Source organism: Callospermophilus lateralis, chromosome 13 (assembly GCF_048772815.1).
Source record: "Callospermophilus lateralis isolate mCalLat2 chromosome 13, mCalLat2.hap1, whole genome shotgun sequence".
Lineage (NCBI taxonomy): Eukaryota > Metazoa > Chordata > Mammalia > Rodentia > Sciuridae > Callospermophilus > Callospermophilus lateralis.
The window spans coordinates 91937312-92081490 of NC_135317.1; the positions used below are offsets into that span (position 1 = coordinate 91937312).

General features: G+C 36.9%; 1 protein-coding gene across 1 annotated transcript; it reads right to left on the reverse strand.

The window, feature by feature from the left end:
• Positions 1-5732: 5732 nt before the first annotated feature.
• On the reverse strand, positions 5733-7064 carry LOC143412131 (sperm motility kinase Z-like). Its single transcript, XM_076872936.1, has one exon. It carries the CDS (start codon positions 7062-7064, stop codon positions 5733-5735), a length of 1332 nt encoding a protein of 443 aa, XP_076729051.1.
• Positions 7065-144179: the final 137115 nt, after the last annotated feature.

The following is a 144179-nucleotide window of genomic DNA, read 5'->3' on the forward strand; positions in this document are numbered from 1 at the left end:
ATAAATTCCATGGCAAATCTAGTTCCAGAGAAGTTTACCTCTGGAAATAAAGTTTTGTGTCTGTGGTATACATTGGAGGGGGACAGAAAAATTCTGGACTTTGCCACAAAAACTCAGACTCTGGCTTTGCCATTTCCTAATCCTGTGAATCTGGATGACACAATTTCTCTGAGGCTATTGTTGCTATTTTGTGAATCGGGAATGTTATACCTTCCTGTGAAGTTTTTTTGAAGATTAAATCAGAATGTACATACAAAGAACTTAATGAATATAAATTCTGTTACCTCCTTGCCTTTGCCTTGACTCTTCCTTTCATTCATTTCTTCCTTTTTTTTCTTCTTCTTCTTAACTGTTTTAATTCTGAGAGCTAAGGTAGATGTCCATTTTTAGGGAATTTACAACTTCTAATCTGCATGATTTTATTCTTTGAATTTTATCTGACCTTTGGGGGTCTAACTTTTAGAAGTAGAAAAATTTCTAAATAAGTAAAATAAAAATGTGTGTGTACCCAAATGAATTGCTTTTAACTTTCAGAAATAGGTAATATTGTATTTAATATTCTTTCTATTCATAGACTAGAATTTAACAAATTAAGAGCACCTTTATTGATGATTCATTATTAAACTCCTCTTAGAAAAACTGGAGTCATGTTTTCTAGATTAGAATCGTGGTTTTTTAGCAGTTAATAGAAATGTACCTTTGGGTAAATTACTTAATTCCTCTGTGCCTAATTTTCCTCATCTTTAAAATAGAGAAAATAATAACAGCCACCTATTTAGGTTATGTTACTATTAAATAAAGTTAATTTTTGAAAGTGTTTCAAATTGTGCACGGTGCAGACTTACCTTACATAAGCGTTATGTAAGTGTTGGCAAAATAAAACACAAATGCACTACTTCAGTTTTAGCCCATTGAAATGATGTGCTGTAATATTCTCTAACCATTTAAATATCAAAACTGTGTTATACCAACACAATACAGAATTTAAGGGATAGTCCCATCCTATAATGAGATAAATTACCTGTGCTTTACTGACACATGGCAGAATGGCCAGAGTGACCAGTTTCATTAGAAAGTTATTACAGAGCTTTTGAGATTCAGAAAGGACAGGGAAGTTCTCAGAACCACACTGTTCATGTAGATTGTCACAGACTAAAACCTGAACCTCAATTTTGGAGTCAATTCAGTCAAACCTATAAGAATAGATCAAGAAAGTATAATAATCTAAATTTGCTGTGTGGCCAGCGGGCATCTATTTTGATGGATTCTGCTCATCTTTTCAATTGGTTGTCTTGGCAGTTTTCAGTGGCTTTAGTATAAACACTTAAGAAGTGAATATAATACTTACTAACTCACCGTTCAGACCGATGATTACAGTTGGACCATCTAAGATGAAATATCTATTCTGAGTGCAATAGTTATTACTATGGGATGTGAGTGTTTTCAGAGAGGAAAACAAAGTACAATTTTAGGACCATAATCTAGTTTCAATCGCTACTATCCTCATGTAAGCATTTATGTTTCAAAAGTATCTTGATCACAAAGTATAATTTTTTTAAGAAAAATATTGAGCCCATTTGTGTTTCCTACACTTGGACTACTTCTGAAGATTCAGGTGCAGTGTTTATCACAATTGCTTCTCTCATAGAGGCGAGGATGACATTTCTAGACTACTAGCTACATATTTAGGAACGGTCTGTCAGGTAGTCAAGCCCATAAATAAGAACTGGAAGCAACTGGAACAGAATTGAATTTCTCTGGATAATTGGCACATGTGTCACCCATGGAGAGGCAAGCACTCTGTCTAAAATAATGTTGACTGGTGAGACGGGGCATGTCTTCCCACACATCCGACACCTTTTTACAGAAAAAGAGTCCAGTGTCCAGAGACATTTTAAATTTCATGACTCTGTATTTGAAAATCAAATAGGCCAATTTCTTGTAACCTCTGTACAAGGAGTCAAGATGTCAAACTTTTTGTCATCCTTCCAAACTCCTGTTTTATAAACCTATGTTCTAGTACTTACAACAGAATATAAAATAAATGATTCAAGTAGAAATGTCTCAATTAAAGGTATTTAAGAAGTGTCTACCTCTGAGCAAATGGCATAGTACTGTTCAGGTTTGGTAGTGAGAAGGCATCACATGAGTTTTTATACAATGTCTCCCTTGACAAAAGGGAAAATAACGAGTATATTGAGAATGTGCTTTGAATGTGGCAAAGAGTGTGTCCGTTATTCAGGATTATCTAGAAAGTGGTCTTCTTTTATATCTATATTTACTAAATCAAACATCAAGATAGGTAGTATAATCAAATCAATTTTTGATGCTGGAATATTGAAAAGACTCAAGTACTCTAAGGCATCGGGTAGTGCCTTTCAGAACTTCATCCAGTCGAATTAAGAACTGTTTGTCCTGTGTCTGGTGTATTTCTTTCTCTCTCTCTTTTTTTCTAATTGATTCGCAAATATTTTAATTTTGGAGGTTATTGTGTATGGAATAGATTTCCTGATTTTATTGATGTTACCAGACACAGGGATGCTTAGCTAAAAAGTACCCATGCTAATTTTCCATGCATCTGGTTACACCCATGGAACTAACTTTGGCTTAGTAGAAGCTGAGCGTGGCAGAGTTTGTTACAAAAGCTATCAATGAAGAAACAGCTCTACGTGCTGTTTCTTCTTATCACTGGTTGCACTGTGGATACGATGAAAGTGCACCAGCCCTGACCATGGGTAGAAAGATCACGCTTAAAATTATGATGGAATCATGTTTCCTGGACAACTCATGGAGGAGAGCTCCTATATCCCCTGGACTGCCTACCAGCTGTGACTTTTAAGTAAATCAGAATAAATTTTCAATCTGTTTCAGCCACTGTTCAATGTTTTTTGACAAAGACTTACAAATTTCAGGGCCATAACCTGCAAAAATACATAGGAATAAATTAATATGATGCATATAACCCTGGGGTTATGTATATATGTATGTCATCTGTGATGATGGTTTTAACAGCAAAATAATTGCAATATAAGGAAAACCCATCCATGAAAAACTTCATAGGAAGTTCATAGGAAGTTCTTTGAAAACAAAGAACATTTACAACTTGCCTCTAATTTTTTCTAAATTTTTCACACTAGACATCAAGCTCCAAGATGCTATGAAATACTGATCACTTCATTTAATACATGGCAAACAAAGAACTGGCGCCTTCAGCCCCTCTAAAGCATCAGAATTTACTTAGCTTCTGCTGGAGACTGGGTCTTATTTGAAGTAGCCAAGTCCTGTCTCGCTCTAATCTGTTCTATCTGGACATCCTTCATTCATGCTTTAGATTTTGGAGAGTGCGGGACTTGATAGGTAAGTGCTTATACTCAGTCTCTAAACGTTAAATTGCAATGACACTATTTAAACAATTGATATTTTTTCTTTTCCTTCTTATTTTGTGAACTCCCCATCATTAATTGTGTCCTTTTAATATTTGAAATCATTAGAGGGTCTCCATTATATATTTTAATCTTCAAGAACAAGCAGCATAATCAAATCCCATGCTTTATCATAGATATTATATAAGCCTACATATATTGCTGTTTTTGTGATAAATTACTATATAATTTCAGACTTTCTATTTGGCAACTATCATTTCAGATCTCTACAGATACTCAAAATGTACAGGTTGATTTTTGTGCAAAGTCTTACTCTCTGCTCTCCTTCCTCTGTCTCTTCACTCTTAAGTTCCCATACTTCTTTCTGTGTGCTTAAAACACAACATTGATTACCTGGTTTAATTACTTTCTGTTTTCAATCTTTATTTCATTCTTGAATATGAGATTATAATATTAACAGATCAATTTCCTGGAATTGAACTAAAGGAGATAATATTCACACTGAATCTAACCCAGAGTAAGACAATAATACATTATAATTATAATCATTACTTAATTTAAAAGTATTGTATATGGAATGTCTGCAGTTTAAATTGAGCACTGAAATGTCCATCAGAATCTATAATTTGGTAAAAAAAAAAAAAATGCTTTCCCCATAAGTTTTCTTAACTGCCATTTTGAGCAGTTAATGGCTACTCCACAAGGTTTGGGGGATGGTTAAATTAGATAACCAGGAAGTTTACTATTTTTTTTAAAAGAGAGAGAGAGAGAGAATTTTTTAATATGTTTTAGTTTTTGGTGGACAAAACATCTTTATTTGTATGTGGTGCTGAGGATCGAACCCAGAGCCGCGTGCATGCCAGGTGAGTGCACTACCGCTTGAACCTCATTCCCAGGCCAGGAAATTTACTATTATGGTTTGGATATAGGGTGTCCCCCAGAAGCTTCTTTGTTAAGGTAGAAATATTCAGAGGTAAAATGATTGAATTATAAGAACCCTAACCAAACCAGTTCATCCTAGTTTGAATGAACTAACTGGAGGGTAACTGTAGGCAGGTGGGGTAAGATTGGAGAAGACAGATCACAGGAGGCGTACCCTGCAAGGACTTGTAGCCCCTTCCCCTCTCTCTCTCTCTGCTTCCTGGCCACCATGAGATGAACAGCACTCCTCTGCCCTACCCATCTGCCATGACGTTCTGCCTCACCTGGGGCCCAGAGCAAGGGACTCGGCCCATCATGGACTAAACTTCTGAAACTGTGATCCCAAATCAACTTTTCTTCCCCTAATCTATTCTTGTTAGCTTAGCTAACAAATTTACTAAAAAAAATGCTAGTACCCTTTATTTCCTTAGGTTTAGTTTTCCTTACCAACTAAGAACATTTTTTAAACTTATTTTTCTGAAATTCTATGTAAGTTAAAGTGTCAGCTTTTCATCACTGTAATCAAAATACCCTATAATGACAACAGAGGAAGAAAAGTTTATTCTGAGCTCACAGTTTCAGAGGCCTAAGTCCATGGCTGATTGACTCCATTACTCTGGGCCCCAGGTAAGGCAGAACATCATAGTGGGGGGTGTGGCAGGAAAGCTTCTCAGCTTATGACAGATGAAGCACAGGGAGGGAGGGAGGGGGAGAGAGAGGGGGGCAGAGTAACAGAAAGAGAGCACCAGGGCCACAATATGTAATCCCCAAGGCGAGATACCAGTGAACCACTTCCTCCAGGCATACTCCACCTGCCTACAGATACCACCCAATGATGCATTCCAATTATTAATGCATCACCTGGATTATTCCTCTGATGAGGTTACAGCTCTTCCAGTCTAATCATGTCACCTACCGCATTACTATGGGAGCTTTGGGCAGGATTTTCATATCCAAACCATAACAGCCAATAAACTGAGTTGATGAAGAAAAGTAGCCATTAGTAACTTTCATGTTATAGCCATGCTATAACATGAACATAAAATTCATGTTAATGACAGATAAAAAAAAATTTTGTTTGTTTGAAACAAATTTATTAAGAAACATCTCAGAAGAAGGGAGAAAGGACAGAGGAGCAGGGCAGGGGGTGTCCCAGGGAGAACATTCTCTGATGTCTTGGGCAGGTGGGGGCAGAGGAGACTCCTGATGCCAGTGGGTGCAGAAGTGCTCTTGGCTGGAGCCCTGCAGAGACACCTGAGGTACTGGCACATCTGGCTCCTGAAGCTGCAGAGTCAACATGACGGATGTCACACCCAGGTATCAGAACCCTCAGGGCACAGAGTGCTCTGGCTGTCTACCAGTCTTGGCTCTTTCACCTCTTCCCTTCCTTGGAGCCACACTGTTTAGGAATCTGGCCATTTCTGCCTCTTACACTGGCGCCACCTTCTTACTGACCCGTGGCAGGCAACAGCACAGGTGCCGGACGCAGGCCGCAATCCTCCTAGTTACCCTCTTCCAACGATTTCTGATGTTATGGGGTGGCCCAGTGTCAGGCTGGGAGGCTATATCAGGTGTGGGGGTGCTTGCAGGCAGGAAGGGGAGATGAATGGCCTGCAGGCTGGCCCTTCTGAGGCCCTTCTGCCCTGTCTGGAAGGTGTGAAGGGCAGGCTCACTGTGACTCCTCTTTGGGAGGACAGGGTGTGGGCGAGGCTTAACCCTTGGAGGCCCAGGCTTCCTCTGGAACATGCAGCCTGCCCCCTGACTTTTCTGGTGCTTCAGTATTAAGTAGGTAGCCATGGCTGTATCGAAATTTCTCTTGGCCAGAGACACCCAGACCTTGTAAGGATCATAACCCATATCAGTCAAGATGGTCATTATTTCAGGGTCGGGGTGTTTGGGGAGTGCCTCACTATGAGGGGGTAAATACAGCTCACCCTGTGCCAGCCATGGGTGCTGAAGGATTTGCTGGACTGTAGGCTGCTTCCTGGGATCCAGGGTCAGTATTTGGTTGATGAGCCTCCGGGCTTCGACAGACACATGGCGGGTGCCGAAGTAGGTTTCCAGCACAATCTGCCTCCGCATCGCCGGAGTGGTGGGCCCCACAAATGGACACCTCCCTGTCAACATGAAGTACAGAATGACGCCCAATCTCCAGATGTCCACTGGGGGGCCCTCAAATGCTTTCCTCAGGACACATCTGGTAGCAAGATGAGAGAGACTGCCCCAGAAATCCTTCCAATTCTGCCCAGAGGTGACCCTGGTGCTGAGGCCGAAGTCAATAAGCTTAATGTTGCCTCCGGCATCCAACAGGATGTTGTCTGGCTTCAGGTCTCGGTGCACGATGCCCTGGGCATGGCAGTAGCCCACTGCACACACCATCTGCCGGAAAAGCCGCCGGGCCTCTTCCTCCTGCAGGCCATCCTCTGGGACGTGGCCAACTAGCTGTCCCCCACCTGCGGGCTCCATCACCATGTAGATATTGCTGGTGGTCTCAATAACCTGGAACAACTGGATCACGTTGGGATGCTCCAGGGTTCTCATCATATCCGGCTCACAGAGGACCTGGAGGTTCTGCTCTATCTTCTCCACGACTTTCACTGCCACCTCTGCCCCAGTGAGGCGATGGCGGGCTAGTTTTACCTGGCCATACCCGCCATACCCAAGGTCCCTCAGGACCTCATACTGGTCCTGGAAGACTGCTTCTTTGCAGGAGCTGGGCCCCTGCAGCCCTACACTCATCTCTCTACTCTGGCTGACCATCCTAAGCAGGAACACCAACGAAGGAGGCTAGCTAAAAAAATAAATAAATAACAGACCAAAACAACAAATGCAAATCAAAAACAAAAACAAGACAAAACAACAAACCCAAATCAAAGAACCAATATCCAAAGACCACCGCCAACACCAACCACCAACCACCAAACGCGCTAACTATCTGGGAGTCCGACAGGTCACCACCAAGAGCTTCCTGTACTTATGGACAAAAGTCCAGCTGCAGCCACTTTCTTATATACCCTCTGTTTGAGACTTACTCACAATGGCTCCTGTGACATCAGAGCCAGTCATCGCCTAGTCATGCCTGGCCATAACCCCCAGTGGTCATCTGTTTTGGGGGCCTCCAGAGCTTTTTCCATTTTCAGAATGGGAATAAGGAAGGACTCCAGACATCTTTTGCTTTAGTGGGTTATGGAGACTGATATTTACTTGTTTAGAAATTAAAATTTGAATGGAATTTCAACATACTTTTCATTTTCAGTCTAAAAATCTGTAGTAACTTTGTGCTTTGCAAGAACACACCATATCTCCACTCAAGATATTCAATTCCTTTTTCTTCCAACTTCAAATAACTGGCGTCAAAAGGACAGTACGACCTCACTCACCTGGTGATGCCATCACAAAATGCTCTGTTCCCCGAGTCACCATAGAGCATGTTATTAACACCTGTCGGGGTGAGAGGGGGAAAGGTTCATCACCATTTCCCCACATGGTCCTACACACAACATAGACATGCTACATTGTGGCACCGTTGACTGAGGGGGACGGAGGTAGAGATGTACAAGGAGGACAGTTTCTGTTAGGGAGGCTGTGCTTCTGTAGGTTCACACCAGAGTCTTTCTCCATCTCATGTTAAAGGGAATGCCCAGGGGAACTGCACTGAAATACCTGTAGGACATACCTAAAATGAAGGGGATGGAAATTCAAATATTTTATGTAAAAAAATCAAATAAATAAGATAATCATAAATGAACACAAGGCACAGTGAATCAGGGGCTTGCCCTGCTCTCCTTATAAGGACACAAGCCTGCGTGAATGAGAAGCCCACCCTGCTCTCCTTATAAGGACATAAGTGCCTCTGAACCCTGACCTCCTTATAAGGACGCTGGTCCCACTGAAACATAATCTTGCCCTCCTCCCTTGTGACCTCGTCTTAGGTAAATCATCATAGTATTACCATTTCTGAAAACAAGCCCTTATTCCTAGGAGTGGGATTAGTACCTATACAAATTCTATTAGAGACACAATTTAACCCCTACACTGCTCTATTTCTATTTTTCTAAGAGTTTTTATCCATAGATGTCAAAGTTTGTCACGTGGCATTTCTATATCCATCTGTACACTCACAGGTTCCTGGGCTTATCAATGAAGTGCATGTCCTCAGTCAGTGTGGCCTTGCAAACTCCTGATGCCCTATGGCCAATAACCTTTCACTTGGTCCACCTCTTAAAGATTCCACTGGCCAACATCACCTCACTGAGCAACAAGCTGGGATTCAGGAACCCTTTGGGGTGGAGACACATTGTACCCAAACCACAGTGACACTATTTCCTTATCACACTGTTGATATCCTCAGGGTCTGTTATAATTTAATACTTGATATTGAAAATTTGTCTATTCTTTCCCACATCCATGTTATTACAGATTTATAAATTTTATTAATCATTTCAAACAACCAGCTCTTTGTCCTACTGATTTCTTCCATTGTTTCTTTTTTTAAATTTTTTTATTCATTCTTTTTAGTTATATATTACAGTAAGATCTATTTTGAAATCTCATACACACATGGAGTTATATGAACATAGGAAAGTTATGTCTGATCCATTCTACTTTTTCCTATTTCCCTCCCCTCCTCCCTTCCCTTCATTCCCTTTTGTCTAATCCAGTGAACTTCTGTTACTCTCCCTTATTGTGTGTTAGCATCCACATATCAGAGAGAATATTTGGCCTTTGGTTTTTTGGGATTGGTTTATTTCACTTAGCATGATAGTCTCCAGTTACATCCATTTGCTGGCAAATGCTATAATTTTATTCTTCTTTATGGCTAAGTAATATTCCATTGTGTATATATACAATTTCTTTATCCATTCGTCTGTTGAAGGGCACCTAGTTTGGTTCCATAGCTTAGCTATTGTGAATTGAGCTGCTCTAAACATTGATGTGGCCACATAACTATAGTATGCTAAATTTAAGTCCTTTGGGTATATGCTGAAGAGTGGGATAACTGGATGAAATGGTGGTTTCATTCCAAGTTTTCTGAGGAATCTCCATACTACTTTATAGAGCGATTGCACCAATTCGTAGTCCCACCAGCAATGTATCAGTGTACCTTTTCCCCCACATCCTTGCCAACATTTATTGTTAGTTGTGTTCTTGATAATTGCCATTCTGATGGAGTAAAATGGAATCTCAGTGTAGTTTTAATTTACATTTCTCTAATTGCTAGAGATGTTGAACATTTTTTCATCATTTGTTGACCCTTCATATTTTTCCTTCCGTGAAGTGCTTATTCAATTCCTTTGCCCATTTATTGATTGGATGTTTTTTTCTTGGGGAGGAGGGGTCAGTTGGCAGGAGTATATATTTTTTGAGTTCTTTCTATATCCTGGAGATTAATGCCATATCTGAAGTGTAGGTGGAAAAGATTTTTCTCCCATCATGTAGGCTCTCTGTTAATGTTCTTGGTTGTTTGGGACAAGAATCTATAGAAATGCACCTTGCTGTGAAGAAACTCTGTCATTTGATACCATCCCCTTTATTGATTCTTGATTTTATTTCTCACACTTTAAAAGTCTTGTTCAGGAATCTCGTTCCTCAGCCAACATGGTGGAGATTTCAGCTGACATTTGATTCTAGTAGGCACAGGGTCTCTGGTCTACTGCCTAGATCCTTGACCTACTTAGAGTTTTGTGTGGGGTGAGAGATAGGGGTTAACTTTCATTCTATTACATATAGATTTCCAGTTTTTCCAGCACCATTTGTTGAGAGTCTATCTTTTCTTCAATGTGTGTTTATGGCACCTTTGTCTAGTACAAGTATTTATGTGGTTTTGTCTCTGTGTCTTCTGTTCTGACCATTGGTCTTCTTGTCTCTTTAGGTGCCAATACCATGCCATTTTTGTTAGTTCTGTAGTATAATTTAAGGTTTAATGTTGTGATGCCTCCTACTTCACTTTTCTTGCTGAGGATTGCTTTGGCTATTCTGGACCTCTTATTTCTCCAGATGAATTTCATGATTCATTTTTCTATTTCTATGAAGAACATAATTGCAATTTTAATAGACTTGTATTAAATTTGTATAGTGCTTACAGTAGTATGGCCATTTTGACAATATTAATTCTGCCCATCCAAGAACGTGGGAGGTGTTTCCTTCTTCAATTTCTTTCTTTAGTGTTCTCTAGTTTTCATCATATAGGTTTTTTTTTTTTAACCTCTTTTGTTAGATTAATTCTTCCAATTTTTTGAGTCTGTTGTGAACAGGATAGTGTTCCTAATTTCCCTTTTAGTTGATTCATCACTGATGTATAGGAGCACAATTGATTTATGGGTATTAATTTTATCCTCCTATTTTGCTGAATTCATTTATGAGTTCTAGAAGTTTTTTGATGCAGTTTTTTGGGTCCTCCAAATATAAAAATCATGTCATCAGCAAATAGGAACAGTTTGAGTTCTTCTTTTTTCTATTCATATCCCTTTCTATCTTCTAATTGTTCTGGCTAGAGTTTCTAGAGCTATGTTGAATAAGTGGTGAAAGAGGGCATTTCTGTCTTGTTCCAGTTTTTAGAAGGAATGCTTTCATTTTTTCTCCATTTAGAATGATGTTGGCCTTAGGTTTAGCATGAATAGCTTTTACAATTTTGAGGTATGTGCCTACTATTCCTAGTTTTTCTAGGGTTTTAAACATGAATGATTGTTGAGTATTATCAAATGCTATTTCTACATCTATTGAGATAATCATGTGATTCTAGTCTTTAAGTGCACTAATGTGATGGATTATATTTATTGATGTCCTCATGTTGAACCAACCTTGCATTCATGCGATGAACCCTACCTGATCATGTAGCACTATCTTTGTAGGATGTTTTTATGTGCAATTTGTGTCTCACATATTTTCCTTAGCAAAACATTCTCCATGTTCATCCATGTCATTACAAACAGGATTTCCTTCTTTTTTATGGCTAAATTATATTTCATAAGGTGAATATACCACATTTTGTTCTTTGTCCACTGATATATATATAATATAATCTTCTGGTTAGCATTTGAGTTTTTTTCATATCTTGTCTTTTATGAATAATTTTGCAGGAAATGTGAGTGCACAGATTTTTTTGAGCTCCTAACATAAAATTTTTTGGATATCTACCCAGAAGTGGGCTAGCTGAATCACATAGCAGTTCTATTTTCAATTCGTTTGACAAATATTCACACTATTTTCCATAGCTGTTACATTATTTATTTTGTGTTCCCACCAACAATATAAATTTTTCCCACATCCCTGCCAATATTTGGATAACAGCCATCTTACTAGTGCAAAGTGATTCTGACTGACATTTCTCTGATGACTAGTGGGCTGACCGTTTTTTATATACCTGTTGGGCATTTCTGTGTATTCTCTGTGAAAATGTCCACTCAAATAATTTGCCCATTTTTAAAATCAGGATATTTATTTTTGGCTATCCAATTGTACAAGTTTCTTAAATATTTTGGATATTATCCTCTTACCATGTAGATGTTTGCAAATATTTCCTCCTATTCCGTAGGTGGTCTTTCATTGTGTTGAATGTTTCCATCGCTGAGCAGAAGCTTTTAGTTTTGAAGTAGTTCTACTTGTCAATTTCTGCTTCTATTATTTATGCTTCTGAGTCACATCAGGAAATAACTGCCAAGGCATATATGAAGAAGCTTCTTTTCCTGATGCTTTACTCTAAAAGTTTGACATTTTAGGGTCCATGCTTATATCTTTATTCACAGAGAATATATTGGTGGTTTCCAGGGACTGTGAGCAGAAGGAAATGGGAAGAGGTTATTCAGTGGGCATAGTTTCCATTATGTCATTAAACTTGAAACCCGCATTTGAGTTAACTACTGTAGTATTTATCCTATGACATTGTACACTTTAACGTTTGTTGAAAAAGTAGATTCATGTTAAGTGGTCTCATTTAAAAAAAAACACACAGAGAAAGTTTTAGAGATGATGGATATTTCTTTAATTACGATGATGGTTTCACAGATGTGTATGTAGGTATCCAGTCTCCTACAATTGTACATGTTAAATATCTGCAGCTTTGGTATAATAAATATAATTCAATAAAGGTATTTTAAATTAAAACTGGTTGTACAGAAAAAGACAAATATTACATCAAGAAGTACAATCAACTCCAAGGAACTTTGCCAGATTAAGAAAATCTATTGCTATATTTAAGTCATTCTTTTTTATTTTCCCTTAGAGTTACAGTAACTAAAGCAAAATTAAATATTAATTTGTTAGTATGAATGGATTGATTTGAAAGTCACAATGATAATAGGTTTTAAAAGGAGAAGAAAAATAACTGGAGCTACAATATGATAATAAGAAAAGAATACTGAGAAAAAAATAGGAACATAAGTCTCAAATGAGCATTTATGACCAGGAAAACCTTAGCAAATGTTTTACCACTTCTGAAGACATAGGCTACTGATCACAACATCAAATATGAATCACTTTCCCTCACTTATTCAAAAAATGATTACAGAGCACCTAAACTATTCTTTGTAATTAATGCATATCTGGAGGCAGCAATAAGTGTATACATAATGAAATAGAACATTAGTGTTCATCCAGAACTATAATAGTCCATGTGTATTAGGTGCACACATTTAACGTTTCTGCCAAGTAAGGATTGGGGATCCACATTGCTTTTGAGGAAACCAAAAGTCAGCAAGGATCCTTAACTTGCTCAGCTCCTGAAAATTCAAACCAAGATCAGTGTTATTGCTAAGCTTCTTCAGGTACAATGGTGGCCACATGGGTATAAATCAAAGGAACTATTTTGTCTAAATTAAGTTTTAAAAACATGTTTTTAGAAATGAGAAGTAAGAAAAAATATTCTTGTAGTTATCTATCACTCTCTTCTGCTTCCCCCATCATTTATAAACACAACTTTTCAGGATAGATCTTTGGCCAAGACTTAACATTAGCAATTAGTCCCATGGATTATTTTTTTAAAATTGGCCACAAAACTAAGCCAACCTATATTAGAATTCTCATGAGTTTAGATAACTAGCCATGAATTTATGTTGCATTTTTAGGAAGTGTATTGTCCCTCAAAAATAGTATGGTTCTTACAACTTGAATATTAAAAAGTAATTTATTAGCTGTGGTTTATATGTTGTATCCAGGCTTGTCAATAAAGATTTTAGCTTATGAAAGTTAGAATTATAACCTGAGGGATGGCTGCCATTCAGGGCACCTAAAACTCCTAGTTCATTTGTGTGCTACTATAATAGTATGCCACAGACGGGGTAAATTATAATGCACAAACCGTTTCAACTCCCACTTCTAGGAGCCAGGAAGACTAAAAGCAAGGGGCCATCAGCTGTCAAGGGCAGTCTTGTTGTGTCACACCATGGTGGAAAGACAAGAGGAGAAAGAGAGAGAGAACACAAGAAGGGTGAGCCCACCCCAGGATGTTGGCTGCTGTAGAGCCCTTAGGACTTAAACACCTCTTAAAGTTAAAACATCGCTTGACAATTACATTTAAATATTCTTGAAAATGACAAACACCCAAATCTTATCCAAGATGGCAAATCCTATTTCTCTGGCCTTAACCTGTGGATAGAATGTATGATAATCACAGTCATTTAAAAGTCTGAGGGAAACCCCAGAAAAGAGAAGGCAAGAAGGGGAGCTGCAGGTCGTGTTTATTAAATTTTTCAAAATCCTGGATAGACCATGGAACTTGCATGTATTGTCTAAATTCAGATTAATCCAGTTAGACAAAAGACCCAAACTTTGATTTTTAAACTACCTCTTGAGAGACAGATTTTGCAGTTTAAATATAACCATACTCATTGATCACTAAAACAAAACAAAACAAAAAAAATCAAGATTCTTCAGAGGAATCTAACAAAATTCCAGGCCTCCACCTCATAGTAACTGCATTCTAGATATAACCCAGGAATGTATTACACATTTTCAAGAGAAGACACAATGAATGTAGACCAACACCGAGAGGAGCCAGATGTTGCAATTAGCAAATAAGAACTGCAAGCAAGGTTTTTATCATTAAACCCAATGCGACAAAGAAAATTATAGTCCTGGTGATAAAAATATGGGAAATCTGAGCAGATAAATAAAAAATATAAAGAAGGAGCCAGATGGAAATACTGGAACTGAAAACTGCAATCTCTGAAATAAGAATTTTACTGATTGCGTTTAACAGCAAAGTGGAGCAAAAAAGGAAAAGAATCAGTGAGTTTCAGAACAGAGCAATAGATACAATCTAGCATAGAAACTATTGTAGTCAATACTTGCAATACTACAAATTTACTAGTCTTAGATCATTTTTTGATAAAATGATATTATATTGAACAGTCTCTCCAATAGTGTGGTTTCCAGTACTGTGTTAGGAAAACCATGCTTTTCTTCAAATTCCTCAAAGACTTATTTATAAAGCAAAAATGATAGCCTTAAAATTCATAAAACTGATAATGCTACACTTAGAGGAATCAAACGTTCTCCCATGCTGTTTTCCTATTAAGAAAATAAATGAAAATCAGAAATGTTATGCACATCAGGATCAAGATAAAAGTATTGTGTAAGACTTTCATGAAGCAAGAGCAGCCTAATATGGGGTCCTTTCTTCAAAAGGATATGATAAAATTGTATTTTGAGATAACATTGTCACTTACCGGCTTTTGCCTCTTTACAAAGACAATCTATCCATTTATTCTAATATTTACATTGGGCTGTTGATCCAAAAGTTAATCAGAAGCCTTCCAACTTTCTTTGTACTTTGAGGGAACTTGAATATGCAAATTCAAAAGAATAACAAGTTGAATTCAAAGGACTGGGCTCAACACTTTCGAATCAGCTCATGCTCTCCCACACAGGGCATGGAAATCCCAAGTGATAAATTCCTAACTCCTCATCTTCTCAATCTAGTAATGGTCAGCAGTATCTGGTTTCCAAGTTGCACCTGACTTCTAACAATTTCCTTTTTTCAGTAATTGCTCAGTACAAAAGGCCCGAGTTAACGTAGCAGGGCAGCCCCTGTAGCATTTGTGTTTCCTGAATTCCACCTCCTCTCCACATCTCTTTAGGATAATGCAAGATCCCATTATCCTTCTGAAGTTCAATCCAATGTTCACCTTAAAGACCAAGGTGCTTTCAGTGACTATTCTTCAAGTCTACAGAATTAAAAATATTTTTACATCTTTAAGGGAACGTTTTCTTGTAATATAACCAAAAAAAAAAAAAAAAAAAGCAAAACCTAAAAGCACTTTTAATCTTGTTTAATTTTTGTAGAGCTTTATTCCACACAACAGACTAATTATCTGCTTCCCTATATTTTCGACCAAATGAAAACAAAGAATAGAGATCACCCATTTGAGGAATGGCAATTTTACATCACATTTTATCTCACAGAAACCCTAATGAATTCTTGTTATTGAATTGATAGATGATCAATTTTGGGAGTCAGAGAAGCAGTTCAAAAATAGTTCCTTTACTTACAATTGCTTCCCTAAATCTCCATTATGATCATTTAGGCTTTCTTTTTTGCCCATCTCTTAGGAAGAAATGAGTCCTTTTGCGCAAATAGCATGCTTTATCCTAATAAAAGACATTTGCATTTTGGAGGCATGGGTATGATAATGACAGGACTAAATTAAATATGCACTACCCATGTAAATAGCCAGCATCTCTCTATATTCTCCTAATGCCATAAATTGAGCATTCACAAAGACTAGATTTCTCATAGGTCTGACAAAGTGAGCCGAAGCAGTAGGAAACTGGAAAAACTCTAACAGCAGTGGTGCTTTATACACCGTGAGTACTTTAAGATTAAAAATGTAGTTTTATCTCAGTATGAGGCCAATGTTAATAACTAGTCCTATTCAAGGGAAGCTTCACGAATTCTATAATTGAAAGTTGCCCAATTGTGCATGGACTAACCTAACTTTCGAGTAGCACAATTCATCTTAGTCAGTGTTGCACTTAAATAACAAAGTTTCGGTAAAGCAGCAAGGGCCTTTACTTCTGTGTATTATCAACTTTGATGCCCTGAATGTGTTTCTGCTTTTGCAAATGATGGTACATGTAAATAGCATTCTGGCAGATTCTGATTACAAAGTCAGGCAGGCAGAAAAATTCATTTATGTTTAAAGAATAGCAAATGTTACAATTCTCGATCTTCAGCAAAACAATAATCATTTTACCTACAGCTAAGTTATCCATTGTCATGACATACATTTTCTGCAAGTTAATTTTTTATGATTCTTTTGATTGATTTTTTTTAACCAAAGCAATGTTTTTTCAGCTCTCTTCATTTATGTTCTGTTTTCTGATTATTGAGATCATGTCTATTAAACTAATTATACTGGAACAGCAAGTTCACTTAAAAAAATGAGAAATGCAACTTTCATAATTGCATATTCTATATGAATGATATGCAAACCCCCAGCTATGATCCATGCTTGTGTGTATTATAAAGATTTCTTTTGACTTTTGATAGATAAGCCAGAAGGAAAAAAATAATAAAATAGGATCTTCTCCATTGTTTCTCACAGTGGGATTCAGCCTTTTGTCTGCTTCTCTTTGATCTACTTGACAAAACATAAATCTAGACCCCAGAATCATTTAGCTATGACTTGAAAATCTACATCAAATAGAAGTTGATAAATGTCTGCATTCATGGCATCATTTAATATCTCTCTTTCCATTATTTAATATTATCCTAGAGCAGTTATTTGTTGAACAAACTTGATTTACATGTTTTCATATCCATATTTTGATATTTTTATATCCATATTTTGCAAATTTAGTATCTTTTTAACAACTAGACTAGGTTACTCCACCATATAGGCTACGATCCAATATTGTCACATGAGCAAAAAAAAGAACTAAAATAAAATTCTTATTAGCTATACAAATGTAATGTGCAGACTGGAGTCTTGGCATGATTGTTCTCATGCCCATCTGTCTCGATTATTTTGCCCATCTGCATTGTGATATGCCAAGATGAACTAGAGACAAAAGCCAGCAGAGGTCTGAATGAAGGGTCTAGCCTTCAGGACATACAACGAAACTTTCTTTTTCCTTGTAAAATGATTTGTACAGAGAACAAATCAGTGAGAATTCTTAGGTTTTGTAAAAGATTGTCCTGACATTTGTCTTTCAAGAGCAAAATTTGCAGGGACTAAAATTTTACTGGATATTTTCTTTGGTGAGGCTTATATCACATAGCCAGATTGACAACTTTTGTTTTTAATTTCTACATTGTAGTATACAAGAATTTTCATAACTTTTTATTCATTAGAAATTGAGACCAGGAATAGGGTCTCAATTTAGGGTAGGACTTACATAGATAGTCTTAGGGATATCCAGTTTAATAACAGGAGTAGTGGAGTCAAAAAAGCTGTTTTCACTGGCTGGGAGTTCTTATAAAGATGATAAAAGATCCACGCTCAGGTGAGAAGATGGTGGAGAGAGTCAAAACATTGAACTCCGGGGATAGAATCAAATTAGGGACCAAAGGGAAAAGGAATATGTCATATTTCAGAAAAGGGGGATGACAAGCTTGGAGTAACCCAGACAAATTTTTCCAAAATGTGTTTATTTAAATATTGATGCTGTAACCTGACATGAGCATTCCCATCGTGATAATTTGTCCTCAATTGAATCAGTTTAAGCCTTATAAAATTCTAAAACAGTGCTGTTTTAGGCATTAATGGTTAAACTGACTTAGTAACTTCATAATAGAGACAAAAATTTCCTGGATACAATCTGCATAATAAACCATTGCTGAATACATGTAGAGCAGGAAGAGGAAACATCTATTACTTTCTCCCAGTCTTAGATTCTTGTGGCATTGGACTATGAATCAAAGTTATCAAGAGGCAAATACAAACTTAATACATTCAGGAAGTGACACATTTTGTCTTCAAGAGTTCAAACAAAAGATCATTTCACAAGGTAAAAGTATGTTCCCATTGATATTCCCCACCATTTCCCATTCCTAAGTACTTGCAGAAACACTCAAATCTCCCTGTGAACTTAACACAAAACTAATATCAAGATTGGTTATTCTGAGCTTGGAAATAAACCTAGAGGCTTAAATAAAGGCTTTTTCTCTATTGATCTCTTCCCCTTAAATTTAATGGCAATATCTAAATTCCTTCTGTGTATTATGCTATAGCAGGTGATTTCAAGGGGCGCTCCCAAAAGCTCTGTGGATAGAACTGACTCTGAATCATTTCCCTTGTAGTCTTCTTCATTTTATCCAATACATAAAAACATTACTCTGAGAATCCATAGCCTTCATGGGATTGTAAAGTGGCCTGAGACACATAAAAGTTTAAGACAGTTCTAGAAGCTAAAGAGAAGACAGACTCTATCAGTGAATGCCAAAAGGAAAAAAAAGGGGGGGTATTTAAGAGATCTCCTTGGTGGTAAAACAATAAGGCATACCAAGTGAAACAATCTGAAATAACAATTGATTATATTTTTCCGTCTGTTGTGTTGGCATCAACAGATACAGATCGTTAATAACTAAAATAGACTGTTTCCTTGTTAAATTTGGGACCCAGACTGAATTCAGTTTAAATATGCTGAAAACAAAACAAACAAGCAAATAAAGGTGCCATCTGGTCTCAAGAGCCACAATAGGACCATGTCACAAATAATATCACTGAGTATCAGAGCGGTCTGCTGAAAAGACCATAAATTAAACTGATAACTTTCGGATACTTGTAACAGCAAAACATGCTAAGTAGGGAAAATTAAGGAATTCATGTTGTACAGACAAATGGTGAGAAAGTTTCCTTGCCTAAGTTATGTGAAAGGGGGAGGGGGCAGTGTCACAATCCTGTGCCCTCTGCTTCGTAGTTTATAGATCTTTCATCTTTTATTTTATTGCTACTCAAAATTCCATTCTAAGAAATATTAGGCCACTATTTTAAGGAAGATGGAATCTGTTTATGGTTCAGTTTCTCCCAGACTGTAATACACGCTTTCACACCTTTAAAAATACATCATTCTACCTCACTTTCTGAAGAGGTTGAATTTATGTTTATCTTCCATTACAGGCAATGACTTTGATTTATAAGAAGTCAAATAGAGATTATTTTTCATTTTTTAGAACAAAAAAGATTCTGTTTTATTGCATACATTTTGAATTCCCTCGAGGGCTTCACCAAGGTCAGCAATCTTACATAGAAATGATGTGAATAGTCTATCAAGAGTTAAAAGAAATCTAAATAAGCTTTCCTACAATCATCAGGCTGGAATATTTTCATTATAAAAAGCTCTATAGTATATTGGTCGATCAGTTATGTTTCTGATTGCTGTACCTCTTCGGTGTGCCATGTGTCATGACATTTATCCAATATAATACTTTGTACAGAGATAATAATGAGAGGGAAATAAAACTACACATCTAAATTCTTGTTAGAGATAATTACAACGTCAAACTTATAGGTAATGAGAAATTTTTCTAAGCTCTGAATACATACTAACATAGATTGTAGAGTGAATTTGTTTGTTCATTGGTTTTCTGTGTCTTTTGGGCTGTCTTAACAAACTTTTTTTTAAGTATAGCTTCATAAAATCAATAAATCACAAAGACAATTCTGATGATATGTTTGGAGACATAAATTTTTTAAAAAGCAACGTAAAATGATTGACTGCTGAACTTAGAAAAATAAACTATTCTGCTAGCTAGGCTTACAGAAACTGTATGTCTCATTTTGCAGGCACAATATGGATTGAAGTGAATAGTCCACAAAGTTGCCTGTTATGTGAAGTCAAAAACTGATGAAAAGGGGCCAGGGTTGTGGCTCAATGGTAGAATGCTTGTCTAGCATGTGTGAGGCACTGGATTAGATCCCTGGCACCATACAAAAATGGAAAAAAAAAAAAAAGAAATAAAGGTATTATGTCCATTTACAAATTAAAAAATTTTTTTTTCAAACTTATGAAAGTTTTTTTTTCTAGAAACCAAACTTGAAACAGCTATTTCTCTACGTTCTTGGAGACTATATTGGTGTGAACCCTATTGGGAAATAAAGAAAAATGATGTTGCTCCCACAAATAATGAATCCAATTATGAAAAAATCACTATCTTGGAGCTCAATTGCATTCAGAGTTTATATCATCAGTACACTGTCCACTTTTTACTCCTTAACTAATACATACAATGAGAGAATTCTTCTTTTGTGTATTCTTTATCCCACAAATATTCTCACGGGCAGTGACCCATCATTCCAGTTTAGCCAGGACAGAAAACATTCTGAAGATGTGGGACCTTTGGTTCTAAAACCAAGAGCATCTGCAAAAGAACAGGTTGGTCATCATAGCTGCTATGTAGTGGACACTACTGTAAGTGCTAGGAACTTTTCCAAAAAATATGTATTACATAACCTCTTCCATACATACCTGAGAAATCTCTTTCTTTTCTTAAATTTATGAATAGGAAATTAATTTTGAGTTCAGTGAGTATTCACATACAATATCTACTCTTAGTAAATATTCTAGAGCCAGTGATTTGATGCCAGATGAAATAATTTAGAGATTAATTGGGTATATAGCCTGCTGAAAGATATGGCAAATTTAATTTAAAACTAAGCCTGTATTTACTGAGCATATATTATTTTTCTAACATGATTCGGGGTGTTAGAAACACATACATATTTTAAAACACACACACACACACACACACACATATATATATATATATATATATATATATATATATATATATATATACAGAGAGAGAGAGAGAGAGAGAGAGAGGAGAGAGACTCCACCAGAGAGAAAGGGGCCCAAAGCTGGTGCCCCAGGGAGTGGGGGTGTCTTGCCCCTCTCTAGATTTTAGGTTTCCTTCCTTCTCGTGCCCCCTCCTCCTCCTATCTTGCCTATGTGACCAAGGGGGCTGTCCAGAGGATGTCTTTCCCTATTTTTCACATCTGCCCAGAAAGGCAGGAAGGGAGCCACCCAGGGGGTACTCCTTAACAACTACTTGTTGGGAGGAACAATTCCCTGGAGGAAGGTGACCTTGGCCACGGGTGAGGAGGAGGGAGAAGTGGTCTGGAGGTATTAGCATTCCATTTCCTTTTGAACTAGTCCCCCATCTTCTGGACCCAATGGATCATTCATTATCTAGACTGACTGCCCCCCCCCCCTTTTGCTCTAGTCTCAAGCCCCTCTCTGATAAGGGAACCTTGATTCTTAAAGATTTACATTCCTAAATAGAGGCCATGTCCTCACCAGCCTTGTCATGGGAACAACATCTTAGCTCTTGCACCTTCTGTTGAGAAGTTATTGGTTTCTATTATCACCATGATATTTATTGATGAGTTCCAGATGCTGTGCATTTATTTTGTATTTATCGCATGCCAGTACTCATGTCTTTTTGTTTCTCTCATAGAAGCACCCACATCTCAGATAACTTTCCCCACCAGACTTTTACCACAGATGTCTTGAATGACCCACATTCTTATAAGGGAAACCCAAATTGCTAGCCCCACATCAATGTTTTTTTCTTAGCATATCAAAAAAATCTCATTTCTCTAACTTTAGATGCAATGGCAGACCTCTAATTGGCTGCAATCATTTGTTTTAGAAAGAAAGAACAATTTTTTTACATATTTTATGGGTGCATTATAACTATACATAATAATGGGATTTGTTGTTACATATTTGTACATTTGCACAATGTAACAGTATAATCTGGCCAATATCATTCTCCAGCATTTCCTTATTCCTTCCCCTCCTTCCTTTCCCTGGTCCCTTTCCTCTACTCTAATGCTCTCCATTTGATTTTCATGAGATCCACTCCTATCTTTCCTTTCAAGAGAAAAAGTTTTATTATAAGCACTAAAGAGTTTTTTTAAAACAAATAAATAACCACAGCCCAGCACTATGGAAATCAACTCACATACCACAGGCCCAGCCAAGCCACAGAAACTCTGGGTCTTTGCCTGTATGTGGGTTGCTTTAGTTTCTGCTGCAGATGATTTAAGAAGCACAAGTAGTACCATGGGCTCTGAGTGACCTTGGATGAAAATCATCTTTCTTTAGCCGCATCAGTTTCCCAATGTCTTTTGGTGAAGCAGGAGATTCAAGGTCTAAACAAAAAAGAAAGCTGATCACGTCTTTCTTTATCCCAGCATTTAAAGACCTGAAAATATCTTCCTTGGCAACAAACCTATAATAGCAGGTTTCCAGTGGGAATGACAGCTCGTCTTCAGATCTAGAGAGAAAGATGCTTACACGGACTTCTGTTAGAAATTCTTCATCCCACACATCATTAAAGACAACTGGTACAAACAGCCTTCAAAACTAATACACTAGTAGCTATACCACAATTATTACCTTAACTTTTCTTTCAGTTGCATCTTCAAGGCTGTGTTCTGGATTGCAATAATTGCTGTCCATCAAGTTTCCTTAGAGAATATCTAAGTCAGCAAATGTAGGATCCGGTCATAACTGTAATGATAGTATGTACCCAGCTAACTTTGAGTTTCCAATTGAAAATGGGTCAGATACATAGCAAGATTGAAAGCATTTGGGGGGAAAGATGAAGGAATATAAATAACATTTATACTCAGTTGAGCTCTTCCCACTCTAAAGAAAAACTGTCCAGAGCAGAACTTTTAGTATCACTCCACGAGTCAGAGTATTAAATTGGAATTTTTATTCTTGATATCTCAAAGTTCATCAAGATGATATATGGAAAACAGAACTCATTATTCCCTTAAGAATCTGTCCCTACTACTATATTTCCATTTTTTTTCCTAATTAATGGAACTACAAGTCATTTATATCAGGAACGTGGGAGTTATTACCAATTCTTCCACCTTCTTCAACTTTTGTGTAATTATTTACCAGTGAACGCAGCCAGTAAGTCCACAAAAACTGGGAAGACTGTCCATTAAGACCAAGTTGAATCCACTTTATTGTCATCTATTAACAAGCAATAAAAAGTGCAAATGTTATACACAAGTTTAAGGACTCAGATAAGTAGATTCAACTGCATGACAGCTTCCTTAATTACTCCCAGACTTGTCCCAGAAGAGTCATGGTGAATGCAGGCAACATGGAAAAAAACTCTAACAGTTGGCGAAGCCCAGATTTGAGGGTCACCTGTATTTCATTGTATTTAGCTAGTGAAGGATAACAACAGTGCTAGAGGTTTTACCATATTCCCAACTGTGTGCTGAATCCCAATTACACACTTCTGTACATACTGTCTTACTGCATCGTCGGGTTTATCAGGTTTCAACTGCACAGATGTGCCCATCGTTCACTCAGCTCATTCTGTTAATTCTGCTTTTGAAGAGCTGTGACATTATCACCTCTTATCTATTTCTTCTGCCACTGCTTTTGGATAGCCCCTAAGCATCTCTTATCCTTCAGCCCCATCCCACTTGAACCTGGCATCTGCAGTGTATCCAGTTATCTTTCTAAAAGGTCAACATATTCATGTCACATGCCAGTTTAAAACACTTTTTGACTCTTTGCTGAAAGAAAAAAAAAAACAGAAAAAAAAATGTTGACTTCCTAACTATGTCTCCAAAGGCCTTTCGGGTCCTGGCCTCGATTTTTATCCTCGTCTGACATAATTTTTCTTTGTTGCTCTACTCATAATTTTCTTCCCAGCAAATGCCCACCACTGCAGTTCTGTGGCTGGGCTGGGCTGTTTTACTCCATCTTTCCTTCATAAATGTTATCCTCCTTATCTGCCTCAGTTACTCAGCAATTATGTATTTAAAGCTAACTTTATGTTCAGTAGGGGGCTAGGTGCTGAGGATCAAAGTCAAGTCAGACATGATCTTTTCTGGAAAGAATTCAAAACTTAGGAGAAATTCAAATACACAAATAAATAGTTATTTTCAAATATGATGGATTTTTAATAAGGGCATATACAAATTTCCATGGGACAGCATAGATCACATCAACTAAGGGAGATGGTGATGGACACCAAAGATTTCCTAATATCTACATGTTTTAAAGAATAACTAGCATTTATTTATGAAATGGGGCTCTATTTTTTACGCTCTCAGCTGAGAAGAAATCTTGAATTAATATAGATGACATGTTCCTTTACTTTTATCTGTCACCTACACTTCTAGATTGATTTTCTAGTTTAGTGAGGTTGGTGAGTTGTCTATACCCCTTAAAATAGGAAGTTTCACTTGGACTTTGGCAAAACCTAGAATAACATGTGGTGGGGGGAAGTAACTTCTGAATAATGACCAATGGATATCACAGGAAGATATTTTGTCACAGCAAAATAAATCATTAAAGTTTCTCTGCTCTATAAATGACAATCAGCAAGTACCGGTTTGGCTCCCATATGGAGGAAAGTGGTATGAGTTGAGATGCAAGCTGGCCGTCTCTTTGTACTACATGCACACCTCCTCACCTGGTGCCTTCAGATATTAGCCTATCATCTTGGACATGTTCCAAACTTTTTCAGCCAATGTACCTTTAGTAGCCAATGTACCTTTTCCTCTGAGCAACAACAGATAGGTATGAATCTACCTGGGTGTGGTAGTTTTTCTTCCAAATTAGGCACACAATAATAAATGAGTGGATGGATAAATGAATGAATGGCCATATGGAGAGATGGACAGATGATTGGATGGATGGAGGCGTGCTTGCCGAATCTACCATTTATGCAATATTCTGTTGCATTTTCACCTGCTACAATAGTCCAAATTCTCCTTGGGATTATAGATTGACTCAGTGCAATAAGGAAGTCATCTAGGATAATTTATATAATATATATATATATATATATATATATATATATATATATATATATATATATTATTTCACTAAAACTTCATGCTTTGTGTCCCTTTTTGCCTATAACAATTATTCCTTCAAGACGCAGTTTAATAATCACTCCTGTGTAAAATCTTCTGTACCCTCAACTAACTTGATCATTCTCTTCACTCTGTTAAAACCATATTTGTACTCACTTACAGTTGCTATTATCACACTATTATTTATCACATGTTCACCCTCAATGACTATGGCTTATACAGCTCTAGACCTCTCCAAGTTTTAATCATTCAGACCATTCAGTACCCTGACATTACTAGGAGAGATTTTGTTCCAGAAGAAAACATATTACTGATACTTGAAATAATTAGAAGTACCTTTTATTTGTAAATTATTATCATCCAATCTTTTTAATCAGAGCATATGGAACTATATTTTACTGCCTTCTTGACTTGTTCATTATTTCAAACTTTTGTCCCAGAAATTTATCTGCAGTCTATTAAAGGGTGGGATCATGCTTTCTAGAATTTTTTTATTTTTATTTTTTATTACTATTTGTCTTGAGTTATAATTTCCCTTCTTGTAGTCAGTGTGCCTGTTTTTAGGACATCTCCCACCCCAAGAAATCTTTGAAGGTGCTGCTTCTATTCTACTTCAGCTTCAAAATCTAGAAGGTTATTAGAAGTACACCTAAACACGGAGACTTTAGAATGAGAGCAAAGGGGACTTTGAGAAGTATATTATATAACATTTGACTTGCAATTTTTGCTGTTCTAAGAATTGACAAATTTAAAAATTTTTTTAAAATGTCCTTCAACCTCAGTTCTCCAAGTCTGTTTTGAAAGAGAATGGCTCTTCAGATGAATGAAGTCTACATGTGGATGTTGTGGATGTTAACATAGTATAAATATGTAAATAAATATCAACAATATTAATCTAATACTATTTAGAAAAAAATGTGAATTCTTGGTACTTGAGACAGCAAATATAACTCTTTTAAACCTTGTATTCTCTATCCCAAACTTAATTTTGAATAATCATAATAGTCATGGAGAGTGACTCTGTGTGTGTGTGTGTGTGTGTATGTGTGTGTAGCTGCTTCTATGTGACAAATCTGTGTGTTCCAAATCCAGCAAACTGTCTGCTGCTTTCCTGAGCTCAGAGTCATTGAAAGGAAAACAGATGTAGGAAGTGCTCAGAGCTAGCAAGAAGCATGGGAGTCTAGGAATGCAGCGGCATCCTTGCAGGAGAAAACAGCATCATTTTTTTTTTCAATTCATTAAACATTATTAGAAATTATCTTTTTACATCACAGGAGACATTTGCTTCATGATCTGTTGAACAATTTCTAAGAGACATTTAAGCTTATTAAGTTTTCTTAATTCCTTTGAAATTAATTCAAATTTTAAGCAGCAACACACTCAGATACTTTTGATGTAGTTGTTTTTCAATACAAAGCGCAATGCCACTTTATTGTCTAGCAAACATATGCTAATTTTTACCACTGTATATTGCAAATAAAAATCATGACACAGCATGGGGAAAAAGTGCTGCTTACAAAGTACTTTAAAATGATTAAACAATAATTTTTTGTGTCTGATTTTGGATATATTTATTTTTCTTAATAGGAACGAATCTATGATGAGATTTTTCTCTAGAAATAAAAACTTAATCGTTTTTGTAAACTCCAGATGTTGCAATTTCTCATTACTACAACTAAAAATAAACCTACATGTGGCAATTTAACTGTAAATGATTCATAAGAAAAAAAATATAGATTCTTCAGGACTTGATATTTCATCGCTATAATTTTTAATTGTCACTTGTAATAAAGTAGAATTTTCATGACAGTTCAATGTACATATTATCAACAATTATATAAAGCAAACAAGAAAGTTGCCTAAATTTTACTGCAACACCTGAAGAAATTAAAAAGCAATCATCAGACATTTCAACCATCACCAATGAATAAAGTTATCTTGTCACTAAGAGGGAGAAATGTTCCTTATGTTGTGATTATATAATGTCAGTAAAAACTATTGAAATCTTTACAATGTTGTTTACTCGCCATTATGACTCCCGTTTCAACTGTTTTATTCCCCCAATTCTGACAGCATGTTATAGAAATTGTAATCCATTTGCTTTGTTTCTATAATCCATAGGCTTTTTAAATTTTGTAATCTAGAGCCTTCTTCTTCAAAGTATGAGCCATAAACTGGAAAGATAAGCATAATCTCGAAGTTGCCTAGTGACGCAGGCTCCCAGGCCCACTGGATCAGAACCTACACTTTAGCAAGATTCCTGAGTAACTTGTGTGCACATTGGACAAGTGCTATCCCAGCACACAACTCTCCTTAGCTCTAGCACATCACTACATTTGCAGGTGATTGGATTTTGGAATGTGAATGTTGGATATTCAGTCTTCATTTCTGCAACTGAATTTTTAAGTTGAAAGGAAAACATAATATCAAAGTTATTGTGTTCACATAAACACATGGTGGTATTGGTATTGCCAAACTTACATTCCTTAAATTTCTTTTTATAAGAAATAATACATAAGTGAACAAAACAATTTTAAGGATAATAAGGCATCATCTTGTTCCAAGTGACTTTTATAGTATTTGGGAGTATGTGCATTTAAAAGAAAGTGCCAAGCACTTTGTCTTTGTCTAGTAAAACATATATGTCCAAAATATAGCCACAGCTTCGGGTAGGATGATATTCTGGTGGAGGACAATAGCAAGTATTTAAAATAAAATGTGCAATCACTATCAGTTAAAGTGTGCATAGTGACAAAATTATTATGAAACAGTAGTCATTTCTCCAACATTTCTGTTTATAGTGTGCTAGGAGGAGGGATTTGGATTGTTACATCAAGATTACAAAGAGAGAGAAACAAAGAGTACCTGTTGATATTGTAATTGTTGCTTGTTGCTTTATCTTCTGTATAGACTGCAGGGGGAAAAAATCAAAGATGGTGAATGGAACAAATTAGATTTTCCCACTATAATAGACAGAAAAAATGAATAGATGGATGGAGTGCCTTCCACTGTGTGTCAACCTCTAGATGAGAAAGAGTGAGGAGACAGGAGTGGTTTGCAATTCCAGGAACACAGAGATAAGAGATTCCTATGGAGGGGTACACTAATTAAAGGAGGGCAGTCAGTATGAGAATCGCAGCATGACATTCATATTCTGCACCTAGAAGTGGGGTGGAAACTAGAAGAGGTCTGCAAAACAGAGAAGGAGCTGATTTTCTATTAGTTGTTGGGAGAGGCCCCTCTGTCTACATTTATGAAGTGACCCTTAGCTTGGCCCATACTTTGAAGAAGAAGGCTCTAGGTTATAAAATTTAATATCTAGATTATAAAATTGATATCTTCCTTTCTAAAGACCCATATACTCATAATATCACAAAGCAAGCAATGATCAATAAACAGACACAAAGAGGTGGACCATGGAAGAGGCCAGGAAAAGCCTCAAACCTGCTTCTTACATGTGATTGAACAATGTATGTACCGACCATGCACCAGGCAACGTACCCAGTAATTGCATTTGGTACTTATTCTTAATTTTAGCTTCATTTAGAAATGAAGAAACTGATGTTCAGAGAAATGAAGTCACTTGCTCATGAGTACACAGAATTCAATACCATAAGTGGCAAGTCCAAAGGTCTGTCTGATTCCATAACTGTGATTTTAACCTCTCTGGGAAATCATAAGACAAAGGTACACATTATTATTAGGAAGCTATTATGCAGAGGATTTATGTAATTCCTTCTTAAGAAAAGAGAAAGAGTGGGCTAGAAGAGGTGAAATCTGTGTAGTAGATCAGGAGACAGCCTGCTGAGGCTAGGAAAAGACTGAGCATTGAAACATAAACCTCCAAGATCAGAAGGAACCTGAGCCTGGAGCAGGGGAGGGAGGGGCTGAGTGCTCAAGGGTGCTAGAGCTGACAGCAGCAGTTGGGTGGATCGGGATGAGGATAGACACGGGTTAGGGTCCACCATAGAGCAAGTTAACTCATGTGAACTCGCAGCATTTCTGAACAGAATTGAACTGAACTTCTTTGATTCTATCTTTTGTATAGCGATATATTCTTTTTTCATACATGGAACATGTTTAAAATTCATTACAGGTTTTCAAATGCCCATCTCCCTCCTGCATTGTTTCTGTGAATTTCATAGCTTCATTATTTTTTTCTGTTAGTTTTTTTTTTTTTTTCTCTCTGTCACATTAAGGTTTTCTTCAAGTGCTTAGAGACAATGAAAGAAGCATTAAGAGCAATGTGACAGCTCTGTGTTAAAGGACAACGTTTGTTGACTGAAGGACCTCACTGCAGGGCTGCTGAGTGCTTTTAAAAAAATTACCAGCTTCTTGGTGCTACTCCCAGATATGTTGACTCAATTGATTTGAGTTGAGATACAAGCTTCAGGCTACTTAAAATTTCCTCTGAGAGACTCAAATGCAGACAAGTTTGAAAATAATTGCTCTCTAAGGTAATCTTAGAGGGACCCATGGTATTATCTTGGGCTAGTTATTTTATTCAATGGTGGAATCTTTAAAATCTTCTTGGGTAGGGAGTGAGGTGAGGCAGACCACAAGGATGCCAATAACATAAGCTCTGTGCACCCAAGGAGGGGGAAAGGGAAGGGACAGGTTGGGGCAGGATGGGTCTTCTTTATGTGAGTTCATATTAAATCCCCCACTTTTAATAGCAACTCCTGACCACCACCCTCCAATACATCTAGTCAACCTGCCAATTTTACCTGTCCAGAAAGTAAAACTCAAGTCAAGTCATCTGCCAGTGGGGAGTTAGAGAGACGACTTGGAAAGTTTAAAAACATACTGAGTCCTGGTTTCAGCTCCAACCCTTGTTTGTTCAAATGACCAGTCACCCAATTTTAGTCCTCAAGTAATTTTATACTTCCACAGAGGATATGTTTTGCTAGGCTCCCCCTACCCCCCGGAGCATAAGTTAGTTAGATTCTCATGTCGGATGAATTAGTCAACATGCATGGTCTGCCTTTGAGTTTCTAGAAAATTGACTTCTTTTGTTAGCTAAATCTCTCTGTCATTCTTCTGTTTCAACTGCATGTGTGCCTTTTTATTATTTTGAATATTTATAAGAGGAAATCTAGAAAAAATGCCTAATCATAAATCTTACTCTCATTGATTCTAAATTCAACCAAAGGTCATTGATTGAAAAACAAAAGGTGGGAAACTAGAAGCCCCAAATAATGTTATCATATGGAAGAAGATAGTACCCTGGATATATTCTTGAGTTTGGTTTTAGTCAGCTTTTTTGCAGCTGTGACCAAAAGATTTGACAAGAACAATTAGAGGAAACCAAGTTTATTTGGGGGCTCACAGTTTCAGGGGTCTCAGTGCATAAACAGCCAGCTTCACTTCTTGGGGCTTGAGGTAAGACAGAACATCATGGTGGAAGGGAGTCAGAGGAAAGCAGCTGGGGACATGGCCACCAAGAAGCATAGAGAGCTCTGCTCAGCAAGGACAAAATATAGACCTCAAAGGCACATTCCCCAGGTACCCACCTGTTCCAGCACACACTGATTAGGTTAACACTCTCATGACCCAATCATTTCATCTCTAGACTTTCCTGCATTGTTGCACACGAGAGCTTTTGGGGGACACCACATATCAAAACCATAATAGGTTGTTGAGAGCTCAGCCTCATTTCAGTCACAGAAAAACAATTTAAGGTACTTATGTCCGATATTATTAGCAAATGAACTCACTCTACTGTACTTTGGGATACTCATTCTTCCAGTTTTCCAATTAGCACACTACTTTATGAATCCTTCATCAAAGATAGCCTTTAACATATTTGCCCCAAACTCTTACCAGACTATAGATTCTTCAGTTTTGTTTAGAGTACCCAATATAATATGATACCTGGAAGTTGGCCAATTAATTTTTGATAGGTAAAGAGATTGAGGTTAAAAAAGGCAGTTGCTATTCTTAGAAAACTATCTGAGATGATCTAGGAACATCTGAGCGTTGAGACTACAGGATTGACTTATCCCACAGTTATTAGGGCTCCATGTGTATCAGTCACATGCCACACCCTTGCCGTATGTTCTCCTTGAATTGCTTACCAATCCTCTTAGGTAAGGACTCATTGTCCTCAAATTCACGTTGAGAAAGCCAAAGTTCTAAGAGAACAAATAAGCTGCCCAAGATCATAAAATTAAACTGAATTTAGAATATATGGGGGTTTTATTTACAATCCTATGTGTGGCACAATGCAGCTCATCACACACTCAGGAACAAACCTTCAATTCAACAGAGTTGTCCTTCTCCCACACACAAGGTCATCCAGCACATAAGGAATGTTCCCATGGCATGGGAATCAGCTTGTGGAAACTAGGATGAGCATTATTTGCAGGTCTGTTTGTTCATCAATTCATTTTTAACGACCCTGGCATACTGATTAGATTTATTTAAATATAATAGCCATATTGAAACAAACTGTTTAACCTAGATTCCTTCAACAACAGTGTTAACCCGTTTCTTCATTGCATCCTCAGGAGAGAAGGGAAATATCTGATAATCTTCTTTCTTTTAATAAGACTGTCATACTTTTGAAAAATTATAATTTGATAGTGTCTCTTACACAGCAGCAAAAAAAATAATAATACAATTGTCTCACTATACTGAGCATTGACCATCCTATTATTATTTATGTATTCATTCTTTATTGGATTATTACAGTATCTTTTCCCTGAAGAGCTCAAGGTTCTATTTGAGAACTTTTAAGCTGCAAACATTATTTCAACATAATGAGCCTGACTCTGTCTCCTACAGAAAGAGTGCAGAATATCATACATTTAGCCAGAAGAGGATCACTAATCCTAAACAAGCCAAGGCCAGTCTAAGAATGCAAAGTGCCCAAAGAGAGGCATCCCTGTTGGGAATAGAAATAGGAGAAGGAGCAGAAATGAGAAAAGCATCACCATTTATCGCTCATGAAGCTTATCTGTTACAATGTGGGGGAGAGTGTGTGAATGGGGAGTGGGAAAGAAAGGGGAGTGCATGGGAAACGGAGATGGCAGAAGCAGTGATATTGAAAGAGGATAAATAGACAAGAGAGAAGTGAAAGGTGAATAAAGGTGGCAACCTTTGGGGATAAACTAGGAAGCAGGGACTATGATCAGCCCTGGCTTTGGCATGCATCCTCCATTTTTCATGATTAAATATAGTCATCCATGGCCAATGGGAGAAATGACCTTCGAGAGTCCTCTAGAACACATTTCTTCACACAAGCCTATGCCAAACATACTGAGATTATGAAGAAATTAACTAGATCCTGCAGTGAGCAAGAATATCATTATTAACACAAGTATCTTCTAAATAGGAACTTGGACAACCTAAACACGAAAGCATGGATTTTTCTCCATATTTTTTCGCAAACCTCCTGAACGGTAGAGTCTATTTCATGAGATTCTTCTGCCCTGAGTAAGTAGCAGCCACATCAGATTCAAGATGTGAAATCCTTTCTTCCTGACACTGCAGTTCAACAGTGGTTCCTGAAGCAGCTGGATTAAGATAGAGAATACTCTTGTCAAATGACCAATATCAACTGAGGCTATTAAAAAACAAAAATATCAAGATGATACCATTCTTTATCAAGAGCATCTTGTTTAATATTCTCAGAGAGAGTACTAGCAGAGTTGGAAGAAATACTTTGGAGTGACTTGAAGTGAGGTCCCGGGGGAGAACACCAAAGAAACACGCGAGTGATAGAAGCTCGTCATGAAAGACCCTCTGGGACTCGTCCTGGGATGACAAAGCATTTGTTTCTACAGAGTATTATTTCTCAGAATCGCTGAAGAAGCTCAGGATTTCTTCTCCTACTCTTACCCTAGTTGTGCTTAACCTGTCTCCCAAATAAATGTCAAGATGATATTTTTAGAATATCAATTTGACAGAATACCAAATAATTAATCAATCTTAGAACACCAGAATATCTGTATAATTGGAACGATTAAATTTTTCTATCTGGCCTCGTTCCTGAATACATCTGTACAATATACTAAGGAACAAGGCCAGACTGAGAGTGTGTGTGTGTATGTAGACACACTGTTCTAATTGAGAATCCATGTTTGTTTGTGTGTGTGTGTGTGTGTGTGTGTGTGTACTATTCTAATTGACTACATCAGGGTTAAGAAATTAAGCTATGAGTCATGATGACCTGATTTTGCTTCAGGCCTTGCTACTTAGCCATTGAATGATGTCAGAAAGACACTCAAATTCTACAAACCTCAGTCCTAGTGTTAGAAAAATGGGACTAGTGATCACAAGTGCTTTGTAAATTTTTGTGATAGCTAAATGAGATAACATATATATAGTGGTTGGCATAGTATATGGTTACTGAGTAAGTACCCAATCAAAATGAGTTTTTATCAGTGTCATTATTATTACATTATTATCAATTCTGACATTTATTACTCAGCCAAAGAACATATATAACCAACCCTCATTTCTTAGGCATCATCGCATACCCTGTGCCCAAACTTTGTTCTGTTTTTGAAGCACTTTATTTTTCTTCTTGGCAGTTCTAATATTTTATTTTCCATAATAATTTCAGTTTATTTCCATTGGTCTATTCTATAATGCCCTTACAAAGCTACAAGCACCGAGTGGACAGGTCTGTATGCTTCAGCCCCAAATGCCAGCACCAGTCACCAACACCATGGATATCAAACAGTGTGGCATGAAAGAATGAGGTAGATTTGGCACGTACTGCCCACCACATAAATCTGTAAATTGATATAAAAAGATTAATTTTTTAAAACGTGGGTCCAAAGAGTAGTTGGGAAAAAGCTCAGTTTGTGTGTGTGTTAGCGGCTGTGCCGGGCGAACCATTTCCTATACAGCAGGGAGCACAGTGAGTGGCAGCTGCTTTATTACTGATTGAGAACTGGTTAATGAATTATGACTGCTTAGCATAACAGAGAGGTGAGTAAATTTGAAGAGGGCCAGGTTGATCAGCAGAGTGATTTAAATGTTAGAAAATAGGATTTAGGATGAGAGGCTAAGGGAATTGGGGTTATTTAGCCTGGAGAAGAGTATGGGAAGAAGTCATACAGCAAGCGAAGGCCAGCTGTTCTCCATTTTTAAAGACTAATCCATGTAATGAAATGCAAGAGGTGATGTGTTAAAATAAATTCACCAAGGGACTAAGGATTTTTTAAACATACATTTGTATTATGACTTTGGGGAACCTTCAAATTTAAATTATACTAGAGAATTAGGCTTGAAAAAACACAATGGAAATAGCCATAATTAGATATCTGGAAACACATATGAGTTTAAATTAAATACAATATTAGTAAAAATACAAAATATACAAAGAAACCTGCAAACCTTAATTGTACAGATAGCCCTTGCTTAACAAGTTTGTTGTGCATTTATTCTTTCCAAGGTAATTGTTTAAATTTAGTAAGATTTGATTCGGATAGGATTCATTACAATATTTACCCAGGAGATAGACCAATCTAGAACTTTATGGGCAAAAGAAATGGGCAAAGTAATTAATATCACAGAGTTTGACATAATCTGGATTTGGTAATGAAACTACTAGGACTTGATGATTTGGAAAAATAGTTTAAATTCCATCTCACTTTATGTAATTTACTTTACAAAACATATCAGTTGCATCACATTATAAATGCATTAAAACAAATTGCAACTTCAGAACAGATCATTTTATGAGTCTCTTAGCAAAGAATTATTTTATAACTTAAAAATCATCTTTGTATGGATAATTCTGAGGCTATATACTTAATGGATATTAGAGAGCTGAACATATCTATGCAGAACTATACTTTCTAATTTTACCCTGAGGAGGAATGTTTGCCTTGGTGATTTTCTATATAAGACTTTCTTTGCTTACTGATAATTTAGAGAATTAAGGCACCTTTTGTTAGATCTGGTCTGAACATAATTAATTCCATATGCTTAATGAATACTGTACAGAAACACTATATGTACACTATTTCTATGCCTCACACCAGTCCTTAAAGTTAGCACTGCTGCTTATTTTATAAGCACTATCTTCTAGATGAAACAATTTACCCAAGATGCCACTACTAGAGGGAAGCTTGGTTAGCACTCTATTCAACGACACAGGGCTCTAGGGCTTGTGTCTACCATTTTCAAATGTGTTTATGAGAAGTAATTGACTCCATACAAGAGTAACAGTAATAGAGAATGTTTAAAATTATGCGGTCTAGCCAGGCACCGTAGCACATGCCTGTAATCCCAGTGGATCAGGAGGCTGAGACAGGAGGATCATGGGTTTAAAGTCAGCCTCAGCAACAGTGAGGCGATAAGCAACTCAGTGAGACCCTGTCTCTCAATAAAACACAAAAGAGGGTTGGAGATTTGGCTCAGTGGTTGAGTGCCTTGAGTTCAATCCCTAGCACCCCTCGACACACACACACACACACACACACACACACACACACACACAAAGAAATTATGTAATATATACACCTGGGATTCAAATTTTTAAAAGAAAGTATTTGCAGAGCTGATAGAGCACAGTGGCCAAGCTTGTGAAGTCTGGAATTAGATTGTTTGAACTCAAATATTGGCTGTTAAAATGTAGCCAATCACTGAAGTAGCTTCACTTTCCCTCTCTTTATGATGGATTTCATAAGTGTAGTATGTGCCTCCTAATACTGTGATATGAAGTAAAATCCTGAATGTAAAATACTTATCACAATATAGGCATACAGTCGATGCTCAATACTTACAAATGAAGATGCTAAATTATGCATTTGACGCACATATAGACAGTCCAGTCTTCCTCTTCTCATAGCAAAACGATGAAATTCTAAGTTCGGAGTGAGCATGTAAAACAGCCTTTGATGTATTATTTTGCAGTTTCCTCTTTGGCCAACCTCATACTTTCACTTCAGTTTTGTTGTTGGAATGGAAGATAATGAAATGGTTGCAAAAATCCTGCCTTTCTTTTACAAGTGTTTTAATTTGTATGTTAACTCTCTTCTCAGAGGCTGCTGTTTAATAATACATATTTCCAGGAAAATGTATCTTTTAAATTAAGTTGTTTGCATTTCAAATGCAATATGGTAACAATGAGAGTGTGTGCCCATTATTCTCCAGCCTTAGATTTCACATCTCCTCATTCATTGAAAGGATGTTGCTCCTTCTTCGTAGCTGCCTACATAGTCTTAACAGATACATGAGCACCATCTTTTGGCAAACACGAATCGTGAATTTAATTTTTTTTCATGATGCTTATCTTTCACCTCTTACTTTGTAATAGTTATTCTAAAATTGACTCAAATGCAGATAACACTGAATTAGTTACATTGCCAATTTTAAATTCGCCCTTAAAAAATGTGGAAAAAAAATTTATTGTTTTCACAAGAGCTCTAAAACAGCAGAGATATGGTTTAATAATATGTTTTAGGGATCCATAGCCATCTTACCTCTGCTTATCATATACATCTGTTAAACTCCAGACTCAGGAGGAGCACAAACTCCCTGAGAGTCATTTGTGTTCAGTCCTTATGACAAATGGACTCAGGATCCCTCCAGAGTTGCCAGATGATTACCCATGCTTTGGTCCAGAATCACTCAGTTCTGAGGTTGGATTCAAGCCTCTGTCTTTCTCCCTGGTACAGGCCCCTGTCAAGCTTTATGTCAGGCCCTTCTTCTATGTGACTGATACTATGGAGGCCAATGATGCTACCGTATTCCTGACTGTTTTATATTTTAAAACTCAATATACATCCAGGCGTGGTGACCCACACCTATAATAATGCTAGCTACTCCAAAGCCTGAGGCAGGAGGATCACAAGTTCAAGGCCAGCCCCTGCAAATAAGCGAGGCCCTGTCTCAAAATAAAAATTAAAAAGGGCTGAGGATGCAGCTCAGTGGTTGGGTGCCTTGGGTTCAATGATTTGATTCCCAGTACTGGGGGGCAGGGGGAAGTCACTATACAAAAAAAAAATCCTGAATCTATACTTATTCAACTTAATAGAAAACTGAGTTGCACAAATTTAGTAAAGTTACTGTATAGAGGAGAATTTCCCTTTGTTTATATATTACTCTTGATTTCAACCTTCTCTACTAATTTGATATATATAGTCCATTCTTTAAGTTCAAATATTTAATGCAGAAACTTTTATATTTACAGTGAAGTCTAAGAAAGAATATTAGATGCATAGACTCTTAGCTTACAGTGACTTGCTGATTATTGTGTCTTGAATACAACAATCAAGATATATTTTTAATGAAAGAATACATTTCATTAAATTCTAATGAAAGAACAAATTCTTATGGCACTATGCCCTCCTTTAGCATCATTGTTCCCACTATATGTACCAAGGCACTCCAGGCCTATGCTGCAAACAAACTGGCAAATTATGGAATATTTTTAAATTTCTAGGAAAACATGGCTGTGTCAGATAACATGCAAACTGCAAGCTCAAGGTAGTTCACAGTTTTAATATTAGATCAGAGTATATTCCTTTTGATGATGATCTTTGTAGGCAGGATTTTCTGTCATTTCTAAATTTAAAAAAAATAAAAAGTAAAAAAAAATTGCCATGAAAAAAATCAATGTGGAATAAAAATAAAGATGGCAAAGTCTAATCCAATGCTGAAGTTTGAGGAATTGTATCATGTCCAACAGATGCACACAGCCCATTAATAATTAACTGTAGCTATTTAAGAAAGAAAAATAAAATATCATTTTCTCTCAATGTAAGTACCTTACTTTTTAAAGAAGCTACTGGGTTGTAGTGCATAAATATTTAATAACCCCTTATGAGCAATGTGAATAATTATGAGTCACTGAAGGTGCTGTGAACTAAGAAATTTGGAAACCTCTTCTTCAGCATTTGATCACACTGTGACGAGAAGGATGTTCCCAGGAAAAGAAACTTCTCATGCAACATCCCTTCAGGGAAGGAGTGTCTGGCATGTTCAGAAGCCAGTGTGTGTGTCTAATACAAGACAAGGGTACTAGGCCACCAGCACTACTCAAAGACTAGCACTGACCGGTACCAGTACCTTGTGATGGACTGGCACAAGATGATGCAGCAGAAGCAGAGCAAGTCATCTTGGAAGCACATTGTAGACCTAATGATTGACTTAATATTCTCACCTGAAGGTAACTGTTAAGAATATTAATACAGAAAAGCACATACTCAAAAGTTGTATTCTAAAAGAAGGATCATTCTGGAAGTCACTCTCAATAATAATGTAGTACTTTATAAATATCTGAGGCAAGCTAATAACCCATGAGAGACAATGAGAAGCTGAAACAATTTAAGCCTAGCTAGAGTCAAATGATCAGATCATATAAACATACACACACACACACACACACACACACAGAGAGAGAGAGAGAGAGAGAGAGAGAGAGAGAGAGAGAGACATATATATTCTAGAGATCAGCCATTAATTGGATGTGAGATCTAAAGAGAAGAGATTTATGGACAACTACCAGACTTTTGTCTTGCACAATTTGAAGATCAGTAGATACACCAAAATAAGCAATCCAGATGGAGGAATATACCTTTATGGAATAATTAAGTAGAATGTTGAATACATGAATCCAGAGTGCCATTTAAAAAAAAGAGAAAGAAACAGGGATATTTCATGCCATTAAACTGGAACAAGCTATCCTCTTACATTTGAAGTACACAGAATGATAAAAACGTAGACAGCCATAATCTCTGAGATTAGGTTCAGTTGCAAAAAAATTCAAAACAATGGAAGGAAAATAAGACTGAAATGATCATCAGGAGTGTGGCACCTAATTTTCTACTCTACTTCCTCAATGATGATTCAAGTTCCAAGATGGTTGTTGGAGCTTCAGTATCTTATCAAGCAGAAAAATGAAGAGAAAATGTGTCCAATCACCCCCTTCCCTCCGTCTCTCCCTCTCTCCCCCACCCCTTTCCCTCTCTCTCTCTCTCTCTCTCTCTCTCTCTCTCTCTCTCTCTCTCATGTCTATACCACATGCACCCTTCCTTCACTTACCCTGGATCAAAAGTTAGATGTCAGGTGACCAATTCATCCAAGATTTCCCAGGATCTTCCCAGTTTTCATACCCCAGAAAATCCCTGGGTTTCAGGAAAGTTGGGATGCTTGGTCACCCTCATCACATATAGCTGTGGGAGAAGCTAGAATAGATAGCATAGAACAGATAGCATTTTAGCTGTTGAAAAATGACTCAGGAGGAAAGGGCAGTGGGTGTTCCATAGATATGAGCAAGCAACCACAATGCCTTCTTCTATGGCTGGTGAATGAGACTTGGGCACACCAAGGCTTAAGATGTGAGTAAAGACAGAAGTCATTAAGACCGAAAAATAACCACTTAAAATGTAGAAGAACAACAATGGTAAGAGAAATTGCAAGGGTAAATTTAATCGAATGCCTTATAATCAAATGCCACAGACAAAGCTGAAAATTATCCTGTTAAGATTTAGTTTCAGAGTAATACAGCCATGGAGTTGGAGTAGATATCTAAGGAGGAATGGGTGACCAAAACTTAGAAAACAGCACAGAAGAGGGTAAAAGCAAATGAAAACAAACTTCACTTCCCTAGAAACTTAACCACCATCCTCAAGTCAACTTTCCCATCCCTAGTGCTTGGACACCCTTTGAGAACACACACTTTCTATGCCTTGGAAACCTTACTTCCTTCACAGAGAGTTTTCTGTCATTTAGGTGCTCTGTCCTGGCTATTTTTTTTTTTCTACCTGACAACTTCATAAAGTTCTTTATCTGTACCTGTGGCAGGCACTGTCCACTGTCAACATCCCATCCTTGAAAAAGAAAAGTTCAAGGACTTAATTCTCAAGTTCTCAGATCTGTGACCCTAAGATTTTAGACATAAAGAGGCAGAAACTATGGCTTTTGATGGCAAATCAAACATAATTTTCTTGTAAAAATAAAAACAGGACCTCCAATTGCTTTATCTCCTCCTATTTTTTAGGCCACCTATTTTTTCTGGCTTACTTGCACAATGACCTCACCACACCACTGTTCATCTTATCAGGATTTTAAGCCCCCGGGTCACACCTCTGCTTTCTCCTACCCGGTTTCTTCTGCCTCTCCAGCTTAGCTCATGGCCTATCCATCAACCACACTTCCCCCCCACCGGTATTCTTGTTTCCTCTGTTCTTCTTCTCCTGATAAATCTTAGAATAGTCTCTGACCCGTACTCAAGGAACTCGCATTAAACTTCTTGTCAACTCTCTCTTGTCCTTCTCAGACAGCTACTGGATTCTCAAAATCCAGACCACTACCTTCAGTTGCCTGCACTTTAATCTCAGCAGGTGATCTTAACCTTCCACCTCAGAGATCAAAGAGAAGCCATCAAAGAGGAGCTACCCTGCAAAGCTACATGCATGCACTCAACTCTACCTTCTCTGGTCTTCTTATGATATTGACAACTACGCTTCTCCATCCACGTGTTCCCACGCCCTTGCCTATTTTTTTAGCACATCTCTACACATAAGCAAGAAAAAGTTTCTCTGTAAAATCTTTTCCTGAGTTTTTTTTTTGTTCCTATTCTCTTTTTAATCACATATTTTAAATGAGTTCTTTATGCTCCCTACCTCTGTGTATACTCCCCAAACCAACAAGTTTGCCATTTATTCCACTCTGGATAATGCCCCCCTCACTCCACTGCAGTGACTTTCAAGGAGATCACTGGTGACCCTCATTTTGCTGCAGCTAACAACATGTGGTTATATTCCTTTTGCTTGAACTGGGTCAGGACACGGTAGGGCTCCAGAGTTAAAGTATCTGAGTTCAGATTACAACTTCAACACTTGCCAGCTGTGTGAGTTTGGGCAATTTGTTAATCTTCTAGCACCTGATTTTATTTAAAAAGTGCAGATAATAAAGAAAGTTACCTAAGAGAGTTGGTTTGACAGGTAAGTTAGAGAAATGATACTTAGAAGAGCATGCTGTACAATATGCATGTTGAGTAAATGTTAATTGTATCAAAACCAGTTTTATACGTCTCCTTGCTGGGAGACAGTTTTCTGTGGGGTCTTCACATTTTTGCACATCAGGAGAAGAAGCAAGGATAACCTTTTGTCCTGAAATATCTTTTCAAGGATTTTTGCAGATGTATTTTTTTAAAACATAGAGACTCCTTCAAGAAAGAAAGTATCCTATTTGTTGCTTAATATACTAAAGACAGTGTCACCTTCCCTGGGAAATAATTCTTGACACTTCACATTTGTCTTGGGAAACTTGACATAGCATCTTCTTCCCCAAACTCTCCACCCTCAGCCTCCATTCTGCTTCACTCTTGCCACCCATATATTTACATCTCTATAATGATGAGTCTAAATTGATATCCATATTCCAGCCCTTTCTCCCAACCACCAAAATATATATGTTAGCAGTTGCTAAACATGTTTAATATTCATAACTCAGAGGTATCTCAAACCAGCATTATTGAAAACCAAACTGTATCTTAAAAACTTGCTCCTGCTTCAGCGTTTTCTGTTTCAATGATGTAGCTGCCTCCCTAGCCCTCGTTGCCCTCTCCACCATCCCACCATCCGCCACCAGCTCCTTTATGCCTCCCAAGTAGGTTTCGAAAAGAATCGATCCTCACTCTCCATACTAATGTCACCATAAATCAAGCTACTGTGATAGTCTCCTAAATGGCCTCTTTTTAATCTTTGCTCTGCTATTTATCACACAGAAATATAGTAATCTCTTCAAAATTCAAAACTTTTTTAAAAAAAATAGTTTTAAATGGCTTCCCATTGGCTTTATGTCAAAGTCCAGTCTCTTCAAATTGGTTTTCAAATCCTGGAGCCATATTCATTGATTCTGCCTATTCTCTCAACAATCTACTCCTCAGTCATACTAGATTTCTCTGTGATCTATAATTCCCAAGTTTGGCTCACTCCAGGTCATTTTTCCTTCAGTTGCTTCCTAGTATCGCCAGGTCTCTAGTATTTAGTGGGACAATCTATGCTATGCCATCCTATCAAATAAGATAAAAAGTTTAAAATGAATGCATATGTTCATTCCATATCATTAAATAGCCTTTTTAATGTACAACTATCTGCTCTGGTAATGAATTTAAACATTGGTATCTGGTGAATGGTATATAAACAAAATGGCTGCCTCAGCGGTTCCCTCTCAATGCAAGGGGGAAAACAGGAGTTGGTCCCTAAGGCAGACTCTTCTCCTATTCTGGATGCATTCAGTGTGATGAACTCTCCTGGGCACACAGATATATGTCTGTGCTCAAAGTACTTTAGGGGTCCAATGTTGAATATATAAAACTGCTAAGTAGTGTAGAAAACAGCATTATTTTAAGAGATAAAGAGGAATCTCCTTCCATATATGATGGAGCAGATGCTACCTTACTAACCCATCACCAAAACAAAGCTAAACTAAAAACAGCTCTTTGAATACATCAGAAATTAGCAAAAGATAACCAAAATTCCTGAGAAAAGAGACCCAGACTTTCTTTACAGATTTTATCGTTAGAAGTATCTGTTACTTTTAAGTGCTGGTCACAGGGACATACGAGAAAGCAGCTGCCTACAACTTGGAATCATCTCATCGGCCTGTGAGGAGATAGAATGAAAATTCAAGATGCCTAAGAAAAAGAAAACCATAGTAAGTGAAATCAACAATAATATAAAATCATCCTTAGAAGAATTTATTTTCTAAGTTTCTCATATACAAATCCAGTTTCCAAGAAACCTAACAGAAAGAAATTTTCAGAGGCCAAAAGAAATATCAGCAACTTCCCAGTATTGGACATAAAGTTCAAGATCCACTAATGAAGAGGAGCTAAGATACCCTAGGCGTGCTGTCAAGAGCCTTTAAGGGCTGGACCCTAAAAGGTGAACTCCAAAGGAACATGGCTTGACTAAAAGTAAGCTGATTATCTTCTACATGCTTAATTAAAAAAAAAAAAAAAAAAAAAAGGTCAAATCCTTTCCAGGGAAGAGTTACAAGGTGATTCTGAAATTGTCAAAATATCATGTCTACCAGTCAATCAAGAACTACCAAACATACCAAGAAGTAGATTAAATTGACCTCAAATTGGAAAAAAAATGCATACACACAGACAATTAAGTTATCAGACATGGACTTCAATGGACTTCACTGTAAATATGTAATATGTTTAGAGAAATAGACTAAAAACAACAGTTGAAAATATTACAGAAAAATTTAGAAAATATTGGAGCCATTCGCTATGGATACTAGAATGTAAAAGAAAAATAACCAAATGAAAATTATGCAACTGGAAAAATAGTAAAGTATCAGAAAGGGCACAGGACTTGTAAACTAAGCTTTAAAAATTGAGAGAAAGAGTCAAAAGCACAAAGAGATAAATGGGTAGGAAATCTAGAAAAGAACTTTTTAAGACGCATGTGGGACAGGGTGAATAAATCCAACATTCACATGAGAGGAGAGAACTGAACAGAAGAAATATTCAAAGAACCTGAAAATTTTTATAAAACCGATAATAGAAGTTATATGAACTATAAACAGTACGATTATAAGAAAACCACACTTACCAAAGCTGGGCAAAAAGTTTGAACCAACATTTCACAAAGGTGTCTGTCTACCCATCGGTCAGTAAGCACTTGATGATGGCCGGCAAGGCTCTGCATGGTTTGCCTACTTCTGTGGCTCAGATCTCATTTCCTAATCCTCTTCACCTCACCCATGAGCCTTCTTTCTTAGAAGTAAACCCAAGCCCACTTCCGCCCTAAACTCTGTCTACATGCGCTCCTCACCTTTTTTGGAATGTGCTGCTCTTGCATCTTTAGGTAACTGACTCCATCTCATCTTTTAGAGGCAACGGCAGACCACCCAGGCTGACTTCTTTCCTCACCTCTTTGTCACATCACAATATTTAATTCCTTCATAGAACTTTCACTATTTAATATCAGCTCTTTTATTTATTTCATGAACGAGTGGTTGACCCAGAGCACCTAATCTCCATTTAAGCAAAGATATTGACTGTAGGGTTTACCACTGTGTCAGAGCCTCAAAAGCCTTCAGACTGGAATGCAGCACATGCTCAATATTTGATGGTTAAATTAAAAAGTGAATAGCTAGGTACATCATTGATTTCAAGAGCTAAGACAAATAGTTGTTTTTATATTATTTATTTATAGAGAGATATTCCTAAAATGCTCTCCTCTCTTCTAGTTATCTGTCCCCCTCAGGCCAGTATATATTTTTGTACTTACATAATCACTTTCTCTACTAATTTTATCACCTATTTTTATGTGTTCTGAATCCATACAGCTTCAGAGCTTCGTCATCTAGTTTATCATGTCATCTTATATTCTTAACCTACTCAAAATTAGAAGTCAAATTATTTGCTTCTGCATGAGTGTCTTAGTCTTTCCTGTTGCTATAAATGCATGCCACAGGTTGGGTAATTTACACAGAATAAAGGTTTATTCAACTCATGATCCTGGAGGTGGAGAAGACCTAGAGCAGGGCACTGGCATCTGGTGAGGGACTTCCAGCTACCTCCTAACATGACAGAGGACATTGTGTGGCAAGACAGAGCCCCATGCTAGGTCAGGTCTTTTTTCCTCTTTTATGAAGTCAGCAATGAGAGCCTGGGGCCCCACTCTCACAATCTCACCTAACTCCACCTTCCAAAGGCCCCACCTCCAAATAGTGTTGCTTTGGGAATCAGGTTTCCAAAACAGGAACTATTCGGCTACACATTTAAATACTATAGCAAATAACTAAGAACTCCTTGAAAGCAGTTATTTGACTCCTCTATGCTACATATCATCTTAATGAACTCTATTTGTTGATTTACAAATTGGGTGCTGATGAATTGAACCAAACAGATTCCAAGTGAAGACACAGTGACAACAATTTACAAATGAAGCATCAGAAGGGAGGGTGTAGCTCTCTAACCATTTGGGATGCATTGCTTCATAAGGGTTCTCCTCATTTCAGAGGTATTAAGGTTTGTCTCTAAACCTGCTGTGTTCCTTCTCAACAGTAAGCGAAAGATACGGTGTTTGGGACTTTCTCATCTTTATCCAAAATGCATGAATCCTTTAAAATTTACTAAAACTGATTAAATATTAATTGTCCCCAAATCTTTTCTGACTGATCTAGTACAGACTGATCTTCCCCCAACTTTGTCTGTGTATCCCTCTTAGCGCTTTATACACTGATGAATAAATAACTTTTCTGTAAACGTTCATTGAAAAAATTATTTTTAAAAATTTACTAAGACGATCTAGTATCTAAGAATATATACATATATACATATGTATGTGCATATATATTTGTCTTCTAATAGATTATAAATATATATTTATAATAAAATTTAATATACATAATTATATATAGTTATAATCCATTAGAAGACAAAAGTTTCAAGCATGTAAAGAGAAACATACAGAATTCATAAATAATAGAGGAAAGCAAAGGGTAATAGACCCTTGAAGCTAAAATTAGAGAAAAATAAGAGGATATAATGTACCCCCCAAAAAATAAAAGAACAGACCATCATTTTAAAGACTGAATATAAAAAGCATTTACTGTGGTTCTGAAAGAAAAAGTGAGTCATTTTTCAATAGCAAAGATTATGTAACTTTGCTGAAGCAACAAGAGGATTACAGAACAACATAATGCTTCTCAGGTGCACAATGACAAGAGATGCTGAATAATAAGAAAAGTGAGAGGTTAAATGCAAGAGTTCATAATACAAAGAAAATGTAAGTGAAAAAAAATAAAACAAGTAAAGGTGAAATCGTGTCGGGTGTTGAAGTGAGAGAAAATAAGTACAACTGCATAAAAAGGGGAAAAAAAACCTATCTCAAGAGTGTAAAGTGTAAAAGCAAACTCACCTGAAGAAGGACAAAAGGTAACTTTAAATCTGCTGACCTACATGGGACAAAGAAACAAGAGCATTAGTGATGTACACGGGGAGGACCTGACACGCACCGAGAAGCATCTGATATACAAAAAGGGCACTGGAGATAATCTTGGGATACATTAAAATTAAAGATGAGAAACGAGTGACACACATAGAGAACACATTTTCTGCCAACAAAATCACAGCACTCACACTGTCAAAATGAGACTTTAGTTACTGTGAAGCACAAGTCAAAGAGATCATACGCCTATGAAGTCAGAAAAAGATCATTGACATCTAACCTGGACAAGGCAGGAGCCAGAACCTGTACAAGTCCCACAGTGGGAACACTGGACTCCAAACAGCAAAAGTGACTATACACAGCATAGGCAGCGGGGGGAAAAAATAGGGCCAAGGTAAATAAACCAAATCAAAAGACAAAATCCTGAACTTGAGGAAAGGAAAAATAATGTCTCAGAATTATAAGAGGAGCCAGAAAGGGACACAGCTGGGACAAAATGAATTTAAGAAAAATCATGTCTTGACATTTGTGCACAGGCGAGAGCTTAAGCAGAGGTGGTGGACACAAGCAAGGTCATAGGTAACATACGGAAGTCCTCTTGAGGTTATGGTGGAAAATCAAGATGCCTCCAAAGTCAGACAGGAGTGGTGCTCCTAGGTTAACAAGGATGGAAAGGCAGAGGCTGGACAGGAACACAGAAAATGGAACTCGTCCTATACGAGTCCAAAACACAAGCCACAGACTCCTCCATGGGGAAAATAAACCCAAATGAAGAAAGAAATCAGATAGGCAAACCATTAACAAAGAGGGCAGTCAGGGAGGATGACCATTTTGTGAAAAATGAAACTTTCCCAATTCATGCACCCAAAACAAAATTACAATGAAAAGAAAATAAAGCAATTGTTTATCTGTTCTCAGGTATAGAATGCCTTTTCTGGGCCCATATGTAAAAATAAATCCAGAAATTGACAGATGTTTGCATGCTGAAACTCATCATGAGGAAATTATATACAAGGTGAATTTATACCAAAAGAGAAAAACCAGCGGCGACCTTTATGATGAAGGGTTACCAATTTTATTATAGAGGCATCTCTCAAACATAAATAAGAACAAAACATTGTAATCAACGGGGGTAAAAAATCCACAGCCTAGAATCCTATAAAAAGAATTCAACTCTACTGTTATTTCAGGAAATATTAAATACAAAATAGTGATAATCTCTTATGACAATCAATTTAGAAAAGCTGAAAAAAAAGTGTGTGTGGCAGGGGTGGGACCCTGTAATATCAAGAGCTTCTGTAAATGGTGCTCACATATTCCTCTGAGTCTGAGGGAATTGATGTCTATCTATCTGGAATTCGACTTGACAACTCATCATCACCCAGCAACTCAACTCAAGGTTGGATTTTATTTTTAGTAAAATGCAAGACAAGTGAAACAAAAAAAAAAAAAAATGTTTTTTGTTCTGTGAGGCTAATTGCTGAATTATAAGGGAAAAATACTGGAAACTGATATTAATAATTGAACTTGATAAAACCAATCATTAAAGATTCACTGGGTAAAATATTGTACAGATATTTAAAATGAAGTAATGAGAAATGTATAATGATATAAAATACCGTTCACAATATTTTGCATGGCTGAAAATATAAACTGTGGTCATAAGGGGTGGTTGATTATAAATAATTTTATCTTATTTATACATGCTATAAGTGATTGAATAAATGAATATTATTCTACTAATATGAAACAATGTAATAAATGTTCTTGTAGAAGACAATGTAATGTCATGGAAAAATGTGTAAAAAACAGTAGTATATTATTTATTTATTAAGAGAAACAGATTATACACACACACATACATACACGCACCCACACACCATAGGCAACTCTAAATTCTAGGAAATTGTATGAATTTCAGGATATTTTAATGGGTGATTTTTCCAAGATGTTCACAAGAAATATATATTACTTTTGCATCAGATGTGAGGTGTCACGGAATAAGAACTATCCTTCTGGTTAAGGTAGAACAGTTATTAAATGAGCAGGAGTTGCAAAAGCTGTCTTTGTGTGTGCATACTGCTGTGGAGAAGGACAGTGACCTAAGGAAGGAAAAATAAGAGAAGATACTAGTTGGTTTAATTTGGTTATGAAGAGAATGACTGCCTGGGGTACTTTCCAGGAAAAATAAACACACGGAAAATGAAACAAGAGATCAAAGCTGATGTTCCCGGTCAATAGGGATGATAATTTTCCCCTAAAAGAGAAAGGGAAAGGAGTCCATACCAGATGACATCGCAAGAGTTCCTGTGCAAGGGAGGAGTAAACAGAAGAATTTTAAAGCTGAGCAAAATCATCATGTCTTGTGGACATTTCAAGAATAACTATGAGCACCTAGTTTTAGAAAAGTGTTGCTTTAAGTATTGTGATACATAGGAGAGAAAGAGAGCAAGAAAGAAAGAGGGGGGGGAGAGAGAGAGATGAATTCTGTCCTGTCTCTAGATTCTATTTCAAAAAATGAAAATATAAACATAAGTATAAATATTGGGTTAATGTCAAGTAGCATCAACTAAGAGGGGAAATGCTGATGAGCACAGGGTGAAGGAGCAAAGGTCTGGGGTCATCCAGAAAATTTCCACAGAGAAAGTGGGATTCTGAAGATCTTTTGGATGGTTGGAATGAAAAAGGCAATGACATAATGTACCTAGGGTGAGTTCATGATTATGTCACTCTTCCTTTTCTATGAAGGAAAAAAACCTTCATTTATACCTAAAGGGACTTAAAATGAGCATATTACATTGATGCAGCCACATCAATGTTTATAGCAGCTCAACTCAGAATAGCTGAACTATGGAACCAACCTAGATGCCCTTCAACAGATGAATGGATAAAGAAAATGCAATATATACAATATATATATATATATATATATATATATATATATATATATATACATATACATACACACACACACACACACACACACACACAATGGAATATTATTCAGCCTTAAAGTAATCTGATACACAAAAAGAGCATTGGAGATAACCTTGGGATACATTAAAATTAAAGATGAGAAAAGAGTGAGACAAATAGGGAACAAATTATCTGCTGATAAAAATCACAGCACTTACACTGCCAAAATGAAACAGATATCCTGGAGCCACCATAGATTAGAAGACCCATCTTGACAGTGTGAAATGATGGCATTTGCTGGTAAATGGATGGAGCTGGAGAATATCATGCTAAGTAAAATAAGCCAATCCCACGTGTTCTCTCTGATATGTAGTTGCTAACTCACAATAAGGGGAGGCAGGGCTAGGGAAGAATAGAGTTACTTTAGGTAGAGGGGAGTGAAGGGAGGGGAGCGGGTATGGGGTAGAAAGGACAATGGAATGAATCTGACATTATTACTCTTTGTACATATATAACTACACTACTAGTGGGATTCTACATATGTAGAACCAGAAAAATGAGAAATTATACTAAATTTATGTACGCTGTATCATAGTGCACTTCACTGTCATGTATGACTAATTAAAACAAACTTTAAAAGAAGAAGAAGAAAAAAAAACCTCCAAAAGGAAATGCACATGAAGAAACTCCAGCACAGCATGAGTCCACCTTTTTATCTGTGGGGCAAGAGGAAAGCACTGTTTCTTTGTCTATCAAGGAAGACTGCACTCTGTAGACTCCTTCCCAGCTCTGTGAATGTAGGATTCTACGCTGACCTTGTGCTCTGCTAGCACTGGCAGAAACCAGCAATCCAGGTGTGTTAAAGTCAAACATGCCCCATCTGTATCCACCAAAAATGAATAGGAAATACAATGTGCCACAGTTTGGCTGGGCAAAATAACCGGGAGGTGACAAGCAACTTGAAGGTTGAAGCGGGAACTACTTTATTGCGAGTGAACTCAGCGGGAACCGGAGGTAGCAGGAGCTGCTTTATTGTGGGACAGCAGAGGTATATATACCTAACTGATTACACACAGCTTGACTCAATTAGCATCCTCTAGATACAGCAGTCAGCCAATAAGGAATCCCCACCATCTTAATGGCTCACTGGCCTTGCCTCCCAAACTGCCAGGCACCATCTTGACTTGATTTGCATCCCCAACACAACATCCTTAGAAAAATTGATATCCTGGGGCCATCATAGATTAGAAGACCCACCTTGACAGTGTGAGAAACATACTCACCAGCCAAACCTGGAGAGTGGACTAAGAGACAATGAGGTATAGTAAAAGTGAGGATTTTTACTGGTGGTCTTGCAAGAGCTGGTGTCTGGGGGAGCAAGCACATCTAGGTCAGGTACAATCAATATTTTATTCCCTAGAGCACAAGAGCCCTCCCCCAGTTCCTCATCGACTGAATACTACGGGGTGCACAGTCTTCCCAAAGGTCACCTGGGTTTTACTGTCTCCTAGTGGGATATCTAAAGAAATATACCTCAGTTGTTCCCACCTCCCTTTGTTCTCCTGTGACAGGAAAGTCTTCTTGGGGTGAATGCATCCTGACACCTATGCAGCTGTTACTTCTTTACCTAAGTGACTATTTCTTAACAGAGAGAGTTTATCTCTGTTGATCAGGCCCATCCCCACCCACCCCCTTTCCCCTACCTCCTATTTGTAGAGGGCTGTTCAGGTACATGGAATGGACTTTGGATCTGCCACCTCCATAGCTATGGTGCCATTTTGTGAGTTAACTGCTTGTAACTTTCCATTCTGCTCTGTTCCCCACTGGCCGCCTCTCTTATGCCCCAATGTTACATTTAAGGCTATCTGTATTCTGAAAATGGACCACTAGACTTTCTGTTTCTCACAGCAGATGGAAGGAAATATTTGTAAATAAAAAGATGCCATGTTCAGGCAAACTACGGAAAAGAAAACAGGAATATAAGGCGGGGGGAGAGGTAGGAAGGAAGGGAAGGAGGGAGGGAGAAAAGAAAGGGCAATAATTTATAGACTATTGAGAAGACAGCAGTCCTGAGAAAAAGGAAAGCAGCTGTTATGCCTCTCTGACCAGGGAATGAAGACTGCAATTGGGCCCAGGCCTCACAATATGGATTTTGTGCAACTTAAAATGCCTTAACAAGGCTTTCTCTCATTTACTCACCTCATGTTTTATGGCTATTCTCCTGATTAATTTGCACTCCAGTCCCATGGTTTTCCTCCAAGTTTCCCAAGAACACTAATTCATACTTCCAGTTTAATACGCTGAAACTCCCGTTCCTTTCCCGAGATGCTCTTCAGACCACATGGCTGACCCACCCCTCAGCTGTCACTCTCTCAATGACTTTCCCAGACACCTAAATTGCAATGTCTCTTCCCCACCCAACACAGTCACACAAATATGTACATCCACACGTTTCTTACCACTATTCCTTCCTGATTTCCCCCACAGATACTTACCCCTCTAAATACTATAAACTGCACTTGGTCTATTCATTTTTTGGCTCCTTGTAGAAGATGCAAGATTTATGAAGGCAGGAATTTTTGTCCACTTCTGGTTGAAAATTTTGTGGCACATAATATGTGCTCAATAACTATTTGAAGCACAAATATTTGAAAGAAGTAACAATAAATTGTTTAATCCTAAAATAGAAAAATCCTAAAGTTTTCATGCTCTGAAGAACAAAGAAAAATTAAACAGTGGACACAATGAGAATAATTTAACTATTTAGCTGTTTTAGTTACCTCAAACCCACACAAATGAATAAAAGTTGCTATGGGAGTCAGTTTTCACAAAAACTTAATATTTAAGGAGAAAAGCAGTTTCCTTTGCAGCACTAAAGGGGATACTGATGACCATTCAGAGATATTTTCTGCACAAAAAGAGAAAAGTTCCAGTGCTCCCAGGTGTGATTATTATGAATGGAAGTGCACTGTGACTGCTGGAAGACTTGACTGGGAGACAAAAAAAGTTAATGAATATTATTTATATGGTATAATTCCTATGCAGACAAATATCCATAAGGCACATCAATGAAGACAGAAAGCAAGCATCAGGGTTATTTAAGGAAAAACTGTAAGCAAGATTCTGAGCAGACCACACAAATATGCTCAGCATAGGGGAAAATCTTTGTGTCTCTCCAGCATTGCTTTGTTATACAGATAAATGAACAAATTGGATTAGAGAGCACTGATGGGCCCGGGCCTCATGGTGCTCAGGAGGGATGACAATTCAGCTCTGTTGCTTATGGGACCCAAGAAAAAAAATCACAATAGCTAGTTGATGATGAAGAATAACTTCATACTGTATATAAATTACAGAAATACACAGGTTTGTTTTGTGTGTTCTGATAGACACAAAATGTTGTGTAACATGTTTTTCCATTTCTCCAAAGCCTAGAGATGAGAGCACACTGTGTACAACAGTTGGCATAGTAATCATGCCTTCTTCATTTTGAGAAGCTTAGGACTTAGCTTCAGGTCTTGCTCCCAGCAAACTCTAAACAATTCTTTTCTTAATGCAATAGTAAATGTAAATGAAAAGAAAACAATGACCCCAGATTGTGTTTCAAAAGAAAAGTGCATTTCTACGTATTCCTATTAGAATGTCAGGATTGTAAAAAAAAAAAAACACAGTGCCGAAAAGTACAACCCAATGAAATGCATTGGATAAAATTGAATATACTTGAACTCGGGGAGAAGTAGATATTTCTTTTGTTCTGAAGCAAAAGGAGTAAACTGCTCTCCAAAAGCAAGCGATATTGATAGATGCTTGGGATGAGAAAAGATAACACAGCCGGGCTGCATGGGAGGTGAAAAGGTGTACCCGGGGCACGTAAAACCGCAATGATAAGCGAACAGAAGGTAGAAGCATTATACATCTGTGCTGGGAAGAAGACCAGCCATATGCACCTGTGGCACATTGGGGAAAAATACAACAGACTTAGGCAAAAAGACAGAATGATGACTCACGGGGGATGTCTGATAAAGATCCTGCATTTCCCTGGAAGGTTATTTGAAACATCTGGCTCACAATGGGAACAGAGGAAGCATATGGGGGAAAGGTGCATCTGGAATCCACAGAGATGGGACAGGAAGAGGGGGTGACGGAGGAGGAGGAAGAGCTGATGCTACTGATAGGTGTCAGTGAGCAAGAGTGGTTCTTATGGGAACCCGGAAGCCATAGTCAACGTTCTTGAGTCTTATTAGGCGAAAGGAAGGTTCTCTGGGCTTGTTGACAGAAACTTAAACACTTATCCGGGAAGCATTGGCACAAATGAATCCTTAAGCAATGTGTCAAGAGTGCCAATAACAATTACACAGAGAAAAGTAGCTGATGTAGATTGTGCCTCGGTGAGAGCTGCATAGCAGGAACTCCATCCCAGGTGAGTGACCTGAGCACAGAGAAGGCAAGGTAACTGTGGTGAACATGATAAAAAGGAAAAAGGAAATGAAGAAAAAGAAAAGAAGTGCCTAACAAGGGGGAAAGAAGAAAACCCCAAAATCAAATTTGAATTTCATTAAAAGAGTAAGCAAGACATCTGAAGAACTTCATTAATACTAAAAGTACTTCCAGTGCCTAGATAGAAAAGATACTACCTCTGGGATTTGCTGAGGGTGAAAGATGTGAGCTATGATAATAAACAGATGGCGCATTCCAACTAAATGTGAATATTTTTGACTCTTAGGACAGAATAACCCAGATTCTACTTTAAAAAAAAACACTCAACTTCAGGATATTAATTGGAGAGAATTATAAAATTTATGTCAAAGCAGTTAGCATTAGTTTCACCAGGAAACAAGTTTATGGAATGTTTCTCAGTGAACATATCACATACTTCATAGAACATAGATGCATATATGGAACATATGACCCATCACTTACCTAGAATGTTAATAACATTGTTAAACATAAAAGAGCACTCATTCAGCTTGGGGTTCATAAATATACACAATCAGACTACTCCATGTCACTGAAATTTGAATTTTGTGGGTCAGTCCCTGTGTAAGGAGTCTGTGCATGCCAGAAGTTGCATGATGAGCTAGAGCAAGCCGTGAGCTGGAGCCACTTGCTTGCTCCAAAGCCAGAAGCCAGCACCTGCAGCAGCCCTGGGCATATTGCTGGCTGCCTCTGTGGAATATGAGCCTATCTTTCTTACACGGAAAATACCATGCTGAGCTACAAAACTGAAAATAAATGGCATGATCAAGTACCATGTTAAGAGGTCAGGCTTTCTAATAGAATAGAACTCTGCACTTCCAGTACAAAGAAAAAAAGAGGCTGCCAAGAGGAGAGCGTACTGATTTTTCTGTGAGGTTTTCTACCTCCAGTGGTAGCTCATTCCCAGAACCAGCAATTTGCCCCTTGTCCTAGACTGTCTTCTCCTTCTCCATGTCTGGTCAGGGATAAGCCTCTTCTTCCTCATCACCACTCCCACTAATATTTTGCAGTCCCCCCCACCCACAACCTACCCATACACTCACCACATTTCTCTCGTAGACAACCACCTCAGAACTGGCCTTGCTGGCTTCGGTCTTGCTACCCTGAAAAACTACCCTCTGCGGTGAGCACATCTCTGATCCAGAGCACATCTCTGATCCAGTCATTGGCCCTTCCTATTTGCTTCTAATGATTCCTCCTCACTCGTAGAATACAGTGTACACTCCTAGCCACTATGACAAGCAAGACATTCATGGCCTCCTCCTATCTGCCTTTCCACCCTCAATTCTCACAACTCACTCACATCTACCTTTCCAATACATGCTTCAGCAACTTTGAGTTATTTCTCAACCTCCCACACCCATTGCCCCAAGCCTCAGGACCCTGTAGCTGCCATTTCTTCTATCAGGGGTCCTTCCGGCCTGTCTACACTAGACCAACTGTTTGTCTGAACAGTACTGCTCAGGGTTGCCTGCCTCTCAGAATCAACCATTCTCTAATCTGTGCACTCTTCTACGTTTACTACTGTGCATATCAAACTGCAATTCAATGATTGGTCTAAGCATATCCCTCCTTTTCTAGTTTATGATTTTCTTGAAACCCAGTAATATTTGTTTTCTCTCATTTTTCAACATTTAGTAAAATGCTGTGCATAGTTAGATTACAATATTTGTTTTAGGACTCCTGGCACAGATTAGCTGGATAAAAATGATCTGGGAGAAACAGAAATGTACTACAAACACAAAGGAAGAAAAATACTATAGAAAACGGGTATTTGTGAAAAAAGAAAATAAGTGATTGACATTCATGTGTGATGATATAAAAAATAGTAAAATGTAATAATTAGCAATTAAATATGAGTAGCCAGATTATTCAGATTGTGTCAAAATTGTGATTCATTTATGTTTCAGTACACAAAACAATCTAAAAATTATGTGAAAAAATCATGAAGACTGTATGTGAGGAAATTATACCTATGCAGATTGACTTTCAGTAAAATATAATATCACTGTGTTAAAAGAAGCAGTGATATACTGCCAGGATATTAGAGAATAGCAAAGTAGCTAATGACTGTTTGAATGGGAGAATATAAAGCATTCTGCCTGATATGCCAAATTTAAAAAAAAAAGGAGTTTACAGGGTATCAGAAGACATGAAAAGCTTAAGAAACTGTTTACCACACAAGGGTACATAAAATAGCCTCAAGTTATAAGGAGGAATCCAAACCACAGACATAAATGTGAAATATGGAAGTGACAAATATAGATACAAGTGATGATAATTCTTATTTAGCAAAAAATAAATAAATGGCAATTCATCTATTGGGCAAGAGGAAGAGACCATATAACTTGGGATTCAATGAAGAAAAAAAGATGTTTCCATGCACTAAGAACAGAAAATAATTTCTGAACTTTAATAGAAAATCCCCTCAACGATATAATGAAGGATTTGTCTTGGAGTTTACAGACCAATATCACATGATAGCTCCTCAGCTCCATGGAGAGAAGAGCACTGCTTCTAGGGATGCAAAGGAAGGACAGCCAGAAAGAAAGGACTGGCCACCTACAATAAAAGGAACTACCAGCAAAATAACTGAGTAGAGATGAAGTTCTGGCCTGACTCAAAAAGCAAGAACACAGGGTGTTAGTTAAAATGTGGAAAAGAAGGCCAAGTGCACAGTTTATAGAACAAGGGCCTCAGACATAAAGCTAAACATTCTTTGATCTTTAGACATTATGTGAGACATCCAATAATAAAGAATAGGAAAAGTGGATGCATTAGGCACCTGAAAGGAAGATAGAAAATATCACTCTTCTAGAATATCCACTAAGGAGGAAGAAAGAAACATTTTTGGCTTAAGGGATGCACTGCTTTCCTGTGAAAATGGGTAAAATTTTTTATTTGTTTGTTTGTTTGTTTGTTTGTTTTTTTGACAGTGCTGGGGTATTGTAACTACAACTCCATGCGTGATAGGCAGATGCTCTACCACTGAGCAGGGTCAGGTGTTTTGTGTTTGTCTATCCCCCATTACCTGAGGCAGGAATCTCTTCCTTGCTAGTGCAGTAAATAGCAAGCAAACACCTGCCTAAAAACAAATTCAAAAACCAGCTTCTTAACTTTCTATCAGATGAACGATGTCAGAATTTCTGAGAGGTAGGAGCTTCAGAGTGACACTTCTTTGAAGCTCCTCCAGAGATTCTAATGTGCATCTCGATTTCAAAACTATTGTCTTAAAGGAAGGGATGTCCTCAGTTTTTATTATTGACATCTTTCACCATGCAGACTTTAAGAATGGTGGAAATCTTACTGGCCCCTCATTTCAGATGACTTTTGCAGAAGATGTAAAATTCCTGCTTTAAGTCTTTTTCACAGCAGTCAGACCTGTATCTTACAATGCACACTTTTTTTTATTTTTTTATTTTTATTGGTTGTTCAAAACATTACAAAGCTCATGATATATCATCTTTCATACATTTGACTCAATTGGGTTATGAACTCCCATTTTTACCCCAAATACATATTGCAGAATCACATCGGTTACACACTCACCTTTTTACATAATGGCATATTAGTGACTGTTGTATTCTGCTACCTTTCCTATCCCCTACTATCCCCCCTCCCCTCCCTTCGAGACCCTCAATGTTACACAAAATACATAGAAGAGGTTGTGAGGGGAAAGGGGGGGAAACAAGGGAGAGAATTGAACAACAATGCACACTTTGACCCTGATTCTACCACTATAATCATGGAAGTATTTTATAATAGAGAAATTCTTAAATTCTTCTTCAGTGAAATTCTCATTTCATTTTTAGAAATGGGTCCAATTGCTGTTTTGCACAGTTTACTTAAAGAGAAGTAAAAACTAAAGGTTCTTGAGCAAATGTTAGGCACTATACTCTGAGAACCAAAATTCAAACCAAACAATTCCATCTTAACTGTGTCAACTCCACAACCACATTCTCACAAATGAGATAAGGAAACCAGGTCACAGTGGGATTAAGAGATGTCACCAAGGTGATACAGCTGGTAAATGAGGAAGCTGGGATACTACCTAAACATCTAAGTTTCAGATCTTATGCTTTTATCTCTTATACTATCAGTTAAATAAAAATTAATATTTGAAAGCACATATTGGCATATTTATCAAATCAAAGGCTTTAAACAAATCTTTCTTCTTTCTCTCTTCCATGTTTTTGCCACTGAAAAAAAACTTGCTTTCACTGTATGCATAAGCAAACACACACACACACACATACACACACACACTCACACACACACACCCCACACACACATACACACACAAGCTCTGTTTTCCTTCCTGGCATGAGATTACTTAACAGTAGCTTCCCAGAGAACCACATTGAGGTTAAGAGAAAGACAAAGAGGGAAAGATCCTTTTGTGTGTTCTGTAACATAAAATCTGTACCAAATGTGAAAAGAAGAAGCCCCATTTCCTCCACCAACCTCCTTCAGCACCCCATCCCAACACAGAAAGCAAAAATGGTATCCGCTGTATCAACACGAAATTCATAGGCCAAAGTGAAACAGAAGTCACTGGTGATACTGATGGCAGTAAAATGACAGATAATTGGCAAACTGAAGTTAAAAACAACATCTATAAATAAAGGTATGCAGTCCTGGAAAAAAGTTGCAACGTGGATGCCCTGAGGACATAAAAATGTCACAAACGGAATGCACGCCAAAAAAAGATGTCCCTCCCTAAACACATTAAAGGGAAAGACTGTCACATACAAGACACAGAGACAGGAAAAGATGTCCTGGTGGGGTAGAGAGAAGAGCACACTCCTGGAGCATATGGTGATAAAAGATGAGATACTTGAATACAAAGGAGGGGGAATGACTGACCCACACATCATAAAAGATGACACACGAGACGCTGAGAGGGAAAAGATGGCTTCTCAGAGAAGTTAGGAGGTAAAATATAGAACGTTTTACTATTACAGAGACAGCTGTTGCCTTGTGAATTGCTCTTCTGAGCCAACTCGCCCTGCTTCTTTTTTTTCCCCTTTCACATGGGCGGGTGGGGCAAGAAATTATAAGGAAGCCTCCTGAGATCTTCCAATCTCACCAGTATTCCCCTTGTTTCTACTGAATGCATTTAATAATTCATCAAAATGTGTTTTCTGAATTTGTTAAGAATAGAAGTATAATTTTGATTCCAAAAGGCAAAACACAAAGGCAAAAATATGAAAGTCTCCAAGCGAGTTCGGGAATACACAAACAAAGGAATTTTCCAAGAAGCGGTAATAGGAAACCCTTGCCATCTTGGGTTTGAGATATCATTGAGCTGTCCTTCATTCATTTTATGCATGTAATGTTCACTTCAAGTAAAATTCATCTTTTCTAACTCAGTTCTTAGAAGGGATCTGAGCTAAGATTTACTGTGAAGGAGGGCGGGGGGAAGTCAGTGAAATACCACACTAAATTCGGTTCCAAGGTACCTTTAAACTTCCAAAAATCCTTATTTTTGAAATTATTATTTTCAAAATTATTATTGAAAAATTATTTGAATACTTAGGCATTATTTTTTCAATGATAATTTGGGCATTATTATTGAAAAGATAATGCCCAAATTATTTTCAAAAACAATTTTATTAATCTTAGTAATAAATAAGTATGTGTCTGATAAAATGCTTCAACAGAAATTTTAAATGAATCAAACTTCTCTCAAAGACTGGAAAGGAGTTGTAACTGATCTCCTGAGCTTCTGAAGATCCTATATCCACAAGATCATACATATTTTGGAAGTATGGTGCCGATCTGATGCTCAGCACCAGAGTAAGAAGGGCTTACCCCTGTTTAGGCTTTTCATGGCTCATGGCTCATTTCAGGCAAATTAACTAAACTTTTAGCATCTCAGATTCTTCTTCTGCAATGTAAGGATAGTAATAGTGCAGACATTCCAGGGATTTCTTAAGGATTAAATAAATGTAGAAAGTATTTTGAGTAACACTTGGTGCCTCATAATTGATGACAATATTACTACCACATGATCTATCATAAAAACACCCTTAGCTACTGCCTAGATATACCACAATCCTGAACAAATAGTACATTTAGTCTTTAAAAAACTCAAAATATCAAGATATCATGAGGTTTTTTTTTTTTTCCATTAAATGAGCAAGGATTAAACAACACTGAAAATACTTAGCCTTGTTAAATGAATGGTATTCTTTCCATTAGTATTCATTCCATTAGCTTCGTCCTTTTGCTAGTATATGGTGCTAACATTTTCTGGCATTTCTCATACTGATAATACACAGCTAAATTGGAACAACCTCTTTAGGTCTTAATGGATTATTTTACTACAACTTCTTTGAGAGGAACTGAAGAAAATGCACTGAAATGAAAACAGTGGTTATCGCTGTGTTGCATGCACTGTGTAAACATTATTTTGCATATACCAAAATGACTAGGTTATGATACTAATGCAAATACTTAAGAGCATAGGTAGGAATTTATAGATATTATTAGAGACCTAAAATCCTGTGATGATTTACATTAAGGAGAGTTACCTTCAATTGGCAGTAATTGCATCACAAGTTCAGGTGATCACAATTACACAAGCTACAGTGTCAGAGAATGAACATAGGAAGACATCAATAGCATGAGACAATGTTGAGAAAGAGGACAGGACTGGGCACAACAAGGACACAAGCCACCCAGCTGAGTTACAAAGTGATAAAAATGAACATCCTTTGTGACATACAAGTTACAATTGGAAAATCACATTCATGAAATCAAGTTACAATGGGTCAGTTGTGAAAAAAAAAAAAAGTTTCAAGCCAACTGGTGTTTAATTTATTTCTAAAACAAGTAAGCCCTTAAAATTATAAAATTATAACATTTCAAATAAAAGAAATGCCCATTTCTGGAACAGAGTAGATATATCTCCCAGAGTCACCACCAAGCACATGTTACGTTCACAGGTGCACCTGCCTGTTAGCTACTCTATTATTACCTTTCCCATAGAAGTGAGTTTACAGTCCCCAGTGAGGCATTAGAAACCTGATGGACAGAGGGATTAAAATGTATTTCAATGGTGTATTGCCACTGCACATTTTGTACTCATTCATTTAATAATTTATACCAGGTGGATCATGTCCAAAAGGAAAGCCACATCTCCAGCATTGGGAGTGTGTGTGTCATGGAGGATGGAACATCATTGATATTTTCATTTAAATTTTTTTTTTAATTTTTTCCCCTTAAATCAAAACCAATTCCAATATTTTATTTCCGTCTCCCAAACAACACTAGAAAGAAGCATGGCCTGTTCCTACTTGTCAACATCTCTTCTGAAGTCGATGAAACTCTTTAAAATGGCTAATTAGTATTCATTCCATTAGCTCGTCCTTTTGCTAGTACACGATGCTAACACTTTCTGACATGTATCACATTAGTACATTCCTTATGTTCTCTAGGGTTTTTAATTCCTTTATGGTCTCAAGCTTTTTAAATTTTTCTCTTCTATTTTCAACCACTATATTCTCTGAGTCTCTCAGAGAAGCTGATCTAGGAAAGATTCCTGCTGAGATATTTTTTTTAGCTTATTAAAAGTATGCGATTTTTTTCATTGTAAAAGTATTTCTATGTAAAAAGGATTTCGAACCATAAGAGCTGGTTAGATGCCTGTCCTTGGGAATGGGAGTCTCTGTTCCATAATGATAATAATGTGAGACTTTATTGAATGCTTCTTATGAGCCAGGCCTTTTCCCTTTTTTAAAATATTTTTAGTCATAGATGGACATAATAGCTTTATTCTATTTATTTTTATGTGGTCCTGAGGATCGAACCCAGTGCCTCACACATGCCAGGCAAGCACTCTACCACTGAGCCACAACCCTAACCCCCAGGCCTTTCCCTTAATACTAAATACATATTAACACAATCACACACCACAACAATTTAAGCTACACAATTTAGAAGGCAGATACTATTTTGACTTCTACATTGTACATATGAGAAAGTCAATTACAAAAATGGAATAACTTCCAAAAATAACACAGCTGGTCAGGAAAGGAGCTGGGCTTGCAAACCAGTCAGCTGCAGCTCCTCATCACTCCCCATTAGACCACCCTGCCTCCCACCCGCCATAGCCCTAGTGGTGGCACACACTGCCCAAAATACAGGATACAGTCCATGGATGCTCATTGACTTGATTCAATTTAATCATAAAGTGCTAAGATAAGTACATGGGTCAGAGAGCAAAAACGGAAATTGTAAATGTTTAGCTGTCATTTTGAGTGGCAGCAAACATGATTAAAAGTGTTATATCGAGTCCTTATCTATGGTGTTCTTGGGGGCATCTGCTCATTTCATCATTTTCTACCCATAACCATGCACCTTAGGAGTACAGATATAAACGTTAGGAGATTCTTACTTCAACAATTATGTGCAATCAACCATATGTTTTATGTTTATGAAATTTTAAAAATATAGAACATAATAGAATAAATGTCCATGTTTTCAACATCCCACATTGACATGTTTTCTTCACTTTTCTTTCTTGGCAAAATAAATAAAACAATGAAGATAGTGTAGAAGTGTCCTTTAGAGAACACAATTCTTTTTCCTTGGCATGATCTAGTTTTCTTTGATCTAAGATGCTGGTTTACTGCCAAGAGTGAATCCATTTCCAGCCAAAGATGAATCTCTCCTCTTAGTTCAGCCCTCTCCCCAAGTAACATCTAGAAAAAGACATGATGTCGCTAAAACTATTGCAACTGTCTTACTAAGGTCAGCTCAAAAAGCTAAATTGTCTTTAAACTTTGGTTTATAATGGTTTCAATTTTTTCCATTACCCATGAAGATAACTTAATAATAATCTATTTTCAACCTAACAAATACTCCATCTGCCATATTATCTATACACCAATATCTCTCAAGTCAAATTGTCGATGACCTTGAAATTTTCCTTTTTCTCAAAAAAAATATTTCAGACTTCAAGATAGTTTCCAGAGAAATTTTCCACAAAAGTCCAAGAACCAGTAATGTTCTTTAAGCCTTATATCAGTCATCAAAATCCTTTAGTCTTATAAGCTGAATTGGCACATCAGTGGGAGCTGAGCTGCTTCTTTTTGCCCTCTGCTATTTTCTATTTTTTGGAAAAAGTGCTTCAAGTATATAAACTTTGTGCTATTTCCCTCATCCCCATTTTTACTTTCAAAATAATGTCCTAAGTATCCTAATCTCACCTTATTCTTCCTCAATTAGCTTCCAAACACTTTCTCCTTTCTGTAAGTGTCGAACGACTCTTCACTTACAAGAACAGTACATTTCCTCCTTGGTAATGTGTGTGGAGGTGCTGGCTCCCAGAGCATACTAGGGTCAAAGTAGCTGCTTCCAAATTCTTTGCCTAGCTGGTTTGTTCATGGGCAAATATCAATGAGTATAATATTATAAAACAGTGCACATGTATTTGTTTTCTATTTCATAGTAAAACTATCTCTTAATTAGTGGCATCATTCTCCAGCCTTTGTATAAATCATCCTCACTATTTATATCACAATAATTGCAGATCTGTATATGCAAGCAACACCATAATTTAAAGCTATGAGTGTAAATAAATAATATCTGTGATAACTATTTTGTAGTAGTAAATACTACTCCTATATGTAAAACATTATTATTTACATCACATTATGCAAACATATATACATATACATCAAGAGTAGGAATTATGGGTGAAAGACATTCAAATAACCAATTCCTTAATAAGAGCTTGAGAAGATGAAAGGGATTAAACAGTCACAATATAACAGATATGAAACACGAATATTCCTAAGGTATGTGGATACACACTATTGAAGACTAACACACACTTCTGCAGTCACCTTCTGCTCACCTGCCGCAGTCCGGCTGCAGCAAAATAACCCGGGGGGTGACGAACAACTTGTGTACATTGATACAGCAGGAATGGGAGCCGTTCATTGTAGGACCGGAGCGATATTTATACATTCCACACGGCTTATCTTAATTAACATAAACTAGATACAGCACTCAACCAATAAGGAATCTCCACACTTAATGGCTCGATTTTGTTACTTCACAAACCACTCCCTCTGGCAAAATGCCAGGGGCCATCCTGACTTGTTTACAGACTCTAACACTCGCCAAAGTGTATTAAACTGGTGAAGGAGCCTTTTGTCTGGCCTCCTTGGAGACGAAAGCCTAGCTCAGGCACATTTTGACATGAGAGGCTCCAAGCCAAGTTTTTGCACATGTTTTCACAGGAAGACAGACAACGTCATTCATCTGTGTCCTGTGACTTTGTTTTCTGAAAGTCACTTTTTTGTGTTACTTTTTCTAATACCCAAAATTGCAGTCCTGTGATTCCTGAATAGTATATAGCATCACCAGTTGCATGATTATAGCTGGTTGTCTTCAACACATGCTGGGGGAAGAGTAATTTGTACATTCAGTGATGAAATCTGCTCCCAAATTCCCCTACCCCTAGAACAGGGTACGCGACTGAGGGACCCTGTCTCACTATCAACACGTATCCCTCAGTGTCACACCGCTTCTGAGCGTTAACTTCCTCCACATCAGTTGGAACTCACATCTCTGGCACTTCTCCCACTGATGCTGCTGACACACTTCTTTTGCTCTCTTGAGAGTTTGAAATTCTCTCCTAACCTCATCACGGAACCCATGAGGAATTAAAGCTCTGTTGGAAGAAAAGGCCTTGTTGCTGGGTCACTGACTTGTAGGATACTATTACAAACAATAGCAAAACTTTTCCTGCAGCTCTCTGAGGTTGGTATTGTCCCACATGAGAGAACGTGATGGTCATGGAGAGATTCCTCTGGTTCTCCTACATCCAGAGTCTGCTTCTGCAGAGTCTCTTCTGCTCTGGGCATTGCAAGAGTCTCCTCTTCAAAGGATTGTTTCTCTTCCAAGGCTAAGAATCTACCCTTAAAATCTTTGGTCACCTTCACAGAAGGCTAAGAATGTATAGCCAGCTGTTCAGTGAGGACTTCTCTGCCCTTGAGCTGGACAGCCTGTTCACCCCCTAGTGCTTCTACCCCATACTCATTCCATTCCACAGATCTGGGCCTACTCACATGTATTACATTCTTAGAGACCATATCTTATGGTAGTGGTAAGTTGAACCATATTTTTCACTCAGTTATGTTTCCTAATGGATGAACTCCACAGGCCTTGACCTGTCTTTCAGCTCAACAGTCCTTTCTAATTTATCCCCACTTTTCTCATACTGAAATCTCTGCACTAAGTTTAGTGGCCCATACAAAACATCTTTAGAGCGCTATGAAAGAAACTCACTATATGAAACTACAATAAATGATCATTGTCAGGTTTTGGTAGGCTTTTTTCCTATTCTTCTGGGGATAAACAATTCATTTTATGTAATCTTTAATGATAGGCTACAGACTTTGTCCCTATAAGACCATATTCTATTTTATTTTTACTTCATTTAAAATTTTTTGTTATTTTGCCACCTTTTAAAATTGACTGTGCCATTCGCTAGTTTTATCGATGATTCTATGCCTTTAAAATATCATTGAATGAAAAGAACATTAAATAATAGGAACTATAATCTTCATGAAAAAGTAGAATAGACCAATTAGGTAATGACCCACTTTAAATAGTATTACACTGATTAATTTGCAAGAACTGCTTACCTTATATTGCTATTTCTAATTTATATATTGAATCTGACATTTAAAAAAAAGAAGAAGCATATGCCATGATGTCTCGTCAAGTATTCTGTCAAGCAAACCAAATAATGTTCCCACTAATTGGCATATTTTGCTTACATGCTGAATGTTCCTTGGAGGGCAAGGAAAGGAAAAGAAGAAGGGAAAAAAAGGAGATGTGAACATGAAAGAGTGGGGATTTTTCTAAAAGAACAGCTCAGTTCTCTGAGTTTATTTTCCTCAGAATATCAGCTGGTTTCAGGATGTCACTTGTTATCACAATTTGGATGACTTGTGTTGTTGCCAAAGCCCCAGGTAACACCAAAGGGACTAGAATGCCTTGCCTACCTCCCTGTGCCTGTGAGTGCCATCTGGGAAGAACCCGGACGGGTGCTACATATGTCTGAGTCCAGAACCTGAATTAATTCTACCCAAAAATAGAAATGAGAGAGTAGGAAGATGTATAAATCAAGGCCCAGAGAAAAACACCTTGAGTCAGCCCCCCTGAGATGTGGCATCTTGGTCCAGTTCATGCTGCCTGTGTAGCAGAATCAACACTCAGAGCCTTGTAGGAATTTGCTTATGTTTTTATAAGGACTTGAATTTTACTAAAATGCTTTAATATTTTAAAACTGGGAATGTAGTCCATTAGTTGTCAAAAATGAAAGAAAAATTTATGTGAAGGAAACCAGACATGAAATTAAGGCATCTATACATCTATAGTTAGCTGATTCTTGACAAAGACGTAAACACACACACACACACACACACACACACACACACACACACACAAACATTCTGGAAAAAGGAATCTTCAATAAATGGTTCCGGGAAACTGGATATCCATAGTCAGAAGAACAAAACTAGGTCTCTATTCTCACCATATACAAAAATCAATCAAAATGGATCAGAGATCTAAATATAAGACCTTAAACTATGAAACTACTAAAATAAAACAGAGGGGAAATACTTCAAGACATCAGGATAGGCAATGGTCTTGTGGCTAAAACTCCAAAAGCACAGGCAATCGGGATGATTTCAGATGAAGAATCTTTGGCACAGCGAAGGAAACAGAGTGAAGCAAAAACCTACAGAATGCAAGAAAATGTTTGCAAACTAGTTATTCAGTAAGGGATTAGTATTCAGAATACATAAGTAACTCAAAAAACCTCAATAATAAAATAGAAGCAATCCAATTTAAAAAGGGATAAAGTATCTAAAGAGTCATTTCTCAGAAGAAATACAAATAGCAAACAAGAATAAGACAAAATCCAAATCAAAGCAACAAGGAGATATAATCTCCGTGTTAATCAGCCTTTGGTCACTGTAATCAAAATACCTGAAAAGAATGATTTAGAGAGGGAAAAGGTTATCTTCATTCACAGTTTCAGAGGTTCAGTCCATGGTCAGTCAACTCCATTACCCTGGACCCAAGATGAGGCTGAACATCATGGCAGACAAGTGAAAAACTAAAAATAGATCTGCCATATGATCCAGCTATCCAACTTCTGAGTATATATCTACAGGCAATGAAATCAGCATACCACAAAGATACCTACACTTCCTGGGTTGTAACACTATTCACAATATCCAAGATACCGAATCAAGCAAGGTGTTCACCTGCAGATGAGCAAAAAAAAATGTGATGTTATGTCAATCTACATATATGTATGATAGATAGATAAATATTATTCAACCACAAAAAAATGAAATCCTATCACTTATGGAAAAATAAACTAACATAATGCTATGTGAAAACAGACACAGAAAGACAGAACTCTGCATTTCTTATTCATAAGTGGAGGCTAAAAAGGTTTATCTCAAATAGTGGAATTAGTGATGAGTACAGATTAGAAAGGGTAGAGAGAAGCAGCAAAAAGAAAATTTGTGCTGTTCTACAGCACAGTGTGGTAACTGCATCTACAGCAACCTAGTGCATATTTTATGAAGAACTACAATAGAGGACTTTGAAAGCTCCAAAAACAAAGAAATGCTAAGGAGATAGAAATACTGACAATTCTGATTTGATTATTACACATTACATACATGTGTTGAATTGTCACACATACCCCATAAATATGCACAATTTATGGATCAATTTAAATTTTTTTAAAAAATAAATTTAAAGCATATTTTTTAAAGTTTGCTTCAAGAATATTTTAGACTATAGTAATAGATTAAGATGATCTGTGAGTTGCTGTGAAGGAAGTAGATACATACACAGGTCCTTATTTCCCAGAGTTCAAGTGTGTTTCTGTTTAGCAAGAAAAATGAGCTGTAGCAATTGTTCCTTTTGCTAGCTAATGTTCAATGCCTAAAAATGAAGTTATTTCATTATTTCCAGCTAGCACATAATCCTAAAACCTTTGTTTTCTTTATATGTCACCTAAAACTCATCATAAATGAAATGGCCTCGTTTATTTTACATGTTAGCAAATAAAAAAATATTACTCTAACAGTTTAACTGCCTCTGAGCCTCTAAAGTGTTTCTGCAGCTAGGAAGAGCCTGGTGTGCTCCTTCTTCATTGACTCTAAAGTCTGCATCCAATCTCCTGCTCTATTAGCATTGGCAGCTATAGTCTTTTGTGTAAATCAGATTGAGAAAGAGACCCAAATATGAATAATCAAAATTATGACAGTTTTATTAGGCTGGACTGTCTCAGTTAGGGTATGGTCTCTGAGGCCATGCCTACAAAACTGGGCCATCCTGTAAAAAGGCTTCTTCTCTTTAAAGACACAGCATGTAGTATATAAAATTTGATTTTGTGTTTTCATTATTTTTAGGTATGCTTTTTACCCACTGGAGTATGTGCATTTTGAAGACCATATTGAAAGAGTCTGGAATAAAAAATATAATGAATTGTTGCTGCATAAATAAATAAAAGAATAAAAATTTAAAGAATATTTATTGTTCAAGTGTAAAGGATACTACATATTTTATTTAATAAAAACAAAGCAAATAAATAAATTTTTTAAAAATCAGAATATTTGTTCTAGTCACAATTCATATGACAAATTGTAAAGAAGGTAAACTTTCATGCCATTTATTCTCTTTAAACTAAAATCTCCAGCTCTTTCCTGTTGAACTTAATATTATATTCCCCCACCTACCTAAATTCTCTGAAGTTACCCAGCCTCCAACTCAGACCTTCTCCCCAAAACTCCCATTTTCAAGAATCAACCCTTCCTTGAAACTTAGAAAACTAAAGCAATCACTTTAGAATTTGCACTTTAGAATTGGTGTCAGAAAGCCTGTTTCCTTGGAACTGAAAAAGAAAAGTTGGTGATGTGACTAGTAGAAAGAAAACAAGGGGCTTCAGTGACTCCCCCAGAAGTAGTTGGGGTCCTTTATAACAAGAAGAAAACAAGAGTCTCCTCCCTGCCCTCTCCCAGAGACAGTGAGGAAAGTAAGGAAGACAAACATTCTCTCCATTCAAAACACACCCTCTTTGTCATGTTATTTTTTCCATTTAAAATGCGCAACGTTGCATTCTACTCTGATTACATTTGGACAACACTTTCCAAATATATGAATGCATACAAACTGATGTCCTGGACATTGTAACCTCTTAGCAATGATTATGTAGGAAAAGATTTTCTTCCCTCTAGACTTAACAGTTCAGAGGTCCGCCTTTCCTTGTGCACAAAGGCTCAGTTTATTCTAAGGAATACAAATAGAGTTTATGCTGATTTTTTCCCTACAGATGCATCTGGTAGAAAGTACCAGTGACTCCGCTGTGAGTGAATACCCCTTCAAATTCTTGGTAGAGTGAGGGTCAAAGTAGAATCCATTTAGAAAAATGTTGCCTGGCACTGCAGCTATGATTCCAGAAAGGGTAAAACTGGAGAGTGTGAAGTTTCCTCTGCCAAAATGCAATGTTTTATTCTTTTCTGTAAATGTAAAGCAATGAGTATAAACTCTGCATAATCTGTTAAGAACATAAGTAGAGGAGTCAGAAGAGAATTAAATTCCAGATCTTCCTTTATCGGCTTCAGACTGGGAGCTGTTTCTTCATCCATAATATGGGGGTGATAATGGCACTTTGCAAGTTATTTTTCTGAAGAGAAAGCAGAAAAATCAACAAAACTATCACTCCTACCCTAACTGTGAGAACAAGCTGGTTACACTACAGCATCGTGGGTTTTAGAAACCATTCAAGAGCTGTCAGTGCAAAGAAATGGAAATGAACTAAAGTCCAGAAAGTGATGAGCCTCTTCTCAGAGAGAAGGACCTGAGGTACTTTCATACCAGGGAGGGTGGCAAAACAAGACCACCATAGACAGTCTAGGTTCTAACAATGCTATTCAAACAGGCTTCCATTTAAATAGTCCCAAGGACCCCAGCCTCAGGGCAAGTCTACTTGCCTGCCCCATCTACCCTCCAGGCCTTTACCAAACATACTGGCAAGTGAAAGTGAGCCTGAGGCTGAGAGACTGCAGGAGGGTGAAAGAGATCTCCCGTTGTGGCATGGGGACTTCCTTGAGTTCAGGGCTTAACGCTGCCAGTGAAACCTGCCAATGATATTATGGATAAATAAAACCATCAGTGAATCGCCCTCATGAACATAGAAATAAACCCTTTAAGAAAATCAGCAAATTAAATCTAAGAAGGTGTGAAAAGCATGAACTCCACATGGGGCACATCTCAGGAATGCAGAAATTATTTTAACACAGGAAAACAGGAAAGCAGGTCATGATATTAACCGAAGAAGGAGATAGGTCACATGAAGATCACAAGATCACATGCATTAAAAGTCAATAACGGTGGCCACTCAAAAAGTGTTTCTAATGTACCAGAAGAAAAAAAAAATAGAATAAAAGGGTACTGATTTAATCTGGTAAAAGGCACCTAGATAAAACTTATAAATAATATTACTAGTGGAACATTAAATAAAATTTTCCCAAGATGAGGAAAAGACAAAGATATTTGCCCTTACTACTTCTATTTAGTATTGTACTGGAGATCTTAGCAGTAAAAAGAAAAACAAATATAAGGCAATTGAATTGCAAAAAATAAAACTCTCTTCATTCAAACATAACATGATTGAAAATTCTGTGGGATTAAAATTTATCAGATAAATCTCCAAGAATGAATATGTGAATTTAGCAAGGTCACAAAATAGGAGATCAATATTCAGAAATAACATATTTCTGTATATTAGTGACAAGTAGAAAATAAAATGTAAGATATATATAAAATTTATAATAACATTTTAAAAACTGCTACCCTGAAAAGTAGGAAGTAAAATTGAGATATTGAGATTAAGACAGTCAGTGGGGCTGTGGTGGTGGCTCGGTGGTAGAGTGCCTGCCTGGCACATGTGAGGCACTGGTTCGATTCTCAGCAACCACATGTAAATAAATAAAATAAAGGTCCATTGACAACTAAAAAATATCTAAAAAAAAAAAAAAAAGACAGTCAGTGCTCATGTCTGAGGACCATTCTTTTCCAAAGTTGTCCAAGATTTAACACAATCCTAATCAAAATATGGACATGAATCTTTGTAGAAACTGACAAGCTGATTTACTTTTTTAAATGAAGTAAAAAATCACTAGATCCTGAAAATTTGCTCAACAACATTAATCACCAGGGAAACGAAAATCAAAACTTCAAGGGGAGACGATTTCATGACCTATAGAAGGGCTACAATTAAATAGACTAACAAATTTGATGAGGATGTGGAGCGAACAGGATTCCCACATATTGCTGATGGTGTAAATGGAAAATGAAAAAATGTCATTTTCTTATTTGGTTAAATAAACCTATGACCCAGAGAGTCAAACCCTAAGCATTTATTGAAGAAGTAAAAATATATATCCACAAAAAATCTTGGCACAAGAAAATTTTTAAATGACTTATTCAGAATAATCAAAAGTAGAAACAATCCAAATGATCATCATAGCAGACTGGATAATAAATTATGGTACATTAATAGAATATCGCTCATTCACTCACTAAAAGGAATGAATCGCTGACACACAACATGTAAAAATACCAACAAATATTATATTGATTTGATCCCTGCATACAGTATGTGTGTGTTGAAATATTACTATGAACCCCCTGCATATGCATGAATAATATATTTTACTCAAAATGTTTAAATTAAGAAGAAACTTAGTATTGAGTGAAAGAAGCTTGGTACCTCAGAACCTGGAATACATGGTTAAAATTACATGAAATCCGAGAACACCTACATTAATAGAAATTTAAAACAGGGCTGTGAGCAGACTGCCAAAGAGTGTCCTTGCAGTCACAGGACAACTTCCCCAGAGAATGGACACATTCTATGAAACATGTATTTTAGATGATGATTACCTGGGTTTTATGCAATTGTCAAAACACGTCAAACAAAATATGTAAAGTTATTATATATCATGATACCCAATTTAAATATAAGTATACAATATATGTAAAGCAAAATGGTACATTTTTCAACAACTTTAAATTGCCATAGAAAGTTTATACAAAGTCCTTTACATAGTCTAAGAGAAATGTAAACACAATTTATTTTGCCTTTAACTCACAGCTTAACACACTGGCTGCCAAAACTAATAACCAAAGTATTGCATTATGATGTCACCTTAGAAATGGTGCCTTATCCCTAGAAGTAGGCTAGCATATGTAACAAAAACAAAGACACCATAACCACCCCCTAAAGCAGTGACCACCTACATGCACCTGCAGGAGTCACTGGGTCTCTGGTGCAAAGGACATTGTTACCCCAGCACTGTGCATTTTAGAGTAAGTGAAAGTGTTCTGAAAATTCCCAAATGCTAGAAAAACATCAGGAATTATTAAGACTGGAGCCAAGAAACGTGTGATCTATAAAAGGAGGGTACTTGGGCTTCTCTTCATAGAGTTCCAGGTCTAAGAGTATTGACCAAGCGGTAGTTAAAGCATTGCCTTGTAAAGATACAACTGAAGCTGCAATCCAACCTGATGTGATTTATTTGGGAACAGACATCTTCAATTTGTTCCCAGAATCAGTGCAAAGCAAGCTAAAGAAAGAAACAGAGGCTCCCAGTTGGCCTTGTGAGTACCCAGGGAAATTCAATCTCAACCAGAGAGACAGGCTGGAGGAATAAACAGGCCCAGCAGGATCTCTGATTGTTCAGGATGCAGCCTCTCCACCGAGGGCAATTGAAGAAATTGCATTTTTCTGTGAATTTTCCCCTTTTCATTTTTATCCCAGTCCTCTGCCTCAGGGAGTACTAGCACCCTGCCACGTTCAGCTTTTATACTTCAGACCACTTATGACCTGCCCAAAGGTATACAATTAAATTCCCTCACTTTATTTTAATAAATCCCCAAAAAAGACCTTTTAGATTTTCATTTACAAAAATTTATATGAAGGTTTTATGCAACTATCATTTGATATAACACTATTCAAGAAATACATGAAACTGTGATGACTTCTTTGAATGATACTAAGAAAAAGTTCTGGAGACATCTCTGCACTCTCTAACATAGGTCTCCACACAGCATAATTTGGCCAAAAATAATCCTGTAGAAGAATTTCTGGGAGATAAATTAGAGCAATGTTTTACTCTTAAATCATCCTGCGCACCAGCAAGGACTATACATGCATGAGATGCTGGGACAGGTCCATTGACAAAGAACTTTGGCTAATTTGAACATGCAACCCTTCCCCCCGCCCCATAAAACACTCATTAATATCACACTTGGGGAAATGCTAAATTAGCATTTCACATAGATCTGGATTTCTGCTACTTCAGACAACTCTGTGAATAATGATCCTGAAGCTTCTATCTAAAGAAGAAACTTGGAAGTGGGGCTCAAAAACCCATCACAAATCTCACTATTCATTTTTGCAGAAACAACTAATTCATCATTTTATTCTAACTTCCCTGGAATTTATTTCCTAGGGCATAAAGGGAAAACAAATAAAAGACCAAGAATAGATATCGCAGTGGAAATAGCAATAGCACTAATTTGGAAGTCAGAGGTATTTTGGCTTTGGTGAGTTAAATATCATCAACAATGAAGTGAAGGTTATGTTAGAGACAGAAATGGCTTCCTGCATCTGAACACTCATCAGCCTTGGAGACAAGAAATATGGGTTTTCTCTGAGTTTTGTGTGACCTTGAGCATGAAACATTACCTTTTCTTTATCTTAGATTTCCAAGTGCAAAACAGTGAATATTATCTGCCCTAGCAATCTAGGTCTGCAGTGACGATAATATCTAAGGGAAAGCATGTATTTAAATGTGCTTTGAAATATGCAAAACACTGTCAAATGTGAAGCATGATTAAGGTATAAATTTCAAAAGCAAAGTAGCTGGGCACCTTGTAGAGAGGGTCAGAGACCAGGAATGACTGGCAATTTTCCCAGTCAGTCCGTAATTGTTGCTCAATTTATAGCATGGACTTTCTTTTAACCCTCTGGAAGGGTGGCAGAGATGACTGCTTTGGAGTCTGCCAAAGCGGCCAGCAACTGAGAAGTGCACTGTTTCAGTTGTTTCGGGTTTAAAACAATCAAAGAAATGTCCCAGGCCTCCCAGAATTACCAAGGTATTCCATGGGAAGAAATTCAAGTTACTCACAAAGAAGATCAAAGAATATTAATTGTTAATAGAGTCAAAACTTTCATTAGCGAACCTCATTGTTCATGTGTGTCAACTTGAAAATACTCTGAAATGTTCAATTAATGCATGTCATTTTTCTGTATATGTGTAACTTGTCTACCAGCTCTTTGGGTGTCTCAAATCTTGCAATATAATGATAAAAACTTTTTTACTAATTTTGAAATTCAAATGACTCATAATCACCCTAAACAGACTGAGCAATGGGGAGCTGACATTATTTATCCCCATCCTTCCTTACTCAAATTCCCTTATTTGTCTGAATAATCTGCTGTTTGTCTTGCTCCAATAGTCTTTTGGTCTTTTCACATCATACCCTGTGAGCATCAAGGGGAAGTTCATGTGCAATAGAGCATGAAATTTATCTACTGCATGGCTGCTTTAGTTTGGATCCAAGTTGCCCTCCAAAAATTCATATGCTAAAGGATTGGTCTCCAGCTAGTGGTTCTATTGGGAGGTGGTGGAACCTTTAAGAGGTGGGGCCTAATGGGAGGAAGTTAGGTCATAGGAAACATGCCCTTAAACAGGATATTGGAACTATAGTTCTTTCCCCTATCATTCTCTTCCAATTTCCATCCACCATGAGGTACACAGCCTCCTCTGCCTCACAATCCTGGCATGATGTACTATGCTAACACAGGCTCAAAGTAACCAAGCCAAACAACTCAGAAACCATAAGCTAAAATAAACCTTTCCTCCATAGAAGTTAATTTTCTAAGGTATTTTATCACAGTAACAGAAAGATGATTAATATAATGGTAGATAAACTCAAATCTTAAATATTTCCATTCTAAGTTCAGAAAGTTCCCTGAAAATATCTACATCCTTAGAAAATTCTCCTTAGTTATTTCTCCTCTCTAACCCACAATGAAACCTTTTTCTTTTCATTCTACTTTCTTTCTCAAGGCTACCCGAGAAATGAAACAAATAATTCATATTTTAACATTAATGGGAATTAAAATCCACTATAATTTAAAATAATTAAAGCCTACAGGTAGTAAAAATAATCAGTTTAAGTATTAACTTGAATTTTCCCTCCAAGGAAGAGTAATGATGGGATGGGAACCCTAAAGGAACACACTTCTACTTTTGCATTATGAAACTTGTGGGCAAGCTAAGAGGATGAAGCTATCAATAACTCAATTCTGGGAATAAATAATTTGTTAGTAAGAAAATCTTCGTATGTGGGCAGTACATTGAAAGTTTGGTGTGAGTTTGATGAACTAAAGGCCTAAATTCCCTTGTGTAGTAATATAGGAAAGGTGTTCTATTTTGTAAAGTTGAGTGGTAGATACACAGGTTCTTTTTATTTTTTTATTCATGTATGTATAAACATTTATGCACGGATGTATGTGGCATCTGGTATAGTTTCGTTCATTAAACACTCATTTAAAAGTAAGCCAAGAAGTTTTCCCAAACATAATAAAATCTGAAAGGAAAAAAAAAAAAAAAAAGAACATCATCTTAATAAATTCTGCATGGTTCCGTTTTTTTTTTGAATTGTAAATATTGCTCAGCATAGAGAAAAGAAAATGGCAGCTGAAGGTAATTTACCGGATTGAGTCTCTTGCTTATTTATGCAGAGGAAGCTATTCAGAAAAGGCTTGGTGTGCTGGTGGACTCAGCCAGCCTGCATTAAGCAGGGGAAAAACACCTGAGTTACTAAAACAGACTCTGAAATTAGGAGTGTGACCAAAGAAGCACGTCTAGGAAATTTTTGAAGCAGGATGATAGTATTTTCAAATTGAGAGGGTAAATTACCAAACTCAAATTCTTGAGGTATAAGTAAGAAAAGTGAAGACTGACTGGTTAAAGAACTTGGCCTTTGCATTCTGACTGGAGGCCTGAGGTGGAAGCTTCCAGCCACTGAAGGGACAAGAAGGACCAGCCCTGTTACCTAGCAGGGCTCTGGGATGAAGTGCAAAAGCACCTAAAGCACTGGATGGAGAGAGTCCTTACTCTCTGCCCGAGGGCAGGTTGTGTTGTTGATCTACCTGTTCTCTCTGGCTTGTTTCCCTTTCTATTTTAGGAATCAAGTCACTAGTAACACCTGTTTCAGAGCTCAAGCCGGGGAATCACGTTTCTCTGGTCAACAGTGACATCTGGTGGACACTTAAATAATTTCTGCGTTTGCATGGAATTGAAAGTTCTGGGACTAAAAATGGGAAGTTTCCAGAAGCATCATGGAGGGAATGCAGGGTAAACTAGAGAGATTTGGTCCTTAGCATGAAGCGGGACAGCAGGAAAACAGATAGAGGGTATCAAAGAAGCCTCATGTGGAAGTGTAGCTCAGTGGTAAAGTGCTCACCTGGCAAGTGCCAGGACCTGGGTTCAATTCCAGCACTGGCAGGAGAAGCAATCCAAGAAGTGTCTGTAAAGGTAGAGAGAACTGTTATTAATCTATATATTGTCAATAGGGATTGAACCCCAGGGCACTGAACAGCTGAGACATAACCCCAGCACTTTTTATTTTGAGACTGGCTCCGGCTAAACTGTCCAGGTTGGCCTTGAACTTGGAATCCTCTGGCTCAGCCTCCAGAATAGCTGGCAGGCTTGTTACACAGCATATGGCTTTTAAAAAGCTACTAAAATGGCTAGAAAATACCAAGGGAAATCATTATTTTATAGACTATTTTATAATAATCTATTTTATCCATGAATATCATCTCCTTGATTGCTCATTAATTTCTAAGAAAGAATGTTTAATTTATGGAATAAATGAAAATGTGTACTTCCTTTTCCTTTCATCTTTATCTAATTTTCAGGTTTAAACCATCTAAATATTGTGATAATAAGGAAGATAGACAAAAATGTGAAAAAATGATCCGAATTAAAGAGGAAAGGAATTTTCCAGGCAGGAAAGTTCTTGGGAACTTCGAAGGAAGGTGGAGTCAAGTTTATCAGGTCCCCAGAAGGAGGCACTCCACACAATTGCACATTCCAGAGGCAACTCAGCAAGTGGCTATTTTCAGCGATGAGCAGATGAAATCTAGTATTTGTAATTGAAATTTTATTGAGATAATTGTAGGTTAATAAGTAGTCATAAGAAATATTTTCTCCATTGTCAGAGAAATTCATGGCAGAATGATGGTATAACCAGAATATTGATGTTGATAAAACCCATCCATCCTATTCAGAAGTCTAAATGTTAGTTATACTCATGTGTGTATGTGTGTGTGTGTGTATGTGTGTGTGTGTGTGTGTGTGTGTGTGTGTGTGTTAGTTTTATACAGCTTTAACACCTGTAAATTTTCTTCATCCTCCACCACAGTCAGATTCTAAGTTCAATCACACATAAGCATCTTTCATGAAGCTTTTCAGGGATTCTTTAATGATAGCAGTTAAGGCTTGAGCAGACTATAGATGCACTCATAGGAGTTCATGAGCCCAGATATCTGCAAAGGTCAGGGAAGCTGTACCGAGAAGACAATGAGCTTACCTATCTCAGTGGATGTCTGTTAGGTGCAGGACAGGCTGAATAAGTTGTTTGCAGGGCATGCCAAACAAAGTTAGCTGCAGGAAGACCTGGCCACTCAAACCCTCTGTCTGCTTCTTTATCAACTATTTGCTTCAGGCCCAAATGCCCAAGCCCCCGTTCAAGGCTGAACACTTAACCCCACTTGGGCCAACAAGGCAGCTTGCAGATCCAGAGACCTCATTAGATTTGGGCTATAAAAACTCCCTCCTGCTGGGCCCCTCTCTGTCTTGCTCTCTCTCTTGCTCTCCTTCTTGCTCTCTTGCTCTCTCTTGTGCTCTCGCTCTCTCTCTCTCTCTCTCTCTCTCTCTCTTTCTCTCTTTCTTTCTTTTCTCCTCTGTTGCAGTGCTGCAATAAAGATCTCTTGGTTGCTCTAAGTGTTGTGGTTATTTTCCTTTCATCTGGTGCCGAAACCCGGGAAAGGGTTAAAACCCACTTTTGGGTCTCTCTTCCTTCGGAAGTGCCATTCACCAGATGACCTGAACCCATTTTCTCGATCGCCAGAACTCCATCCACCACCGGCCTTCGATTGATGAGTTTCCCCTTCCTGGAGCCCTAAACCCAATGGTGGTGTCAGGAGGATTTGACCGTTGATTGTCCGGCAAACCTCTTTGCCCACCTGCGGGGAGGAAAACACCCCACCACAGCCTTTAAGGCTACGGTGGCCCTCAGGGACTCCTTCCTAGGGCAGAATAGACTCCTAGGTTCAAAATTATTCCCTTCCCTTCCCTTCCCAGCTGGTAGTTTACCAGCATAGGCTTTGTAGGTCTTCCTCGAAGGACTCTGTAACCAGGGACACATAACCGAGAACTGAACATCACACCCACCCAGACCTTCATGGTCTCGGTGACTCTCCTAAATTCCTAGTTCTCACCTTCAAGACTCAGCCGCTAGAGAGATGCTTACCCTCCCCTTCCTCTCTCTTCTCCTGCCTCTCTCTTTCCCCTCTTTCCGGCCCTGGGAGTATCCAGCCTCTCCAGGAGGGGTCTCAAAAACCCTTGGCCAAGGTTTCCCACGGCTCCGGCTCCGTCCAAGACAAGAGCCTCAACTGTCAGGATTCGGTGACGACCAATCTCTGCAGCTCGAACCTGCCACTAAGGCACTCCTGATTTTTGGCTCTAGCAGGGACGCCCCTTTTGCCAATAAATCAGTTTCCTCCTTCTCTCTTATACTATCTTTGCGTCTCCTTCCTTCTCCCCTATACTACGTTTACATCCTCTTCCCTGCTCCTTATACTACATTTGTGACATGGGTAATGTGTCCTCTCTGCCGGTCGACTCTCCCCTACAATGCCTCTTGGATAACCTCAAAACCCTCTCCTTGACACCAGACATCAAACCCAAAAAATTGATCAAATATAGCACCCAGGCCTGGCCCACTTATCTATCCCTTAGACAACAAAAGCAGATGGGCCCCTTTTGGTTCCCTAGATCCCTCCATTCTAAGGGATCTCTATAATTACTGTGAGCGTTCAAAAAAAATGGGTAAAGATTGTTTATGTCCAGGCTTTCTTCTTGCTCTGATCTAATCCTGCTCTCTGCACTTCTTGCAATCCTCTACAAATTCTTCTAGCTTGCAAACCAATGCCCCCAACCACCGATTCCCAACTTTCTCCTCCTCTGGACTCATCCACGACTTTTGACCCTGCTGATGAATTTCCACCCTATCGCCCAGCTCCAATAGATCCTCACCCTCTGCCTTCTGCCCCAGCCTCTCCACCATCACTCCCACCTCAATAACCTGCTTTCTCCCCTCCAAGTACTAGATCAAAAACCCAAACCACCACCCTTCTTCAAACCATTGCCCCCTTGCTGAGGTAGGAGGTACTGAAGTTATCCCTCCACCCACTCACTCCTCTCTTCTGTCAGCGTCCACACCCGGTCCCACTAGGTCCTCTTACCAGCTAATCAAAAGCTCAAATGAGCTGAGGAGAGCCCTCAGACCCCTATCCAAGATCTGGAGAAAATGGCCTTTAAAGTTGCTTTGTTATCACTGAAAACAGATTATTAAGAATTAAAGTCCCTTATAGGTTTTTTGGGATATTCATTCCCATCTTCCTCTCTGCTCTACCTGTTCCACTGCTCAAGTTTTCCTTGCTAGGGAAAATCCCAAACCCTTTTCCCATTATTCTTTCACATCTCCTTCTTCATTCTTAGATCCACCGGAGCTGCTTTCAGCCCCGCCTTCTCGTCTTCCCCCTCCCTACCCAGGCCCACAGAAAACTCTTAATTGACCTTTTCCAGAAATCTTCATGATGGATGATTTTAGGACTTTCAGCAAAAGAATCTCTACAAAAGAGTTTAATGTAGATAAACTTCCTATTTTCATGTTGCCCTGTTTTACTTGGCCACTGACTGAAAAAATCAGCACTCCAGGTGCTGGACACCCCCTTACTAGTTTTTCACAAAATATGTAAACAAGGCCTCTAGCCTTGAGCTGGGCTTCACAGAGATGACTACATTTCTAAGATAAGGGAGTTACCAACTGAGCTCCATGGTAACAGCTGGCAGGGGGAGGAAAGAAAGAGAAAAAGAAGCTCTCCCCTTCCCAGGTGTCCTTGAAGGGTTAACTTGCACAGAACAGAGGGAAACAAAAACAAACAAACAAACAAACAAAAAACCTGCTTTTTGTGAACTTCTGCAGACTGTGAACTTCTGAGCCCCTCCCTTTACAAGCTGGGTGTAAAATTCTGAAACTACCTAAACTTGGGGTTCAGGGGATTGATTACAGCAAAAGCTGTGCCCTCTGAATCTGGCTGCAACCAAATAAAACTGTTTCCTTATCTTTAGTGCTATCTTAGGTGCTTTACCTTGTCAGTCCCTACAACAGAATACTTCTATATACTTAAACATTGTTTATGTTTTCATGAAATGGTAAACAGATGTGATTAATTGTGTACTGCAAGTAACAAAATATCTCTTATTAAAATGGAATAACTTGCCTAAATTCAAAAATTTACAAGGATTGTTTCAAAGTGTGATACAACTATGGCTACACAACAACTGTTATTTTGCAATATTGTAATATGTTATTTCTTTAAAAGCTAAACTTGATTAATATAAAAACATCAATAGTAATTGTGGTACTATTACTCTTCTTTGTATATTAAATGTGTATATATTTTCCAAGTATATAAATCTTTAAGATAGAAGCTTTTAAAAAAAACATTATATCAAGCTGGTATTCTCCAAAAGGTTGCGTGATAATTTTAGGCTTATAAAAATAACATATTGGGGATTTATTTATATAATTTAATGTTCTATAACTGGACCTGTTATCGATACGATAAATATAAAGTTCTATACACTAGGTACAATTTAAATGTAATATCATATTGTGTTAGCTAGTATTCATGTGACCTCAAGCAACAATATATTAACTTTATAAAATGATATTTAAGAAACAAAGATCAACTTCAATACTAGAACATTTTACCTAAGATTTATAAAGATCCTTGCCTTACCTGAGATAAGGCTGTGCCTCCCATCTTACTACATGTCAGAATGACTCCAAAGTTGGCCAGACTTCAGCTAAAGCCCAGTACTAGTAATTTAAGGTGAAACTGACTTTGCTGGATGTTTAAGATCAAGACTTAAAGTTAAATTAAAATGGCCAAAAAAACACAATATTTGGCTCTTGCCCTCTGAGTCAGTCTGAATCTAGGGAACAGGGAACTTCTCTAAAGAGCTTTGCAACTCTGGGCCATATAACCTCCTGATCAGGGAGATTAATGAGACCACTGGAGAATGAAAAGCCAACCAGTGCATTTGCTATGAAGAGGAGGGTCATTGGAGACACGAGACATCCCTGATGCTTCCAAGGGAAGCCACATGGTCAAGCAAGACCTGGACCCGTCCTAGCGCAAATGGCACTAGCAGAACTGAGAAGCTGCTCTCAAGTTCCCCCCGATGAGCGACCCCTATGGGAACTTGGCTGAGTCTTAACAATAGATAGAAACAAAGTCAATTTTGACCAGCTTGATCTTAAACACCTACCAAAAACAGTTAAGTCAAAACACAGTCATTCCTGAGAGTAATGAAGGACAAGAACAGCTAGAAAAGAGGAGACAGCAACTAGCCAACAGTCTTGATGGGAAATGTTCATTCAAGTATGGCCTTGGCTCCTCCCCCTCACATGACCCCTATTAGTCCTCTTTATCTTTCTCCTAATAGGACCATCTCTATTGAATTGCCTACAGAAGTTCCTGCAAGATCAGAAACACAAATTTACCAGTCAGTCAATCAACTACCAGCCCCTGATGCCCAAGGAGACCTATGACTCATGACCAATTCCTCTAGCTCCAGAGACTCTGCCCTCACTTAAAACCCTCTCTAACCCCTTTTCCAGGTTTTACAACTCCTCTTTCACTTCCTAGGAATGAGAACTACTCTTCAGCAGGTCCACTCTGCTTGTTCAGTCTGCTCTACAGAATCCCCACAAGGAAACATCAAACCTACACTCCCCACACATCAGATGAGGAGCCACCAGCCAGGCAAAGACTGGTAGATCAACTTCACTCATGTGCCTAGGCACAAAAAGCTTCGCTACCTATTTACTTTGGTTGATACTTTTTCAGGTTGGATAGAAGCCTCCCCTACATCCAGGGAAACTGCTGACACTGTTGCCTCCATCCTCATTGAGCAGATCATTCCCAGGTTCAGACTTCCCGCCTCCATCCAGTCAGACAACAGTCCAGCCCTCACTTCTCAGGGAACATGCAGACCAATGCCTTCCTGCACCATTCATTGCCTCACTCCCAGCACAACCACAAACTAAATTGGACCCTCTTCAACTGGGTGACTCAGTCTTACTTCAGGAACTGCATTCTCAATCGTTGGAACCTCCCTGGACGGGACCCCATACAGTCATACTTACTACCCCAATGGTGACCAAGCTTTTAGACACTCCCCCTGGTACCATGTCTTCCACCTTAAAAAGGCACCTGTTCCAAATGTCCAGTCCTGGACTTCCAAGACGCCCACTAAACTCAAGATTTTTTGCCAACTCTCTTCTTCTTTTACTAATCATTATTCTCTCTCAAGTTTTTATCTCAAACCACAGATGCCACTTCTACAACCAAGCCACCAGGATGACACCACCCACTCTCAGTTATGGGTCAAGGTGATTGTCCGTCCACTGGCTGCAATCGGGCTGTCACCCTTAACATTACTGGATTCAACTGAGCCACCTCCAATACTTCCTAGAGTCCCTACAACAGGACCAATGACTGATACCAAGAATCTCCTCTGCTTAAAACTGGTTTGATGCCATCGACAACTTGTGGCTTCAAGGAACTTTTATAGACTTTACCCCTACTGAAGTAATTGTCTATAGCCACTGGGTGTTATTTTTGACTGCCCTGGTGTTCTCAGACCTGTCCCCCCAACATTTCTCCACTTCCCCTTCTAGGTCCAATGCCGCCCACCATTAAGCAGGAAGTAGCCAGAGGACTTTACGCCGTCCCCCATGTCACTCAGAGAAACAAAAAGGGAAGAATGTTAGGTGCAGGACAGGCTGAATAAGTTGTTTACAGGGCATGCCAATCAAAGTTAGCTGCAGGATGACCTGGCCACTCAAACCCTCTGTCTGGTTCTTTATCACCTGTTCGCTTCAAGCCCAAATGCCCAAGCCCACCGCTCAAGCCTGAATACTTAACCCCCCTTGGGCCAACAAGGCAGCTTGCAGACCCAGAGACCTCATTAGATTTGGGCTATAAAAACTCCCTCCTGCTGGGCCCCTCTCTCTCTCTCGCTCTCTCTCTTGCTCTCTTGTTCTCTCTTGCATTCTCTCTCTGTCTCTCCTGTCTCTCTCTCTCTCTCTCTCTCTCTCTCTCTTTCTTTTCTCCTCTGTTGCACTGCTGCAATAAAGATCTCTTGGTCACTCCGAGTGTTGTGGTCACTTTTCTTTCAATGTCAACATAGTGTGATACAAAACAAGTGAGCCCAGCTTCCCACCTCCCCACCACCATAGTACAACAGAAACTGTGATGGTTAATTTTATGTCTCAACTTGGCTAGTCCAAATTATCCAGATATTTGGTCAAACATTATTTTTGATGTTTCCGTCATGGTATATTTTAGATGAGATTAAAATTTAATCCCTGGACTTTGGATAAAACAAATTCTAAACCATCATGTTGGTGAGCCATATGTAGTCAGTTGAAGGCCTTACTGAGATCCCCGAAGACAGGAAATTCTACCAACAGATTAACTTTGTACTCAACCAACGTTTCCCTATGTCGCCAACCTGTCAGTTTTCTCTACAGATTTTGTATTCATCAGTCCTCATGATTTTTTGAGCAAGTTGCTAAAAATCATCCCCCCACCATTTAAGTGTGTCTGTACATAATATATATATATTCATCTTATTGCTTCTGCTTCTTTGGAGAACACATAAACCTCCAGAGATCAGACACAATTGAGGAGGTAGAGTGCATGTACATGTTAGGAAACTAGATGAATTGATAATAAGAATCTGTTACTCCTGGAGAAATGAAAGTGCTAATTGGAAATTAAGTTGTTGTACACAAAAAGAAATTATTTTTGTTCATCTAAGTATATCTGCTGAAATCCTATCAGCTGCCATGGTAAGGAAGAGAGGTCATAGGGGAAACGTGCTTTTATGCTGAGATGTCTGAATCCAGGGCAGAACAGTCAAGTGCTTGTAATTTGTGCTCTTCTTTTAGAGCACCGATTTGCCAGACTCATCAGCAGCATTGTTTTCTGAACCTGCCTTTAAATGTCATTTCTCATTGAAGGAAATGTACAATGCAAAACCAATGTGTGGGTTTCTAATACTTGAATCAAAAATTGTGTCTTTAAATGCATGTCAGAGTAAGTGCAATACACCTTTTTGCTTTTAAAAAAAAAAAAAAAAGTTATTTTCCTAAGACCACTTAACATAAGATCTATCCTCTTAAACTTTTAAGTGTACAATAGAGTGTCATTGCCTATGGGCACAATGCTGAAGGCACGTCTCTAGAATTTATTCATTCTGCTTAACAAAATTTTCAGTCCTCCTGAGTGGTGACAGTTTATGTCCTTCCCCAGTCCTTGGCAACCACCATCCCCGCTTTGATTCTAGGATTTCAACTATCCTGAATACCTCATAGACGTGGCGTAATGCAGGCTTTGTCCTTCTGTGATTATTCCACCTACATTGTGTTCTTAAAATTCATCCATGTGGTCTCATACTGCAGAATTTTCTTCTTTTTTAAGGCTGAATAGCATGCCTTGGTGTTTACATACCAGACTACTTTCTTTATCTATTCTTCTATCAATAGACCTTTAGGTTGGATCCACACCTTGGCCATTATGAAAAATGCTGCAATAAACACAGAAGTGGCTACATCACTTTCAGATTATGATTTCAATTCTTTGGGGTAAAATCCAACACCTGTGATTGTTGGATCAGAGTTTTACAGCTTTTATTTTGTTTTCCACAGTGGCTGCATCATGTTGAATCCCCACCAACAGTGCACAAGGGTCTCTTCTCTCCACATCCTCACCAATGCTTGCTGTCTCTTGGTTTGGGGATAATAGTCATCTTGAAGGGTGTGAAGTGATGTCTCATTGCACCTCTCTGATGATGAGTGGCATAGAACTCCTCTTCCTATACCTGTTGGCCACAGTCTATCTTTGCAGAAATGCCCCCAAGAGAGATTGTCATGTTTATAGACTACACCTGTTGACTAAATTCAAGTTGTTAATCCATCTTTTAATTGGGTCATTAAGTGTTTTTTCTGTTAAAGCTCCTTCTGTGTCTTGGAAATCAATCCCCTTTCAAATATGTGGTTTGAAAATATTTCTCCCACTTTTTAGATTGCTTTTTTCCACTCCATTGTTTGTTTTTGGTGGTGTAGAAAGTTCTTTATTGTGATGTAGACCACTTGTCTATATTCATCTGAACATATGTACCTTCAGAATCTACCATTATCAGATATAGAAGGGAAGGCCTTCTTTTTTATTTAGAGAGAGAAACTAGTTATGAGGAATAGATCATTACTTTGCTGTGAAAATTCTCATTTTGAAAGTTACTTTATTTTACCCCAATCCCTCTAGACCCATGTGAGAATAAATAACTGATAACAACTTGTAATTCCCCTCCTCTGCTTTATTTTTAAATAGTATGATTTTTTTTTTTAATTCTCTTTCCGAGATCCAACATGGCGGCGGGCGTGGAGAGACCAAGTCTCTGACCTCTTCAGCTGCGCGGGCATAGGGAGTCGTAAACCGTCTAAATGCTGTTTGCTCAGGATCACTAGGCAATGCTGAGCTGACGTGGATCTGGGGCAAACAGTCTGGGGCTCTCAGAACACACCGAGCCCAGATCACTGAATTCAAGCTCCCGTTCACCTGCTTCTCGCAGCAAAACTGCTGTGACTCAGCACTAAACGAACTCGTTGAAACAACTGGTTGGCCCTTCTGATCCTATGGAGGTTAATGCCAACTGAGCCTTCATAGGCAGTGGCCCCAGGATTGAAACGGGGTTTGGGAGAGACAGTCAGGACCCACCCATTGTATTGGTCACCCGGCAAAGGGAACGAACTGTTGCCATTTGCATGGGATACCACCATGGCAGAGAACTGACATGACTAGAATGCAGCGGAGGAGATAACTTTATTGAAATCAGCAGTGACAGAATCAAATAAATTTATAGGAGTAAACACTAACTCAGCAGTCAAACAGAACAAGAAGTAACATGAGCAGCATTAAAAAGCAAGGAAGAAAAGGAGTACAAACAATGCAGGACAGTCTAAATATTCAGGAGGACCTAGAGTCATCAGAAAAATGGTCAAATAGAGAACTCAAGGAATACCTTAGACAGATGGAATGGAACCTTAAAGAGGATATGAGACAGTAAATTCAAATAGTGAAAGAACACATTGAAAATGAATTACATAAACAGATAAAAGAAGAAGTTAATCATCTTTATCAGGAGATAGAGATTATAAAAAAAATCAAACAATAATTCTAGAAATGAAGGAAACTATAAACCAAATTAAAAACTCAAATGAGAGTATCACTAACAGAGTGGAGCAAGTAGAAGCCAGAACGTCAAACAATGAAGACAAAATACATCATCTTGAAAAGAGTCTAGTCAACTCAGAAAGGCTGGTAAAAAAAATCAAGAGAAAAACATCCAAGAGATATGGGATAACATAAAAAAAACAAACTTAAGAGTCATCGGGATAGAGGAAGGTATAGAGGTTCAAACCAACTGAATGAGTAACCTGCTGAATGAAATAATTACAGAAAACTTTCCAGAAATAACAAAGGAAACGGATATAGAAATTGTAGATGCATACAGGACACCAAGCATACAAAATTACAGTAGACCAACGCCAAGACACATTGTTATGAAGATATCCAATATACAGAACAAAGAGAAAATATTAAAAGCTACAAGAGAAAGGAGGCAGATTACATTCAGGGGTAAACCAATAAGGTTAACAACGGATTTTTCATCGCAGACGCTGAAAGCGAGAAGATCCTGGAACATCGTATTTCAAACACTGAAAGACAATGGATGCCAACCAAGAATTCTGTATCCAGCAAAATTAAGCTTCAGGTACGACAACAAAATAAAAATCTTTCATGATAAACAAAAGCTAAAAGAATTTGCAGCCAGAAAACCAGCATTGCAAAGCATCTTGAGCAAAACAATACCCGAGGAAGAAATGAAAAACAATAACCAAAGCCATCAGTGGGAAGTACCTCAGTAAAGACAGACGGAGGGGGGAAAGCTAATCATGGAGAAACAAACTAAATTAAAAAAAAAGAGAGAGAGAGAGACAAATAATCAAACATGGCTGGAAGTACAAACCATATAGCAATAGTAACTCTAAACGTTAATGGTTTAAACTCTCCAATAAAGCGACATAGACTGGTAACATGGATTAAAAAAACAAATCCAACAATATGCTGCCTCCAGGAGACACATCTGACTGGAAAAGACATACACAGGCTAAAGGTGAAAGGTTGGGAAAAAATATACCACGCATACGGTCCTCACAAGCAAGCAGGGGTGGCCATCCTCATATCGAATAAAATTGACTTCAAGACTAATTTAATCCAAAGGGATAAGGAAGGACATTATATACTGTTAAAAGGAACCATTCACCAACAAGATATAACAATTATCAATATTGATGCACCAAATAATGGTGCTGCGACATTCATAAAACAAATTCTCCTCAAGTTCAAGAATCAAATAGACCACAACACAATAATTATGGGTGACTTCAACACACCTCTCTCACCATTGGACAGATCCTCCAAACAAAAGTTGAATAAAGAAACTATAGATCTAAATATCACAATCAATAACCTAGACTTAACTGACATATATAGAATATATCAACCATCATCAAGTGGATATACTTTTTTCTCAGCAGCACATGGATCCTTCTCAAAAATAGACCATATATTATGCCATAGGGCAACCCTCAGTAAATATAAAGGGGTGGAGATAATACCATGCATTTTATCTGATCATAATGGAATGAAACTGGAAATCAATGATAAAAGAAGGAAGGAAAAATCCTACATCACATGGAAAATGAACAATATGTTACTGAATAATCAATGGGTTACAGAAAACATAAAGAAGGAAATCAAAAAATTCTTAGAGATAAATGAAAATACAGACACAACATACCGGAATCTATAGGACACAATGAAAGCAGTTTTAAGAGGGAAATTCATCGCCTGGAGGTCATTCCTCAAAAAAAGAAAAAAACAGCAAATAAATGAGGTCACACTTCATCTCAAAGCCCTAGAAAAGGAAGAGCAAAACAACAGCAAATGTAGCAGAAGGCAAGAAATAATTAAAATTAGAGCAGAAATGAACAAAATTGAAACAAAAGAAACTATTGAAAAAATTAACAAAACTAAAAGTTGGTTCTTCAAAAAAATAAATAAGATCGACAGACCCTTAGCCATGCTAACAAAGACAAGAAGAGAGAGAACTCAAATTACTAACATACAGGATGAAAAAGCAATATCACAACAGATGCTACAGAAATACAGAAGACAATTAGAAATTATTTTGAAAACCTATATTCCAATAAAATAGAAGATAGTGAAGACATCAATAAATTTCTTAAGTCATTTATCGATGTCTTCACTATCTTCTGAGTCAGGAGGATACACACAATTTGAACAGACCATTATCAATGGATGAAATAGAAGAAGCAATCAAAAGACTACCAACCAAGAAAAGCCTAGGACCGGAGGGGTATACAGCGGAGTTTTACAAAACCTTTAAAGAAGAATTAATACCAATACTTTTCAAGTTATTTCAGGAAATAGAAAAAGAGGGAGCTCTTCCAAATTCATTCTATGAGGCCAACATCACCCTGATTCCAAAACCAGACAAAGACACCTCAAAGAAAGAAAACTACAGACCAATATCTCTAATGAACCTAGATGCAAAAATCCTCAATAAAATTCTGGTGAATCGGATACAAAAACACATCAAAAAAACTGTGCACCATGATCAAGTAGGATTCATCCCTGGGATGCAAGGATGGTTCAATATACGGAAATCAATAAATGTTATTCACCACATCAATAGACTTAAAGATAAGAACCATATGATCATCTTGATAGACGCAGAAAAAGCATTCAACAAAGTACATCATCCCTTTATGTTCAAAACATTAGAAAAACCAGGGATAACAGGAACTTATCTCAACATTGTAAAAGCTGTCTATGCTAAGACTCAGGCTAGCATCATTCTGAATGGAGAAAAATTGAAAGCATTCCCTCTAAAATCTGGAACAAGACAGGGATGCCCTCTATCACCACTTCTATTCAATATAGTTCTTGAAACACTGGCCAGAACAATCAGACAGACAAAAGAAATTAAAGGCATAAAAATAGGAAAAGAAGAACTTAAATTATCACTATTTGCAGATGACATGATTCTATACCTAGAAGACCCAAAAGGGTCTACAAAAAAACTACTAGAACTAATAAATGAATTCAGCAAAGTGGCAGGATATAAAATCAACACGCATAAATCAAAGGCATTTCTGTATATCAGCGACAAAACTTCTGAAATGGAAATGAGGAAAAACACTCCATTCACAATATCCTCAAAAAAAAAATAAAATACTTGGGAATCAACCTAACAAAATAGGTGAAAGATTTATACAATGAAAACTACAGAACCCTAAAGAGAGAAATAGAAGAAGATCTTAGAAGATGGAAAAATATACCCTGTTCATGGGTAGGCAGAACTAACATCATCAAAATGGCGATATTACCAAAAGTTCTCTATAGGTTTAATGCAATGCCAATCAAAATCCCAATGGCATTTCTTGTAGAAATAGATAAAGGAATCATGAAATTCATATGGAAAAATAAAAGACCCAGAATAGTCAAAGCAACTCTAAGCAGGAAGTGTGAATCAGGCGGTATAGCAATACCAGATTTCAAACTATATTACAGAGCAATAGTAACAAAAACAGCATGGTACTGGTACCAAAAGAGGCTGGTGCACCAATGGTACAGAATAGAGGACACAGAGACTAATCCACAAAGTTTACAACTATCTTATATTTGATAAAGGGGCTAAAAGCATGCAATGCAGGAAGGATAGCATCTTCAACAAATGGTGTTGGGAAAACTGGAAATCCATATGCAACAAAATGAAACTGAATCCCCTCCTCTCGCCATGCACAAAAGTTAACTCAAAATGGATCAAGGACCTTGATATCAAATCAGAGACTCTGAGTCTGATAGAAGAAAAAGTTGGCTCCGATCTACATATTGTGGGGTCGGGCTCCAAATTCCTTAATAGGACACCCATAGCACAAGAGTTAATAACAAGAATCAACAAATGGGACTTACTTAAACTTAAAAGTTTTTTCTCAGCAAGAGAAACAATAAGAGAGGTAAATAGGGAGCCTACATCATGGAAACAAATTTTTACTCCTCACACTTCAGATAGAGCCCTAATATCCAGAGTATACAAAGAACTCAAAAAATTAGACAATAAGATAACAAATAACCCAATCAATAAATGGGCCAAGGACCTGAACAGACACTTCTCAGAGGAGGACATACAATCAATCAACAAGTACATGTGAAAAAATGCTCACCATCTCTAGCAGTCAGAGAAATGCAAATCAAAACCACCCTAAGATACCATCTCACTCCAGTAAGATTGGCAGCCATTATGAAGTCAAACAACAACAAGTGCTGGCGAGGATGTGGGGAAAAGGGTACTCTTGTACATTGGTGGTGGGACTGCAAAATGGTGAGGCCAATATGGAAAGCAGTATGGAGATTCCTGGGAAAGCTTGGAATGGAACCACCATTTGACCCAGCTATTGCCCTTCTCAGACTATTCCCTGAAGACCTCAAAAGAGCTTACTACAGGGATACTGCCACATCGATGTTCATAGCAGCACAATTCACAATAGCTAGACTGTGGAACCAACCCAGATGCATTGCATCTATTCATTCAATAGATGAATGAATAAAAAAAAATGTGACATTTATACACCATGGAGTATTACGCAGCACTAAAAAATGACAAAATCATGGAATTTGCAGGGAAATGAACAGCACTAGAGCAGATTATGCTAAGTGAAGCTAGCCAATCCCTAAAAAACAAATGCCAAATGTCTTCTTTGATATAATGAGAACAACTAAGAACAGAGCAGGGAGGAAGAACAGGAGGAAAAGATTAACATTAAACAGAGACATGAGGTGGGAGGGAAAGGGAGAGAAAAGGGAAATTGCATGGAAATGGAAGGAGACCCTCATTGTTATACAAAATTACAAAGAAGAGGCTGTGAGGGTAATGGGAAAAGAAAACAAGGAGAGAAATGAATTACTGTAGATGGGGTAGAGAGAGAAGATGGGAGGGGAGGGGAGGGGGGATAGTAGAGGATAGGAAAGGTAGCAGAATACAACAGTTACTAATAGGGCATTATGTAAAAATGTGGATGTGTAACCCATGTGATTCTGCAATCTGTATTTGGGGTAAAAATGGGAGTTCATAACCCACTTGAATCTAATGTGTGAAATATGATATGTCAAGAGCTTTGTAATGTTTTGAACAACCAATAAAAAAAATTTTTAAAAATTAAAAAAAATTCTCTTTCCATTATTTAGTTCAATTTGTTACTGGGGTTTTCTCTGACTAATTTTTCACACAACTTTTGTAATTTTTAAGATTTATTTTAAAATATCCTTTCACTGACAATTCAGATTTTTAGTCAAATGTATGTTAAATATATGTAGGTCTTGTACTTATCAGAGAAGAGCTTGTATTAGCTTCTGAAATGGATTTTAAAAAATGTCTATACCAGCAAGGACAGCCCCCAGGAGAGATTGTCATGCTGATAGACTACACCTGTTGACTGCATCTATCTGGCAGTAAACTGAATGAATAGATTGGGCCTGTGAAATGTTTCAGCAGTGAGTTTTCTACAGAAACAGGTCAATAGCAATAGCAGAGCGCTTCTGACAGTAACAAACTGAACTAAGAGTGTTTGAAAGGGTCTCAGGGATCTCTCTGCCAGGGTAACATAGTAGATCTTAACATTTCAGAAATATTGGATAGGATCCTTTTTGAAATAGTTTACCAGAGAAAACGTGGGGCATTTTTCTTTTTATCTCCTGAGAAAAATAACATGATATCATATCATCATCATATCATGTGGTTTCTCAATGAAGATATCATATCATCATTGAATAAGAATAAAATGTTTGTTTTAGTCAGCTTTTCTGCCACTGCAACTAAAAGGCCCAAACAGCACAACTGTAGAAGAGGAAAAGTTTATTTGGGGCTCACGGTTTTAGAGGTCTCAGTCCATAGACAGAAGGCTCCATTCCTCAGGGCTCAAGATGAGGCAGGACATCATGGCGGAAGAGTGTGGCGGAGGAATTCAGTTCACATGATAATCAGAGAACAGAGGGGGAGGTGGGGAGGGGAGGAGGCGGGAGAGGGGGAGAGGAGGAGGGGGAGAAGGACTCCACTGGCCAGATACATATATCCCATAGCCATTCACCCAATGTCCCACCTCCTCAGCCACACCCCACCTGCCTCCAGTTCTCAATTAATCCCATCAGGGATTGATTCACTGATTAGTTTAAGGCTCTCACAGCCTAATCATTTCCCCTCTAAACCTTTTGGGAGACACCTCACATGCAAACCATAACAATGTTTAAACCATTTTCATATGCTTTATAATTTATATCCATCCATTCTGATAGCCCAAAGTCTTTAAAGTGTGCTCCTCAATTTATAAAATGAGAATGACCTCACATGTGTTTTCTCGTATGCAGAAGCTAGAGAAAAAAGGAAAACAAAGGTTGGGGATGATCTCATGAAAATCAAAGAGAGATCATCAAAGAAAAGGGACCAAGTATTGGGAGGCAAGGTGGGAAAGGGGAATTGCTCACCAAATTACATTGCTATAGCGTGGACATGTAAGAATACGTAACAACAAATCCCACCAACATGTACAACTATAACGTGCCAATAAAACATTGTGGAAAAAAATGCAATAAAAATTAGAACACAAAAAAGAGAATGACCTCAGCTAAAAAATAAACCGAAACATTCACCTCTATCTATATCTGTAAAAATATTACTTTACTTTTGACATTCATATGAAATAAGTGCTTGATCATCCCATATGCAGAACAGAAGATTATGGATTTCTTTAAAGTTTTCCTGGCTGTATTGTTTTGGATTTTCAGAAAGCTACTCTGGCCTCATTTTTGTGCAATTTCCTTGACATCTAAAGCATACCAAATTCATCATTTGCTCTGCCGCAGCCACCAGCAAATCCCTGTTGCATCCCATCCTGCAGGGTCTAAAGAGTTCCCATCAGGAATCCCCCACGCAGAGTGGCCTGGATGGTCAGACCTGCAGCTGGAATGTGATTCATAGACACTTTCCTCTCAACAATGCAAACTGTCTTTTCTTCATGCTCAAAGTAACAGTGATGACAAAATCACCCAGTCACAAATATCACCCTCCTGTAGGTTGCTGGAAAGTGTGCATTAATGAAGACACCACTTCAGCAGTGGTATCTGCACTCTAATCATGTCTGGAGCATCCTTAACTTTTTCCTCCCATTGGAAATACACCCATATGATTATTCTGGGTTTTTCATTTGTTTGTTTGTTTTTCCTATCATTGTTAATTGAAACCAAACACGAAATTGCCAAAGGTCAGGTCTCTACGGTGCTTTGCTGAGCTCTTTAATGGCAACTATTTTAGCTGAACAAACGTTCAGCAAAAGCCTTAAAAAAAAATCACTGCTATTAAACACTCATTCAAATTACTAGTCAAGGGGCTGGGGATGTGGCTCAAGCGGTAGCGCGCTCGCCTGGCATGCGTGCAGCCCGAGTTCGATTCTCAGCACCACATACAAAGATGTTGTGCCGCCGATAACTAAAAAATAAATATTAAAAAATTCTCTGTCTCTCTCTCTCTCTCTCTCTCTCTCTCTCTCTCTTAAAAAAAAAAAAAAAAAACAAATTACTAGTCAAGAATTACCTTCATCTACAGAATAGATAATAAAGTGAAGAAAGGCAAGCTTTAATTGTAAACTCATTCATTAGGTAGCTGACATTCTCAGAGACCAGCACAAAAATAGGTCTGCCTTTTCAGAAAGACTACAACCTTCTGATCTATTTCTCCAAAGACCTTCTTGAGCCATTTCATAAAAGGAAAAAAGAATTGGTTTAACACAACATTTAGAAAGTCTCATGACCATATTCAAGTCTCCTTCCCATAATATGTCCTCCATCACTCCCTAGCAAGCCTGGGAGGCTAACATGGACTGGAAGTGCCCTTACAGCTTCAACATCATGCAGAGGAGGCTTTGAAAGTGTACAAGAAGCCACAGGGCATGACTTTGTCGAGTTGTTTGTTTCCCTGGCACTTAGAACTGACCACACATTGAGAAGGAACGCACCATGTTGAAGATGACAGGATCCCTGCAGGAGGGGGCTACAGGACAAGAGCATCTCTAACCCGACCCCTGAGTTCAGGTCTTGGGGTGTTTGTTCGGACACTGAGTCCTCATTCTGAAAGTACTCTAGTAGCACCAGATCAAATCAGTAAAGTGAACTTCAGAAACACCAAATTGCTCACATTGAATGAACTTGCTGAGATTTTCTTGATGCACATATAAACTTGAAATTGAATCTATGTCTCCAGTACATATTGTGGTATCATTTGCCAGTGGAAATAACTATTAAGTATGCTTTGTAGATGCAAAATGGTGACTTTGAGATACACAATGAAATCAGAAATTAAGCAATTTAAATAATTTACCTCATTACATGGCAATTGCCATTCAAGGAACTGAGAAGAACACAAAGAAATATGACTACTTTCAGAAGATGGAAATTCTTGAGGAAATGGACAGAGAATTCCAAAATGGGCAAATTGAATATAGTTTTACAATGCTACTGAGGAGGTAGAATGAGGATATACAAGGCAATTGTTATATCTGAAAAAGGAATAATATAGGAAACAACAAGAGAGTCATGAGTGTGGGGGAAATTTTCAGGAAGGATTCAACTTGAAAGTATCATTTCCTGCCAAAAAGGATAATCTTATATAAAGTTTCTCAATAGACTTATGGACATCTATAGTATATTTTATGAAAGAGAATCTTGGAAGATAATGAGCCTTATTTAACATTTTTATTGTCAACAAAGATATGTAACTAATTTTCCAGTCGGAATTTGAGACCCAGATTATACTTTATCATTTTGCTTATTTATTTTTCTATACATTTTAATCTTTAAAACCTCCAATTTATTTCCTGCTTTCAGCCCTTTCATTATTTTATTTTAGAAAAGTCCCTAGAATCTCTGGGGACAAAAAAGCAAAGCTCTGTCCTTTAGTAAGCCCTTAAGAGTATGCATGGGAAATATTGCCAGCATGATCAACTTAGCTCCCTGGAGGATTTGGGAGCTTGCAGAGTCTTGCATTTACCTGACCCCCTTACCTGGATATGGCTGTGAGACCAGTTCATCCCTAACATGAGGAACCAGGCCCAGCACCCAGGGCAATCCTGGACTCAGCATTTATAGGCAACAGTTTTGCTAGAACAACTGAGTCCTGCTTCCACAAAGAATAAAGCCCCAAGGAAGACGGTTCTTGCACCAGAGTAAGCAAACTTGTTGAGCTCTTGGAAATTTGGAGTAGGAAGACTTCTAGTATTAAAAGCTCATGGTAATTGGAAAATGCATCATAATTTTAATAATAAAGGAAATAAGAAGGTGTTCTGTACTTCGAGCTGGGCAAAGGGAACCTTCTGGTGATGTTTTAACGTGTATCAGAATTGACCACAAACAAATTGGAGCATGAAATATGTATAGAAATGACCACATATATGATGTTGGCTACAAGGGTCTGCCTTCTAAGTGTGTGTGCACTTGTGCGCTTCCTTAATCCTCACAACAGTTCTAGGAGTAGAGAACGGAAGAGCAAGTGATGACTACTTATCTTTCCCAGGTGACTGACACCGCCCCTGATAGTTGGATGAAAAAAGTCAAAAGGAAAACCTGGGATTCAAAGGAGGAGGGACACTTGCCCAGAAACGGGTTGCCTCAGAATTCAGTGACCCACACCCTCCGGTGACAGCGCCAAGGCATCATCTTCAGTGAGGAAGACAGCGCTGTGCTCTGCTGAGAGCCATTGGCCCCAAATGCACACTTCCTTTTCTCACTCAGCGGTGCGATTCAAGATTACAGGTTTATTCAAAGTTCGGTCTTTGTCCTGTCTAGGGTTTTGTTTAACTGAGAAGGATGAATAATCGGATGTTGACAGAAATGAACAATGCTCCCTTCAAAAATCTAATCTTTCTGGGCTTTGTTGGGGGAAATTGATGACCACAAAGATTTATATTTATTCATCGAAGGGGATTTTTTTCCCCTGGCTCTGGAATGATAATAGTTATTTGAGTTACGGCTGAATAACGGAGACTATTGAATCAGGGAGTCCCCTTATGGTTAGTACTCATTAATCATTTTTATAATTAAAAATATATTTCTCAACTCAGCCTACCTTTCATATTTAAAGAATATCTATCAGAATAAAACTTTTCATGTATGCAATATGGGAAAGTCATTTTCAGAGAATGATTGAGAAAAGGGAAAGTCCAATCAACCAAACATCATCACGTACATCATATAAGAATAGAAATAGGCATGCTTTTCTTTTATATTAAACATAATGATAGCTATGGTTTGGATCTGAATGTCCCCCGAAGGCTCATGTGTTAAAGACTCGTCCCCAGTCTCTGCACTTTTGAGTAGTGGTGGAACATTTAGAGGTGGATCCTAGTACAAGGGAGTTAGGTCATCAGGGGCATGCCCTTAGAAGAGATCCTGGGATCCTGCCCCTTCTGGTCTCTCTCTTTAATTTATAGCCACTGTAAGCTCAACGTGCCTCCTTCACTGTATGTTCTACCATGATTACACTGTGCTGCCACAGGCCCAAAATAACAAGACCAAGCAACCGTGGATTCAAGCCTCTGCCACCAAATAAACCTTTCTTCCTTATAAGTTGTTTATCTCAGTTATTTTGCCACATGAACAGAAAACTGACTGACCATGAAAACACATTTGTAAACTTAAAATGGATTTATTTCTATTTACCTAAATGTTATGTGCTCATAGAAAAAAAAAAGCAAATAAAAATTACTATAAAATAAAAATAGCCCTACAGCTCATCTCCCAGAGATAACCAAGCTTAGCAAGTGTCTACCTTCATATACATCCCCAGGCATATACTCAGAAAGAGATCTTTCGCACACAAAGACTCACAAAATTTATATTCTATTATTGATAATATGGAAATAATGAAAGACTGCCCAAGTGAGAACAAACAAGGGCTATTTATTTAGAATTTACTATAGCAAGTGATTCAGACACTATTACTTGCTTTTGGCAAAAACTCAAAGGCATGCAGAGGAGTGAAAAAGCTTTGTAGTAGAAATAAAAAAGTTTTAGGTATGCTCTGATTGGAGTCTGTGGGCATGAAGAAATTGGAGGAGATCTAACTAAACGCTGGGACATTATGTTACTGGTTAGCAAAATGTATTTCACTGTCTCTAACTATAGTGTAGACCTGAAGAGGATGTGGTGTATCTTCCCAGACCATTTGCTCATAGGTTGTAATGAGAAGTCTTCATATAGTAGCCTGGCCATTGTCCATTAGTATACCCACTATCCATGATTTAGATATTGCTTGGATCTTCTTCCCTTTGTTAGTAGGTCCAACTAATATTAACTATAACAATATTATTAATGCCCCAAGTTATTTCATTCTATAAATCTGCTTTGCTCTCATACCTGTCTCATAGATGTCTTATTACATAATATGAAGGCCCCTTTTAATATCATTTGGAACATTTTAAATAGCATTTTAGCAATGATGGAATGAACTTCCTTGGAGATAGCTTATCCACTTGTATTTTTTAAATGAGTAGAATTTTACATTTAAGTACGTTTGCACATATTGAAATGTGATACAAATTGGTAAAATTTTCTTCAGTGGAAAGACTTAACTCCTTATAAGTTAAGGGAAGGAACATATATTATTAACATAGTCATTTTAAAATTCACTAATCCTACAGATAAGATTTTTAAATTTATTTATGAGAGTAAATACCTTCTCATTTATTTATTAGTCATTTGTAATTTTTTTTTCTAAATTGCCAACTTGTGTCTTTTGCCCATACTTTATGGGCACAATCTATTCTTCTTATGATGTATGAGTTATTTATGTTTTATGTTGAAAATCTTTTGTAAGTTATTTCTTGATTTTTGAATGGCATTGTGCTTTATTTTTGGTATGTGAAGGGCTTACCTCTTAAGGTTTGCAAAGTTACTGGGCTTTTACACCTACATACTAAGTGTTAAGGCTGACATGTGTACCTTTTATGTTTTTATGCTGTGATTAAAAAATAAATTCCTAAAAATGTTTTCCAAATTACTCCATAAGAGCTAATCAAAATTTTTTTTTAATTTTATGTGAATACATTTCTCAATACTCTGGCAGTACACTATCACCTACCCACACCACTATATGTTCTTCTGTACATTCAACTTCTGGCACTTTCTCGGTTTAATTTATAACATTTAACTTAAAAATAGTAGGCCAGGTGAGAACTACTCCCTCGGGCTTTCCTCCCTACTCTGGCTGAGAACTTAATTAGCTATTTGACTTTAAAAGGCAGCTGGATAGCCCGAGGCTGATGAACTGAATAGCCAGGACCAGTGGTCCCTCCTCTCATGGGAAGGTCCCCTGCAGAGTTTTTCAGTGCCCTTACTTTCTATCCACAGTGGAGGGACTCTTCAATATATCTACCTCCAATATCTCTCCAACTCCCCAGAAGTGCTTCATCTGTTCTCAATGTCGGCTGTAAATGGGAATTATCTATGAAGTATTATTACTTCATTCTCTTACAATAAATTTTGATTCAATTGCTCTTAGGTGAAGTTCCAGCATTAGTATTTTTAACCAGTTCTCCACATGGTTCAAAGATGCGTCCAGAATTAAGAATCGTTTCTAATGTTAAGTCATTTTCCATTACCTCTAATCAATAGGTCATATATATTATGATTATTATATTTTATCTTCCACAATAGATGTGTGAATTATAAAATGATTCCAGCATGAGTTTTCTTGCTAATTCTACTCTTTAAAAGTGTATTATCTTTTGAGCAATCTTAAGTATAAAATAAGAATAAATTACTATAAATAAGCAGCTAGTCTTTCTTCAATAGTCATGTCAGATAATTGAACCTGATTAACCCAACATTCACAGTCTCATAGATTCAGAAAGATTCATAGCAAATGTATCTAAAAAAGATTCTAGAGGTTACCTAATTATAATTTCTAATTTATTAAAATGAATGCATATGTATATAACTTTTTCAGACCTAATCAAATATTAATCTCAATGCTGTCTCACCAATAAGTGTTAGATTTAGTCCTATAACATCAATGTGTACTTTTATTTTATAGTTTACACTATAACATCAAAGTGTAGTTAGCAAATGAAGTATAAAAAATTTTCCAAAATTTGGCACTAAAACACACACACACACTTATAATCTCACACAGTTTCTTTGAGTTATGAATTCGAGAGTTACCATAGCTAGTAATTTCTGTTTCTCTACAGATTCTTAGATTGCAATAAGATGTGGATCAGGTTGCAATCTTCTGAAGGCTTGACTGAGGCTGGAGGATCTACTTCCAAAATGGATTATGGCAAGGCTACTCTCAGAAAATCTTGGTTTCTTCCCATGAGAATACCTTTTGAGGACTGTTTAAATGTTCTTATGACTTGGCATCTTGCTCAGTCCACAGAGCTCATGGTCTAAGAGAACCAAATCAGAGGTTCAATCTGTTTTATAAAATAGCTTTGGAAGCTACGCTCCCTCTTATTTGCAATATCTTATTACTTACTTCCCCTCTCTGTAGGAGGGAAATACACAAGTACACGAATACCAAAAATCAAAAATCTCCTGGGGTCATCATCTTGGAGGCTGCTTACCTTGAGTAACTTGGCACTTCATCTCTCAACTTTAGCTCATAATAAACCATAAATATTAGATCTTTGGCAGTCCTTTATGATTTAGTTAAGTGTCCAATAACAGGACAATTTGTATCTTATTACCACCTGACATTTCCTGTTATGATTTGACAATGTGTCATTTAGTATCAAGTTGAGAAAACAGAGCTTTAAAAACTGCTTCAATAATAGGTGATACTTTGACCAAGTGTGAATTGATCTCATTTGACATTTTGGCATTTATCTTTAAAACGCATGCTTTTTTGTGTTTGATCTCAGAATTCTAAGTAGGGAAATTTTATTTTTTCTGTTTTAAAAGCAATAAAAGAGGTTTGCCTCCTCTACAAAGATATATACTCTGTTCTACCTGTAATTTTTTCTCAATTTATAATAATATACTTTCTGCACTGGTACACAACCTACGTCCTAGAGCTAAATCAGTTCTCATATATGATCATCATGAACAAGTGGACCAAGATGTGTATTAGCAGATTAGCAGTGGGTTTTTGTTTTGTTTTGTTTTGTTTTGTAATGTTAAAGAGACCATAGAGATTCAAGATGGTAGATCTGAGGAAGGGGGCATTTCTAGTTGCTCTGTAGATCAGGATTCAAGCAGCAGAAGCACTACTTCTCAGACAAGTGAGTGAAAGTGAAATTGAAATTCATTATCAGAAACTCATAGAGACTTGGAAATGCAGGTGCACTAAACAAAGAACAAGAAGGAATAGATTGGAGCCATGCTGGTTGCTGCAGCAGCAAAAATGGCACCAGTTTACCACAGAGGGGAGGGGAAACACAAACAGAAAGAAACACAATGAACAAATTTGGCATGGAAAAGCCTGGAGAGCAGAAAAGCATCCTGAACCTAGGTGATCCAGCAGCTGTACCACTTTTTCAAACAGTGGTCTGTGTGTCTCAATCATCAAGTGGAGATGATTCCTGAGGCAGGAAGCTACCCTGAGGAGGTCAGGCGGGCAGTTTGCTGCTGTGGAAGCCCAGGAGATCCTAGCAGATATTGCCATAGGATCGCAGAAAGCTTACAGCCTAGTGTGTACTTAACAGAATGTGAAAGGGACACAGAGAAGATCGTACCCAGAGGATTCAAGTTAGAGTACAGCAGGGAGTGCAATTGCTTTCCCTTTGAGTCTGGTGCCAGAAGACCAGCTGCAAAATGTTGGAAGACTGTAACAGGGATGTGTGATTACACTTGGGGACTGAGCCTGGGAAGCTGAGTTCATGGGCAGTGGAGTGTGAGAAGCCTACAGAGGGCTGGTTCTCCTACCCTGTGGGGAGCAATCTCCTAAGGTTTCTGAGATTCAGACTCCAAGTAGAAATCAGCATCTACCCAGTCCTAAGGGTGTGTGGATCTAATCTCTCCAAAGCAGATACCACCCAGTGAAGTCTCAAAGGCTAGGTTAAAGCAAAGCCCCAGCCACCAGAACTCCCCACGGAGAATTTGGCTGCAGTCTCACCCTGGGAGTGCATCAATCTGGTATATATGAACAAAACTCCAATCCACAGTGCTTTCTATCCTGTCCTACTTTATAATGGTGAGAAGGGAGGCTGAAAAGTATTTCAAGCAACTTCAGTTGTACAGTACCCCAGTTGGTAGTTTGGTGAGGAAAGAAAGAAAGAGAGAGAGAGAGAGAGAGAGAGAGAGAGAGAGAGAGAGAGAGAGAGAAAATAAGAGTTAACAGTCCCTAGTCTTTGATCTCTCTGACAGGCACACAGTCTAAGAAGAAACAAAAAGAAGGATAGGTAGGCATAGGCAATGATCATCCAGTAGCACGTTTATACCAACACCAGACAAAGACACATCAAGGAAAGAAAACTACAGATCAGTATCCTTGATGAACTTAGATGTAAAAATTCTTAATAAAATATTAGCAAATTATTCAACAACATATTAAGAAGATTGTACATCATGACCAAGTTCAGTTTTATTCCATGATTGTAAGGATGGTTTAACATATGCAAATCAATAAGTGTAATTCATCATATGAATAGAATTAAGGACAAAAAAAAAAAAAAACCCACATCATTATCTCAATAGATGCAGAGAAAGCCGTCAACAAAATTCAGCAACTTTTCATAAGAACACTAAAGAAACTAGGGATAAAAGGAACTTACCTCAACATCACAAAGGGCATATATGAGAAACCTTAAGCCAACATTAAAAGGAACAGGGAAAAACTAAAGTCATTTTCTTTTAAAATCTGGAAAAAGACAAGGATAACATTCTGACTGCTCCTATTCAATATAGTACTAGAAATTCTACCCAGAGCAATCAGGCAAGAGAAGAGAATAAAAAGGATAAAAATGGAAAAATAAAAAGTCAAATTATCAATGTTTGTAGATGATATGACCCCATACTTAGCAGATTCAAAAAACTCCACCAAAGGATGGCTAGAGCTAGTAAACAAATTCAGAGATATAGTAGGGTACAAAATTAACATACAAAAATCAATAGCTTTTCTATATACCAATAATGAATCTGCTCAGAAAATCAGGAAAAAGATCCCATTTACAATAGGCTCAAAAAATAAAATACCTAGGAATAAATCTAACCAAGGAGGTGAAAAACTTATACAATGAAAACCATAGAACACCAAAAAAAGAAATTTAAGAAGACACAAGGAGATGGAAAGAACCTCCTATGTTCATGGATAGACAGAATTAATATTGTTAAAATGGCTGTATTACGGCAGCAGAATACAGCAGGCACTAGTATGGCAGTATGTAAAAACGTGGATGTGTAACCGATGTGATTCTGCAATCTGCATACAGGGTAAAAATGGGAGTTCATAACCCACTTGAATCAAATGTATGAAATATGGTATGTCAAGAGCTTTGTAATGTTTTGAACAACTAATAAAAAATGACTATATTACTAAAAGCAATATACGTAGTCACCATCAAAATATTAATGACATTCCTCACAGAACTAGAAAAAAACAGTCCTAACATTCATTGGAAGAACAAAAGGCCCAGAATGGCCAAGGCAAATTCTAAGCCATGAAAGCAATGCTGGAGGCATCACAATACCTAGTTATAATTTATACTACAGAGCTATAGTAACAAAAGCTGCATGGCACTGGCATAAAAACAGACATACAGATCAATGGTACAGAATAGAAGACACAGGGACAAATCCATACAGTTACAATCATCTGATCCTTGACAAAGGTGTCAAAAACATATAGTGGAGAAAAGACAGCCTTTTCAACAAATGGTGCTGGACAAATTGGCCATCCGCATGTAGAAAAATAAGACTAGATCCTTATCTCTCACTCTGCACAAAATTCAAGAATGATATTGGAGCAGACATGGTGGCTCGTGTGTGTGTGTGTATACACACACACACACACACACACACAATGCAGTTTTATTCGGTCACAAAGAATGAAATTATGTCATTTGCAAGAAAATGGATGGAACTTGAGAATATTCTGCTAAGCAAAATAAGCCAAACTCAGAAAGTCAAGGGTCATATGTTTTCTCTTGTATGTGTAAGCTAGAGAGGAAAAAGGAAAAGATGGGGGAGGGGGATTCTCATGAAAACCAAAGGGAGATCAACAGAGTTGAGAATAGGGACATAGGGGAGGGAGGAAAGGCGGGAAAGGGAAATACTGAGGAATGATACTGGTCAAACTATATTGTTATATATCATGGGCACAAGGAACAACAAATCTCACCATTGTGTATAATTATAATGTGCCAATTAAAAATATAGAAAAAAATTTAAATAGACAAAAATAAAATTGTGTAAAAATTTCTAAATTCTTGATGAAAAAGTATTTCAGTGTTTACAGAATTTCATTTTTAGATTTCAATAAAAAAGTAAAACTGAACATATCTTTAAATAATGTAGTTTCAATGAAGTTTAAACATTATTTTAAATTGAATGATTCATTTATTTCTATTCTCTACCATTAAAAATATTAGCTATGCCTGAAAAATTAAGTAAGGAGTTATACTATGTGAATGCCTTATTGCTTATATAATCATTAATAATCTGTTGAAACAAGACATTAACAGCTATTCTTGCAATTAATTTTTAAGGTGTATTAAGCCTTTCAAGTAATTGTTAGCTAATAGCAACAGACAGTTCTGTTATTACTAAAAGTAAGCCAAAAGCAAGGAGTTTCCAGTCCTTGAGCTAAAATCTACCTTATGATAAGTTTAATATGATTTATGAAGCAAATACCTGAAGGCAACGTTTTCATATGATACTAAAATGAAATACAGTTTTACATGGCTTTAGTAGCCAAATCCTAAAAGACTCCAGGGTAGGTATGTCATAAGAAGAAAAAGTGGTGCAGGTGTGTCTGTGAGCTGTGTCTTAATGTATTTTTACTCAGATTGTTGAATCTCTTTCAACCATTAATTAATAGCCTTCCTTATTCCTGAAAGTGCCTAAAGTAGATGAGTCCTTCTGTGTTCATAGGATGTCTTCAATGAATGAGAGGGGTGGGGAAGTATCATACCATATGCATGACTGATAGGAAAGCCCTATTCCTTTGTCTACATTTCTTCATGTCTGTGTGTCTTTCTGAGTTACACAATTTATTTTTAGTTGTCATTAACCTTATACCTCCTCTCATCCCAAAGAGGACTTGAGGCAAATGCATTATCCTATATAACCTATATTTCCATAGAACCCATGTGCCTCCACCTCTACAGCATCTCTGTCTTTTTCATTTTCCTGCCTCATCTCAGTACACCAATAACTCTATATCTAACCACCAGTTCTTTTTTATTCTCCTCATTAAAAACTTTGTCTCATTATTCATCACAGATGAGTTTCTACATAGTCTTACCATCAATTCTGCCATCTGTTTCCAAAAATGTGACTATCCTTTTACTGACTGCAGGGTACTTTAGCACCCCCACTGAGTCTCAAATATATCACAACTAAGCTTTCCAGAAGTAGGCTTCTTAAACTTCAGATCACAGCCTCTGTCCCCAAGCTATTTGAAGATCTATTGCTGAAGTCACAAAATAAGTCTATTTCTAAAGCAAACCTGTCAAAGGCAGTGGTGGTTTATGAGTCCTACCCATGCATATTGCCATTTAATGAGTGCAGGAAAAAAATGGGCAATCATCACAGATGCTGGCTGGCTTTCCTTTGCTGTGCTTAAGACTGATACCTACAGTTAGTGCTAACTGAGATGGCAACTGAATCCAGGAATTGAGCATCACCTCTAAGGTCTTATTCAATCTTCAAATTCAAGTATCCTATAAATACTGAAATATGAACCAAATTTTCTAATAAAACATTTACAAGAAAAGGAACTTAGGTAAGATAATCAAGTTGCTCAAAACTTTCTTCTACATGCTATGCAAATAAGATTTTTTTTTAAGTTAGGAGATAAAGAGTGGTTATTAATATTAAAGGTATCTTGAGCTTCATTCAATCTCTTACTTCTGCTGAATTACATCTTTTTATGGGTAACATTTTGTAGCAGACTAAATACTTAGGAACTTCTTTCATAGAAAAGTGGATTTTAAATCTCCACTTCTTTGCTTTGATTTGGATTTAGTGACAAGTTTAACCAATAAAATGCAGTGGAAATTAATAGATCTTATTTTTTGAAGTTAAAATATATAACTATAGCCTTTCAGTTTCCTCATGGTTGTTTTGGAACATTGTCCTTGAAATCCCTGAGCCACCATGTAAAAAGTTGGACTACTCTGAGATTGCTGTGCTAAAGATGCCACCAGATTAAGGTGTTTGGAAAACCATTCCTCTGGAGCCCTGCTTTCCAGCCTCCCACCAAGGTATCAGATGTGCAAATTGAGCCATATTGTGCTCTTCAGTCTAGCTCATCTGCCAATTGATTATTCATGAGCGATCTCCATGGATTGATGCTTTTGGAAGAGAGGACCGATAGATTTTTAACTCCATGGCATGTACTTTATACTGATGATGTTTTCAACACCAAGTTCTATGAAAGAACTTGGGATATTTAAGAGCTACCTATCCATCCCTCTAGTACTGTACCCATCCTTGTTGCCTTGACCCCATATGTTAACTAAGCTCTTTAATTCATCAAATTAAAATTCTATATTTCCAAAGCATTTTCCATAAAATAATTTATTTTTCTTAGTTTCATAAATAACATTCAGTAAATGTTTGTTTATTGATTGATTGAAGTTCTAACACATGTGTCTCTTTCAATAAATCCTTATTTCCCCATATCTGTGCTTTAGAAGCACAGGACTACAACACAAGGATTGTTGTAGTGCTTGAGAGCAGGGGATCCTGCCATATTTCATTACTGGAGTTCATTCCTTATTACTAAAATGTTTAATAGTTTCAAGAACAGAATTCCTTAGAGGTTGTTTTTCAAACAGGTATGTTTATGTGTTTTATTTTAATTTTTCCCCCTGCTTCTTTCTTTTTTTTTTTTTTTTTTACCAGGGGTTGAATCCAGAGGTGCTTAACCACCAAGCCACATCCCTTTTTTATTTTGAGACAGGGTCTGGCTAAGTTGCTTACGGCCTTGCTAAATTGCTGAGGCTGGCTTTGAACTTGCAATTCTCCTGCTTCAACCTCCCAGTTAGCTAGGATTACAACTGTGTGCCACCAGGCCTGGCTTTATTTTTTTCCTTCTTGATCTTCATGTAGATCTAGGAACCCTTTTACATAAGCTTCTTTCAGTATTTTTGAGATTCATTCACATTGTCAATTAATATGGAATGTGCATATTTTATTGTGAGAAAAAGGAAAATTAAAAAAAAAAAAAAAAAAAACTTTCCTTCTCATGTTCTTAGATTCCCAGCCCAAACTCATGAGCACTTCTAGGGGCACCATTCATATTTCTTACTTCATGAGGTTGTTCTCCAGAGTCACATGTACATAGATAGTTAATGCTGCCCCCTTGAATTGTGCAAACCAGAACTTTCTTCTAGACTACTCTCTTCCTGTTTTCTCTACCTCTCCCTACCCTCTTCTACTTGTTCCTCCTCATAACCTTGTGCTATAAGTTAATAACTCTCAACTTGTGCTCAGAGAAACTATTTTTGTTCTCAGTTTTGGCAGATCCTGACCTTTTGGGTAAAGATTGAGATAGTTTTTCTTATCAGAAGCACTGACAGGAAAAACTGAGTGAATATTCTGGGATATCGAGTTACCAGTGTAAAACATTCAGCCAGCATCTATCTAGAGGGCAGTGCGGGTGGGGGAATTCTAGGGCTGCTTGCTTTTCAAAGTACCTTAGCAAATTGGAGTTGAGCAATCTAAAACTTCCTTTTATCCTCTCTGAAGCTTGCCCCCAACTAGAAATATTTATTCAAAAGGTCAAACATGTGGAGACATTTTCCCAGAGCAAAAGAAACCATGGAGCCCACACTTCCTGTTTTGTTAGTATTATCCAAATGTCATCAGAACTGATGTCATTCAATTTACCTGCTTTTCTGTCTCTGATTTGGGGTAAAGGCAAGAAAGATAAATCATCAAGGAGCCTTGTTATTGCTCAGATAATATACTAAAAGAATTCACCTAGCCACTACTGAAGTTTGGCTCTATATAACAAACCTTAATCCCAGTTACATGATACCAAAATGAAATGCCAGGAGCAACTAGATTTGTTTCATAGCCGATAAACTCCCACCATCGGCAACTAGCTGGTAGTTGGAGGGTCTCAAAGTCCTAAGACTCTAATTTCCACATGTAAGTGTGTGAGAGGATAAGTAGATGGAAAGTAGCCTCAAACACACACCTACACACACTGAATTAGCTCTAAGGTCCTCTCACTCCTCACATAGCTGAAGCCAACATGAAATACTCTAAGAACGGACAGTAATACTGATTTTGTCCAGGACACTGTACTAAGTAATACAATATCCTAGCAAGTTCCAGTTTCTTCTAGTTCCACGTGAAATCTCAAGTCCCCTGGGAACACCCTAACCACACAACTGGGAAGTGAGTTCTCCTGCTTTGATCTCACGTCACAGCTCAGAGTTGGGCAAGTGTTTTCCTCCATTGCTCTGACTCCGTCTGAGAGAATCACTTCCCTGGTGACACACAGGGGCACTGAGCATCGTAGGGAGATGAGCAAGACCATGTACTAAATCCCAGTAATCAGTTTCTAATGGAGAGTGGTTATATTGACTTAGGAATAGATGGATATGACATTTCCTATCACTGTAAATAAGGCCTAAACCAATAACTTGCCTTTGAAGATGCTCATCATCAGCTGTTGGTGAGAATAAATATTGTCAGCTTCCCAAGATGATTTTTTTCTAGATCTATTACTACCCTGGTCTTGAGAAGGAGCTCCTCTCTCTCCCCAAATCCCCTGGAATGAGCACCTGAGTTTCTAATATTTTATTTCCTTTCTTCACTCTTTTTCCCTAGATGTTATCTTCATATTGTCTTTACTTCTCAAACAAACAAGAACCATTATTTAATCTTCCTTTTAAAACTCATTTTAATGCTACATTAAAATGAGCATCAGAATCCTTCCAGGTTCTAAGCATCTCTGGGTCTGGAAGGGTTTAGTATTCAAATATTCCCTGAAGGGAAATGTTGTAAATCTTTCAAGAGAATTTAGAAGAGTTAGAATTAGTCTGATATAGAAAAGGGGGGAAAAAAACTAAACAGCTAATTTCACTCTTCTATTACTACTTGCTCTATAACAATTTGTGCAGCTAATTTTCCTTATACGTGTTTGAAAATCTTAAAAACTTCTGAAAGTGGCAGATATCAAAGAGCTCTAATTTCTAATTAGCTCTGGATAAATTTATTTTTATTTTTCCCTTTATTAGTAGAAAAAGGACTTGGTATAGCCTGGATTATGCTACCTCAAAAGTTATATAGTGCAAAAATATAACACCCTGTGTCACACAATGTGAGTATATTTGAATACAGGACCTTTAATAGGGTAATTAAGTTAAAACTTGTTTATTGGGGTGGACCCTAAACCCATCTGATTGTTGTTCCTAAAGGAATAAGGGATTGGGACACATAAGAGGCTCCAGGGAGGTCCATGCCCTTGGAAAAGGCTGTCTGAAGACACCGCAAGAAGGCAGCCCTCTGCCAGCTGAGGAGAGGGGCCTCAGGAGAACCCACCTTGCAACACTTTGATTTTGTGCTTGCAGCCTGCGTAACCACGAGAAAACAAACCACTTGCTTTAAGTTTCCCTTTCCTAGGTATTTTGCTATGGCAACCCTAGCAAACTAGTACAGTGAAAGTACTCCTTTAGAAGAGTAGAAACATCTTTCTAAAAGTTTAGGGCTCTTTAACGTGAACAATTAATACAAAAGAAGTTTCCCATTTTGAATCCTCCTCAACCAATTTCAAGGGAGAGATGGATTTCCTCACTGAGAGAAGAATCTGCTTCCTCTGGAAACCACAGGGAAGTCATGAGATGCCTTACTTGAAAATCTAATGTTCTTTTTCTTCTCGTGAAAGTGTTCCCTTTCCTCTCCTGGAAAGATCGTTGAACACATTCTGTCCCTTTGATGGAACTTACCTAGGTCATTTTTAAGCTCCAAACCCAAACTCACAGCAGAAGCCTTCTCCATCAGGTCAGATTCTGAAGCAATTATTCCAATGGCTTCTCTGCTACCCTAATAATATCTTAGGAGAGCATTTCAAAACTGGCAGTTTTCAGGTAAATAATATTTAACTATCAAAACTAGATGCTGAAGGTTAAACTTGAATTCTGGAATCTTTCTAGTCAATATCTCTGGAAATGATTTAACCCTGGCTTTATATAAAATCTATTACATTTACGGATTTCTAAAAATTGTATGGAGTTCCGATGACCTTAAAAACCTCTGTATTTTCACAATTCCATCTCTCTTCACTGTTGCTATTATCTTATTTAAGTTTTAAATCAACATGTATAAGATTCACTCTTCTATTACTGCTTGCTCTGTAACAATTTGTGCATAGCTTTTTGATAAATCTTCAACTACAAAAAGAAAGTGTCACTAAGCAACTGCTTTAATGTGCAGCTTATTCTTAGAAAACATCCAACGAATGTGCTGTTATCAGCTTCCTCAGGTCACTTTCCTTCCTGTAGCTACAAGCTAATCTCTACCAAAAATGAGCACATAATTGTCAAGCTCATATCTGTTGAGGGAAAAATGACACTGAAATGTCTGTCCCTGGGAATATTAGTTGCTTTTAGTGTCCCATCCTCAGCAAAACCATGAAGAAAGAACAGTTTTATATACCTCACGTCAGAATGAGGTTTTCTGTTGAGTCATCATTAATTCATCCACTTGTAAATACAGTTCATGATGAATTTGTTTACATAAGCTTTACAATAAAAGCCCAACCTTAAAGGAAGATAGTATGATTATTTTCCATGCCACATACCATAGAAACCCATAATTTCAGCTAGAGTTTTCTATATTGATATCCATTACGAACTTCCCTCTTCGAACTAAACATCTTCTCATGTTAACTATATTAAATTCAGTATAAATAGAGAGGAAGAGTCAAGTGAAAAGCGAGGAGCTTGTGCCCTAGTTGCTATCAACAAAAGATGTGTCAAAGCAGGAAAATCACAAACATATAAAATATTTATATGGTTTTCCCTAGTATTCCTTTTTCTCAATAGAGGAATCCCATGCTTAATACTAAGCTTTGTTTTATCAACATATCCAATACACTAGGGTGAGAGTTGAAAAGTCTAGCTAATAAATTAAGTTCTTACAGGAAACAATGTGCAGGACTGGTTACCTATGGCAGGTGTTCTGGCTTGAAGAATGCCAGGAAGGCTTTAGTTACTACTAACCTAGCAGTATCCACAGTTTCCTCTCAGAGAATCACAGCTCCTGGCATTAGCTTGCTATGCAGGAGGTCCTCATTAAAATCACACATCATGCACCATCAATCATTCCCACTTCACTATCTATTATGTAACATTTAGAGAGACACGGGATAAAAGTTTAAGTTGCGGCAAAAGCCTGGAGGGAAAATGGACATGATATGTAGCAATCATGAGGTCAGTTTGAGAAGAGCAAGTCACCTACTGTGATGGCCCCAAGCAAGAACCAGAGATTAAAACTAGAGATGAAAGGACTCAAGGCGATGTTTGTCAGGAGTAGGCACCAGTCATAAAGTTGAGAGTCAAATAATCTGCTCTTTATGATATTGCCTACAAATCTGCTTTTCCTGTATTACATGATCCATTACTGTTCCATTTTCTGAATTGGATGACAAACTTGGCAAGAGTAAGGTTTGCACAATCTTCCTCAGGAGCACATTCCATTTTAGAGCTTTTAACATCATGTCATTATTCCTGATATAATTGCTAGGCTCTAAACATTTATTTCTCATTGTAGTACTCTCTTCTACTCTATTAAATGCCTCCTGTCCTTCCCCAATATTTATAGGTTTAAAGAATTGGGTTTGTCATGCCTTTCCTAAGCTGCCGAAAGACAATGCTCAACTCTGATCTAGCAACCTCTTTTGGAGGTGAAGATAAATCACCTTCTTTGTCTTTTAATTTTGAATAGGTTTATATAACTATGAACTCATATATGATCTAAAAAAGGAAGAAAACAGCCCAGCATCTGGCTGACCACACATCTATTTCAGCTTTGAATTCCCTCGATTTCTGGTCAAATCAAAGAGAAATTCATAGCCACGTGGTAGTTCTAGTTCTCCCAAACAGTGAATTAAGACTTCATTTTTTTGTCAGTCAACTTACTGAAGACCTGGAGGTACTGGTATTGTAGTAAAGCAATCCCTCTTTGAAATGGCACACATTTTGTCTTGCACAGAACTCTGCTTGCCAAAAGGGCAGCTGCCGTGTCAAAGTGACACCATCCTGCTTACCATGGTCACAGCTGGGACTCCCTAGAAACTGTCAAAGTAGCAAGTTGTCAAGATAGTTGAAGAAGTTTCCTGCTGCTGACCAGGTGTCCTTCTGCCTCCCTTTTCAGCACAGTGAGAATGTCAGCAATTCACATCACACCTGAGATAATACATTTTCATTCTTCTCTCTTTTTGCTTTCTATTATCAATATGACATAATGCCAGGTTAAATCTACTTGAAAGATAAAAATGTCTCTACTAAGAATCAATTGACTATTGCATGTCCCTAAGTCTTGGAAAGACCATGAGGAATATCCCAGCCACTCACAGATTTACACCAGTACTGCACCAGGAGGAAAAGCAGAGATCAGTGGCAGCCAGTTGCTGTGGCTGTACTGCTGAGAGTTGCAAGAAAATGGTTGTATTAGTTTTCACTTTTTGTCTCCTCCTTTCTTAGAGGACAGAGTGAATATGAATCAGCCAAGCTAATAGCTGTCAAGCTCGTGACTGCTTTGCCTGGAAAGAACAGAATAACTAGTACCATTTAATTAAGTTGATTAAATTGGACTTTAGAAATTATCATCTCCAATTCCTTCACTTTATAGAATAAGGAAGCAGAAACTAAGGAGACGTTTCCTAAGGCTACATCAGGAAGCCAGAGATAGAGATAAAAGACTACACTTTACCGTCTCCCTATAACCCATGTTTGATTTTGTTTCTTAACTAAATTACACTTCCCACAAAAATAATAACATTTTTTTTTAGCAGGAAACTGTGAAACTGTATAACTTTCATACTGCGAGGGGTTTTCTTCTTTTTGTTTTAAAGAGCAAAAAATACAGAAATATATCTTTGATACATCTCTCTAGACTCACCAAAAAGGAGGTAAAGATGAGTTACCTGCCAAAAAAGAAAACAAATGTTTCAGGTTTGGGAGTTGGACAGGTTGTGTGTATGGATGAAACATGTAGGCAAGTGGCACCTGCCAAATGTGGAAATTTGGATCTATCAATCCAAATCATATGTTAGAGAAGAAAAGTTGCTGATTTCATAATCTGAAAAATTGTTCAATATCCCATTGCAAAACTATTGCAGTAGATCTGAAGATGATTAACCTATTTGCTTTTCCTTTTAGCTTATTATATAGAGAAGAGGAAACAATGAAAATGCTTGTCTGCTGTGGAAGTTAAGTTTGAATGAATTGTGCATGAAATTGGCTATTTCAGACTCAAGAGGCAAAATGAACTGTCACTCTAGAACCCAGGCGGAAGGGAGTCCTTTCTCTTGTCATTTCTCTTGTCATTGCTCTTTAAAGGTAAACTTTTGTAGATTTAAAACATAGGAAAAATATTCATTTAATAAAGCATTCCAGGATCAATCCTATCTATATTTTATCCCATATTCTGTTTATTTTGTCATTGATCTCAAAATTTAGAGATTGTTAAAACTTTCCCCTCAGAGTGAGTATGTGTCAATATTGAAAACCAATAAATTTTCCTTCAAGGGCTTATACTAGCAAAAAGAACTTCTAAAGTTTAAGAGGAACTTCACGAACTGGATCGATCTGAGATCCAAACAGCTGTAACAACAATTTTTAACATTTTGAAAGTAAAAGCATTCCTGATTCAGACTAGAATTAACAATAACCAAATTGTGTCTTGGGTAGGACACAGCTGAGGAGGGGTGAGGTGTAGGGAAACACAACTGGCCGACAAGAATCCAGAAAAAGCCGATTGTGATGTTTTGTTCCCAACTGAATGGTTCTCTCTCCATGTATATTGAAAGTCACCTCAACCTGTCAGAGAGTTTGGTCTCCTCACTTGTAAACAACAAACACCGGAAATCCCTATTTTTTTTCTGAGAATCCCATGATCTACTGCTATAGGTAGAATTCTCTTGGCAATGCCACGTCCTCCATGGGACTTTCATGGGGTGTGTAGGAAAAGTTAAACCTGGCTCCCTGCATCTCATGATTTCCAAGCATAAAAAGTATTCTCTTTAGTCGATCTAAAATATAAAGATTGACACGTCTTGTTAAATATGATTGCTATATATGCTCTACCTTTTGTAGAGCCAAAGTTTTTACTCTATGTAATTACATATGATTTAGGACTTTTGAAGCAAGTGATTGATCCCAAAGGCATTTGAACAGGCATTTGAAAACTTAGCTCTTGGCTTCCTGTCACTGTCTGTGTTTGGATGTGTCTCTGTGTGCATCTGATTGTCTTAACTGTCTTTTGGCTTTCTCTGTCATTGCTCTGTGCCCCTCCCCACTTTCTAATTCTGTTTCATGGATTTTCTTACAATTTTCTCATAATAGAGCTAACCACAGTTATTCATTAAAAAAGTGAATATCATTGATAGATATAAGTATAAAATACAATCAGTGTGGCTAAAACTGCATAGGGTTAAATTTTCATGGCAAAATATAGATATTTAATATTGCATCCAGGAAAAACAGTCTTCATACAAATAATAAGCAGAAAATTTAAAATTACAATTGAAAAAATTAAAATGAATGTTTAATTGGCAAGATGAAACAATTTAATGGATAGTATCATTGTAAATAACGAAAATGAAAATAATCAAAGTGAAGTAAAGCTCAGGAAAATATAAAAGAAGAATAGAAATAGTAGAAATGGTAGTTGGAAACTCTGTAGATTAATAAATTCATAAATTAAATTTCTATGTATTATGTGTGTATTGATATGTATTATACACACACACACACACACACACACACGTGTTGGTTTTCCACAGCCTCCATAACAAAATACCACAGAATAGCTTAAACAAGCAAAATTCATTATCTCACAATACTGGAGGCTAGAAATCTGAGGTCAAGAGTTGGATGCTTTTGAAGGCTATGAGGAACAATCTACCATGCTCTCCCCCTACCCTCCACCTCCAGGTCTCTGGTGGTTTTCTGGACTCTGTGGCATTCCCTGGCTTGCAGATATCTCTCTCCTATTTCTACTTTGATGTTCACATGGTGGTCTTCCTCTGAGTGTCTGTGTCCAAATTTCCCACATTTTCTTCTTTCTTTCCCCCCTTTTTTTTTTCTATTTTCTTTACATTGAAGAGATTTACTCAGCATTCTTCATGCTTTCTTGTTTAAATGTTAACTATCAGTTTTAGTCTTGAGAACTTTTTCTTACTCTTATTATTCATTTGGATACCCCCCAACCCCGTTCTTATTTAGTGGATACAAAATTTTCTATTACCACCTGGATAACATGACTAATTGTAGGACTCTCTCTTTATGTAAGTTTTCCTGTTTCCTAAGTCATCTATGTCCTCTGTTTTTGTTGTATTATTTGGGCTCTGTCTTTCAAGGTGAAGGTTTTCCTCTAATAGATGTGGATCTCTGCCCTGGCATTCATATAAAGGAGGGAGGCGTTGAAAAACCAATAGCCGTCATCTAGTCCCACATCATCCCCCAGGCTGTTTCCTCCACCTCAGGCTGAGGGACAGAATACAGCCACTTCTGGTCAGTGGTGCTTCCACATCCTTTATTAGCCCGCTTAACAACCCCATCCCCTGCATATCTTCATAAGTCCCCCCTTCATAAGTACCCCCCCACCGCCAAGGGCTGTCAAGGGCTGTGCTCTCTGTCCCTACCACACTGGCCAACACAGAATGTAAACCTAATTCCTCCCAGTTTCCAGAGAGAGAGCACTCTTCAGATAGATGCTGACTAAATCAATTCAGTCACAAGGCAGATTTCTTTTGGCAAAAGTGACTTCTCTAGTTAACTTAGGATCTATAGAACATATGTATGCTCGTTCTTCTGAAAACAGAGGCAAGAGTTTCCATGAGAGCCTCAAAAGAAATCATAATCTAAACATAGTTAGGAATGATTGTCTTTAGCATTGTATTTATCTTCCTGGAATGTTGCATCAGACATTCTGGTGGCTGATATCTAGTGGCAAAATATAGTAAGCAATGAAAGTAGCCTGATCCTTCTCCAGATGATACCGATTTTATTTGGGAGACAATAAAAAGAGGCTTTGACTTTTACATGTTTTTGAGCACAGCAGTTATAAGAACATAAATTTTATGCAGTATTTCCTTTGTAATAATAAAAATCAATCTTATCACTAATTAAAATTTAACTGGGCCAAAATTTAATACATTTATTTTATTGGATCTGTTTTAACGTGTATTTCTAAAATAACATAGCCCACGTTGCCAAGTATTTTGTTCTGTTAAAAATTTGCATTTCCTCTTCCACAGTTTATGTGTCTATAGCTTTAGAGTGATGTGGAAATTTTAATTGGAATATAAAGCTTTTATGTTTAAATTAAAGAGTTTTCTAGAAATCACTTCACTATTTTTCAATTATTTTTAAATATATAAAAAAAGATTTTAGTAATTATATCTGAGCATTTATAAATCACCATCAGAGTGTAGAAAGTGAAAAGAAAAATATTGAAGGGCCAAGTTATTGCCTCCAATAATTAGAGCAGCATCTCCCAATACCAAACAACATGAGACAAAATCCAAAACTAATGTACTACGTCTCATGAGCGTATTGTTTTTAATAATTGAACAGGAAAACAGATATTTGAGATTTTTCAAAGTGACATTAGTAAAAGCTATGGAAACGGCAATATTTCTTTTTGCAGAACTGACTTAATTTTCTTCCTGTCTTGCTGTGCCTAATATCTTCCATAATTGTTGAGGGCAGGCAATTTACATTGAGTAATGAGGCAACTTGAACATTAGAATATATGATGATTCCTTCCATTTAAACTTGCTAAAAACAAAACAGGTAATTGAATGTTTCTAGATATGTGGAAACTAAACATTAGGTAATATACAGTCTCCTTTATTATATATATTTTAATTATATGTAAATTATTTTATAATTTTAGCTGATAAAGCTATTTTAAGTCTGCATTGATGAACCAGCCAAGATGCAAGGCTTCATTATTCCCCGAAAGAGCCTATCAAGATCCAAATCTATCAGTAGTACTTATTCCCTGAATTTTTCCCACAAGTCCCTTCATTGGTTATTGTAGCCTACCTTCCTTTGATTCCATAGTCTTTGCTGTCTCATTCATCTGCTAATTTTGTGAAATATGTGTCCTGTGATAAATCATCACTCATGACAATGGTAAATGCATGACCTGCTAAAGAGAATGTTAAAGTAGAAAGACCAACCTTTCATTACACAATTAGCCCCATCGATTAGCAACCATGCAACCTGGGAAAGTGCTGTGGTGTGAATGTTGGTGTCCCTCCAAAATGAATAGATAGAAATTTCATCTCCAATGTGATAGTATTAAGAGGCAAGACTTTGGGAATGGCATTAATGTCCTCAAAAAGAAAAGGAAGTCGGTGTGTTTCCACCTCTGGCTGTGTGTGTGGACACCCAGAAGGTGCATGTACGTGCGAAACAGGCCCTCATTACATTGAGTAATGAGGCAACTTGAACATTAGAATATATGCTGATTTCCAACAGGAAATCTTGATCTTGAATTTCCCAGTCTTTGGAAATATAAGTTGTTTGACTTACCCAGGCTAAATATTTTGTTATAATAGTCTAAATGGACCAAAACAGCAAACAACTAAATCTTTTTGAATCCCAGTTTGCTGATTTGTCAGGGAAAAAATTCCACCTGAACTTTTTACTTCAGGAGGCATGAAGATTAAACAAGGCAGTGCAAAAAAGAACAGGCTGTGTTATTTTAAGGCTTTCTAACCTAGTGTAGGGATGGACAAGAATAACCAGTAGACATAAAACATATATTGTGTTCCAAGATATTAAATTGTCTTATGAGATTATTAGGAAACCTTACGACGTAAACATTATTATTTGGAATCACATTTAAGAATGTACTCAAAATCACACTATTAGGAAGTGACATAACTAGGCTATGACCCTAAGATGCCTGGATCCTGAGATCATTATGTGCTGCTGAATTCTGCTACATTACTTTCCATAAAGCTAAACTTAAAAAAAAAAAATCCTCTCAAGAAACCTCTTTTGAAATGAGAAATTCTGCTCTCACACCTCCTTAAAAGACATGCCTTCCAAAACCACCTCATACAACCCAGAGAACCCTCTAAGATTGTTTCCCTGGAGAAGCAACACTCCTTGCAATCCCTGCCCTTTCCAGCCCCACCCTAGTAATAATCACTGTAGTGATAATTGAAGGTCACTCCCAGGATAGAATGCCTGTCATTATCCTTGGACAAAATCATCAGGATGATTTCCTTGCAAACTCTGTAAATTAGGATCCTGTCCTTTGCCACCAGAGCATCCTCTGGAAGATAAGTTCCTTTCCTTCACATTCAGGCCTAAAACCAATCCTGTTACATTCTGCAGACTCCCTCCTGTTTTCTTCCCACTCCTCTCTTCCTGGGAATTAATTAAATTAGGGCTGACATGTTAAGGTGAATCAATAAAGGAAAGATCCGCTTTACTGTCCTACTAGGTGGCGTGAATTCTTCTTAAAAGGATCTATGAAAGGTAGAAGCTTTGAGAATTTATTCTATGCACATATATAAATACCAAACTTAGCAGACAAATGGAAGAAGCTGTGTTTAAAACAGACTTACCTTGTATTAGCTCTTTATCTCACCCATGCAAAGTTTAAGGATTTGTTAATATTACCAATATTTGATATTTCTTTATGAACATTAAACTTCTTCAAAGTAAACTTCTGTGCAAAGCAGCATGAAATAAGGTATCTATCAGATTGAGAATTTTGTTGAACACCATTTGATTTGATTAGTTACATTCAAAGGGGGAAAACAATAGTTAATATACAACTGTCATATTTTTGCATGATCTCACTTAAATCTCAAAACTAAACCATAAAACAGATATCATTATCACCATTGTGGATTTACAAGGATGCTTGAAGAAGATAAATGAAGTTCAGTAGTAGAACTGTGATTTGGACCCAGGTTTGAGCCCATCAAAAGAGACCTTAGCCAGGCATGGTGGCACATACCTGCAATCCCAGAGACTTAGGAGCTGAGGCAGGAGGAACACAAGTACAAGCCTCAGCAACTTATTGAGGCCCTAAATAATTAGCAAGACCCTGTCTCAAAATAAAAATTAGAAAGAACTGGTGATGTAGCTCAGTGGTAAATCTGTAAAGTGTCCCTGGGTTCAAATATCCCATATTTGAAAAATATGTATAAAAAATAATATAATAATAATTAAAATAAAAAATAAAGTATAAAAAAATAATAAGATAATAATTTGCAACATAAAACAGAAGACTTTACAACCTTAACCTGTTTCTCATTCTCAGTATTTCACTTTAAATATTATCTTCTCTTTTCAGGAAAAAAAAACAATCCTTGGAAGAATGTTTAGATTTTATGCATGCTGAAAATCAGCATTAGTCATGATTTGCTTCAGTTGCCTGTTAAGGAAAACATTACCACTGTCCTTTCACAATCAGAGGTAGCAAGGAACCTTGACTAGGGAGCAGATCCAGTCTCTGTCTTCCCTCTGCCAACTCAAGCTGCTGGTCTCTGTTAACACATGCAGCTCTGCTCAAGCCTGGGTTCAAACTTGTACAATAGAATGGATCACATAGAATCTCTCTCCTAAGAATGGATTAAAAGCTCAAATGAAATGTATCTACAAGTTCAATAAAAAAATAAGTATATAGTAATTTATATATACATAGGAAGTTCTATCTTAAAACTAGAAGTTTAGTTATAGTCACATTCTTACAGATAATCTATCATTCCCAACTCTCTGCCAAAAAACGGGCCAAACTTCTTTTAAGAAACATCAGGACTAACATCAAATCCCATCAATATGCACAACTGTAATGCGCCAATAAAAAAAAAAAAAAGTGGGGGAAAAAACATCAGGGCTGGTTTAGTTTTAGTGTATCACATTTGTCTTGTTCACATACTATTGTTAAGCGACTTTTACAATTTTCTGTAATTTTCTCTTTGCTTTTACTAAAAGTACAAGAGCTTGCTTATAATTTAAAATACAAGCTATCTGGAAGCAGAGATTTTTTTTTCTTTTTTACTTGCTGATGCGTCTATCAGAGAAATATCTGCTACATGGTATCTCAAAAATACCGTTAAATTAGCTAAACAAACATAATGAAATTCAGTGCTAATTCCCATAGGATTTAAAGTACGTGTATATGTTGTCCTGTGGTAGATACAGTGCAGGCTCATTTATTCACACTGCTTCATATAAGTGTCACAAAATCCTAAAGTCATAGTACATTTTAAGGGAAAAAATACCTGATCCAATATCATACCATACTCAGAAACACTTTTTGAAAATTGAAATAATAAATAATTGTGCCAAGTGCTATTTGTGGAGATTCTCAAATACATTTATGTTGCTAATCTTTATGATAGGCACACAAAGAGGGCCTTACTATTATTTTAAAGATGAGGATGTCAAGATGTGGAAAATAAGGGTTCAGAATCAATGACCTCTAGATAGCTATCATGTATTCTCTGACATCACTAATGTTTCTCTGAAACCCTCAGTCCCTCAGGTCACCTCTTCCATCTTTCATACTGAGCTATGTTTCTTCAGGTGCACCTGAGGCCTGAGAACTAGTATGAACACTGAGTGCTGAATAGTCCAAATGAATAGACACAAAGGCCCTTAGGACTACAATCCTGGGCATCCCGGTGGAATGAAGAAGTCATTTGGGAGTGTGCAGGACGTCCCCAAGTGTAAGACCATTACCAAATAAGAGGAATCAGTGATCTAGTTTGAAAGACATTGAGAAAGCAAGTTTATTTATAGTGGAACCTCTCAGAGCCTGAATTTATTTTTCAGTAGGACTCCTGTGAAAACTTACTTAAACCAGCTTTTCTCCAAATTTATTTCTCTAGAGAGTCTCCTTTTAGTTTTTATTCAAGTGAGTATATTAATCTCAACACACCAGTGGTCAACACTCTTCACTGCTGGTGGGTACCAATGTCTACTGGGCTGATTTGCAATAATTTTTTTAATACCAAAAGGCTTTCTCCCAAGAAACACACCAAAAAAAAAAAAATGTGTAATGAAATAGAGGTAGACATGTCCATTTTCTGGTATTTTGATACCATGGGCCTAAACCTCATTGCTTATCTTTAAAATGCCTCTTGTGGATAAAGTTTTTCTGGAAATAATACTTAATTACAATAAGCTCTTGAATTGAATACCTTGGTAAATTATTGTCTGATTAGGACCTGACTATAATATCTGTTTTAAAAGTCTCCTTGTAAACACTTGTCTTGTTAATAAATTTCCTCCTTAAAATTTGAATCAAATATATAAAGGTAAGATGTTCCTGCTGAAAAATAATTTCCTAATGAGCATCTAAATCATACAACCTATTTAGCAGAGCTATTATAGTTATTACTAATAAGATCGGGCCTCCCATTTAAATGTAGAGAGGTCACAATGGTTCCAATACCAATTACACATTATCCCTAAATTGCATATTGAAACTTGATGGAATTATGCCAAGATGTAATCAGAAGGAATCATGAGGTGAACAATTTTCAGAGCTCAATTTAATTCAACATCTTTTTAACTGTATCTTCCAAGATTATAATTACATTTAGCAAGTGGTGTGTTTGAAGGGAGAAAAAATCATACTGCTTCATTGGCCACCATTTTGCCCACTTGTTTAAACAGTATGGTACATGATATAATCGGTAAGAAGGCAAATTATGAGGAGAGCAACAGTACAGGAGTTTCTTTAATTCTGGTGGAAGTAATATAAAAAGTCAAAGGGCCTTGTTCCTAGACCCCAGCATCACAAAATAGATACATTTCTCCCTATCTATTGTGGCAATTAATCTACTGGTTGAGCAGAAATGGGTTATTGAGTAAAATGAAAGGTCACTATGTCTGTAATTAGACAAGATGTTCAGTTAATAGTGTTTCTTTACATCTAAAAAAGATGTAAAGAATTATGAACTTGCTCTATGGAATATTTATATTTACCATGCACACGTCATATATGTATACCATATATATCATGTGTATGAGTCTACGTGTGTGTGTGTGTGTGTGTGTGTGTGTGTGTATGTGTATTCTAGTGTTAAGAGATGATTCTTCAAGAGTCTGTCCTGCTTTATATACCTGTAAAAGTGATGGCTTTTGTTCAAAGTTGTTTATAGAACAAAGAACTTTCAAAAAATAGAGATAGTGTTTCACTCTGGAATAGAGGGTAGATTTGTTTTCTAAAAGCAAAATAAAAATATAGCCTCCATTTGGGGTAAGTTTCCCAGTAGCCATCTTATAACATTTAGGGTCAGGAGAGGTTGTCTCTTAGCTCAATGTTCTTTACAGTGACACATATTGTGTAAATGGCATCCACCTGGGTCTATTTAATATCACCTGCTACATGGAACTGGAGGACCATATTGCCTGCTGGGCCATGAATGATTTATCTCTGACCAAGAAGTCTTGTGTATTTTACCTGCATCTTTGAAGATGAAAGAACTTTTTGACACCTAGCATAAACCTAAGCACTAACTATAAAAAGGTCTTATATTATGCTATTTTGAATCATGAATTTTTTTTTCTTAAATACTGTCAAAAAAGATATCAATTGTCTCACTTTATGTGTGGAACTTGAATTGTCATCAGGGAAGAGTCTTTAAAATGAAACCTGTATATAATTATGCATTGCCCAACCCCTTTTATTTCCTCCTTATATTTTTTCCTTTACTTCATTTAAAACAGAAGTGTTGGAAAAGTTAGAGTGAAAACCCAAGTTGGTTACTTAACCTGAGAATGAGGATTCTGGGTCCCTTCATATTGCTTTAATTGGAGGGAGGGTCTCTTAAGCTCTTAGTTCCTCAATGTAATACAAAATGACTGTACATAGCATCCTCCTGGATGGATTCAGTATCACCATGTAATTAGAGTCAAGTGGGACCATTTAAGAGCAGAAACCCAGATACCATTTTCCCCACTGGCTCATTTGGCAAAATATGCAAACCTGTCTTTAACCATTTTGATGGAAGAAAATATGGCATTTGGGGCCTTTTCTTTTTTTTTCTTTAAACAGGATAAGCTATAATTGCCACTTTGAAACTGTATATAAATAACAGGAGAAACATTTTGACTAAGTTCTTCTTTCAGTAATCTATGCAATTATGACTAGAAGTCTTTATCTCACAATCATATTGTATGTCATCACTATCATTATTTAAATTGAAAGAAAAATATTCTGTAAATAATGCTCCTTTTTCTTATTATTTTCCCCCATTTAAAAACAACAAAGAGCAGCATTCCCCCTCTTCATTCCATCAGGAGATTGAAGACCCTGTATCTCTTTTGCAGACAGTAGAGATTTCTATCAAAGTGCTACAATTTTTTCATTAAAGTATTAGCTATGTTTCTCTTTTTTCCATTAATGGATGGCTTTCACATGAAATCAAAGAAAATTTGGCCGTGCAGGGCAAGGGATTAAAGGAAGCAGCAAGCACACCCAGCCACCTGTCACTGTCTACCTGAAAACATAAATCTGTCCCCTTAATACCTAAATCCTCAACTTTCCCCTTTCCCCTAAGCATTAGGAAGATGATTATAAAACCAAAGATGAATATGTGTAATTTTGAAGATCGTTTTATCAGTTACTCAATGAAAAATGTACTCTAATGACCCCCAAATTTACTATAATGACAGGCAGCTTTGAACTATATTGTCCACAGAAATTTTTATCTCCCTCCAAAATATTAAAATTAGTCGGCCTCACAATTAACAAATCAGAAGATTAAAGTATAGCCATTACTTCAAACAAGAGAGTGACAGTGATGCTCTTTCAGGTCTGAAACAGGTCTGTGTGATACAGACACTGTCATCATGCTTGCAGGACTGGCTAATTTCAGATCATATAATTTGCATGACCCCAGTAATTTTCTGACCAAAAAGAATTACTTGGGAAGCATAAAATATAAAAATAGCAATGGCCATTCATTTTTGAACCATGTTCCTTTAACAATATTTTAACAGGTAGATAGTTGACTATCATAAAAACAATTTGACTATTAACCTTATAGCAAATGTCACAATTAATTTTTTATTGGTACATTATAGTTATACACAATATGAGGGTTCATTTTGATGTAATTACACAAGCCTAGAATATAACTTGCTCCATTCAGTCCCTAGTACTTTCCCTTTCCCTTTTCTCCTTCCTCCTCTGGTTCCTTTTTTCCTACTCTACTGGTTTTCCTTCTATTTATCTATAGTTTTAAAAATTATTTCTTTATACATATACACAAAGGTGAAATGCACTTTGGTATATTCATATATGCACCTAAGAGAGTTTGGTCAATTTCATTCCACCATTCCTCCCATTTCCTGTTCCTCCTTCTTCCATTTCAATACTCTTCCTCTACTTCACTGATCTCTCTTCTATTTTCATCCCTCCTTACCTTTTTTCCTTATTTTTTTCTAGCTTCTGCATTATGAGAGAAAACATTTGTTTTAGCTTTTTTGCTACTGCAACTGAAAGACCAGATCACAACAATGGTTTGGGAGGAAAAGTTTATTCAGAGGGCCCATGGTTTCAGCAGTCTGAGTCCACAGAAGGCTGCCTCCATTCCTTAGGGCTCAAAGAGACGCAAAACATCATGGGAGAAGAGTGTGGCACAGAAAAGTCTTTCACATGATGATCTGGAAGCAGAAAGAGACTCCATTCATCAGATACAAAATATATAATCCAAAGACAAGCCTCCCCCAATGACCCACCTACTCCAGACATAGCCTATCTGCCTTCAGCCATCAATCTTTAATCCCATCAGGGGATTAATTCACTGATTAAGTCAAGACTTTCTTAACCCAACCATTTCTCCACTAAACCTTCTTGCATTGTGTCACACATGAGCTTTTGGGGGACACTTCAAACTGTGACAACATTTGACCCTTGACTTTCTGAGTGTGCTTATTTTGCTTAGCATGATGTTCTCCAGTTCCATCCTTTTATCAGCAAATTCATATCATCTTCTTTATAGTTGTTTTAAATTCCATTGTGTATATATACCTCATTTTCTTTACCCACTCATCTGTGGAATGTGCATCTGGACTGGTTCCATAACTTGGCTATTGTGCATTGTGCTACTATAAACATGGATGTGGCTGTATCACTATAGCATGCTTATTTTAGTTCTTTTGGATAAGAAACAAGGAGTGGAATAGCTGATTCATACAATGGTTCTATTTCTAATTTTTTAAAGAATATCCATACTTCTTTCCAGAGTGGTTGCTTTACTTTATAGTCCAACCAGCAATATATCAGTATATCTTTCCCCCACATCCTCTCCAGCATCTGTTGTTATTGTTTATAATCTGATTATTGCCATTCTGATGTGAAATAAAGTCTCAATGTAGTTTTGATTTGCATTTGCCTGCTTGCTAGAGATGTTGAACATATTTTCATATATTTGTTGGCCACCTGTCTTTCTTCTTCTGAGAAGAATCTGTTTAGTTTTTTTGTCCATTTATTGGGTTATTTTTTTTTTTGGTGTTAAGTTTTTTAATTCTTTATATATACATTGAATATTAATCCGATAAAGAGCAAGTGGCAAAGATTTTCTCCCATTTTGTAGGCTCTCTCTCTCTCCACACATTTTTAACTGTTTTCTTTGCTGTGCAGAAGCTTTTTAATTTGATGCTGTCTCACTTATTGGTTCCTGGTTTTATTTCTTGTACTTTAGGAGTCTTGTTAAGGAAGTTGATGCCTGTACCAATATGTTGGAGTGTTGAGTCTATGTTTCTTCTAGCAGTTGTAGAGATTATGGTCTAATTATTAGGTCTTTAAACCACTTGAGTTACAATTAATTTAAAACTTTTTTTATAATTAAACAGTCTGAAGGACAGTCTTCTGTATCTAATAAACTAAATCTCTCCTACTGTGATTAGTTCTTTGCCATTACAAGTATATTGCATTGAAAGTAACAGAAAAGTCTAAAATTAATGAAAAGAATAAAGACAAATGGGATTGCAAATTTTTGCACATATATGAAGACAATAATATAATCCAATATTATTGCAAACAAATATTTTGATGTGTAGATTGTTTTTAACAGGTTAAAGATATGCAATAAATGTTATACTACATGTCAGATCACCCAAACTAGAAATGAAACATTTTTGGCTTTTATTTACAAACATAAAAATAAGAATCATCTCCTCTAGCAAGTCAACATTTAAGACTTTTTCATTTAATATATCCTTTCTAAAACGTATTTTAAAAGAGATTTTATGATGTGTTGAAATACTGTTCTTTTTCTGCCCTTCATTTTCATTTCCTTAAGAGTTCTTGATAAGACAGAATCCTTGATTAGAGAGAAAGAGATCAGAATTTTTTTAATAAAACAAGCATTAATTATAGTGAAGCTTATTATGATCTTAAACATTCAACATTTCATATACTGAATCATTTTTCTAATCAGGTACCAACAAGAGAAAATAAACATACTTAGTAAATAAAACCAACAGTTTCCTTTTAAAAACCCAATGCCGGGGCTGGAGTTGTAGCTTAGTGATAATGTGCTTTCCTAACACGTGCAAGGCACTGGGATTGATTCTCAGCATCCCATATAAATAAATAAAAGAAATGTCCATCAACAACTAAAAACATATTTTTAAAAAAAACTCTAAAAAATTGAATAAAAAAATAAGTAAAATAGTAAATTTCCTTTTATCTAAAAAAACGACAAAAACAAAACACCAATGCCATTTACTTCTCCAACACTATTTTTTTATTTGTAGCTTTTTCTGTTATTTTCTCTTATAAATTAGAAGCCAAAGATAACGAAAACACTTAAATACCATAAAATTTCTCCACCCTGATTTTATGATGTGTCTTATGAATGTTTTTCTCAGTTTTCAAAGTATCCAAATGTTGTTTTTAGGTAGTTCCTATAGATCATTGTTAACAGTTGCTGAAATAGAACTACATGCAGTGTGCCGTTACTTTTTAAAAATATGTTTATTCTTAATTGAACACAAAATATAATTTCCCCTTTTTTTTGGTAGGGGTGAGGGCAATACTGAGGATTGAACTTGGGGGTATTCTACTACTGAGCCACATCCCCAGCCCTATTTTTGTATTTTGTTTAGAGACAGGGTCTCACTGAGTTGCTTGCTGCCTTGCTTTTGCTGAGACTGCTTGAACTTGCTATCCTCCTGCTTCAGCCTCCAGAACTGCTGGGATTACAGGCATGCACCACCACGCCCAGCCTTCATTGTTATTACATCTTCAAGAGGATCAAAATCCTGATTCTATTAAATTATTCACTCATTTTATTGTATTCTCAATATTTGATTAGGAAAAAAAATTTTATTAATCAGGTGGTGGAATATATATTTTTAATATCATATAAGGAAACACATTAGTGATTTCAATTCTTTTTTGTTTGTTTTGTTTTTAATTTTTTTTAGTTGTAGATGGACACAATACCTTTATTTAACTTATTTATTTATATGTGGTGCTGAGGATGGAACCCAGGGCTTCACACATGCAAGGCAAGCTCTCTACCACTGAGCCACAATCCCAACCCAGTTCAAATTTTTATACATAAATGTGATCCTGAAAATGAACAACATGATTTCAAACAATTATAAACATGCTCTTTCCTCAGTACAAAGGTTTGTACAACTGTGTTACCAAACCTTTATTTGTTACACACAATGAGAAACAAAAGAAAATGTTTTTTCTTGTCTCAGAACATGTATGTTAATTTTTGAATATTTAAATATTGCACCTATAAATTGGATCATTTATACAATTATCAAAGTGCCACAAATAGCAAATAGCTATTCATGCAACTCAGAGAGCTTGCTGAATTAATTAATACTTTCAGGAATTTTCTTAGGTAAAAAAAAAAAAAATGAGGAAAATACAATTCTGTTTCCCTTCCAATTGCAATACATTAGACATTTTGTAGAACATATTCCTGAAATTATAACATGATGAATCTCTTGAATAACAATCTGATAGAAAGAAGCAAGTAGCCATGGGTACAAGTCTCCTTTTACCTGTCTCTTGGAATACACCTTGGATACTTTGACTGCCCTCTGTCACACTGCACTCTAAGTTCAGAGACCATAACAGATGATGCTTCAGCTAAGTAAGTGTCCTTTCCGCAAAGAAATTCAATATACTCTCCATGGAAAATGTGTGGTCTATTATCAAAATCCCATTTCAAGAGTAAATTATTCCTTTCCATTTTTTAAGAAAAGATAATGTGCAAGTTCCTGGAGGAAAAAAAAAAAAAAAAGAAGAAGAAGAAAACTATCTTGAAACATCTTGGTACTACCAGAAATAATTATGTTGCCTGCACATGATGGCCTAACAATTGCACAGAATGGCAAATAAATTAGTTAGAATCAATATTCAAGTCAGAAAATACATTCAGATCCCCAGGACACAGGGCACCATTTACCTCTGTGGTCCTATATTTAGAGGAAGTATACCCTGCCAGTCACTTAGTTTTATGCCATTAGGATATTCAAAGATAGCAATAAATTATTTTTTCAGAAGTATTGACAGTCAATAGTATTCACTAAAATTATGCTTTTTCCTTTTTCTTCTGCAGAAAATTCACATAAAATATTCATGAGACAAACCATTGATTAATGAATAACTTGGTGGAAATGCAGAAACAAGCATGATTCTTAGCAATGACGAAACAACTTTTTGGCATGATACCATCCAAAGCAGTTAAGAGTTTTCTCTTTTAAATTTCCAGTTAAGGAATAGGAAGATTTGATTGTTTTAAATTTGTTACCTTGCTCATTTCCACTTGTATTAAAATAAAACAACAAAAATTAAAAGCATTAGGCTCTCCAACAAAATTATTTTATGATGATTTTTTCATCATAAAAATATTGACATTTTAAGTTTCAAATAATAAAATATTTCAGAAAATTGGTTTTATTATATCCTTGTTTGCCTCCAGGAGTATGTAACATTAAAGAATAACTTCTAAGATAAGTTAAAAAAAAGATTCAGGGTTGCCAACACTGCATATTAATATGCCTGTAATACATTAACAAACATTTATTCAGATATTTTTCAAGTATTGGTTGAATGCCTATAAGTTTGGCTAGGAGTGCTACAGATAATAAAAATGAAAGAATTATTAAAAAAGACTTGAGAATCATTATAAAATAGTTTTGAAAATGAGGTGAAGTGAAGCTATATAATTTAGGATGTCATTGTTTTACAAAAAAATGAGATTTTAATTAAAATAAATTAAAAATTGACTTATAGACCTCCTGCTATGATGGATAGCTAATATCAGACCAGCACTTCTACCAAGGATCAGAAAATCTGGAAAACAGACAAAAAGCACATATTTCAAGGCAGCAGAGAACCTTCAAGGAAGTCAATGAGCTGAAGTCCTGGAAAAGTTAATTTAGATGAGTTCAACATTTTATGTGTCATTTTCCTCTTAGGGTGCTTGTTAATTGTCAGCTCAGCTAAAAGACCAAGGACAGAATGGACCTTAACAGGCTAGAGCAAGTAGAGCTTTTCAGAAATCTCATAGGGTTGAGTATAGAAAAATGGGCATGTGGAGGCTGCTATAGCAACCAAGGCTTGAGGAACCAAGAAGTGCGAGGAATGGGGAGGAGTATAAAAATGAGCCTGGTGCTCTGTATTCGCTTTTCCCTTGAGGCAGCTGCGGATTCTTGATTGGTACAGAAAGAGAGAATTAAGGAGCTTAGAAAGTTGACTTAAAAGCTACACTGGGCAATCTACAGTCTCCTGACCTCGTGCAGCTTACCTGCTAAACAAAACCCCCACAATAATTAATAGACATACTTAATATATGAACTTTGTAATTTGTAACTATCCTTAAACTACAGCATATGAAATTAGGTGGAAAAGGGGTGAAGGGAAGGAGCTATCAAAAGTGCTGGGGGGAAGGAGGCTACACTCCAAGTCAGATGGCTGGGTAGGCTAAGTAAGTGTCTGCAGAAAAATGTGAAGGTTGACAAGTGTCATTATGATGAAACAGTGTACCTGACAGAGGAACAACCCCGAGGTGAGAGCATGCCTAGCCTGAGGAAGAGGAAGGAATCTAGAATCACTAGAGTGGAGGAGAGCAGGAAGACAAGTAGGAGAGGTTATAGAGATTCCCATCTGAAATAATAATTCAGACAGAAAAATCTTTTCCTCTTCACACTGTTGCATGAATCTCTTTGTAGAGATAACATGCTCAATCCCAGTGGATAATCAAGACATGCAAGCTCTCCTCTTGCCCTGACAGTGACTGATCATCACTATTAGCCTCAGTTCATCAACATCATGCCTAAATGTCTTGAGGCATTTGATCAAGATACTGAATGACAGATTTCTTTAAGCCTTGTCACTCCTTATGAGGTTGTTTCATTATTATCTTTTCCATTTCTATTTCAATCTAGTCTCTGTCCTCAAAGATGATTGTATTCCTATTCAATGCAATATCAATCACATAATGAGAAACTTAATATCCAGTATCTCAACATAAAATTATGAGAGTAATAGAAAAATTATAGGTGAAGATATATTTGAATTTGAATAGGATAGCATCCTAAGACTTGCTTGAAAGACAGGAACTATGAACAAAAGGCTTAAAAGCTTAAGACTTAAGCATCTATATTTTCAAAGACTATAAATAAAAGTAAAATGAAATGGTTGCAGTATACATGATTCTCAAATACTCCATTGAATTTATGTAGCTATACCTTATGAGTCTGAAAAATGGCTAGGCTATGAACAATTACTAGTGGAAAAAAACAAATCTGTGGCCACTTAGAAAATGGAAAAAAATTCCAAATTGGCTTATACTTAAGTAAATCAAAATAATTTTGCTTATTAAATTTAAAATAAAATGTAAAGATTAAAATAGTCAAAGTTGACAAAGATTAAAAACCTCCTACTTTAATTCACTAATGGTAGGGTTATAAATCAGAATAAACTTTCTGAAGGACAGATTGGCAATTAAGAAAAAAACTAATTTCCAGATCTTTTTATGTAGAAATTCCAGTTTGGAAAATCTGAAAAATAAGAAAAAACTAAAACATGGCAAAATACAATTAATTAACTTTTTAAATGAAAAATAAAGATTTTAAAAATGTACAAACATTCAGTTACAAAAATGTACTGTTTGGTATGTAAAGATGTTGAATGCTAAACATCCTTCAATAAAGTTATCAATTAAATTAATTTTTATGTACCTGCACGGTGGGATAGAATTTAGCCGTTCAAATATATATGTAGAAGTAAGATTAACTATGTTTACAAAATTTTTAGTGCAAAAACAACAAGATACATAATGTCTGCACAGTATGGCAGCATCTTTATGTTGTATATGTGTGTTTAGATGTGAATAGAAAAAAGCTTAGAAGATCTTTCATTATCTAAATCACTAATAGCAGTTGTTTCAAACAAGTTACTGATAATTTTGGTTTTCTTCTATTTGGTTTCATTTGCTTATTAATGTTTTTTGGCAAATATTCCTTGGTTCAGGTTCACTTCAGCCTGTTTATGCATTTCAAATTGCCTACTTCCTCTTCTGCAGACAAATCTCCTTTCAGTTTCTTAAAAAGGACACTTGTGTTCACATCTAGGGTTCAAATGAATAATCCCAGATAACCTCAAGATCCTTAATCACATCTGCAAAGTTCCTTTTGCCATATAAAGTAATATTACTGGTTTAAGGGATTAGGATGTGGGTATCTTTAGGGGGAGTGGGGAAGCATTATTTAGCCCACTATACTACATCTCCTAAGTATTTATTATCAAATAGCAGGCATGTTGGCGTACCAGTTTGGAAAGGGGAAGGGTGAGGAATAGACATTAAATATTTGTGCCACTTATGTTTGAAATAACATGCTGCAGACAGTTTGCTAACAATCTTTCTCTCCACTGTTATCCCAATGCTATTTTGTATAACTGGACAATGACAAAACCGTCCAAGTTTTCACTGGGTGCAATTAGGAAACTCTGATAGTTCCAGGCAATCCCATTGCATAGCCCTGGTAAGAAACCTGGTTCATTCTCCCAGCTCCTGTTTCAAATTTCACGGCTCTCTTCCAAATTCTACCTTCATGTCTTTCACCTGCCTGTGGATGATGAATTATTTCCTATACTACAGAGAAAACGGTTGCTACCAAACCTGTGCCTCCTCCCAGTTCTCAAGCTCTTATTTATCTCTTAAGACCCAGTCCAAATATTACCCATCACTTCTGTGAAATATGACCCGTTGCCTCAACAAATACCATCTCCTACCATACCTATCAGATTATTTAAATATTTTGTACCTGATTTTAAAGCAACATTTGCAACATCAGAGCAATTATTTTTTCCTTTGTAGGATTAAGACCTTCTTCAAATGACATTGTAGTTATGGTTAAGTAATTATTAAGTTGGTGTCTTCTGACAGATAAGCATACCACCTGCCTGAACAAATTCAGTGATAGAAATGTAACCTTAGACATTACACTTTTGAAGTAGCTCTAACTAGATGACTTCATTTTCTATTTTTACTTTGAGGTAATAGTCTTCCAAGTTTTCTGCTCTCTATCTCACTACTTTGGAGATTGAATTTTCACATCAGTAAATACGTAGCCAATGGAGAAAATGCCCACACAAGCATGCTCCCTTGGGGCCACTATCTGTAATAATTTCCAATTTTTAAATTATTAATTATAAGAAGAGATTTAACATTGATAATACAGATTTTTGAATATTATATTTAAAAGATACTCCCTCGCTACAAACTAATTTAAAGCTTAAAGTTTCTTCAAATGGAATAAAGATTGCTGAAAAGAGCATTGGTTTAAATGACATTATTTATTTTAAATAGCACTAGAGAGGGCTGGGGATGTGGCTCAAGCGGTAACGCGCTCACCTGGCATGCACAGGGCGCTGGGTTCGATCCTCAGCACCACATAAAAATAAAATAAATATGTTGTGTCCACTGAAAACTGAAAAATACATATTAAAAAATTCTCTCTCTCTCGCTTAAAAAAATAGCACTAGAGACTAGAATTAGATATCAGCACAGATATTTTTTAAGAGCTCATAGAGATTAAAACTTATTAAAATATGAGGTTAAGATATGCTATTTCCCCAGGTATAAAATTTAAAAATTTACCTTCACATACAGGAGATTCTGGGTACCAACCAAAGTTATAGCACTGAATTATGTCAGGTCCACTTAGATAAAAATTTTTTCATGACAGAAAAACTGAACCACATCTCCTGCTTCATAGTTTGCTTTATAGGATGAGAATAGCCATTCTCTATTAATCTTAAAGAAGAGCACTGCAATTCTAAAATTGAAAGAATGAATAAAAACACAAAGTGTTTATTTTTCCTAAAACTTATATACTATTTACAACCCATATCTCAATAGAAACTAATAAGTTTCTCTTATGCTGTTTTAGCTAGTAAAAGCTTTTGAATTTATTTCATATATATATGAAATAAATTATGATATATAATATATCATTAGGGTTATTTAAATTCCATAAGAAAAAATAAATTTTCCCACTTGAAAACTTTAAATGATCAAATTCTATTATGAATATAATTAAAACTAAAAACAAAAAATATATGATAATGGGTCATAATTATCATAACAACATAAATAGTTCAGTGTGAGAGGTACTTTTTCAGAGTGAAAGTAAGTTGTGTTGAATGTGAGAACCTACTGGAGCATTTTGGTGTGAGAAACCATCCATATGTGTGGCATTCCTCCTCCTCTGTCTGCTTTCCTCCAGCTGTGTAGTAGCCAGCAGCACATTCATATTGCACTTTATCCTTCACTTTGAATGTTTTCTGTGTTGTGGAATAATTTCCATTATGTAATTCAGGGGCCGAACATGTTTCTAGAAAATTTAAAGTTATTTATTTTATGAACCTCACCAATAACTTAAAAGAGTTTAAATAAATCTCAAAATATATTCTCACCAAATTCCAAGAATGCATGGCACAATTAACCTTTGGCAAAACTGAAAAATAAAGTTTGCCTTTGCACCTGTGTTCTGTTTTTTTCAGGTACCTGTTGGGTAACTCTACCGGTCTTTTATTATCAAAAGCCTGTTCCATTGTCCTTGATCAAAGGCCAAAATTCAAATGAAATCTCATGGAGTAACAATTTTTAAATTGGAGTGACCTGAGGAGGTGGACAATTTAAATAACTTAAAACATATTAACAAAGTATCTACATTCAAGTGATTTTAATTATATCTGTTATTGGTTAACAAAATATATAATAGTTTACTAGTAATCCTGTTCTTATATACCAGAAAGTTTAATCACTGCCCATATTTCATAGGAATAAATTAGCTTTTTCAATAAACTAGTTTCTTGGAGCACCATAGCCATCCCTCGTTGTGTTAACACAACGTGCTCAGTTACTGAAGCACCTTGGTTCTGGAGACCAGCCCCTCTGCTGAACATCTGCTTTGCTCTTCTTGTTTCCCACTTTCAGTTGTGTAACCAGCCAAACAGAAAAATGGCAACTTTTTGTCTATGCTTATTGGGAAGTAAAAACTCTTAAAAGTATAGTAATATTGGGCAAGCCTTCCATTTTCTACCGTGGGAAAATCACAGCGTTTCTCTGAAATGAAGAAAAACTCAAGCTGAGACCATGGAATTCACAATCAAGCAATAACACATTTTTAAATCCAGCACTTATTTTTATTACCTAAAATTTTAAGGTGATTTTTTTGGACAATCCAAGCATTTGTTTTCTTTTCCCACCATAATTAATATACTAGTAGTTCTGAACAACTCTAATAGATGCATAATGAAAATCATATGTAATTGTAAAATTCCTAAAATTCTCACATTACTAAAAGTAAAAAAGAAGCATTGAAGTTCATTTTAATAATATGCTCTATTTGGTCAATACCTTAAAATATGTTGCATTCTTCTTACCCCTTTAAAATCCTGCCTGTATTTACACTGACAGCACCTTTTAACTCAGACTATCCACATTTCAAGTACTCAACAGTCATAGGATTGTCCCTCAAAATTAGCAGGAGATTGGTTCCAGGGCTGTCCAGCAGATATCCAAACGCATGGATGCTCAAATCCCTTTGTGTTGATCTTGGAGTAAAGAACAGTAAAACATGTCCCTAAAATGCTCTTTTATATTCCCAAGAATCTAACCCTCTCAAGGGAACAATGAGTGGGCCCCAGCCAGATGGTCAAGATAAGTGTTACTTGAAAGACAGGGACTTTCTCTCAGGCATGCTGAGAATTAGGACAAATTAGTGTTATCTTAGAAAGCTGCTTTCTTGCATGTATGTCAAGTTCCTTGGAATGCTGGTCACATCATGCAAGGAAGCAAGCTAATGATGTCACTGCTTCTGTAGCCTGACTCATTGATTCTCCTCTCCCTGCAGTAACTACCATGGAGCAGAGAGCTGTGGAGGGGATCAGTGCTCATCCAGCCAGCTGCCACTGGACAAAGCACAGTGAGGGATAGTCACTGCTTTCTGGCAAGGCACCATAAAGGATAGAAGAGCTATGTTTCCAGCCCCTCACCACTGGACCTTCCACATAAGCAGTTTTCAATAAACCTTCTGTCTTGCACTCCATCTCCAAGTCTTTCAGCAACATGTCCCACTGCCTAGTACAATGGGACTGTGGAGTGTTATGTAAAAGGTGCACCCTATGTAAAATGCAGTAGTATTTGCATAATGTCTAAAACCCTCCTAGGCTGACTTTCAACTGTCCTCTGTATTGAACAGCATGGTTCTAAAACAGATGAACTTCTCCTTAAGATAGGCAACCCCCCCCACACCCAAACTGTGAAGTAAATGGTTTTTGGTCATCTCTCAAGACAAAGACAGATTAAAATAAAGATTCAAATAAGAACTTAACAAATGGGATATTTAAATGGTCAGAGATCAAGTATTCAGTCTTATTCATCATCAGGGAAATGCAAATTGAAACCATCATGAGATCCTGCAAATCTACTAAAATTGTTGAAATGAGAAAGATTATCTCAATGGTTGTTAAAGATATGGAGAAACAAGACCTCTCATAACACTACAAGTGAGAGTATAAATTGGTACATGAGAAAATACATTGGTAATGCTTATAGAAGCAGAGCATGTATCATATTATCCAATAGAAGAGCACACATCTGTGAACACAAGGATGTGTCAAAGAGTTCCATAGCAGCACTGTTCATGTGGTGCCAAATCAGAAACAACCTAAATGGCCTTTAATGGCAGAAAAGGTAAACACATCTCAGACGAGGCATACCTGTAATGTTCTATGTACAGGAACACAAATAAATAAATGAATGATGAATCTCGCAAACATAATATTACATGAAGGAAGCCACTCAACATATATAACTCTTTTTAAGAAGACAAACTAAAAATCCCTGGTAAAAGAAGTCAGAAAGATTACCTTTGGAAATTAACACCTTTGAAAGGTCATTTAGGAAGTTTTTAGGTGTTATTGATGCTCTATATCTTGATTTGGTCAGTGCAAAGCTGCCTAAAATTCACACAACTCTATCTTATGATATTTGCCTCTTTCTGTGTCTATTATATTCCAAATAGAATGTTTACATGAAAATTCTCTGGTTATGTTGGAGATCTTAAAAAAAAAAATGCTTAAAGGAGAGAAACCCTTGGGCAATTTCTGGGAGTTGCACTGAGTAAAAACCAGAGTCATGGGTCAAAGAAAGCCTGGAGCCAGTGGGTTATTCTGGTTTCAATGCCTTGATTACTGCCTAACCTAAAACTGCCCTAAAATAATAAAGACATAAAATAATGATACTGCCAGCCCATGGCTGAGGGGAATGGGCATGGAAGGATGAGTAATATAAAATTGCCAGCATCTTGATAGAGCAGAGCACCAGATAAATACATGTGCAGAATAGTCTCCACTCCCTGAGAATTCCTCCCACCATTTTGCATACTCAGGCACCAGGAATTTCAATGAAAAGACTTCAAAAGTATTAGTGAATACACAAGGATGCTCCCTGAGGGTCACTGTTGCTAGACTGAGAGGGATGGGGGCATGTGTCTTCACCACTTTGTGGCTTCAAAGACTGTCCTGAGGCATGTATCTCTATCACCAGGAGAGGCACATTACTGGTCGGTAGATGACATGCCTTGGAGAATGTGAATTCATGAGTAAAAAGAAATAAGAAGAAATAGGAGGAGCTCAACTCCAATAAAATAATGTCAACAAACTGGATAATAAGTATCACAGGAAGTAAATTGAACAGTTAAGTGGAGAATTTCAAGTTTGCATAATGAATATCTTAAATAGAAAATGGAAGATACTGGTATTATAGACCATACATAAGAAGCTTTCGGTAGAAACAATATTGCTTATACATTTTGCATGTGCTTTGTATTCTAATAGCAGCTCTGTGTTTTCCCCTTAAAAGCTGTCTTGTTTTCATTCCTTTATATGCAGCTTGAATGACCACTGCAGAATCCCATTGTCTGATAAAATTTTCTCTTTGCAATTTTGCAGCTCTGTATGTTCTATAATGTTGTTGAATTATAATTGAGGCACGTTTCTTAGTCTGAAATGAAACAAATGTTCTGTGCATTCTGAAAGTCGCCTGAATGAGAACAGCAGCCCCCTGCATTTCTTGCATTTGTCTCCTTACCACCCACCCTCTGTATGATGACTGGATCTTAATAACTGCCTTTCGTAACTGAAGGAATTGTAAGTGATGCTTCTTTGCACAAAGTTTTGCACGATATGTTCTCTGAATCCAAATTACAGTTTACCTGAGAGAAAGGAATTTTCTTCTCATCATCACAGTTCTAAATCTCCTCTGAATAAGGGTGGCAGCTAAATGCATAAATTTTAAAAGTCTCCTAGTTTTCCTCTTCCCCCTCACTTTCTCTTTTATGTAATTTTGTATAACAATGAGGGTAAAAAAAAAAACAAGAGAGAGAAATGAATTGCAGTAGATGGGGTAGAGAGAGAAGATAGGAGGAGAGGGGAGGGGAGGGGGGATAGTAGAGGATAGGAAGGGCAGCAGAATACAACAGATACTAGTATGGCAGTATGTAAAAAAGTGGATGTGTAACCCATGTGAATCTGCAATATGTATACAGGGTAAAAATGGGAGTTCACAATCTGCTTGAATCAAATGTATGAAATATGATATGTCAAGAGCTTTGTAATGTTTTGAACAACTAAAAAAAAAAAAAAAAAAAAAGTCTCCTAGTTTTCATGCCCCTAAAAGTAGCCTGAAGGCCTACTGCAGAATGCCTCAATTGGTTATACCTCTGAAATTGTTTGTTTCTTGCCTTCACTGCTCCGTATCTTTGCTGTACTATTTTTGTTGCCTTCTTTAACTAATTAAAATACATTTGCTGCCTGTATCTTCTATAGCATGACTGAATAAGTGTTGCTGCAACCTGCATCTTTCTTAGAGTTTGTCTAACTCTTGCTCCTCTAAAACTTGCCTGAAGAGTATTAACAGCCTTTAAAGTTGCCAGGTACTTTTCACGCTGAATTTTACCTTGACAGTATGCTCTGTATCTTAATTGAATTGCAATAGCTCCTCCTCTCCTTGCATGGTATCTTACTTTTTTTTTTTTTTTTTTTTTTGACTCTGGAAAAAGAAATTTAATCAGTCATTCAAAGTGAAACAAATTCAAAATTATTTTCTAAGAAATTGAGAAGTTGAAAAATAGCCTAATTAAAACCACAAAACATTTTTTTTTATATAGCAAACTTGTATCTCAGAAGGGTGCACAGTTTAGAATTAACTACAAAGTTTGAAGTTGTTGTATTATTGATATTTAAAAAAGATTCCACCCCAAATCCCCATTTGGCCTTAATCAGAATTCTCTCTCCCCATAAGCCCATTGCACACCACGATTCGTGAATGGCGGACTTTGTGTTACTCCTGGTTTCTGCATTTGCCCACCTGGATTCTATGGAGTCAATTGTGATAAAGGTAATAGTTTCTCTTTAAGAATCAATTTTTACATTTTAAATGTTTGATTCAAATAAGTACACTAAATGTGTCATCACTCTATAAGTAGGATGTATCCCTCAGGGTAAAGATGACTGGTATAATAATTGAAACCCCCATTTGAGTGTAGCTTAACACAGCAGAATGTTACTTTTGTTCACAGGACTCTCCAGTGCGGGATTAGGGGGTTAGTGGATAGTACAGCCCTTCTCCATGCAGTGATTCAGGGAACCAGGCACCTTCCACTGTGCTCCCGCCTGGAGTGTTGGAGCTCTCTAGGTCCAGTCAACAAAGTAGAGAAGGGAGATTGCAGTAGGTATTTCTTTAAGGAACCCCCCCCCCAAAGAATGCTAGCCCCCAGAAGTGACCCACAAAACTTCCACACCTATTATGGGTAGGAATTAGCCTCCTGGTCCTCTCTGAATGTAGCCAGAATGTCATCCTGGCTGGACAACTGTCTTCCATTGACCACTCTTGTTATGGGAGGGGATCATGGATTTTTGTGAACAGCTGGAACTTTGATATGCCCACCATATCAGGTCACATCAAACAACGTGCTCCAAATTGACTGACCTAAAGGTGTACTGACTCCCAACTCACAAATCACGTCCCTTAGAGGTTACATGCCTCCTTTTTAGCATTGCAGCAATGGTCAAATTTTGTTCTTAGAGACTGGATTCAGACTTGGCCTTACAATATTGCTGAACAATTCATATTCTGTACAAGATAATAGTCTATTTTTCCCTATTCACATCTTGCAAGTGGGAAAACATTTAGAAGTTTCTGTAAAGTGTGTGTCTTTAATGGAGCTATCTTTGCATCTAGAATGCTAATTTTATGAAAAGAGCATTGTTTGGGGCTAATAAAAATGTTATTTAAATAAAATGATGAATATTATTTGAAGAAGTGACACTTTAGTGATCAGTTAGTACCAAAATTATAATGCACAGTTTCTTTTTTTTTTCTTTTTAAAGAAAGAAAAGCTATGTAAAAAGCCCTCAGCATGAGTCAGAATAATAACTTATGGCAGTCTGCTATTTTATGACATTCATTATCTAATTGTCTGATTTTACTCTCAACAGCCTTTTGAGATATGGAAAGTATTTTCCATTTCATTCCCAGATAAGCATAGTGAGGTTTATAGTGCTTGAGCAGCTTAACACAAATCCACTCCTTTCTATGTCCATGGTGCAACGTAGGCTACCTAATTCAGGTCCCAGTTCCCCATGAGGGACTCTGGACTTGAGCAGGTAACTTGCTCTATTTTTGGACCATGTTTTTTCCTTTGCTAAATTTGGAAGGAAGTCATTGACCTTCCAGTCCTGACCCCTGAATTAACTGAGATAATATCCAAAAGCATTTCTACATTTTTTTAAAAAATGGTCTTTTAAAAATCATAGCATTAAACTGAAAACAATTTTTAAAAACATGTATTCATGAAGATTGAACTCTAATAACACTAATAATAATGACAGACAGTAAGTAAAGTTATTGATCTTTTGGTCTAAATTTAGCATTTGGCATCTCTGCTATTACTAAATTGAGCATTTCTTCCTGTATGTGTTATTAACCCTTTATTTTTCTTTAAGCATACATTTCTTTTTAAGTTTTTTTTAAATTTTGTATTTCATATTTTAATAGTAGTAAATATTCATTTTTCATCTCATAATTTTATAATAGAGATGAACATACATAAATATTGGTACCCATCTCATGATTTTCATATGACTAAATTTGAGAAAATATGGAATTATGAATGAAGGAATAAATTGAATGAGTGAATAAAAAAATAAGTGCATGAAATGGAAAGGACATAATTCTGAGTTTTGAACCTACGCAATCAAATTGCCTATCAGAAATTTGTAAATAATTAACTGAGTGGTATTGTATATGGTAGTCACTTCTTGCACCAAAAGCTTAACTGTCTCTATTATATTTTACTGTCTGCATATTATGAAGGTTAAAATGTATCTTGATTCACATCTCTCCTAATATTAGTATCAATGATATTTAAATAATTTGTTCATTGAATAACTTTGTCTTTGATAAAACTCCTACCATATACATGTCATATATTTTTAAAGAATGAGCTTTTATTGCAGCTCCACCCAGTTATTACTGCCCCTTTAATTGGATATAGTATTTTCTGATTTTTGGAAATTTGAATTTTCCATGCAAGATTATCATTACCATTGGGGTGTTTTGGGAGTAGTAAGTACAACATCTGTTCAGATGTCTGCAAGGCAAGGAAGCTAAAATTTAGTGCTTCAGTGACCTTTACATACTATTACTTTGTAATATAGGTTCTATAGTGAGTTATATAAAGATATAAGCAAAACCAAAATATGTTCATAAATTCTTTAAAAGCATATGTATTAGGTATACAGAGGACAGAAGATAGTAGAAATATAATGAATAAAAATAAATCTCATTAAACTCATGCCCATTTATTATTTATCAAAATGTTACATTATGCTTTTTTCTTTATCATTTTAGATTGATCTACATAGAGCCATTCAGCGTACGCAGTCTGCAATGTTTAACCAAGTTTTGATTTTGATATCTACATTACTATGCCTTATCTTCACCTGGTAAGACTTTTTAAATGTTTCATTTAATTATAGTTTTTTAAGGAAACCCTATTTAAAGTATTTTATTAATAGTTGGCTAAAAATAAGCAAACATGTATTCACCATAAAATACAGCAGGCCTCTTACAGAAGTAAAGTAAAATCATTCCTTTAGTCTTACAGACAAAACGGAGAGCACATATATTATTTGGTGTTGATATTTACTGCATGTCTCACATTTTCCCATATGTTGTAAACAGTCAAATGACAAGAATTTGGACGGCATACTGTATTTTGTCAAACAAGAATTTTCTTTCCAATCACTGACATAAAGGTGCCCTAATCTTTTGACATTCTTCAAAGCAGAAACACTGTTGAGAAAACTGCCATTGCCTATCAGTGTCTCTGCCTCATCTACAAGATGTTTTCTTGTGCAGTCAGGTGGAAAGCAAGGGCAGATCTCCTGACAGTGCAAGGCAACACCTGGCATTTTGCTTTATTACAAAAAAAATTAATTTACTCTTTTGGAAGTCACACTTTGACAATTATTGAGTAATCCATTGTGCAGTGCTATATTGTACATATGGAGTCGTGCTGATCCTCAGCAAGAGAAAAATATGTGGCTATCAAAATACAAGGTAGAATAATGTCTCTTTTGTAGGAGTTGTAGATTTCTGGTGTAATTGCTGTGCAGTGGATTTGGATAACATAGGTATGGTAACTATGTTAGTAGTTTGTGGTTAATATCACTATGGAATGTACGTCAGGTGTGTTTAATTGCCTTATTTTTTATTGAAAAATAAATATTTTGTGATATCTAATATGTAAGTATAAAGTGTCCACCTAAATTTTACACAGCACCAGCTTTTTTAAATCTTTCACAAATTGTCTTTATGCTTCATCCAGTAAATATCTAATTGAATAATATGAAACACTAAAAGTGATAACTTTCTTTCTAAAGTCACTAAAAATTCTTAATATCCATATAATGAAATTACTTGAATCACTTAGGAGTTTTCTTATCTTACATGAGGAAAATTATTTGAAAATTTGTATGTACAGTATATATATGCTAATTTTTTTAGTTGCTTAATAATTACAAAAATTAAAATTAATGATTTATAGGTAAAATGTGGGAGTCCATTAAAATGAATGTTGTAAAGAAATAATTGTTTGAGGGGGAGCAGCTTAGTGTTAGAGAGCTTGCTGAGCATGCACAAGGTCCTGGATTCAATCCCCAGCACTGAAAAATAATTTTTTTGAAATATTTAATATCAAAATAAAGATAAATTATTATTATTATTATTTTAAATATATTTTTTAGTTGTAGATGGCCACACTATCTTTATTTTTATTTATTTATCCTTATGTGGTGCTGAGGATCAAACCCAGGGCCTCACACATATAAGGCAAGAGCTCTATCACTGAGCCACAACCCCAGGCCAAGATGAATTATTTTTATATCATGACACTAAGTAGTACTTTAGTTCTGAAGATATCTTCATTATAATAAATCTTCATCTAGAGTAGGTTTTCTCTTTACTCCCACTTTCTGCCTAGTACTTCTAGTTGGGTAGTTTTTTTTATTTTTGGAGAAGCAACTAGATAAATTTTGCCACATTTTTATGCCAAGGCATGCAACAGCCTTAGAGAAAGGTTTTCACTATGTGAAGTTTCCACTGTGTAATTTATTCATCATTGAGTAATGTTTTTTGCTTTTATTTATTGTTATAATTGCTGTTATTTTTGTTGTTTGTGTATCAGTTTTAGACCATTGGAGGTTTTGATATGTGGACATATCTCTTGTAAATGTCATTGATATGTGGACATATCTCTTCTGTGCAAGTCATGTGAAGTTTAACTGAGTAAAATGTCATTGTTTTTAATCACATGCTTATTAACACATTCTTAAATTATGACATCTACTGAAAGCACCTGAAAGGGAAAAAAAAAAAAAAAATGGAGGCAGAACTCATGGATAAGTGATGCTTTATTGTGCATCTGAGGGGTATGTCTTTGTGGGGAAAATGGAGGCAGGCCAAAGGAGAGTCTGGGTTTTATAGCAGAACCAGCCCATGGAAGGAGTTAGTGACTTTGGCAGGCCCTTTTGAGGGCAGTGGGTAGATCCAAGTCATGGGAGGAGTTTTGGTGGCAGGGTCATTTAGGGCAGGGCAGGAGGGCAGGTAGGGGATTGGGAGTGTAAGTTCTTTCTGGGATTATTTTTCATATCCTCTATCCAGAATGGAGAGACTGAGGGCAGATTTATTTGTTTATTCTTCTCTAGCATTACAATATCTTCATAAATCATAAACATCGTGATATAGAAGAAATCATAAGATTCACAATTAGAAGTGCTATTATCTGTAAAGAAGGGTATGAACAGTGTTATTTTAGTCATAATATATTATACAGGCTGCTTTATTAAAGAGTTACACCATGTGGAATATAAAATATAAATAAATAAATAAATAAATGCAACTGAAACAAACAGAAACATGTGGGCAGTTTGTTCAGGATTGGTATATTAACTTGAAACTCTTGAGGACTGAATTTTCACATATGTTGTTTTCAGCCTTTCTCAAAATGTGATTTCCATCTTATTGGTTCAAGATGGCTGGTTCTACCCTTGCCATTACATCCTAACTCCAGTCTTTAGGAAGGAAAATAAGATATAACTGAATATTTGCATGCATGTTTTAGTCTAGAAATCAGTTATGTATCTATGCACGACTGATACAGAGTCCCTGCAAAAATATGGTCTAGCTAGCCAACAGTGTGCCCATTTGAATTTTGTACTATGACATAAAAAATAAAAACTAGATATGGTAGAGCAGTTAAGTCTTTGGCACTGACAAGTCATAAAAGTTCATGTGTTATTAGTTGTTTAAAACTCAAGGCTATCATAGTTTGGTGCCCTTGAACAACTTTTGTACATGTCATAAAACAATGATAATGTTAGTCACCTTACAAATTTTTTTAAAAAATAAGGATTAAATTACATATGGTTACAAACTGTATTTGATTTAAGAATATAAAAATAATATAACATAAAACTACTAATAATACTATAAAATTTCATAATTCTCTCTATAATGCTTTAAAACAGAATCACAATGCCTAAAAAACTATTTAACATGAAATATGAGAAAACAGCTTTATCCACTATATTGTATTCCAGTTTGTCCTAC

Bases quoted from the DNA above. Each gene is read 5' to 3' on its own strand.
- LOC143412131 (XM_076872936.1), bottom strand. From the start codon at position 7,064: ATGGTCAGCCAGAGTAGAGAGATGAGTGTAGGGCTGCAGGGGCCCAGC.